This window comes from Uloborus diversus, chromosome 5, assembly GCF_026930045.1.
Source record: "Uloborus diversus isolate 005 chromosome 5, Udiv.v.3.1, whole genome shotgun sequence".
Classification (NCBI taxonomy): Eukaryota; Metazoa; Arthropoda; class Arachnida; order Araneae; family Uloboridae; genus Uloborus; species Uloborus diversus.
Genome location: NC_072735.1, coordinates 99367581 through 99511759, shown reverse-complemented (window position 1 = coordinate 99511759; position 144179 = coordinate 99367581). Strand labels below are relative to the sequence as shown.

Sequence of the window (144179 nt, the reverse complement as noted above, 5' to 3'; positions counted from 1 at the left end):
CGTTATGCATAAATATAAAAATCAACTTATTAAAAAATGGCATAAGTTAGCTTTGGAATATGACAAAATGTGGTTTTCTAAAATAAAATTTCGAGAAACTTGAAAGAAAACATAGGCAACATGAGATATTGACATGAAAAAAAGAAAAAGCAACAGTTTTCCATAATTCATGACTGCGACTATGTCGAAGGGTCATTTTCCTATTTATTTAACTCGGAATGTCAATTATCCATTTCAGGAATATCAAACCCATTTCGTTTTATTTTTTTCAAATGTAAAAATGTTCATGTAAAACAGTACGTGTAAAGAAACTTATTTAGGATACAGTTTCTGGAGAAACAACAACGTTAACAAAAAATAAAGCTGAGCAAAAGTCATAATTTTCAAGTCTGAAAACGAAAATGGAGTTGTTTCCTTCAGTCAAAAGTACTACTTTTAGTCGCTGAAATTGATAGAATAAGCAAATAAATTAAAATGGAGCGAGAAAAAACTTTCATTTTTCCCAACGATTAATTTTTAATTAATTTTTCAAAATATCCAATTTTGGAAATAACGCGTGGTCTTTGTGACGTCACAAATGATGTACTTTGGCGCATCTGTCTAACGCATTTCCAGGTTATGATAATCAAGAAACGAATTAAATAGTGCACTCCCCGCTTGCTATCAATCATATCGTTGCCAGTACACTTGAGTAAAGAAGCAAATTAAATATTGCGATCTGTGAATGACATCAGTGAATAGCATTTAATCATTTGTGATGTCATCGGCAGAAGCTTTAACAATGAAAGCACACGATTCAAATGTTTTTTTTAATATTAAACTTAGTCAAATTATTTAAAAAATGGTCAGATCGTATGTTTTTAAGCATGCTCTTTCTGAAAAAAATGCTTTTAAAATTTTGGAAACGACCCCATTATTCTTGTTATGTTTCTAGCTACCACTGTATATAGTAAAATAAAACTTTTTTTCCGTTGCGAGTTTCTAAATTAAATGCGTCATTTTCATGACAAGCACTGTGTCGCAAAACTCCTCCCAGCATTTGGTTTTATTTTTGAGCTATCTAATGTTCTCGGTGTTGTGAAGAATAATTAACGAGCTCAAACTATCATCTGTTTAACAGATGATAGTTTGAGTCTCGTTCACTTTAAGGTTAGCTCAGGCTTGTGTAACCATTCTATCTTTTATATACTGATGAAGAGGCTTGTTTTTATAGACTCGAAAAAGCTGTTTGCTGAGTTTTTAACTCTTTTTAGTTTCTTTTATTTGTACTGGTATAAAAGTTGTCGTATTTTACTCATTCCTTAGTACAAAGTTTTTACACTGCAGTTTTTACATATTAAACGCTTTTCTGTGCGCAGCATTACCAATCAGACTTTTTGAACTATTTTTTTTTTTTTAATTTAATATTTCTCAAGCGCACAATTTGAACAATGTGTAGATCAAATTCCATCTCATATGAACCAATAGAACGCATTATAAAGCCGTCTAAAATGGGCAACTCAATTCTTGCTGACCATGTAGATTAAAATCATTTACACGTGGTTCTGCGAAAATAATATCTTTCCATAAAATTTTTGATATAATTATTTATTTTTATTTAAAAAATCTTATGTTGATTTGCGTGTATTTTCTCTTCTTCATAAAAACATTACACACATTTTAACAAGAAGACGAGAGCTTTAAAAAGAAAAAAATTAAGGAAACGTATCTCTTTGAAAAAAAAAATATTTTCGCGTTATGAGTAAACCTCTGAGAATAACATAATTTTCTAAAGAACAATAATAAACTTCAGCATCTTTCCCTCTTGGAACTGAAGACAGAAAGTTGTTTTTAAAAAATGAGAAAAATTTATAAAAAGGAAAAGCTCCCGAGACTTGTAAAAAGATTGGAGGACGCATATTAACTTGTTAAAATCGATAAGAAGCAAATAGAGCTGAGAAAATTACAGCGTCAAAACTATTTGCTTGCCTTTTTGTGGACTGAGAGAATTCTCTTGGGATTTTTTGGTTGAGAAGAGGAAAATTAAAAGCGTAATAAATATCATTAATTATTTAAATTTTAAAATTGTGCTTTTCTGCTGAAATGATTAAAATTTTCATTTAGTCATCTAAAAGATTTACTTGTGCTTTGACGCAGCGACATGGCTGTAACTTTTTTGCATAATTTAATGACTTATAATGCATGGATAAAATAAACGCAAAATAACGCAAAATAATATTTACGCAAAATAATCGTCGTGCTGTTGCAAATTGAAACAAAAAAGTATGTTTATTGGAAATGAGTAATCATCTCCAATGTCATATCAGTATTTGCTTTTTATTTCTTTTGTGTAGATATAAGGATTATAAATTTGCATTTATGCATTTATAAAATATACGTTAATGGTTTTTAATTAAAATATTTTTACAAGTTTGTGATATCATGTACTTTTGGCATTAGGATGCTTGTAAGTGCAGTCAGAATTTACTTTCTGGGACGGAGACGTAACAGTCGGTATATATGAATATAAACTACAATATAAGATTGGTAAATTGGTTAAAGTGTTAAAACCAAGAGCTCCAGGTGCTTTGACCCCACCCCCCACCCCCCGATGCACTCTTGAAGATACAAATTGTAAAAGGGAAAGTGGAAAAGTAAGTACCTTTAATTACAAATAATATTAACTTTAGTGGATGAACACAGCTATCTGATAGCATGAAAAAGCTCTCCAAAAATCTTTTTTTTAATACAATTTAACATTGTTTATTTGGACTAACCGGAAACAAAGGCAATCCGGAAATACGAAAATCCGGATAATCCGGGTAATAAGTAAGACACGTTCTTATGTAAGCAAACTTATCTTTTATTAAGTGATCGTCTTAAATTGAAAATTTTAAAAAACCCCGACTGAGTAGCAAATGTAGAATCAAGAGGGAAAATTGAAAATCCTTTCAAAAGCCTTATACTATTAAAAATCAATTACAAGTACTTTATTTGATAGTAAATGGAAACTGGCAACAGATAAAAATTTTAAAATCATTGCTTTTAATTTCCTTGTTGGTCAACAATGAATTCGGTTACCAATCGCTTGAATAAAAGCTTAGCTGTATTTAAAATTTGCTTTAAAAAAGCGTTATAATTCGAATTCTATGCAACATGGAAGTTCTAAACTCATTCCATCAGAAGCAGAAAAAATTACTCTTTATTTTGGAACTAAATTTTAAAAAATGCAAATATGTTTTCACTGCAAAATTCGCGAAAAACCTTTTAGAGTTATTTAACTAATATCTTCGTTAATTAATGTCATCCGAAGCCGCGACGTAGCTAAGAACACGCTCGATCAACTCTCCTTTCGAACGACTTTTTTTTTTTTTTTTTCAAAATCGGACCATCCGTTTAGGAGCTAGAGTGACCACTCCACAGACACACACACAGATACACAGATACACTTCAACTTATAACAAAAACGTCAAACTTATAACCCCCTTCCTTTGTGTGTTGGGGATTGAAAAAAAAAATCCTTTGTACAAAATATATAGCATTGCTACCCGCAAACACTTCATCACTTATACTGCCGTGTGCAGGTAAAGGGTAGTAACTGCAAATTTTTCATTTTTCATTTTTTTGCATTTTTGTCATCTATTGTACGTTATCTTTATTGTTAAAATTCGCTTATGTGGTTTCCGCTGGAAAAAAAAGCGCGAAAAAGACGGGTAATTCCAACATTTCCCTATTGTAAGTATTGAGTCCAAAATATGTTTCTTCAAATATCTCGAAATTCATTTCTGTATATACTGCCGTTTACCTGCACACGGCAGTATAGTTCAGCTGCAATGGTGTCGGACTGACTCTCTAAATACGCCATGTTGCTTATTAAATCACTATAATTTATTGCTCAACACACTTTTTATTTTGATTTAATACAACAACTCCGACCGACATAAGTAAGAGTTCTGTGTTTAATCAAACTACTCCGTTTATCCGGATCTCCGATTAATGCAGACTAAATTTGTACAGTTAAAAATTTACATTCACTTAAATAATAATTCTAAATTATAATATAGCAAGAACGAACTATAAATGCGTCAAATATCCGCCATTTGTTTTAATTAAATAAACAACTCCTACCTACACTGCAAATAATCAAACACTTTTTGAACACTTTTTTCACACGGACACTTGTCTCCTTCTTTAGAACACTTTTTTCGGAACATTGATTAGAACCGTTGTAAGAACACTTTTTAAAACATATTTTGAACACGTACACTTGTCCCCTTTTTTAAAACACTTTTTTGGGTCAGTTTCCAAAACACTTCTAGAAACACAGTTCGGAACATATATTTAGTTCAGCATTCTTTTTAGCGCACTTTTTAAGCACTTATAGGATCGCGTTAAAGACACGTTTTAGAACACTTCACTGAACATTTTGTGGTACACATATAGGTACAGTTTCTAGAATGCGTTTTAGAACAATTTCTTCGCACTAATATCCTCCGAGGATACCTACCGCACAAATATAAAAGTAGCTTTTAGAAATTATAAATATGCACTAAATTCGTGTTCATTTTGAGACTGCAGGCTGATGATGGTTTAGGCTTTGGATGAATCTAATTATTAATCAGCATAGCTACTATGAAAATTTAAAATACAATAATTTTTCCAAAATAATTGAATAGTTTACAGCAGAATTGCACACGAACAATGTTTACTAATAAAAAGGTTGCAGGAAAATGTAGTGCACAGTATTACTTAGTACAGAAACTGCATACATTTAAAATATTAATTTCCATATTTTAGTTTTCAAAGCTAATCCATACTGTAAAAAGTAATCAAAAGTGTACAAACAAAGGCTCACATAACTTCAGTTTGTTGCTTCATAAATTTCATTTTCAAAAATTTTAATTTCTCAAGATCAAAATAAATTTGCCTTCATTGTTTGAATTCGTGCTACTTTGCTATTCAGTGATCTATTGCTTGGTATCTGATCGATGACCTTAAACATTAGTTGTGCTCTTTTAAAAATGTAAGTGCAGTGGAATTCTTTAATGACTTATTACTTCCTTTGAATATTAACTAAAACGATGAGTGCTGGATCTGGGGGCGAGGGGGGGGAGTTGGGACTCTTGCGCCCGTGAGACAATTTTTGGGGGACAACAAATTTGTTCTATTTTCGTGGGGGGGGGGGGTTCGTTGAAACTCAATATAAAACTTGAAGGAAAATGAGTAGGAGCATCTGTTTCAAGATTTGCCCTAGCTCGGAAAAATCGTATATCCGCCACTGACAATTATCAATTAATTATTTTTAGTTTTAGTTCCCTGCATAAGGAAGAAAAGTGTTCGCGAAAAACAAATAAATAAAAAATTACTTAGTCGTCAGTGGCTGGCATACACTTTCAGTTTAGTAGCCCTTCTTTTACCATTAGTAGCCACTTTATTCAAAACATTTATTTATTTCTTGAATGAGGAAAAAATGTACTACATTAAAACTTGAGCTGTGGAAAAAAGGTATTACCGTATGAGATCAAACTGCCGTGACATTTCATTTGCCTTTTTTCTATATCCCCCCCCCCCGCCAAAGGTGAGTACAAACCTTTTGCATAAGCTTCCAAGTTTGCTTGTTTTTAAGGGGTGTGGTTTGGATCCTGAAATTATAATAATGGCTTTTATTATTGATTGAAAGGCAACATGTAATACTAAGATTGGGATAGTTCTTACATTGCAAACTTATTGCTTCAAAATAGAAATGATTTGTGTATAAAAAATCATTGATGCAAAAATTGTGAGGCCGTTTCTGTTCTTAAGACGTGACTGGTTGAGTACTCTTTTTAGCTTCTATCGTATGGCATTTAATCTCCAGACTGCAACTAAATACCATAGACATTCAGGTCTAACTCAATCAGACAGTTAATATCAAGTTCATTAACTAATGCAGCTAAATTTAAAATACGCATGGGTTTTATGTTTCAAAGTTAGGCACATAACACTGAACTCAGTTTATCAAACTTATCTAATCATTAAACAACAATATGTTCAATATGAATTTATTTAACTTTATACATGCACATTAAAAAATTTACATAACAATGCTTGAAACTATCATTCTTCCACAACCGGGTAAACCATTACCTAAAAAAAATAAGAAAAAGCCTTTAAAAAAAAAACAAAAAAAAACAAATATACGCTTAATTACGAGAACACAAGCAATACGTTATACATTTATTTGTAGGCTGTAGGGGAATGTGGGGCATAGTGAAATGGTGAAATAATTACTTTTACCGCCAACAATTTCGTAATATTTTAACTATATAGTAGCACATGTACTCTATTCCAGTCAGTCAAAAAAATACATCTGGATCTTAAAATTAATGATAACAATGGCAATTTTCAAAAAAGTACATTCATATTGTTATATTTTGATGCAAGTCAAAAATTATTTTTGCAAGAATAAATTGATAAAATTATTGTTACTAACATTTTAAATATTAATTGAGACCTTCTAATATTTAATGCGGTATTTTTTTTACTTTTTTCAGTTAATTTTAAGCTTACTTGTATTTCTAATATTGGCAAGGTGAATGGGACAAAGTGAAGTAGTTTATTTCGTTTACTCACTCAATTACACAGTTCGGCAAAAAAAAAAAAAAAACCTTCAAAATGTTTCTGACATTTCGTCGGCTGATTCTTATGTAAAATGACCCTCTGAATCCGAATATGACCTCCGTTTTCTCCCTATACGTACCAATGTTTTTTTTAAGCCCCCCCCCCCCCCCCCCCCAAGTTTTTTTTTTTTTTTTTTTTTCAACTTTCCTTAGTTTTAGAGCTTTTTTTTTTTTTTTTTGGAAGTGAAAGGAGCTTTATATTAACTGCTAACATAGTTTTATTGGGCAAGAAAGGTTCAAAGTTCAAGATCATGGACACTCATCACAAAAAATGGGGACTTGGGGGGTATACCTCCCAAATATTAGAAAAATCACGAAAAACGATCTTTTTATTCTGTTTTTTTTTAAAAAAGATGTTTGTAAAAAACATTTCGGTGTAGAATGAGAGTATAAGACTCCCTTCCATGACTCCTATGTCCAAAACAATTTTCGCGATGTAAAAAAAAGTATTAAAAAAACTGTCTTAGGAATGTCGCACGTTGCATACGAGTTGAATCGCAGGTCTTATTTCTAATAGATATTCTTCTGGCTGATTCTTATATAAAATGACTCCTTGTTTCCAAATACGATCACCTTTCCCCCCCATCACGCCCTCTTTTTAGAACCTCCTCCCTGCCATGATTCAAAGCCATTTGTTGCTTTAAATTTGGAGGGAAAATGATCATTACAATAACCGTAAACATTATTCCGAATGACTAGAGATGTGCAAAGTTCTAAATCTGGTGCATATATAGCAAAAAAAAAGCTTGCCCTCCCCCCCAAATAAAAAGGGTGGTCTACAAAAATCGGTACATGTAGGAGGAAAACGGAGATCATATTTGGATGGGTAAATTTGCAGAAGAATCAGGCGGAATAGCCTCAGAAGCATTTGAGAGTAATTTTTGCTGCACAGTGTGTTTGGAGGGGTGCCCCCCCCCCTGTTTTCCTTTTTGCTACATATGCATAAGATTTTGAGCTTTGCACATCTCTAATGATTTAGAATTATGTTTACAGTTATTGTAATGCTCTTTTCCCCTCCAAATAAAAAAAATGGCGGGGGGGTAGGAGGGGGTAGGTTCTAAAAAGGGGGGCGTGATAGGGAGAAAGATTGTCGTACTTGGAAACAAGGGGTCATAGTGGTCATTTTACATAGAAATCAGCCGGAGGAATGCCTTTTTGAATGAAGACCTGCGATTCAACTCGCATGCAACGTGCGACATTCACATGATATTTTTTTTTTATTTTTTTTTTACATCGCGAAAATCTTTTTGGACATAGGAGTCATAGAAGCAAGTCTTATACTCTCATTCTGCTCCGAAATTTTTTTACAAACATTTTTTTAAAAAATCAGAATGAAAAGATCGTTTTTCGTGATTTTTCTTTTATTTTGAGAGGTTATACCCCCCCCCCCCCCCACAATTGGTGTCCATGATCTTGAACTTTGAACCTCTCTTGCCCACCAAAACAATGTTAGCAGTTAATATAAAGCTCCTTTCACCTCCAAAAAAAATAAAATAAATAAATAAAAAAGAAAATTAATTGAATTTTGAAATTTTGAATTCAAATTTTGTGTTTTTCGCAATCACGAACTGAGACAGGACCCTACTCATTGGAGTTATTGTTTCTAGAAACGGCTCCTGTCCCCCCCGAAGTCTGCGCCATGACCCGCTACATCCCTCCCCCCCGTAGGCCCTACTACTTTTGGTCTTATTCAAATAATAAGCTTTTTTTTTTTAATCCAGAAGGCCGATGGCTTTTCCCTTAATCAGTCACTTGTAGAAGATGTTCCCCCTAAAAAAGGATTTCACCCCCTCAGGTATTAGGGGGTCTAAGGCATACCTCTCCCCCCCCCCCTCCCCGTCCTTAGAAAAAAAAAATTAAAACCATCAAAAAACTAAAATTTTTAAAGGAAAAATTCTAAAATTTTGAAGCTTGTGCCATGACCCGCTGCACCCCCCCCCATAGGACCCACTGCTTTTGATCTTATTGCAATAAATTGCTTGAATTTCTTTTATCCAAAAGGCTGATGCCTTTTCCATATTGCATTTACTTTCGGGAAGGGGGTGCTTCCCTGAAAGTAAAAGTTAACCCCCTTTAGTAAAACGAGGGGGTCAAACCCCCCCCCCCTCCCGAAAAAAGAAAGAAAATCACCACAAAAACTGAAATCTTTAAAAAATAAACCTTAAAAATTTGAAGTCTACGCCATGACCCGCTCCATCCTCCCCCCCCCCCCAATAGGCCCTAGTACTTTTGGTCTTATTCGAATAAATAGCTTTATTTTTTTTAAATCCAGAAGGGCCGATGGTTTTTCCCTACTGCAGAGTTATAGCGGAAGGGGATGTTTCCCTTTAAATAGGAATTCCTACCCACATGTTATGAGGGGTTTTGGGGGGGGGGGGCATCCCCCCCCAAAAAAAAAATTATAAAAATTAAAATTTCTTAAAAACAAACCTTAAAAGTATGAAGTCTGTGCCACTCGCTCAACTCATTAATGTGGTTTAACTGTAACAGGAAACTTCTTAATTGACTGTGATCAACCACTGGTACCACGGTATACTGAATTCCACTTAGTGGTGGTCTGAAACAATTTTTACTCGTCTCGGTACAACAGACCACCAATGGTTCTGAATGCTAGTCAATGCATAAAAATTTTTATTGCAAATACAAGCCAGGGAGCAAATTTGTAAAAAGTTGCTAGTACAGAATGTGCTGTAAATAAAATTGTACATAAAAACAAAAAACAAGCAAGGGTTGCAGATTTCTTCCACTAGCCCATTGGTAAAGAGTTGAGGGGGGGTGTCCCACACACTCTCTTACAGTAGAACTTCAATTATCCAAACTCCTACTTTCCGAATTTCTGAAACAAAAATACAGTAAAACCTGTAAAGTTGATCACCCTTGTAAGTTGACCGCCTTTTTTCAGGAACGTAATTAGCCTTTATAGTATAAATCAACCTCTATAAGTTGACCATCTGTTTAAGTTGATCAATAAAAGTAGTGCAACGCAAGTGGTCAACTTACACAGGTTTCACTGTATAAGATAAATTTTAAAAGAGACTACCAATCTAATGTAGGCGCAGCATAAACGTTAATGGGATGATAAAAGTAACATAAATTTTTAAAAAGATTAGACTACAAACCTAGTGTAGGTGCAGCACAAACATTATTGGGATGAAGAGTCAGTGTCATAGTGTAGAAGCTTCTAATGTACAGCACAAATAAATATACTCAGCACACACACAAGTAAATGTGTTGACTTTCCTTTCAATTAATCAAAGACTTTTTCTCTAAAAATGTTCTTTTCTCTCCTTTTCAACACAAATATTGACTAATTAAAATCCAATCATCCGAATGGGGTTCAGTTTCAATTGAATCAGAAAATTGCAGTTCCACTGCATTGCCATTTCAATTAATATTTTTATGTCATTATATTAAATTACCAACATATGTATTCTAAAAAAATATCATTATCGTAAAAAATGTTAATTTAAATTCATTAATTGCTACACTCTTCATGGTTAAAGTTAATTTTCAAAACAACATATTTCTATACATTTTTATAGTCAATGTGTCGAGAAAATTTTTGTTCCATGAAAACAAGAAACAAGAAAGGCACAACAATGTGGCATTAAAATGTTGTACAACAACTTCATGTAGACACACATTGTAAATAAAACCCTTTTACAATGTAATCAAGAGGTGAACTTAAGGAGAGCAGGATTGCAAACAGCAAGTTTCTCCCCCTTTTTTTATGCGTGCTTGTACCCCAATAAAATTTTCCAGTCAAATTTTAAATTAAGTTTTTCCTAGCAATATTTCAATAGAATTTCTTTATGTTTTCTTCAGTTAGGCCTGAAAAGTCAATCATCACTTAAGCTTACAGTTTCTATAAAAGTGAAGTTCAACAATAATAACACTAAGTAAGGAAAAAAGATTTTAAATTTATTTTATAGAAACATTTTCCCACTATACCTTCTCTTACGTATTGCTAAAGACTTCGTAACTAATGAAAAAATATTTTTTCACCACAGGGGGGGGGGGTCACCCTTTCACCCTCCCCTGAATTCGCCCTTGGCAACTCACTGACAGTGTGACGAGATCATGCGTAGGTGGTTGAACCGTTATTTGCTTTGAGAAAAACCCTGTAGTCAGTTGTTATGTGAATATGAATGCTTGATAGACCATAACTTCAAACTGCACCTTTAAAATCTACCTTACAGATACTTCACTTGAAGGTCTGACTAAAAAAGAAATACCTTGGCAATTAGTTATTTCAGAATAATATTATTCTACAAACCATGTTATTATGAATTTCCTCACAAATTCTAAAAACAATTTGTCAGGAGCCCACCAATTTTCCTTGCCTCCAAAGATTTTACAATTTTTGTCAGTCTGTGCTTACCCATTTTTTGGTTTTGGCTGAACACCAAAAAACCCCAGCTGTTGAAAACACAAAGCATGTTCTTCCAACTGTCATTACATATGAAAATCTGAATTTAACTTATGCAGTAACCAAAACTATGTACTGAAGCTGTCTAAATGCTGATCCTAACATTCTATTCTAGATATCAACCATGAAACCCAATATATTAAAATTGCATCAGTTAAAACAACTTCACATTTCAATTTTGAATTCTAATCGTTTTGTTGTAACAATTGTTTTCTGTCTGTTCAACTTGATTTTTGTATTCCAGAATTTGTAAATAAAGTTAAGCATTATAAGCAACCTTTTATTAAAATTACTGTAGGATGGGATAACTTTGGAACATTTTTCAAAGTTTAAACTGTTCCTATTTTTATTTTCAAAGAAAAAAGCTAAATAATCACTAATATGTCAATTGAGTATTCCTCTTACAAGACATGGCAAAAGAATAAATCTAGTTATAGTGACATTTTATTTAAAAAAATCTAAATTTTGTCCCTAATCTTACCCCATTGATTGGGGTAACATTGGAACAGTGCTTTATCCCAATTCAAAACAGTAGGAAACATGACTGCGAACCATTATACCATAGGTGCCTGATCTACACAAGGAACAAACAAAGGAAATGAGTTTATATCAATCCCAGAGTCAGATAAAAATATCAAGTATCTGCGCACAGCAAACTCAAATGTATCTGCAAGCTAATAATTGTCTAACACGTTTTTAAAAAAAATGGGGGGGGGGGGTTCGGATTACAAAAAAAAAATTAATCACAAGAAATTTCATTCATTTTGTAAAAATTCGTTATCTAAAACAACGTTATAAAGCACAAAATTGCAAATAATTGCAGGTATATGCTTTGAGGTAACAAGGAACTAATTTTCATGCCAATTATATATGAGCCTATTTATGCAAAGACCTAAGTTAAATTTCAAAATTTTAAAACTAAGCTTCTTTTAGCGATATCTTTCATTCGTAAGCTCACATAATTTTGGGGTATTATATCTCCACTGCAGATCATACATTGGTGGGACCTTTCTCTTCTTAGTCTGTCAAGTCAAGAAATTAATATGATATCCAAATTTCTGAGAACAAAGGAAAAACTAGCAATTCGCTGCTTCTTGGAAATGCTCTGTTGAGGGAATGGACAAAAACAAGTGCAACAAATTTAGTAGCAAGAGTTATTTATGAATACGTTATGCTATTATTACGTTTATGCTATTCGTTTATAACTTTTACAAATTAATTAAATATCACTTTATAACAAATTAGAAATAAGAAATTTGAACGATTATCGCGAGATGCGCGTGCCCGCAGCGAATACATCCACCCACACGCTTGGGTGTATATACGATCTGGAAATATCTTTTACAATCTAAATAAATAATATCAACGAATTTATTATCAAAGAAATTTAAAACGAATTAGAAGAAAAGAGTATGAACTTTTACTATTATCGGACGACGTGCAACTCCGCGGCGATGTATCCGCACGTCAGTTGAAGTATCCGCTCACGATGTGCGCGCGTGCGTCTACATTATTTAGCTCTGATCAATCCTAGAATAATTATATATTAAATAGATAATGAAGAACAATGCATTCTAACTAACAAGTAAAAGATTACGATATTATTTTAAAACTGCTATGAAATTTTTTAAAAAAAGATAGTGTAACTAATACTATTTAAACACTTTGTAAAGTTTAGTTTTTTGTCAACCAAAGCCAAAATAAGGCTGTAAACTTACAGCCCTTTGAAAATTTCTCAGTCCCAAAGTAACCTCGTGAAAAGATGAAAATTTACAATGTACAGGCCTGTAAAACATAAGCATATTTATTGTACCTTACAACATAACCAGTTATCATGATTATCAGTTATGAAACCCTATATCCCCAGAAAAGAAACTAATCAGTTTATGCAGAATTTCTGATCAATAGAGACGTACCGAGTAGCCGAGTACCGAGTTCCAATTATGTTTTAAGAAGAACCACGGACACACACCTGACAAATTGTGAACTCATTGGAATAGTAGTATAGACCTCCATATAAAAAAAAAATAGTTTTTAAAACAAACTTCCAGATGAAATTTAATTATGTATTATTTAAAAGATTTTATTTGTGTCAATAATTTTACAAATAAGTTATTTTTTAAAGTAAAAATAAACAAATACATAAAAGGTAGGATTATCAAGTTTGAATTAAAACAAATTATATCAATCTATACTTCTAGTCATACAAATGTAAATAACTTTTTAAAGCAAATGAAACAATGTTAAAAAGTACAAATGTGCAGGAGCACTGCAGACACATCAGGGTGGCGACAGGAACTGTGAAAAAAAGTTCCCTGGGCTTTTCCCTGATTTCCCTGACATTAAGTTCAAATTTCCCTGATTCAAAGTTACCAATGACATAATAGCTTTCTTTCTTTGCTCTACTTGAAATCCATTGTATGTTTGAATAAATTGCAGTATTTTAAACGTTTTTAAGTTGTGTAACTTGTTGAACTAAAGATATATTTTTAAAAGATGCTACTTTTTTAGTAAAATGGTTTTTAAAAAAAAAAACCCTATCAAGTCAATTTTTTTTGGGCAAAAAAACCCTACAAAACAGTATATTAAATTTTTCTACAATGGAAAGATTATAAAAAAATTAAAAAAAAAAAAATACTTTACTTCCAGAAACCACTTAGCATTAGATTTTTAAGAAACTATTAAAATTACTCTTAAAAAGAGATGTGTATTTATGATAGAACTAAAAAGTAATTGAAATTATTTTGAACTAAGTTTTCAAACAGTATAATAATTGTTGCAAGTATAAGAAGTATAATAGTGAAAGAATAGAAGTAATGTAGTTATTCTTATATAACTAATTGACACATTTATGCAAAACAGATGAAACCATTTGACATCCATTCATAGGGAGCTTTTCTCTAATCAAGAACATAGGTTTTAATGAATGAATACAGCATTTTAACAATAAAAAAAAATAAAGATATTTACTTAAGTATATAAGTTAACTCTGTTTCAAATGATTTCAGTATGTAACGAAAAAAAATCTTAGATTGCTTTTGCAACAAACAACTTTGAAATGCAAGAAAAAAAAAAGCAATTAGTTAATTTCAAAATATATAAAAGAAGAATACAACTTGATTATAAAATTGAAGAATCACTTAAGTCTGAAGAAAAGAAAACCCTTTATAATTTGCTGTGACAACAAATAGTGTAACGGCAAAAAACAAAGTTTTTTTTTAAATTGAAAGTTCAATTTTAGCAATTAAATTAAAAACGCGAAGAAGTAATAACTTTTAAGCTTTTATAGTATTAATTCAAAAACCAAAGATTTTCTTCTTGAAATCGTGATTACAGTGCGCTAATTGCTTCGAGACAATGGAATAAAAGCAAAGGAGCTAAGGCATTAATGAAGGCTTCCTCTTTGCCTGTATGGTTGTTTATTTTACGTAGCATTGAAAGCGTAAAAGAAAAATTCAAGCTAGGTAAAATAAACAACCTAACAGACACAGAAGCAATCTTCGAAAGTTTATCCTGTGGTTAATAAGTAAGATTCCAATACTTTGACGTTGAGGGAAAAAGATGCACAAATATGCGGCAGCGTATAATCGCACCTCAGTAATTTTACTTTTTTTTTTGAACAGATAATTAGCAGAAAATGCGTAGGGAATTAAAGTACTTAATTTTTTTAAAGCAAAAAAAATTTTTTTTTCTTCATAAAATCAATTTTCCCTGATTTTTTGTTATTTTTTCAAAATTCCCTGATATTTCCCTGACTTTTCCCTGATTAATAAAATTCCCTGACTTTTCCCTGATCTCCCTGATTTGTCCGCCTACCCCTGCACATTCTTCTGCATTACAAGGAACATCTTTTTTAGTGCATAAAATGTGAGCAAATGATCGTAAAAAAATCTGACTTTTGTCAGATGTCTTTAAATCCATAAGCTCACATTTTGTGCATTATAAAAAGCATTCCTTGTTATGCCAAAACACGTGTATACAGTGTTTCCTGCACATTTGTGCTTTTAACATTGTTTTATTTTTTAAGAAAGGGTATTTTTATGCTTTTTATAATTTTGTTAGTGGCAAAAATCCATTTAATAATATAAAAATTTCATATTTTCTGTACTTGCCTTTTTGCCCCATTTTTAATATTTAAGTTTCATTAACTTTGGGGCATTAAAATAAAAGATTTACTCCATTTAGGCATAACAAACTTCATTATTCTCAGAATTTAAATTTGAATTGTAAATGATTGTAGTACATTATTTATATGCTTGCACTTTTTTTTATTAATTGTAACATCTGCTTTGAACATTATTCAATTTTTTACAACTACTCGGTATTGGCCAAGTACCTGATCAAAATTTGCCCGAGTACTGAGTACTCGGCAAATTGTCCGAGCAAGCCGAGTACCCAGTAGTTACCGAATACTTGGTACGTCTCTACTGATAAACACAGCCAAGATTAGTTGTACTACATTAAGTTATTTTTGGAATAATTTATTTTATTTTTTATTTATTTCAAATTAATAACTATGCTTTTAAGGAAAATAAATTTAGGATTTTTGATGGAAGTGCATTTAAATTTCACATAAGACACAAATTAGATAAACTACTTCAAATTGAATGCAATATACCCCGACAGCCCGATCATCACATACTGAGACTGTAGTTTCGTTCTTACTAGAACTCCTCAGTCAGGAATAGTGAATAACAGAGCTGGTTTCGGATGTCATCTCAATTCAGTTCCGACTTAGCCCTGGCTTAAAGGTGGTAACTTACTGCTAAATACCCATACTTTGTCTTCAACTCACGAGTCGAACCATACCATGCTGCGAACACTCGCTGGTGAATTCCCTTTATCTACCAGTTTGTAGGCACTCTCAGCTTCAATTGAGATGATATCTGCCATCTGCTCAGTTATTCACCAATTCTGACCGAGAAGTTCTAAAAAGATCCAAACTGCAGTCTCAGGATGTGATGATCAGGCTGTTTGGTACATTACATTTTGTTCTGGGGGCCTTAGCCTTGGCTTAGAGGCGGTATCTTACTGCAAAATATTTCAAATTGGCATAAAATAAAAATTAAATTTTTCAGATTAAAAAAATTAACCAGGTATTCAACTGAATATTTTTTTACTTAGTGCATCTCAATTAATATCAATAGAATATTACTGGATATTTGGGTTGGGCAATGCATCGCAAAAAACTGTTGTACATCCTACATCTTTAAATCAGATTCGAATTTTTCTCTAAACCAATTCATCAATATAGCACTGGCTACAAATCCTACCACCAATATTCAGACACCATTCCACAATCGTTACCGTTTCAATATCTTAATTGTTTCAAAATTCTGTAGAAGCAGGGGCACCCAGATGGGAGGTTACTGTAACCTACAAAAATGCCCTTATTCCACAATTTTTTTCAGATGATTCATAAAATTTAACGATTACTTTTTGAACTTACCTTTTAAAAAAATAATGATGTTTAATGTCTCTTCTCATAAGATGAACTCATACTCATAGCTTATGCAGTACAATTCAGCAAATTAAAAAAAAATTCCCAACCAAAAATTTAAGTTTTGTTATCTCTCATGGAAGTATCATAAGCGAACGAAGATCTTCCTTTTTCCCAAAACTTGCAGGAAATGCAGTTTTTTAAGCTCTTGACTGAAAAAATATTGATGAACAAAGTTTATACATATCTTATAATCATTCAACAACAACAAAAGAAAAAAAAAGACGCTTAAAGTGTAAAATAGCTACTAAGATTGCATGTACATATTTTGGTGTTTTGATGAACCCCTTTTTAAATGCTAAAAGACTGCTCACATCTTTTTGCATTAGGAAAATAGATTCATTGTAATACCAAAACACCTGTAATATTTATTGCTATCTTGTCCCTTTAAACAGTTTTTTTTTTTTTTTTTTGGCAACTTCCTGCTAGCGTTAGAATCTGTTTGTAGTATCTGGGAGAATTTATATTTTTTCATCTGGAACATATTTTGTAAAATTTAAACAAGCAGTTTACAGTGAAATCTCGTTACAACGAACTTTAAGGGACCGTAAATTTTGCTCACTGTAACGGAATTTTCGCTGCAATTGAATTAGAGCAAAGTAAAGGAAATGAAATATACAGAAAATTTCCTTTGTTGAAACCGATATTTAGTTGTATTGGTATTTGTTGCGACAAGATTTCACTGTATCTTCAAAAAAAAAAACTTACATTGTGATGTATTGTGACATTGCCATGTAAGGTTGGCGATGCATCACAATGTAGAAATTTCTACATTGCTTAGTCCAACTGAATATAACAAAGTTGTTGTACATCATTGCGGTAATTTTTAAGAAAATAATGTATGCAGAATTATAGAATAAATGAAAATTTACTTACAAATGTCAAGGCCCGCGCTAAAGATTTGCCACTGCGCCAAAAGTGATAAAATTGTAAATTCAACAAAAGAAGCTGATTTGCTATAATTCTTGGCAAACGGGAAATTTTCATAAAAAATAGAAAAAAGATTTTTCCCTCGACCCTCAAAATTATAATTAGAAAATCTGCAAGAAAAAAAAACAACAAATTGGGATTTCCATGTCGTATGCATTGTTATTAAGTGCTTAGTAAAATATTAGTGCATACTGCATAATTAAAATATTAGCACTTGCATTGTCTATTTTATAAACTTACTCCTTTTATTTGTTTTCCAATTGAAATTTTCTGGAAATTTTTTTAATTCACAATTAAAATTAACTAAATGTAGGTCTTTGGCTAATACAATTAAAATTTGACTAATTTGTTGGCTAACAATTTGAAATCCCTAGCAAGTGCCCTGTATATGATGAACGCTAGACAATGTTTTTTTTTTCCCAACATCTTTCTTGTGCACTTTATAAAGTTATTTTTTAATCTTGTTATGGTGTTTTTTACTTGCACCAAATCAGTGCACCATCAAGCCTGGTACTATTATCTGACAGCAAATTGCACCCAGGTAAGAAAAAAGTGACAGAATACAAAAATTTTCAATTCCTACAAAGCAACAACTAAAACCTAATGAATATATTGCATTATTAGTACCCACAATTAATAAATAATACAGTAGAAGACCGTTATAACGCACACCTTGGGACCAGAGCTTTTGTGTTATACAGGTTTTGGCATTATATAGGTCATTTCAAATTTTGAAACTAATATTCAGAATATATCTATATATTAGCATTTCAGAATGAGTTCTATCTGCAATGAGTCCTAAAGCACTAATTATAAACCATTAGTCATTCACAAATAAATATGTTTCACAATCAAAAGAAAGTGAATTATTCTGCACTTCTGCTAGCTCCATGGTTAACATAACAGCTGCATTTTCAAGAGCCATTTGGTATTTTCTTTTTTCTGTGAATACTAATTTTTATTTAAAAGCTTTGAATTAAGATGAAAAGATGAAAAACAGTTTCAAAATTGAATTTACCTAACAATATTTATGTTTGCAAGACAAACCAGAGAGATTTTTTTTCTTCAAAATCTATTGTTTACTTTTGAAAAGTAGTGCGGTTTATAGACAATTGCGTTATACAGGTCGGCGTTATAAAGGTATTCTACTGTACTCCTAATGTTTCAGCTCTGAGCCTAATGCTTTTGCTTTTAAAAACCAGAATTTTCACCTTTAAGTTATGGAGTTGTTCTTTGAGCACTATTTCGTGACATCTTGGGATACAATGCTGTAAGATCATGCCTATGTGATTGAGCCACTTTCTGCTTCGACAAAACCCTGCAATCTGTCATCATGTTAATATGACTGTTTGATAGACTTACAGTAAAACTCCGATATAACTCCACTGTCAAATCCCATCTTATGGTGACGTTATATCGATTTTGGCAATATATCGAAATATAAAGTGTAAGATTACAAATAATGCTAAGAAATGTAATAAAATTAAAGCACGATTTTACCTCTTTAAGTTTAAAAAATTAATAGATTTCAGGCTCCAACATTAATTAGTTTATCTAAACTACCTGTTTTCTGGTCCAAAATATTAATATTTTTTAGTTTCAGTTTGACTTTTTTTTTTTTTTTTTGCTCAAAAAAGATAGCTCTGTTCTTTTCTAATGCAAGAAGGCTGTTCAACATTTTTCTATCAGTCGCATATTCCTTTAAGAATTTCGTTAGTTTCTAAATGCGACGTTCGTTTTACAGTTTCTGACTTAAAATTCCCTTCTACATTTTCAAGTTCTCCTTCAGATGAATCGGAATCGCTAACTTAATAATTTCCTCGAGAGCCATATTTTCAAAAGTTGAAACTGATTTTTTGGCATCAATGTATTTATTTACTGTGGAAGATTTTGCAAAACAATCTCTTTGTTGATGTTATTCTGAATCTCTCATTTCAACATTACTCTGCACTCTGTTTTTCACCTTCAACTAAATCCCCATATCTCCAGCTATTGACAAGTTTCTGGTGTAATTTCATCCCATAAACTCATTTAGCTAAAAGGGTTGTAAAGGTTGTGTAAAATTTAAGCCCTGGTGTAAAAAATGCAGGCACATGTTAACAAAGCCCCACTTTCCTATTCAACCACTGATAGTGTTTTTCGGTAGAGAGTAGACCACAAGTTTATTGCAAACGAGCTCTCCACAAAGCGTTTTTGCCTGGAAACATTTTGGTGTACTCTACTTTTGAATAACTTGAATGGGAGTGCGTATTACACTATAGATACAGAAGAGAATAATCAGTCTTTGTAATTAAATAATTGTCAACTTACTGTCAACATCAGAAATTTTTTTGAAAAAGCATTTTTTTGGAGCATGGTATTGGTCTGTGTCATAACAAGCGACACAATTATGGTGGCATAATAGGATTGGTGCTTTAAAGGGTGGGCCTTAAGTCAGGGTTTGACTGTAAATTCAAGATTGCTTTCTCAATCAGGATCCTTCCACAATTTTGGTCAATGGGAATACAAAAAATATCAATTGCTCCGTTGCTAGAGCAAAGCATGTTTTTCTATTTGCCACAACCTACCAAATTTGAATTTAAAACCTATGCAGCAGCTAAGAGGTGTTTCACATCATTATTTATAATGAAGCATGTTAGTCAAGATTTAATTTACTACACAAGACTTAAAGTTTAGTCCTAAAACTTTTTTGACGAGAAGTAAACAAATCTTCAGAAATTTCAACTTCATTCGTTCAAGGAGAATCAGCGCTTCAAACCAATAGGATCGTTCGCAAGGCAGAAAATTTTCTTAAAACATCTCTGACTGTGCAACGACCCAAATAGTTTGAAACGAAACAAAAATGCATCCAATTCAGCTTTCGAAACATTGACAGCATGAAATCACGTGGGTAAATATCTCAAAGTCAAAAAATGTTTCACCTTAAATTCAGCACATATGTATCAGCACACGCGATGTAGATTCATTAAAACGAAAAAAAGTCAAAGATATTTACAGAATTGTGAGCGAAACTATATAATTTTCTCATCTCTCAAAAGAATAGCGACCGAAACAAAATAATCATACGTGAAATAAATATAAGAACAAAAAAAACTTAGCGAAGTAGTAACGGTCCAGTTTCACTTCATTGATTTGTAAACAAGCATGGAACAGCGGTTACAGGGTTACAAGCTCCTTTTAGTAAAATCGAGTCGTCAGAAGAAGGCATCTACTACTGTAATCACGAAGAATAAATTTGAAAAATAAACGTAATAATACAAAATGCATGAAAATGACTTTTATCATTTCATGAACGCCGCCATTAAAAATCATAAATATCATGTGACAGATCACGTGACAGTTGGGCACCCCCTTTTTAAAGGAGCCAAAAGAACCGCAAGGACATCTCCAAGCCTCCGTTTTCACCCGGATGCACCTTGCTTTCACCCCAGGGTGCCAAAGGACCTTTCAACGGCTCCTGTAGTTCTAACAGTGTAGTATGGAGCTAAAATTCTTATAATGGATGGATTGGAAATAGATCCATTTTGAATTAATTCCAACAATAATAGCTACATTAAATAACTGCTTATGTTTCTTGTGCTCAAGTTCCAAGATCACTAAATTATTTTCTGATAAACAATCTGCTCAAAAAATGCAAATTTTCTCAGCGATATCTGTAAGATAAAATTTGTGTAATTTGTATATGATGCGACTGCGCATTATGATAACATACTATATGACAAATCGTAACCAACAAACGCATCTGAGTATATCAAACATTTTGACAAAATGGAAGTTTATTATTAGAGTTTAAGAAAAGCTTTTGTATTTTTCATGGAAAAAATAGCAGGATAATGCATCAATATATTTCTTGCATGTTTATACATAGTATTCTTATTTATGCAAAGAATACATTCGTCAGAGAATTGAATTTAAAAGTTCGTAACCTTCCTTGAACAAAGTTCAATGTCCCTCTAAGGGAAGCATTCTTTATGTTTTATTCAAGCGTCAAAAAATAAACTACTTTACGCATAATATATTTTACTTTTATGCTTATGAAATATTTTCCTTTATCGATCTAGCTATGTATTCTATACACTTTTAAATAAAGGATGAAAGAAAACAACTATCAAAATACGCTGGTTAGAAATATGCAATGACAGTGTAGGAATAGATGGAGGTGGCTTAGGCTCTGAGTCTTTGATTTAAAGTTGCTCCAAATCGGCATCATTCATTTGAAGAAAAAAAAAAAACTACAGCACGGAGTATAATATGAAAAAGATAAAATGTTTGAACCAATTTTTCACGGGAGATTTAAGAAACTTCTGGTCCTTTAAATTTGTTAGATTACTTTCTGGTGACCTCACATTTGTAAAAATTCAAAATTACTTTTGTAACTTCCACACATGGAAAATCTACATGGTGTAATATATTCTGTTAGCTAATTTTGACTGATTTTCTTTTCAAGAACATCAATGATAGAATGAAAGATTTTCAATTTACGGGAGTAACTCTTGCAAACATATCACTGGCAAATCGCGAGATAATGCAACAAAATATTTCTTGCATATTTATGTATAGTATTCTTATTCATTCAAATAATATATTCGTCGGAGAATTAAATTAAAAGTTCAAAACCTTTCTTGAACAAAGTTCAATGCCCCATTATATTTTATAGACTATAGAAAATAAAAAATGTATCATCAAACAGAGAAGAATTCATGCGTTTTAGCGGTGGGCAATGTCGTTCTTTTTGATAATCCGTTTATTAGAGAATCGTTCGCTTCTTTTACCCATTCGTTGGCTCGTTCACTTGAACGTCGTTAATTTGAAAAAGTTGCGATGTGCCAGTGATATGCTTGCAAGAGTTACTCCCGTAAATTGAAAAACTTTCATTATATTATTGATTTTCTTTTTAAAAAAATCAGTTAAAGTTAGCTAACAAAATAAAAATATGCCGGCAAAAATTTAATCAAAAATATATTATTTATATTTAGATGTATAAAGCAATTATACTTCATTTTGCAAGATATTTTTGGGTCGCCGAGTGGTAAGATATCTGTTGTTTTCATTAAAAATGTGGTAGTTTGGTTTCTGCTTGGTACAAATTTAAATTAATGAATTTTATTTCACAAAAATAAAAATAAATATATAAAATTGACGTGGCGTCAGAAATTTAGAAAAAATGTTCTTTAAAAAAATACCGAGTACCGTTCACTAAAACATTTACAGTGCTGCAAAAATTGTAATAATAATAAAAAACAAAATATGAACTTATGCGAAATAGTGCAATGGAAATATCGTACCTCCAAGTGAGTGAAAATAAAACAAAAAATGATTTTGAATGTGTAAAGTATGCAAGTAATACCAAAATATTTTGAAAAAAAAAAAACAAGTCCACGCGAGTGTTTGTGAGTAGCTAAAAGAAAAAGTTAAAGTCATTGACTAATAGAAATTCGGCATAGGCCTTTAAGTCCTCGAATAAATTCATTCAAGTCTTTGATTTAACATGATTTTTTAAAAAACACTATTAAGTCTCTAATTTCGATACTGTCAGTCATACATAGTATAAAACCACTCCTATGGAGGATAAAAATATGCAGCAGTTTTGCCCGTTCTACGGCCAGCAGGCCATATGGACCGCGAAGCTTATCCATACAACCCTTTATTATGGTCAATGTTATGAATCGAAAACAATGTTAGTTAACCTTCTAATACAACCGATCATCCTCTGTTGCTGCTAATTTAGAATGAAATAGTCAGAATCTGGCTTCTAAAATAACGGATGAAAATTTCGTATTCATTAAATAAGCATGCAGTTATGATAACAGCAATTCCTAGTTAGTATTATTTTTTTTCTTTTGTTTTGTTTCAATGTGTTCATCTACCTCTATGTCAATGTTTTGCGTGTGTCAAAATAAATTTTATTTGTGCCCTGTGTTTATAGAAAATTTTACATGTATTCTGGCCCTCGAGGTTCATCTTAATATGAGCTGCGGCCTTTAGATAAAGAAAAGGTTGGGCACCACTGTTATAAAGCAGTTAATAAGATCTGAGGATCTCTCGTTTCGCTTGAAACTACGAGTATAATCAAACTACTTCTAATAAAGAACAAGCGATTATCATCTATATTTATGAAATAGAGTAAATGTAACAGGACAGAAAAGATTTAATGATTAATTTAGGAAATGTGTGCAATAAATTGCCTCAATTCACAAGATTCACTAGGGAGTATGGTAGCAATCTTTTAACCATCAGTGACATCATTTAAATTTTGAAATTTATTGCCAAATGCTTTATTCTCAGAAATGTATTGCATTAAATGCGTGCATTAACGCCATCTGCCTTCAATGCGAGTTATTCTTAGAAATTTATTGCGTGAATTATTTGTTCTTGGAAATTATCGTCAAGTTTTAATGATTTTTTTTATGTAAATGCCTCTACTTGAATAATTTTGGCAAGAAAAGCACTCGGCAACATAGGTGGATAATGGGAGCAAAGATCAAGGATAGCATCGCTCCTCTAGTCTTTTTGAGATGACTTTCAAAGATTATAGGGGAACGTTGCCGTCAATGAACCGGTTCCATGACTAAACCGCGAAGATATTTCCCGTACTAGAGTTTATGCAGACGCGTAATTAGTTTTAGTATCTTCCTTTGTCTGAAAATAATTTACTGCAGAGTCGTCAAGTAGCTAAAATTATTTTATCACATTATTAATCGGTCAGAAAGATTTCTACCATTATCTTACTAATTATTGAGATTTTCATTTAGTTATAACATGCTTTGAATATCACTGATCAATTAAACGTGGACATTGTCTTAAAAGAGTACCTTTTCAAGTACAATTCCCCATACTTCATGTTTCATCGAAATTCGTCACAGCAGTAACACTTTGTTGGACCGCTAGGTTTTTCACGAATGGACCATCTGACAAAGTGGTTCATTCATGGAAACTCTCTAATATTGTTGTAACTTCAGCTAAATTACATTTGAAACTTGCTCAATTGTTTTAAAATAAATATGATAATGAAAAAAATAATCTCAGTAATTCATGAAAACTCTTATACTTTATTATAATTTCAAGTCAATTTTTTAATAAAATTTGTTAAAAAATTAAAACCAGATAATACAGTTTCAAATACTTTTGCTGTTCCACAAAAATGCAAAAATTAGTGAAGTATGGCCAGTGGACAAATGAGTACGTAACGTACTAAAGTAGCTTACAGAGATGGTATGGTGGCATGGACCTTAACGAAGTCTTCCGAGAATATAGAGTTCTGAAAGAAACTTTAAACAGTCGCATGGAAGATAAAAACCGGATTGTTGTTACCTTAATCACTTATTAGAAATTTAGGAGATAAGACCTCTGAAATGGAAATACAATTAGTGAATCATATTTTGAAACTAGAGAAGACGGTTTTGGAATTACTTCCGAAAAATTGGAGGGAATCGGCCGATCAAGAGGCAGAGAAAAAAACATTTTCCACAGTTTTAATTCAGACAAAAATCGGTTAGTACTATATTCTCTCGTAGTTTGAGACTTAAGCTTCTGGTTTCAGTAGTAAAATGGTCAGTAAGTTCATTGACATTTTAGAGAGCAAGTACAATCTTGCGTCGGACGAAAATTTTCAAAATGGATTAAACAAACTCCCTACAGTTCAGAAGAGGTTGAAAAGATATTAGCTAAGAACGGTGTTGCACAGGTTGGGAAAATATCAAGTGGTGAATGGGGTGTGATGACAACAATTGTGAGTTGTGTGAGTGCTGGTTTTTTTTTTTTTTTTTTTTTTTTACATTCTTCTTATACGAAAAAAAAACATTTTAGAAAAAAAATCTATTTTTATATAATTTATTGTTATTTGTGATGTTTATTGATCACCTGTTATAAATATTTGTAAGTTACTGATTTTTTAATTTGAGAATGTGGTCCATCGATGGAACCTCAATGGTCCACCCATAGCAACCGGTAACCATGAATGGACCACATGCTAAAATATTCATTTTTAATTTTCATTCTTTATTGTGTATATTTATCATGATAGTGAATATTATTACTAAAAGAGAAATATACTGAGAAATTGTTCCTAATTAACGTGAAATTTGAGTTTGATTTCCATGCTAAAAAAATCGAAAACTCTTATGTGGTTCATTGATGACAACCTTCCCCTAATATCAATAATTGTCCGTAAGAGAGAGTTAAAAGGAACGGAACGGTGGGAGGAATGGGACAGCTATATTTAGATGATGAAATAAAATATGAAAAGTTATTTCTAACTTGTCCAGAAGTGGTAGTAGGTTAGGATCATATTTATTACAACTACTGCACAAGCTTGAAATAAATACTTTGAATCGACACATAAATGTAGCTATTCCATTCCTCCTATCACTCCGCTCACTATGAACAAGAAAAAAATCTCAAAATGGAGAAGTCAAACTTGAATTTCATCTACTTGAACATTTCAACCTCGTCAAGCATAAATTTATTTGTTACACAAGTTATATTTCAGGAAATTTCGTAATTTCAGAAGAATATATAATTTTGCAGCATTAATCTTTAACACCTCATTTTAGTTTGCTTATTTTATTTGTTGTCTTTTATTTTTTCAGCTATATATACTTGTGTCAAAACTATAACTGTCGTCGTTTATTTATCTCAAAAGTATTGTCACTACTTTCTTATCAAAAAAAAGTCCAGTAAAAGAGATAGTTAAAAAGAAAATAAAGATTTGTAAAAGCGTGAAATTCAGCAAAAATGTAACGGATGAAAAAAAAACGTTTACTGGTGAACATGAAAATGAAAGAAGAAATCTCAAATTATTAATGCAATTCACATGTTTTGTAAAAGTATATGTAATCACATGTTATTTTTTCAAGATCACCAGAGAAAGTTTTAAGTGTTCCAGTTATTTTTTCCCCTTAATACTATTTAGAAAAACTTTTCCTTGTTAAAAGTTTCCCTAATGCTTTATAATGCCTACATCAATGCATTTTTTTTTTTTTTGATTGAACGTACTTTATAATAACCGATAAATTTTACTCCAGCAGCTATTTTTGACTAATAAGTTGTAAGATTTACAGGTATCATACAAACTTCCGTTTTGTATAAAGTACAGTGCACACAGGCCTGGATCTAAGTACCCACAGACCGCGAAATGCGAGGGGGAGGGGGTACCATTAAATGGGTCTACGGTCCTCAGTGAGATGGAAGGCAGTTAGGGACCCTGCTGATTTTTTGCAATGGGTCCAAAATTTATGTATCCGGGCCTGAGTGCACAACCCAAGATAAAGTTTTTAGCTTTCAGTCAAATTTAGTCATTTTTCATGCACAATTTTAGTTTGTTTTTTCTAGCAAACAAAATCGCATTTGTCTCATCAGCCTGGTTCCTCGGTAGCTAAAGACAGTGAAACAGCGTCTCCTCTTTTATGCGTTTTCTATGTTTAACGTCTTTTTTTTTTTTTTTTTTTTTGAGCCCAGAATCACTCCCATTCATTTTAATGCTAAAATGCTTCGTTTATACGTCGCGAAATATCGGTTATATGTCATTTCCCCTCCATAAAATTGCAATTTTTTCTGGTTCCGATTATACGTTCTTTTCATTTGTACGTTGTTTCACGTCAGTCCGTTGAAAGACGTTTAAATAGTGCTTTACTCGATAAAATTCGCAGAGACATTTGTCTAGGCCAAATGACTAAACTTGCCTCGCGAAAACTATTTTTATGAAAAACATGGAGGCAAATAAAGCAAGGAGCGATTGAAATAAATAAAAATCAAATGCACCTACAAAATGAAGAGGATTTAATGAGATGTCATACTGTTTACATGCTCTTTGTTTCTCTATCCAGTGATTAAATTCAGATATCTTTTGAGAGGTAGAGGTAGAGGTAACATTTTAATTCCCTCCGGAAGCTGCCAGTTTTCGTTTAATAAATTCCTGATAACCCACCTGTAAAAATAAAAGAACAACAAGTGCACAAATTTCGGGGGAATAAAATAAATTGCGTAAAGATAGAAACCAAGATTCCGTTGCAAAAAAAACTTTAGCATTACGGTATTTAGGTTTGATAAAACTAATATTGAAAGGTTGGTAATTTATTGTAACAATAGAAGATTTGCAACTAATGAATCAAAATTCCTTTTCTTTCCAAGTATTTTTCATCTCGAAGATACCCGAGGAAATGATACAATGAAGCAAACTTCGCTATGTAGTTATTTCAAAAGCTAATTTAAAAAAAAAATGATAGTGTGTAATTGTCATTACTTTTTAGCATTTTGTAATAAAGGGTCATCTCGATGCATGGAAGATCTCGACCTGTTTAAGAATAACAATTGGAACAGTAAGGAAACAACTATATTTAAAGCACAAGTAGAGTAACTTAAGACAGTATTGTCCATCATAGTGAGTAGAAGCCCTTGAAACTTTAGACATAGAGCAGGAAAATAAATATTAAAAGTCTATGAAGTAAGTAATGCAAGTTTAAAAAGTCTGAAGTTAAGCCAGACATTGATGGCGGTAATAAATATTGACCGTAATAGTTGCTTTGGCTTTTGGTGATTTCCCACTGGCTGGCTAATAAGACCAGATATTTATCAAATTTCTCTATTCTTTTCTCGATTTCATTTGGCTTTTAGAGATGCACCCCGTAGTTACCTTTCGAGATCTCTAGCAGTTAAGGAAGAAATAGATAGTTTGCTTTTATGTTTTTAATAGGGTTGTTTCCGAAATTTTAAAAGTATTTTTTCTGAAAAAGCATGCTTAAAAACACAGGATTTAACCACTTTTTGAATAATTTGACAAAGTTTAATTTTTTAAACAATTATTTTAATCATTTTGCGCTTCTGCGCATGACATCACAAGTGATGAAATGTCATTCACTGATGCCGTTAGCGCACTGCGCAAATTATCATTACCTATCAGCGCGGTTGATAGTAAAGCGTAAACATTTAGTGCGGTAATGGAGTAGGGCGCTTAAGTACATCACTTGTGACGCCCTAACGACCACACCTTATTTCCAAAATCGGACACTTAAAAAAAAACTATAATATAAATAAAATGTTTGAAAATTTACGTTTTTTCTGGCTCCATGTGTTTTTTTTTTTTTTTTTTTGGCTTGTTCTATCAATTTTAGTGACTACAAATAGTACTTTTGACTGAAGGAAACAACCCAATTGTACTTATATATGATTTTTGATATTTTCAAGCCAAATCGAATTTCCAGTGTAATGCTAATATATGAGTAAATATTTCCTGAAAAAGAAAAATGATTAAATCCTCAAATATTAGCCAGTTATTCATCATTTTCCCTTAAGGTTGTCGTCCCCAATGTTGTCGAGATGTCCCTGAACGACCCTACTATAATGTCAAAGGAGTGAGAGAAAAACAATAAAGGCTAGATTAATTCATATTATAAGCCCTTGAGAGTCAAATATGGCGCATATTATATAACTTCTACAACTCTTGAACAAATTAATTTTAAATTGAGATGTAAATAATATTCTTTCATGGTATTCAATGAATATGTTATAGTTTATTTAGAAGCAAAGATGACATTTTTTGCCCATTGCTCAAAAAATAAATTAATTTTAATAATTAATGCTATGACTTTTATTTATTTATTTATTTATTGTTAAAAATGACTACGCTGAGCAGCAAATTTTAACACAAATTTTCGGTTTATAAAATTTAAGGCAATTCAGCAAATCGTTTGATTTTAAACCACTGGGCCATGATATGAACATTGAACAAGCTTCAAAATATTTTTAGAAAAATTTTACTTGGTCATTAAAATAGCGTCATCAGTGAGTGTTAAGTTATTTTTAAATTTCCGTTACAAAGACAAAAAAAAATGTTTGCCGTCTCTAGTTATGAGAGCAATCGCAAATCCGCTGTGCGCAACAAATTTTTAAGCATTATATTGTGTGCCCAGGTGATTTCAAATCTTTTCATCATTTTTCAAACAAAATTTTCTCGTCGGATATCTTTTCAACTAAAAATTCATTTCTTTTGCTCATTGAAAAAAAAGGCTCAATGTAACTTCGAAACGTACGTCCGAAATTCATGGATTTCAATGAGTACGTAGTATTATTATCTTTTACTTTTCAAGGCACAAAGGTATTTTTTATTTCTCATTAAAATTATTATTTAAAATTTATTGCTTCAAAGTTTTATTATGCTTAGCATATTATTGTTTTTATTTATGTATTTATTTAAGGATAAGTTATTGAAGGGAAAATATTATTTACACTCGTATTCATCAATGATTCGACTCTGGGTCAGACATTCGAACCGCAGATTGAAGCCTTCTAATTGAGTTGGTTCACATTTTTCAGAAGTATTTTTTTCTGAAAGAGCATGGTCGGAAACATGGGGTAATTTTTTTTCTTAATTTTGACTTATTTTCTCTTTAAAAAAAATAATACTTTAAAGTCATTCAGCCGTTGTTTTCATTTTCGCTGTCGACGTCACAAATGAGCAAATCGCTAGAGTTACCAGAATCAAGTTTGAGGACACTGCCAAACTTAGGTATATGAATTTTTTATTTAATTAACAATTCTCGTTCCGCTCATAAATTGCTCGCGGTAAAAAAAATCATTAAAAGGCGATACCTTTCCAGAAAAGACAACCACGCACTGAGATTCAAGATGGCTATCATCACTTGTGACGTCACACGACGAAACATTTTGGTTTAAAAATTAAATATTTCAAAAAAGTCAATTAAAAATTGAATACTGAGAAAATAAAAACTTATTCTACCAACTTCAGTGACCAAAAGTAGTACTTTTGACTGAAGGAAACATCCCCATTGGATAAAGAAGAAAGAAAGGTTCGACCAGAAGTTTGGTTGTAAGATCGCGGGTCGAATCGTACGGGGAATATCGGTGTTAATCAGGCAAACACTAAATTCAATTCAAGAAAACATTGGCAGCAAGTTGAAAATACTTTTACCTGCACTTATGTTGCAATGAAGGAATGGGCTTGCACCTTTCAATTAGCATCGGCACCAACTGTCGAACTTTGGGATGCTGCAAAGCCACAAGACTTGGGACTTGCACCATGAAATCCCCATTGAAATCATGAAGAATGAAATTGGTGCACTCCGGGGGAAGTTTCTTCACTGCTCGCAGCAAGACATTGACTGTCCTGCAAAGGTGGCGATTCTCAGAGGACAAGATGTCCTGGTTGCCGTTAGAAGATGAAAGACGGTCCTCAAAAGTGCTAGTTGTTTGAACTAAACGTACCCATAAATGATGAAAAAGTTTCCTTGTCAGTTCTTTCAGCTCATATCGCTGCATGTGTTGAAATACCGTAGGATATGAAGTGCATTCCATTCTAATAAAAGAGAAGGGGGAAAAAACTTGAATTGAAACAGTAAGAAGCAAAGGGATGTAAATCAACTTCTTAAAATTTCTTATAAAACGCGTTTAACATTCAAACCCTAGGTAGACGTTTATAGATTTTTTTTTTCTAAATCATGCCGTATAGCAGCACCCCCTACCAGAGTTACTAATACCAACTCTTGCCCTAAAGCAGAGTAGAGGTTCCCCTATTATTATCTCCAAAATATTAATTCTAGCACCTACATCCATTTGCTTCACACTGCCTCAGTTCCTATCTGATAAATTAAATTGTACATTATTATTTCTAAAATTTATGAAAAATCGTAACGTTTATAAACACGGAGTGATCAACTATACCACATGGAAATTCAAAAAGAAAAAAACTGTTTTAAATCTGTTGCAATCATTGAATGAGAAAACTTGAATTTGACGGAGTGAAATCCTTATTTTTTAATTAACATTTCGCTGTTTTCCATGATTCCGCACAGAAAAGACTTGTAAAGAAAAGTCCACATAGAATTGCATCTTCATCAAGCATTCATACGACGAATACTGTTGCATCAGACGATTAACCTCTTTCTTATCAAAAAAATATATTTGGGGGGGGGGAATAATCTATCTTATTCCTCAAAAAAGGAACATTTTCAATTTATCATTTTATAACTATTTCCTTTAACATATGTCTGGATACAATGCAAGAAAAAAATCTTAAGTTAAACTAAAACTTGGAACAACACGGAGGAACTCTTTTATTTCTCACTTTCAACCACTCACTGAGTCGTGTTGGTTGGTTTTATTGACTTCAGTGGCAATAGAGTCTCAATGGGCTATAACTGCACTTGACTTTTATTGAAAGTCTGAAGAAGGAAAGAGATAGGAAAGCAAAAAAAACCTGAAAAGTCAAAAAGGGGTGAAACTTCGTAAGCTTTATTTTTAAAAATACATTAAGGAAAACATAGAGGCTTTCAAAGCCTTTGCGTGAAAAAAAAAATAGGAAATGAGTTTGAAAAATTGTCAAGAATCTAAAAGGATATAGAACAAGGCGAATCCCCTAAATTAAAATGTGTCAAAAAAAGTAATAAGTACAAACTGAATCAAATCTAAATCGAAAAACTAATGACGGTTAAAGATTTGTTTTAAAAGTAAAGCCATGTATTTCCCAGTTAAAAATAATCTGTACTGTGCTCATAATATAGATTTTTACGTAAGTTTAGCAACTTAAAAATTAATGTTCTAAAGAGAAATGAAAGATTTTATTAAATTATAGTTTAGGGTTTATGTATGATTTTGAGCTTGGAATTACTAATGTAAATGTAAGAGATAAATCACACTTTGCACGTAAAAATGATGTTTGCTGTCATAAAGTTACTTTTTTAATTATCCATAAGAATTTAGCAATATATTTTGAGAGCCATCATAAAACATCAGCGTATTCCATAGTGATTGTTACACTCTGTAAAATGAAAAAAAAGTCCTCTAGTTGGGGGAAACCTAACCTGGCAACATTGGGAAGGATAAGTAGATCCTAATTACAGCATTACGACGTTGCAGATATACGTCTAACTTATAACCACGTATCTTCCTTTTTTGCATCGGTTAATACAAAAGATTTGAACTTTAAGCATTGCACCTTGTATAATAGGGTTGCTCAAATGAAAAGTGGACAAGTTGAATAAAAATAATACTCTTAATGAAAATCAAAGGAAAATGCCATAGGCACACACACAGGTCCCAGTGTTGCGGCAGCAGGTCGATGCTTTTGCTGTAGAAAGATCGGGGCTGATTCCTGACGAAGTCCAACATGGCTTCCTTCACTTCATCGTCCGAAAGGAAACGTTTCCCTTGCCATGCTCTCTTAAGTCGACCAAAGATGTGGAAGTCACAGGCTGACAATTCCGGACTATGCACAGCCAACTCGTCGTTTCTGATGATCAGGGGTCAGGTTTTTTTGGTACTCTTTCCGCACACACTTTATTGTACCGCGTATGTTTGTGGATAATAGTGTGAACTGTTCCTTTACTCAGGTTGAGTTTATCACTGATTTTCACGGGTCTTAATCCTTTGATTAGTTCAGATCGTTTCATTAACGAAGGCAATGTAATCATTGGTGATCGCAATGTGTATTTGGCCCGGTCTTGGGTTCTCGGCAGATCCAATGTCGTTTGCCGCCCTTCTCGAAAACTTTTACACCACATGCTTACAGCCATACGACCTAAACAGTGGTTGCGATACGCTGCTACCTTTCGCCGATAGATGTCTGCATTACGCTTACTTTCCACAACCAGGAACCGTGCTACCGCGCGTTAAGCCAATCTGGATGCATTCATGGATAGCACGACTTTCTTTTTGTAGAATTTCCTAAATTATAAACAGGTTTCACCGCTGAGCGGCATCTGAGAAGCATACCTTACATCACCTTTTATATACTTGTGCAGTGGTGCTGTAATCGAATCATTCATTCTGATGTTATCGCACGTGTCCACTTTTCCTTAGGGCAAACCTTATATTAAACACACAGCAAACCTACTTGGCTCCGTATTGCAAATAAGTTCTCAGTTGCTTCCAACACCAATTATCTACAGCAAGAAAAACTGCCGACTTGTAAACGTTACTGTAAATGCTGACGTCTACCATTCGTATAGCATTATAAAGCAACCTGCCTTTTCTTGCATGCTCTAAGTAGTACGATAAAATTCCCGGATGCTGACGTCGTCTGCGTCCCAACATCGCTGTAGAATGCAAGGGATTGAAAGAAGAGCAAGAATCGTACATCAGATCTAAAACCTGGTAAGTAGATGAAGTTGTACTGAACTGAAAATGGCTAGTCAAAAAGAAAGTACAAAGGGAAAAACAGGACAAAAAATCTCATTATTTTTAATAGTGTAAGTAGTTCTACATAGTATACGTTGTAATGCCACCCGAAGAAAGTTTTTGTGCTTTTAATTATGCTTATGGGGGGAGTTGCTTCTGGATGCACAATGCTTTTTGTTCTTACATGTGATACATACAACGGAAATTAAATGTTTGTAAAATGACAGAAGAGGTGTAATTTGTTTTAATTCATGAATAAACATTGCTAAAGTACTCATAAACACTAATTTTCAGATATCTAACTGAATGAATTTGCCAAGAAAAGAGGGATTAGAAGATCAATTTAGAGAAATATCTATAAAAATAGATTGGACAGGAAAGAAAAACGAAACAGTTAGAGGACATCGAGATGAATTGTAAATAGAGGATAAAAAAAAAAAAAAAAAAAACGCTGAAGGAGCAGAAAAACTGCTCAAAAAGGGTTGAGCTTGATTGTAAAACTTTTCACAAGAAGTTTCGAGGAAATGAAAACTTGCTGGAATTCTCTCTGTTTCCCATTTTTATTTTCAAAAATAAGTTTTTGACTTTGCCACAGATGATAAGGAATTGACAAACGTCCAGTGAGTCTAAGACGAGTCTACCTTGATGAGGGGGGAAAACAAAAATTTAATGCTCGTTCTTCGTCAGTTTAATGTGACTCTGCTTAATTTAAAGGTCAACACACAGTAAAAGCTGACATCATAAAAACTAATCGATGCGTCCATTTCCGCTTCTAAACCGGATGTTTGCCTTTCCCTATTATCGGTGGTCAGGCTGTATTGCTCATGCTTATGTTTAAGAAGCTGAATACTGATGCTTTAAGAAAAATAACCAATATACCAATATTTTTAATCGTTTCCATTAAGGATCTTTAAAATGAGTTCCCCTATATCATAATCAGTTCAGATATTAATATCACTCTTATATCAAGTTACTTTATATTTTTTTAGAATTTTGGTATTTAAATTGGAAAATTATCAAAGAGAACTACAGTGTAACTTTGAGCCCCATGTGCGTTAAATGCACCACTTCATAGTCTGCAGTATTGTTGGGCTCATAAATAACTGTAGAAGGCCTAATTCTGCACTCTGTTAGCAAGGTTTTATTATCAGTTGTCTACTATTATTTTAGAAATTAAATTTTCGACTCTACTCTGCTCACTGTATAATGCAATCATGAAAACTAGGATTATAGGTCTGCTATGCAGCTCTATTAGACATACAAAATTTCAAGCACGTAGATTTAATAGTTTTTGAGAAATGAGGGGGGTCAAAAGTAGCTTGAAATGGTTCGTGTAAGATACACACTGGCAGATGTGTCGCCTGATTTCCGAACTTGGCTGACACACTTCTGTGTGTCTAAATTATTCTAAATTTATTATTTTGAAGCAACCCTTGAATGGTGGTTTGAAGTAGTTGAAATTTTATGATGCTGTTAACAGGGGCGTCCCGAACTTAAATTTTTGGGAGGGCGGAAATTCTCCATTAGCAGAATAGAACTCCAAATTTCGAAGAATGATGAAAATTTTGCCGAATCGTCAGACACAATTTGCCGAATAATGAAATTTTTGTGAGGTCGCAGTGACTTCCTTTCGGGTGCCCTGGCTGTGAAATAAATCTGAAACTCGTTTAAATGTTTAGAAATTTTACCTTTAAGGATAAGTTGCACTACTTTTATTAAAACTATTTATTTTACACCACATTTCTAACAAGGTTCAAAGTGTGTCAACTACACATTATGCAATACTTGGGGGGGGGGGGGGAGTTTTATGCCAATTGATTCAAGCTCTATTAATTTATGAGTGAAGCACTTAAAAATAGAGAAACTGTGGATTAAACCCGCCATGAATGATAAAACCGAAAGTCGTCAGAGTGTAAAGCATGAACTAACTCAAACCTGTTTGACCAATTCTGTATTTTCAGGTTTGACATAATGGCATGTCTCGACGATGGATTCCATTAGAGTTGCTTCCCTCAGTGGCATGGGCAAAACGTTACTTCGGTCTTGAAAGGCATGAATCATTCGCGCGATTAGAACTGCTCCTGTTTCGGGAGTGGCGTCTCTTGCACACGTAGATGTGTTACGAAACCAGCGAAATATGTCCGATCTAGTAAGTTCGTACGAAGGACTGAGTACACTGTGCTCGTAGCTACTAGGAGGTTCTGCTTCTGAACTTAAAGGCACGTCTTTCACTGACAATCTATGGAACAAATATTATTAATAAATGTCACAGAATAAAATAATATTCCTAAATTCAGCTGAAAATAAAACACAAAGTGGAATAATTTTCTTGAACTCATGTTTGTTTCTAATGAGACTCTTCCTTAACATATGCAGACTAACAATCGTATTCACCAGATTATTTGGCTTTCGTTCAGGCAGCTAAACCAACAGTAGAAGCCTCCTTCAACCAATATCATATCATATTGCACTCCAGGGTCCCCCGTAGCTACCACAATTTGTGGTTTAGCCGGTTGGATGGGGCCCTGAAGACAGCTCTGATTTTTAGATCTAGACCAGAAGTCGAGCAATCTCTGGTCCAGCTTCCCCATTAGTATCGATTCACTTGGAGAACTTTGTGACCACGACCTAGTTAACACATCTTAGTCACCATTAAAGAACACAAAGGATCTTCGACCAGCTGATATCGAACCTGGGACCTTTCAGTTACGAGTCCGATGCCTTACTGATCCACCCCCCCCCCCCCGCCTCCCCCAGCCTCCTTCAACCAATAACGAAGGCTTCAATCCCCGGTTCGAGTATCTGACCGAGGCTCGAATCGTCTGGTGAATAGTGCCGCCAGTGTATTCTCAGAAGTTGGCATCCATTCTTTGATGTGGTACTACTATTGGCGGTAGCATTTACCAAATGAGAATTTTAGAGCTCAGTTTCTCCCACTTAATGTAGGCACCTGGGCTCTTACGATGCGTAATTTAATTTAGTTGAGAGCATTCAAGACAAATGGTACTCATGAGATCTTTAGCATGCTGTGTAAGTCATACGACATGGACACTGACGATCATTAAAACTCTCCGAACTTGTGGCGGATTTGAGCTCGCGAGTCCAAACCTAATAAAAAACGGTATCCTGCGGGCCGTAATTGTCGCTTGTCCACCCATAGCAATGAATATCAATGTTAATTTATGAATAAAAGGCAAGTCCAACGATGTTCGTAAAAGTTTTCCTTAACTTTCATTGATACTGTTTTTTTTCTAAGTTAATTTCAGATGTTAATACGTATTCTTTTTCATTTTGATCAATCCGCTATGCTAGCTGATTTCTGAGCTTATATTATGCTCGCATGGCATTTGAACTTTAGATCAGTGTGATAAACAACGTTATTTATCACTGACACTAGGAAGTTGCAGTACTCAACTAGGTCCAAGCATATACCAGCATCCCGGTTGCTACATTCAGAGATTACAGTTTCGTCCCTGTTAAGGACTTATTAGTCTGTCATAGTCATAATCGAGCAGAAGGTCCTATCAATGTCCTATCATTGAAGCTGAGATTACCTTTAAACTGGTAGCTAAAACTAATTTAGAACACCTGCGAGTGTCTATAAGGCTATGATGCAGCTCAACGTAAAATTAAGACGAGAACTTCAGGTACTAACTTAAACAAACGCTTAGGTTGCGGGCTGAAGCTTTTGTGTCTTCATTTTACGAGCTGAGCCGCACCATTTTTTGCAGCCTCTCGCTGGTGTACTAAAATAATAGCAACCAGTTTGTGAAGGTAATCTCAGCTTCAATGACAGGATGTTTGCTTGAATATGACTATGAGAGACTAATGAGTCCATAACAAGGAAGAAACTACAGTCTCTGGATACCGTAACCGAACCGTTGGTATATGCCTGTAGCATCTGAATAATGACTTAGAAACACTTGCTAACCAATAGCTGCCTTGAGAAATGCCTTTATAAAAGCCATATTTTTTTTGCAATTGAAAAAAAATTACACCAATTATAAACTAAATTTATGGCTAAAAACTTACGCATATTCATTGTCTTCTAAAAAATCTAGAAGAACCCAATTGGAAAAAATGCTGCGAATCATCCTTCATTCTAGAAAAATAATAGATTCATGTTGTTGAATATTTGGCTCCCGAAGTATGAAATATTTATTAATAGAAAAGTAGTGATTAAATATACTATATAATCTTTACATCATTTTAGACCCTACGGTAGTACTTACTGTAACTTCAAAATTTTGTGCTGCAACTGAAAAAATATTTGAAGTTTAAGGTTGATACCGAACCACTAGGATAAGATCGGGAAGAACCGATGACAACATCCATTTTCTTCTTAAATTCTGGAAACTTGAATTCTGCTCATTTGTAATGTTTTTCTTCGACAGACATGATTTTTTTAAAAGTAAGTCCTCCTACAGACGAGACGGTTAGTTGAATCAACTTCTCGAAAAAGTTAGCCGTCGACTAATTGACTTGCGTTTTTCGTTGTGTTAACACGAGGCAACTTAATTGAATTAATTGTTCTTCTAATAAGCCGGTTTTATTCAAGCAGCTTCTTCACTAACTAACAGAACTAACAGAAAACTAAACAGAGTTGACTTAACTAGTTCACTTGTGTGTAGAGCGAACGCTTGGCAATGTCCTGATGAGTTAAATCAACTAAAAAGTTTACCTTCTACCTGATTATACATCCTGATAACCGCCTGTTTGAAAGTTGATTCTACTCAGTTGCCTCGTATTAAGGAGGTTTAAGATTGTGAACAGGGTGTAGCTGATTTGTGATCATAGTATCAAAATCTAGTACATAGAAGAAAAAAAATTGAATTTTCATACCTTGAATTCAAATTATAATTTTCGCAATCATAAATTACGATAAGACCTACTCGATGGGTTTCTTGTTTCTATTAATAATCCTTGTCTCCAGGAATCTACTATATTTATGCCTAACCCTTTCGACTAAACACAATACTGTCCAGCTCCGACAAATTGAGCTATGGCCTTGAACAAGTCCATTTCTTTCAAGGGAGAGCAATCAAGTAAGAAGAGGCATTGTTAGGCGTGGTTGTGCTATTGCAACCCTTTTTTTGGCGAGAAAATCCTGTACCGCTTGCTAATTCTTACCTGAATAGTAATGGCAATAATTCGCCAAATGGGCAATACACTGCCAACTAAATCCGCAAGTTCTTAAGTCGTTTTTCCTCACCCCTATTTCAGCTAATGGAATCGTTGAATCCGTCGGACAGCGGAGCTCAACTTGCCAGAGGTGGACAGTACTCTTTAGACAAAAAATAATTATTAAATAAAAACAAAAAACCCGACTGCGTAAAAACCAAAAATATATATATATATATAAGCCCAGTAGTTTAGAATTTTATTAAGTACTAGAGAACCCGACAGACGTTGTTCTGTTCAAACTTTGTAAATTGGAAAGTTAAAAAACTTCAATAAACTATCAAGTGTTTGAACCGTTTTGTTGAAAAAAAATAGGTAAAAATAAATGTTTTAAGCTGCTTGGCGTCAGAAAAAGTATAAGATTTATTACAACTTGATTTTTCTTATGCCCACTGAGCAGCTGTTTTATTAACTATTTTTTCTCCCGTACTTGATGATTTGTTCCTTCAGTCACACTCAAAGGATAAAAAGCGTCCTCAGATATTAAGTGTAAAAAACTAACTACCCATCTAGAACAAACGGAAAATACCTCTGCAACATCCCCCATATGAAAAAGAATAAAACAATCGAAAGGATATCGTTTAAAAAAATTATGAAAGTAAAAACAGTTCTCTGAATAAGCGAAAATCACTTATCCCCCCCCCCCCGCAATTCCAGATGTTAATTAAACACATTCTTCAACTAAAATGACTAAACTCATTAAAAACGAAAAAACATTCTTTGCAATTTGAAATATTTCGTCAAACAAACAAAAAATATAATAACTTACACTATCAGTAGATTTAAAATGTAAACAAATGATCACGCAACTTTATTCTTAATAGCCAAAGTCGCCAAGCCACCACGTTACTGTAATCCAGCCGATCAATGAGCGAAGCTAACTCCGACCGATTAGCGGTCCGATCTTTTGAACAAAAACTTTTAAAACTTCATATATTGCCTAATTTACCAAAGATAGAAATCTTCCACTGCACTGATCTTTTGTGTACAGAACTACGCTGTTGTAATTTATCTAGACGAAAATAAAATTTGTTTCGTCTTTAAATTCCATCATCTTTGCCTTTAATATTGTACTGATTAGTTTGATAATCCTTAAAGTATTCTTGACATTGGTGCCAAAACTCATATGGATTTGAGCCGAGAAACAAATGTTGCTAGGTACGGTACTTTCTGATCATTTGGTTAGGAAAACCTAGAGCCGCTATATAGATAGGCCGACGCATCAGCTTAAGTTTAGCCATTTTGGATCGGATTTTTTCATTGTTGCGCTGCTAGGGTTACCACAGCAAAGTTTCGGATTTCGCCAAATGTGCCAAAAATAATATTTTATTTAATAAGCAATTAACGTGCTACAAATAAACTGCTCACAGCGAACAATCATTAAACGCGATAACTCGTCAGAAAAGACAACCACTCAAACACGCGCTCCGATCCAAAGGCTGAACTTAAGCTGATGCGTCGGCTCGTATACAGTGGCTCCCAAAAGTGTTCGTACACCTACGACTTTCATTGAAATAGGGCCCTATCCATTGGTTAGAATTAATATTTCGGAATAGGTATTTAATGATAAGATCTATGATCAATTTTAGACAAAACGACACATATTTTTTTTTAATATTAAAACTTAATTTTTTAAAAATCAAAAACCCAAAAGTGTCGGAAATTTTATCTCTCAAAAGTCTTCGTACACTTTAAAAAATGTCTATATATTATTGAACGATCTAACATTAAGTTATTATTGAGTAGAATATCATGCAGTATCAATAACACCTTTTAAACGTCTGGAAATAGATTTCATTCTTTTTTCTTTCTTTTTTTGCGTAATTCTGAGTAAGTGTTCAACTAAACTTCGAGTCTTATTGTTACTAACTCTATTTTCGTTTCAAAGCCGTATTTTAGTAATCTAGCCTAAAGATATCTTTAAATATGTTACATTAAGTTCAAATCTGGGGATTGAAGGCGTATTTTCTAAACTTTAGGAAAATTTTTAAGGCACTAGACGCAGACGTTGAAAATCGTGTGCTTCTTATCGTTGCTTTGATAAAAAACAAAGTTGTTCCCAAAAAACAAATTTTTGGCTAATAGATTAAAATTGGTTTTTAAAATATTTAAATGAACAGCATGATTCATTATTTCAGCAAAGAATTTCAAACTAACAAGTCCTGGTGCTGATATGCACCCTCACACAAGAACGCCTTCACCGTCCTGATTAACTGATGGTTCAAATAAGTTCTTAAGATTAAGTTCTTATTTTTTTTCTTCTATTCACAATTATACAAAAATTTAACCAAAAATGTTGAATTCATTTTTATCTGTAAGTAAGACGTAATTTCAAAACGTTTTGAGCTTATTTATCATTGATTTTGCGACGAAAAGCGTAAGCTTTCTATTTTTCGCACGGCGAAGAAAATTTCTGCGGGAAGAGGTCCCATTTAATCCAGCTAATCAGAGAACTTGGCGAACAATTTTAGGTGAAAATTAAATGTAAAAATTTTAATTTTACTCTGCAGAAACTTTTACAGCACTCAAATGTGTATTTTTCATAACGTTTTTAACTGTAAGTCTCCGATCACGCTTTGTCAGTTTTGCCGGTTGACCTTTTCTTACCTTGTTTTCGGTCCGATTATTTACTTTAAAGCATTTTATCAAGCACTTAAATATAGAATGGAAAAAATTAACTAATTTAGAGACATTACAAACCAATTTACCGCTACTGTGAGGAAAAAATTCAAATTTCGAATGGTGTTTGTGGTTTTTTACGAATACCAGCCATTTTAAAGAAATAAGCACAGTATTAAAGAATAAATAAACAAAAAATTAAAGCCAAATGACTTTTAAGGGTCAACACAATGCAAAAATAATAAAAAAAACGACACATAATAATTTTAATCATGAACTTATTCGAAAATATTTGAGTGTACGATGACTTTTGTGGCATATTATTTCTCTGTCTCTTCATTTTTTGACCCAATTCAAAAAAAAAAAGATCCGTCAATATTTTTAAAAGAATACAGGGTTTTATTTAGAATGACATAGCAATGATGTGAAAAAAAAATGGACTTCATATTCGAATTCAGTTTTGCGCTATTTTGGTTTTACAAAAAATTTTTCAAAGTGTACGAGCACTTTTTGGAGCCACTGTATATAGGGGCCTTAGGAAAACCTAAGGCCCCTATATATACGGCAAATTTGGCGAAATCCGAAACTTCTCTGTAATAACCCTAGCAGGGCAACAATGAAAAATCCGATCCAAAATGGCTAAACTTAAGCTGATGCGTCGGCCTATCTACACTGCTTGACAATTGCTAAGGAACAATTACGTTTTTTGTAATAGTTAAGAATAGATAATGATTAAAAAAACAGAACGAAGTATATAGTTAGTAGGGAGGATGTGTCTTTATTATAAGTGCAAAATGATACAGATATTATTGCATCAATGAAGTAAAAACTTAAAAATAAAAAAATAATCCTACTTAGATGATTTTCATATAACCACAAAAAAATGATCTAGTCCAGAATGATGGAGACATGAGTACCTTAATATGATGTATGATGTCCAGGGACACTGATGCACAATTTACATCTGTTTTCCATACTCCCCACTAATTATTGAGGAGTGCTTGGGGAATGTTTTCCCACTCCTCTCTCAATGCGGATTTGAGTTCTTGTACTGTTCTGGGAGGGACGGTTCTTCGCGCAACACGTCTGCCAAGAGCCTCCTAGACAAGTTCAATTGGATTTAAGTCGGGAAAGTAAGCAGGCCACTGCATACGGAGAATGTTTTCACTTTGCAGCGTGTCTAACACTTCAGTGCTCCAGTGTGTCCGTGTATCGTCGTCCGTAAAGAGAAAGTCTGGACCTACAGCCCTCCTAAAAAGACGAACACGGTCCAGCTTAACATATCTGCAATACATTTGCGACGTATCGCTTTCTTATTTAAAAATGGGAAGCAGTGTTCTGCCATTGTGCATGATGCCTGCCCACACCATGACGTCTGGGTCGTACCGATCACGTTCGCAAACAAATTTTTGTGCATAACGTGTTCCACGCTCTCTCCACAGTAGTTTATGACCAGAATCACTTGTCACACTGAAACGAGATTCGTCAGAGAACATCACTCTAGACCATTTTTGATGATCCCACCAACATGTTCCTTACACGAGCGTAATCTCTCTCGACGATGACGTGGTTGAACTTGGATGCAATGTACGGTCTTCCTTGCATACAAACCGACATTATTTACTCGCCGTGAGATGGATCTTGCAGAAACATGCGTACCGGTAGCGGTTGTTAGATTTTCAGCTATCTGTCCAGGACTGAAATTTCTGTTCCTTGTTGCCACGAGGGCTACATAGCGATCCTCTGAAAGTGTGGTGTGCCTGCCTCGACCCTTCGCATGCTTTTGCAAAACATTTCCACTTTCAGTGGCCATCTTTAATCGGGAGATGGCACTTTTCTTATACACCTATTGCAGTAGTCACAGTGGTGACACTTTGACCTGCTTCCAGTCGTCCAACCGCTTGTCCACGATCGTAGATACTCAAATGATGTCTTGCTGACATTTTACTCTTAAGTATTTCAAGAACCAAACAGAATTTCAGAGAAAAACCTTTTTTAACATCCAGCACTATTTTTGTTAAAAACCAAACAGCGTGAATTTTCGTACGAATCTTGAGATTGTATGCACTGTCTTTTATAGAGATAACGAGTCTTGGTCTACCACGCCATCTGAACTTGATTTTATTTCCATTGGCCAGGTGGTTGAGATACAAATTTGCATAAATCACTTGTTCCTTAGCAATTGTCAAGCAGTGTACATAGCGGCTCTAGGAAAACCTCAAGCACCGATCCGGTCACTTAGTTTAACTACGACGACAGAACACACGTTTTGCGTGAACCTTTAAGTACTTTACTTTAAAATACAGTGTGACCGAAAAGTTTTTGACACATTTTAAAAATGTATAGAAAAGCAACATATTGTTGTATGAATATGAGGTTTGCGCCATAATACTTCACAATTTCAAGACTTTTTTTATGGCTTTGTAAAAAAAGGGAAAAAAGAAAAAGAAAAAAGTAATTATAAGTAATTAACATTGACGACTGTATCGTCACAGTAGGAAAAAGAAACGTCATGTGAGATTTTGATCATGTTATTAAACATAATGCAGTACCCTTCATTTCCAGAGTTCAATGTGTGCCCCGTATCTTGATCGAACCACATCTAAACGATTCTCAAGTTCATCTTATGTCACAAACGGTGCACACAATGAGTTCTGGTAATGAAAGGTATTGCTTTAAGAATAAAATGGTTATTTATCTCGCATTACATTTCTTTTTATTGCTGTGGCGATACAGCTGTCAATACAAATCCAATTCTTGAACCTATGGAGCGTTTTAGCGCAAATCGCATATTCATACTACAATTTGTAACTTTGTTAAGAATTTTTAAAATGTGTCAAGGACTTTTCGTACACCCTGTATATCCACCACCACACTAGACTCTAGTGGTATATCTCGGGAATTAAAATCGTTGCTTTCAAGAAATGAAGGCGTCACTTTCTCTCTGTACGTTTTATCTATTCTCAATTGACATATTACAGTAGGAAATTTCATTATAAAAAGGAGAGCTGGTTTTATTATTGTCCTTTGGCAACGGGTTAAATATTTATTTCAGTTCTCGCTAGAGATGTAAAATTTCCGGAAATTTTGAAATGGTGGAAAAAAAACCGGTTTTTTACCCTTTTTTTTTGGGAAAATTGGAAAAAACGGAAAATTTGGTTTTTTTTATGAATAAAATTAGGGTTTCTTAATTGCTCTGTTTCTTGGAACATATAAAGGGTTCAGCATTAAGAAATATGTGCTATCCACATATCTGCTTGACAGAAAAACACATAAAGATAAGATTAATTAGAACAAAAAAAAAACTTTTTGTTTTATAACTGAAAGCTTTCATGATCAAATACCAGAAATAAGTCAAGTCGTCATTCAACCAATAATATTGGGTAATGTGTGTCTAATCGTAACAATTACATTTCCTATTTTAGATTGCCTTTCAAACTTGAAGTATTAATTGAAATTTTCGACTTTCAAACATGATTGACTTTTTTTTTTTTTTTGAAAGAAAAATAATACAATGTAACTTTGCTGTCTGAAAATGAAAGCTTTTGAGTTTTGATTTTTTCCAATGCAGTCTCAGACCAAATCAAAACTAAATTGGTGTTTCTTAAGCTGAACCAAAACTTAAAACTACAGTTTCAAATTATTCATACGGCCGTGCTAAGCACAGTAGTAAAAGTAGTCATACCAGCTCTTTTGCACAACTTTGAGTTTCTATAAACAAGTTGTTCTCTGTTTCGTATTTTACTTGATAAATAAAATGTTTTAGGGCCATTTGATCAAAAATTATTGTTTTAAAAAATTCTTAAAAAAAAAAACATCAGAACCAAATATACACTGTAACAAATTTCGGAAACGTTTCTGGATATATCGGAAACGTTTCCGAAATAGTAGGAATCCTTCATCCAATAGCGAACTCCTCAATATTCAGAAAGCTTTTTGTTATTTCAAGATATCTAGAAGCGGAAGTGATGACGCAACGCTTCGAAACCTATTTCATCCTTCCAACACAGGCGCCAATGAGTCGGAAATAACGAGAACTTCTTTTTTTCTTATCTATGGTTGCTGCCGTCAGCAACTGTTTAGCATTGGATTGCTTGTTATTTCATGTCTAGAGAGTAGTAAAATGTGTCGAAACTAATTTTACGCCTTTGCATTTTGGACTGCCCTTGATTTTTTAGACGATGTACGCAGCTATTAAGTTAGTTAATAACCATTTGCTTCTTTACAATTTCCAATGCGACCATAATTAGATATATATTGTGTGTTCAAGCGTGAATAGTTTCAACACTAGTGTTTATACTTAATGAAACGAAACCCTTTGGATTACTTATTCAGTTGTAATGGAGGTACTTAGATTTTCTTCCGCTCATGTTCACTTGTAAGTATTAATGAATATTTTAAAACATGTTGTTATATCTTACTAATATTATATATGCGAAAGTTTGTCTGTATGGATGGATGTATGGATGTATGGATGGATGTATGGATGTTTGTTACTCTTTCACGCAAGAACTACTGAACGGATTTTGATGAAACTTTACAATAATATAGCTTATGCATCAGAATAACACATAGGGTAGTTTTCGTCCCGTTATGGGGGGCAAAACCCCCTTAGGGGGGCAATAAAACACAATTTTTGTATAAATTCTCTAATATTGGGATGAAAAAATACTTGCACATATTTACATTATATGTCCATCGAAAGCTCTGATTTTTCTGCTGAAGATGGCACCTGTTCGAAATTTCTAAGTAGAATAAAAAACGAGTTATGAGCTTTTTAGATCCATGTTCGAAGGCTTTTCTCAACTCAATACAGTATTTAGTGTATCATCTCAACTCCCTGTCGATAGCGACAATTGTTGTATTGTTGACTTTCTTTGCTTTTCGTGATTGTTCAAGGCTTTTCTCAAGTCAAATCTTGAAGTAAGATTTTTGCACAAGATTGGCAAATAATACATGATTTGGCTGATGATTTTCCATTTAAACGGAACTTTAATGTAATTAATGGTTTTTATTATTATTTATGCTAATTGAACACTTACTCATTATCCAAACAACCAGCAGATCGCCAAAATTTTTGCAGAAAGATTTCCGTAGCTGATGCATTTGGCAGTTTTTTCAACGTTGCTGTTTTTGAAGCCGAAGACTACGTCATAATGTTTCTCAGCTTTCACCATGTAAACAAAATATCGCCAATCAAAGAATTTTCAAAAGACTTTTTTTACTGTGTTAAATAATCCAGCAAATAAATTAGGCAAATCCATAAACAGCACAAAAACTTCCATTAATTTTCCTTTTTGCACAATTTCAAACAATCACCAAATTTTATTACTTATTTTGGTAACATTTCGGATGAAACTGTTTAGCGCCATTTTATGGTGACCAAAAATATCTTAGCATCTGGCGACGATATCTCTGTAACGAAAATTAATATCATATCGTTTTACAAAGTAAGGAAAGAATGGGGGAGCATTATCGAAGGTACCTCGAAACGACTTTCGCAAATTCGGTAAAATCGCACCAAGAGCCACAATGATTGAAATTTCCCGAAATAACTAAAGCAAGTATAAGGGGATTACGAGCGCAGCTACTTTTTTTTAATCACTTCGTACTTAATTAGCCATACAGAGAAGGTTTTAGACTCCATGTTAAAAAAAGTATCAACAGATTAATCTTTTTAAACATGAGAAGATTAATTTCATGTTTTTTAAATTTGTATATGCTTAAATATAGTGCTTTCGTTTCTAAATCAATACTACTTTGTTCTTTATACTTATTGCTATTTTAGTTTTATGGGTAAGGAAGAAACTCGATTTTTAATCACGTCAAAAAGATGTGTTTTAAATTTTTTTACTTAAAACAAAAAACAAAAGCAAAAGTAACGATTTTTTCTAATAATTATTACTGACCCAGGCAACGCCGGGTATTTTTGCTAGTACATTTATATTTTTGTTGATTTGCATTTGATGAGGCTCCAATTGTAACTGTTTTTGGGTTTATCGAATTAATTTAAAGTTATCCTACATACCTATGTGCGCGGTGTACTATTTGTTGTAACCAACTGAAACTGATTAATTACGCAAAAGAAGTAAGATTTATATTTGAGAAGCAATCACAGAAAAGTTATTTCGAAATACTTGGATGTACATACATTTTGGTTCAAAAAGAAAAAAAAATCAATTGTTTAATTCATTAGAAATATGGTAATGCAAATATTTTCTAGTATTGTAATATGCTTCACAAAAAATGTGCCGGTATAATTTATCTTTTTTTATTATAATTTATTCATTCATTTAAAAATATTTATACCATTAGAAAATGACCATGTTATCTATTAGTAAGAACATAGTTATGATATTAATTCATCTGCTTATTCATTTTGTTAAATGTGGTTAACAATAAAAAAATTCCTTGACATTAGTTCCGAAAATAATATTTCCTTCGTGGATATACTAGTTTAATGTAGGACAGTCAAGACGAATGAGTCAGTGGCAAAAATGGAACAGCTGCATTTACATGCTGAAATTAAAAGTAATATTATTTCATGTCATCGTTTTAAAAGTGATCAGTTTTTAAATACTATGTTATTAATATGCAATGCACATATGGTGAGAGACTGTGCCATTGACATTTTCAAGGGGTTGCTTTTTTTAAGGTGGGGGGCGCTTTATATCATTTTATGGGTGCACCATCACTCTTGTGGTGTGGCGGGGGGGACTCTCGTATATATGAAATTTAATAATCATGTAATAGAGTTCAATGTTTTAATAAATAAAATATATAATGCATTTTGCGCACACTCTAAAAATAAAATCAGTAACCTATTTTGATTAAGTATCTATATTTGTGATAAACTGGAAAAGGGCAAGAACAGAAGAATAAACCCGAATGGTTCCAGCAGGGTGACTGGTGTTATATTTAAATTCATCAATTTCTCTGTTGGTACTTTTCGGTACACTATGTTCATCAAAGAAATTGACTTGACGTGAATGAATTTCGGAACGCAAAGTGTAGGTAAGTTCTGTCAAATTTTATCCGAAAATAAAAGCTATCAAGTTTGATACAAGATATGTTTTTAAGTTCTGCATTAAAAATACAATATGTTGATAATTTTGTCTTGAAAGTATTGAGAGAAAAACTGAAGTTTAATATTGTTTAACAAACAATCCCACTTTTGAGAAAGTACTCCCCTTCCCTCCCCCGACGATTTTGTGATTATAAATGAAACTACTATATTATTTCATAAATTTTCAAAAATTTATAACTGTGCATATGTTATGCTGTTAACCATGCTATTTGTCATTAGAAATTCAGAAAAAAAAAATCCTCGAATGATTCTAAAATTGCTTGTTTCATTTCTCTTAGATATGAAAGAATTCAAACTGATACGGCATGCAATACTATAGTAAAGAATTATTTATTAGAAAAGATCACGGAAAAATATTCCGAAATTCTCAGAAACGTTTTTGAAAATTGTTTGGAGAATTCCGAAACACTCGGAAACGTTTTCGAAACTTTCATGAACCACAGCTGCACAGAATACTCAGAAACATTTCAGGAAATTACGGAAAGAGGATTCCGAAATACTCAGAAACGTTTCTGAAAATTACAGAAAGAGGATTCCAAAATACTTAGAAACATTTCTGGAAATTATAGAAAGAGGATTCCGAAATACTCAGACACGTTTCTGGACATTACAGAAAGAGGATTCCGAAATACTCAGACACGTTTCCGGACATTACGGAAAGAGAATTCCGAAATATTCAGAAACGTTTTTGAAAATTTCATGAACCGCATCTGCACGATATACTCAGAAACGTTTCCGAATATTTTTTACAGTGTATAGAAGAGCCACACTTTAAAATAAAATATCTCAGCTGGAGCCCAAATGCAAATTCCCCTTTTTTGCTTAGCACGGCAGTATACAGGGTGCAGCCAAAAAAAATCGGACAAAAATTGTATCATCGAATGGAAGAAAGGTAATTTCATTTCAATGAGTGCCTAATTTATTTTTGTTTCTCACTTTATTAGAAAACTAGGAGTACCCGCACGGCTCTGCTCGTGCTATAAAACTAAATAAAAAAACCTCTTAGAGCAAGTGTAAATTTCTCTTTCCACTCCGAAATCAAAAGAAAGATCCTGTTTCGTTAGTTAAAATGTGCACATATAATTTTGTCTGAGCTCCATAGTCCATCAAGTAATTTTAAGAAAAATCCTGATACAAAGATTACCCCTGTCCGTCAAAATTCTCTCGAAAGAATTTTTTTTTCATTAATTTATTGGAATGATTTTGTAAACTATATCACTCATTATGTCTCATTCATTATGCGTTGGGGGCCTTCGTGGCTTTGTGGTAGAAACTTCGCTTCCAATGCCGGTAAACGTGGGTTCCTCTCTTTACGCGGAAAAGCGGCGAGCAAGTTTGCAATTGCGGCAAGTTTTAGTCGTCAAAAACCAATTTCCAAAACATGTGCCCACTCCAGTTATACAGTAACTTGCTAAGTTTAAATCCGGGATTAAAGAAAGTAAAAAATAGTTTTCAAAATGAATTGAAGAACACGGGGCAATCCAATTTCCATGAGGAACTGCTATGGTACTTGTTATCCGTTGAGATCTGAATCTTGTCGGTTACACCGTCTATCCAGAACCTCATTTTGATCGAACTTCGCTACTTTTCACATTGATATTTTGTTTGGATATCATTAAGTTTCGAAAGCTAAATCATAGTAATGTTCTTCTTTACAATTAAATGTAAAAGCGCGTACAAATACAACTTCCATCCCCTCTTGCTTTTTCGATGGACTGGTTTCTTTTCATTAGTAATTTCGAAAATACAGTGGCTCCCAAAAGTGTTCGTACACTTTGAAATTTTTTAGTAAAACTAAAATAACTGGAAACTGAATTCGAATATGAAGTCCAATATTTTTTCACATCATTCCTATGTCATTCTAAATACAACCCATTGGTTTTTTAAAAATATTGACGGATCTTCTTTTTGTAATGGGTTAAAAAACGACGAGACAGAGAAATGATACGCCACAAAAGTCATCGTAGATCGAATATTTTCGAATAAATTCATGATTAAAATTATCATATGTCGTTTTATTAATGTTTTTGCATTGTGTTGACCCTTATAAGTCATTTGGCTTTAATTTTTTGTTTATTTATTTTTTAATATTGTGCTAATTACTATAAAATCACTGGTATTCGTAAAAAACCGCAAACACCATTCAAAATTTGATTTTTTGCCCACAGTAGTGGTAAATTGGTTTAAAATGTCTCTAAATTAGTTAATTTACTTGTTTGTATAGTAAAGTACTTGATAAAATGCTTTAAAGAAAGGAATCGGACCGTAAACAAGGTAAGAAAAGGTCAACCGGCAAAGTTGACAAAACGTGATCGGAGATTTAAAGTTAAAAAAATTATGAAAAATACGCATTTCAGTGCTGTAAAAGTTTCAACAGGGTTAAAAGAAAAACTTTACGTTTAATTTTCACCTAAAATTGTTCGCCAAGTTTTCTGATTAGTTGTATTGAATGGGGCCTCTTCCCGCAGAAATTTTCTTGGTCGTACGAAAAACAGAAAACTTACGTTTTTCGTCTCAAAATCAATGATAAATAAGCTCAAAGCGTCTTAAAATTACGTCTTACTTACAGCTAAAAATGAATTCAACATTTTTGGTTAAATTGTTGTATAATTGTAAGTATAAGAAAAAAATAGGAACTTAATCTTAAGAACTTAGTTGGATCAGTTAATCAGGACGGTGGAGGTGTTTTAGTGTGAGGGTGCATATCAGCATCAGGACTTGGTAGTTGGGAATTTTTTGATGAAATAATGAATCATGCTGTTCCTTTAAATATTTTAAAACCCAATTTTGAACTCTGAGCCAAAAATTTGGTTATTGGAAACAACTTTGTTTTATATCAAGATAACGATAAGAAGCACACAGTTTTCAAAGTTTGCATCTAGTGCTACAAAAATTGTCCTTAAGTTTAGAAAATACCCCTCAATCTCCAGATTTGAACTTAATATAACGTATTTAGAGGTATCTGGAGGTTAGATTACGAAAATACGGCTTAAAAACGAAAAATAGAGCTAGAAACACTAAGACTCGAAGTGTGGTTGAACACTTTCTCAGAAATTACGCAAAAAAGGAAAGAAAAAGAATGAGATCTATTCCCAGACGTTTAAAAGGTGTTATGAATACTGTATGATATTTTACTAATTAATAACTTAATAAAAAGTTAGATTATTCAATAATTTATAGACATTTTATGAAGTGTACAAAAACTTTTGTGAAATAAAATTTTCGGAACTTTTTGGTTTTTGATTTTTTTAAAATTAAGTTTAAATATTTTTCGAAATTACTAAAAACTTTTCATGTAGTTTTGTTAAAAGTTGATCATAGATCTTATAAATAAATACCTATTCCGAAATATTAATTCTAACCAATGGATTGGGGCCTATCTCGTTGAAAGTCGTAGGTGTACGAAAACTTTTGGGAGCCACTGTATTTCGATAACTGGGGGTTTGGCGCTATCGTCAATTATGGGCTATAATCGTTTGCTTCTGTCATTATCAGCAAGGCCATGGCAGAAATACATTAGTTCTTGGTCTTTGGCGTCCACAAATTTGGCGATAATAGGGAAAATTGCTAAGTCTCCTAGTTTTCAAACTCTTCCCACAATTTCTACATTGTCCCGGGGAATTATCATAACGTAGATCGTAAAATGTGCAGAATTGGCGAAAACATTTCCCCACTGCTTAATAATTCCGTGACGCCAAGTTTGTGGACCTTGTGAAGCGAAGCTAAAAGACGTAACCATGGTAATGCAAAACAAAACATTAGCAATTTTAATGGAGATTAGATTTATTCGAAGTTTATTTTTAACGGCTTGTAACTTTTTTTCCTTTGGAGATAGAAGGTTAATTTTTCGACCATAGGTCGAGATATTTCTGGAGTAAAAAATGTCGCATTTTCCAACGGTGTCAAAAAGAAAACTGTGGGACCATTCCTTCACTTTTTATTGATAAATTTAATGAAGAAAGTATTGCCAAAATTTCAGCTAAGCCTAAAAAAGTTCGAGCTAAAAACGCAAATTACTCCCGTTGTAATGAAAGAGCATTGAAACAAATTGCTTAGAACGCAAAAAATTCTTCCCTTTTCAACGATATAAAATATTAATATGTGCAAGTAATTTTTCACCCCTTTAATAGCCAATAATAGGCAATTTACGTGAAATTTGGGCCTAAATTGGAATTAAATAAAGAACTATATATCGGATTTTTTCGAACTATAGCCTATGTTACTCAGTAAGAAAGCACCTTTCATATAGTGAAAGAATTTTTCAAATAGGTGCAGGGGTTCCGGAGATTACCTCGAACATATAAACACACAAAAATCCGCTCTCTGTCTTTATAATATTAGTAAAGATAATTTACAATATATTACCTAGCTAATGTATTGTTTTCGGTTTTCTTAAAATTTTAAGCAAAATACCTGCTATTTTAAGTTGTTTAACCAAGTAGAACGACAGTTCGTTTGCTTGTTGTCCCTTGACAAACAGTATTTGAAACGGCATTCCGTTTCAAGTAGCTTGAAAATGATAGTCGGGAATGTGTACAAAAACGAACAGTGAACATTTCATTTAATCGTCAGGTCATCCAAAAGTGAGTTCAATGAAATCCTTGGATTTCCACGAGAGCAGTCGTTTGTGGGACTTAGTAACCGATAAGTGCGACTGAGGGAAAAAACAGCTCAAACAGAAGTTTTACGAGTTCCAAAAAGTTCAGGCATGCGTATGACTCCAAAGATGCCAGAAACGTTTGAGACGGGCCGCAAGTCCACGCTGGAAGAGGATACCTTTCACTGATTTAACGTTCAACCAGCTCACATCCCCCAGAACCATAGGATTTGGTCTGTAGACACTCCAAACACCTTATAAGTGTTAGATATCGCCAAAATTTGAAGTCAGTCTTAGTCTGAGATGGAATCAGCGCAAGCGAGAAAAAATCTCTAGGTTTTTGTGGATGAGGGCCGTAAAATGAATCAAAAAGTGAACCAGAAGGACATTTTAGAAGTTATTGTACTTCTGTGGGCCTAAGAGCACTTCAGCATTGTTGACTGGACATTTTCCTTTAACTCCACACTGATTATGTGGCCAGAAAGATGAGTGGTGCAAGGCGCATTGTTTTTGACATGATATCATCTTTAGAGTGGACGCTCTACTCGCTCGACCTCAATCCCATTTATTACGCTGTATGGTTTGTTTCAGAGTCAAAGGTCTACCCTAAACTACACATAAGTTTGGACTTTCTAAACCAATTGCTTTATAGGGAATAGGATTGATTAAAGGACTTGCTGCCCTTGAATGAAAATTTCAATAAGAAGTTGCAGCTCTGTATTATTGCAAAAGGCTGCTAGAAACCAATTAAATTTATTGATTGCTAAAGTATTTATTTGTTTTTAATAGAGTTTCTTGGGAAACTGCTTGCCCGTTTTTTTTTTTTTTTTTTTTTTTTTTTTTTTTTTTTTTTTTTTTTTTTTTTTTCCCCCCGCACTCTGTACATTTGGTTCGCACAGTCAGCAGAAACATAGTTTTGTGATTAAAGTTATGCTTGTTAGTTTTATGAAGAAGGAAAATAAATCCTTCACTAAGGTTATTGGTTTAAGCTTTTTCGCAAAAAGTATTACTAAACATTTTTTGATCTATATACAAATTATATTGTCATGCAACAACTTGCATTAATGTTAGACAGTATTTTAACATAAAACGGGGGGGGGGGGAGGAAATTGCATCAGAATTTAAGCGTGAGAAATTTCTAATCACTTTTTGCTGACGATTTCAATTAAAACTCTGAAAAGTTGAAAAAATTCAATTTTTTTTTTTTTTTTTTTTTTTCAATTTTTTCGAAGTGAAAATTTACTTTTTCGGAAAAAAACGGTTTTTTTCCGTTTTTTTCGGGAATTTTCCGGTTGTTTTCCGACTGTTTTCATCTCTAGTTCTCGTTCAATAATAGGTTAAAATAAATATTAATCATTTGGGAGATATAACCATCCAATGTTTAAATTAAGTAATTAATTAATTAACAAAAACTTTTCCGATTCGATCCATCGCGTTTCTAAACCATGCTCGCCACAACTTAATTACACACAAAAAATTTGATCAAAATCGGTCCAGTCGTTTAAAAGCCTTATGGTGACAAACGTCCGCGCAGAAGATTTTTATATATTAAGGCTACTGAATAACCACAATATTGAAATAGTTTTATAATCGATACACACATAAGACTAATCATAAATTCAAAAGTAGAATAGAAAGATCAACATTCGGGGATCATTTCTTTTTAAATCAAGGAACCCCATAAAATTTGAATGGGCCCCGACAGTTGATCCGTCTATTCTGCTTTTGAATGTATGATTTGTCTTATGTGTGTATCGATTATAAAATTATTTCAATGGTGTGGTTATTCAGTATAGTACTTAATAAAATTCTAAGCTATTGGGCTTACATTTTTTTATTTAATAATTATTTTTATTTTACACTTTTTAGTTAATATTCATTGACTTAGTTATTAATGATTATAAGACGGTAAATTTCGAAATCTTGTCATTTCATTGAGAAATTTATATCGGGAGGTTTATTACGTAACTTGCGGTGGTCTAACTACTGATCATTTTAACTCGGCTTAAAGCTACATGTGCTTGACCTTCAACAAAAATGCGTGAACTTAAGTCAATCACATCACAGATATATAAACAGCCTGTTGGCGAACACAATTGACGAGAAATTCGTCATCCATTGCTTGTAAATATACAGGCGAACCGAATGACCTTTTAATTTTCAAGTACGGGCAAAGCCGTGTACCCATTAGTAAGTAAATACAGATGGTAGAATAATCACGCATCTGTTTCAGGACGAGAGATGGTAATAGAAGCTTGGAAGGGACTGCTATACAGCATGGTTAAAGGGGAAAAATTCAATATGTGAATGTTTGACATTGCACGCGTTTTATTCAAAGCTTGAAAAAGCTCACTAACATTCCTCTGCTTCAAATAACTAAGCAATTTATTGAAGCAGTGAGAAAAAGCTGTGAAAGGATTTGAATAGTGTAAAACCATGGCTGCGCATTTGCGGTACCCGCAAAATGAACCTCCAAAAGTTAACTCCGAGAGACCTTGGTTAAGCAACCAAGAGTTAACATATCGAGAAATACTTTAATATGTTTGCTCATTTAGAAAACTATCTCAGTTTTTTGAAACGCAATGAGTAATAGAAAAATTAATGATTAGGGTCACACGGGGGAATTATGGGTCACTCTCTTTCCGGGATAACTTATGGTCACCAACTTTTTACTGTTAAAAAATATTTTTGCAAAAAAACTAAATTATGTTAAGTTATTTCTATACATTCAATTTTCCTATACCGAGGTCAAAACGAAGAAAAATGCAACAGTGAAGAAAATAAGAGAGAAAAAATAGTTTTCACACTTCTATAAAAACATCCTCAAAAAATATTGCCTCGGAAAATCATGATTTTTCTTTCAAGATTCGTGTTGGTGAAACACTGTTAAAGGAATAATTTTGTTGTTGCTGTTTTTTAATAGTAAATGGTCTAAGCTTTTCATACTTACATACATTATTTCTTCTTTTAAAAAAAAGTTAGCATAAAAGTATACTGATTTATACCTAAGTTTAGCGGGGTAATTCTGGGTCACCGGGGTAATTCTGGGTCAGTGTATTTTCTAAAATTTTAGATGTTTTTCTTATTTATTTCTACGTAAATATAATATAAGTATTAACTTCAACTTATCATTTTCTATGCCAAACTCTCTTTTAAAAAGAAATTTTAATTCTCCAAATGCAACATTAGGTGTTTTATCATCTTCAATTGCTGCTTAAGTATCATGCCCTTTTGGCTAGCAAATCAATTTCAGCTTTGAATATAATTTATGTAAGCATGTAATTATGGCACACATCAAAAAGCAAAATAAGCAACAAATTGATACAAATCACTTTAGTACCAAATAAGGAGACATATTCAATAGTTATAATATATCAATTCTGCTTGTCTACCTTCTAACTGCAAGAAAAATCAAATTCACAAATGTAGTCAATGTTTATCTTGTAACTGCAAGAAAAATCGAATTCACAAACGTAGTCGATTAGAAAAACTGTGCATGCAAAAAAATAAAAGTATCTCAACAAGCTGATATAGACAGCGCCTAAATGCTAAATGAGCTTATTTTAGAATTGTTTATGACAGAGATAAAAAGAGGGAAGAATCTGCAATAACACAATTGCAAAAACAATCCTGTTTTAAAAATGTTAAATGATGGGTGCTATAACCGAATTCATTCCGTACTTGAAAATCAGATATACTTTGTTGTGTATGATGATGGCAATATATTCTACAATGGGAAAGTAACTTAAATTTTGGACAAAGAAAAAGCAGAAATGAATTTTATGGAACAAGGTGTCGGAAATTGTTCAAGCGAGACGTTTCTAGAAGTAATTTGAAATAAGTTCATTTTTTTCAGTCTAGTTGAAATAGAAAAGAAAAATCCTTGCAGTTGATAGAAACATGAATGATAAAGGTAGCATACAACTTCGGTAGCATTCTACTGAAGAAATGTCTTTATCGAATTGTGGGCTTAGAGCAAAGCGCAATAACCAATCGTAGTCGACTAGTAAGAGTAACATCAAATTATTTCATATATAATGTGTTATTTCTTAAACATAAAACTTTTTGTCATTAAAAAGTCTCTTAGTGGGCTAAGAAATGATAATTTAGAATAGTTAGTTACTTTTGACATGGTTTACTTAAAAAAAGGGGGTGTCCGATATTTGCCCTATGTGTGACCCATAATTGCCCCGATCCTGGGTAATTCCTGGTCAGTAATTTAATTTAAATAAAATAAGTAATAATGTAATTTTAGGTAAAGGGATTATTTGAATAATTTCGAAATTGTGTAAGCTTACTCCATGACAAATTAAACCATTTTATCTTTTATACTTAAGAAAATAATAAGATGTTATGGTATTTTGACCCATAATTGCCCCGTCTGACCCTACATTAAATTTTATTCATTAATTAACAACTAAACACGTTTTAATGAAGCTGAAGAAATAAATAGTTCACTAAATCTAAACAACATTCGTAAGTTTATTTGATAAAAAATCTCTCTAATCCTCTTAGAAACCCACTAATAGCACAAACAGTGGGCTTTCGATCCGCCATTAAATTGCATAATCCCCCAAACATTGCAACGTCAGCTTTACAATGCTTGCTTAAAAATATTACTTCGGAGTGACTGTACAATGTGCACCTTGTTCAGTGGGAACTTATATTAGTTTTACTTAAAATGAAAGAATAATATACTATGTCTTGCGCACTTATTACACGTTGTTAGGTTTTGTTCATCAGAGGTATGCTTTCATAAAATTAATTAAAATCGGCATGTGAGAGTTTGTTCGGTCCTCGTCATCAAACTATTCCATCATTACTTCTCATCTTTTCTATAATAAACGAGCTGATGTGTGCATCATATGACTTCCTTTTACTACAATTTAAAGATAATAGTGCCTCGGAGTGAGCAAAAAAAAACAAACTTTAAATACTTTCATTCCAAGTCTGATGCGATCCGAAGCAAAGACAACGTTTTATACAGATAAATTTTCCCAATATTGGCAGTTTTAATGTGATTCAATGGTTAACTCCCTAAATATGGCCAAATTGAAACCAGATTAAAAAAATAAAACCGCCAAATTCGTCTCCAAGTTGGCGACAAAACTTGGCGACCAAAAGCTTGGCGATATATTGCCAAGTGTTTGCCAAATTATAGCCCCGCTTAAGTTTACATTGAAATTAACAATGATTTTACCCCAAAAAGGTGTAAAAAACCCCATTTGGAACATCCGAATGCAACCAAAAGAGAAGGTACACGAGGATAATTCGATAATTGGGAATCTGGCGCGGTCGTCTCAATTTTGGTGTAAATATTTTTTTTGGTAATCCTGCTGATTTGTATTAACCCTATGTAAATAGATGTTTTGGTTCTCTTTGTTTAGATTTGCTACGAAAAATACCTCTCGCGTAGGCACTGCAGCCAAAAATTGATGTCATTGAAGAAAGATCGCCAGATTCCCAATTATCGAAATCTTCCCAGGTACACAACTAAACCCCACTTGGAGTCTATGTACCAAATTTCAACTTTCTAGGGCACACTGTTCTTGAGTTATGCGAGATACATACGCACATACACACATACGCTTATACATACATACATACGGACGTCGAGAGAAAACTCGTTGTAATTAACTCGGGGATCGTCAAAATGGATTCTTCAGGTGTCTATACATTCTTAGGCATGTATCCATGTGTAGTCGGGTTGAAAAAAAATCAATATTCATTCGGGGACGAGCAAAATGGAAATTAAAGCCGATTTTTGAGTGAAAATTTTTTCGCGAATACAATACTTCCTCTTTTGTAAAAGGAAGTAAAAAGTAATCCACTACCCTCTATATGAAATTCAAAAGCACCTTTAAGTTAACAATTTTTTTTTCAGTCATCCCAAATCCCTCTACTATATGCACCGATGGGGCAAGGTATGAAAATGACTTTCCTACTTATAACCACATTATATTGGAAAAAAATCGTTTTAAATTTTGAGAATACAGCTAGTAATAAACTTACTTTCAACTGTCTACTGAAAGAAAAACTGAAATGTAATTTAAATTGTAAAAAAAAATGCAAGGTTATATTAAATTTGTTATTTTATTAGATGTTCAAATTTATTAAAGGTACATATGATTTTATAAAACTGTTGCCAATTCTCATAACATTAATTCAGTTTGTGGTACTGTTTCTAAATTGTTACACAGAAACATGTCAAAAATTGGAGCCACAGTACTATTGCAGGTAATGGCTATAATCAGTAACTTCAACTAAACTATTTCACTTCTATAGTAATGAATAATGCTATCGCAAATTCAAATAGAACGACGAAGTCCTAGTCCTTATCATTTACGCCCATGCGTATAAGTAGTCCGGAATTTTTTAGACGAGATATAGGTTAAAATTATCACTGGATTTTGACCAAAAAAAACCTTTATTCATTTACTAATTACTTCCTCTTACATTGTTAAAGAGGTATTAGTTGTAATCGAGAAAAAAACTTTCCTCAAATTATGGCCTAAAATTTCATTTTACTCACATCCGAATGAATGTTGAGTAGATTTTTTCAGCCCGTCCGCAAGTGCATATGTACGAACATATTCTCGTGACGTCTTTGTGTATGTGCGTATATATCTCGCATAACTCAAAAACGGGGAAGATTGAATTTTCGCGTATAAACTCTGAGTAGGGTGTAGTTGTGTACCTCCACTTTTGGTTTCATGCGGATGCTACAAAAAAGGTCTTGAACACCTTTTGGGGGGCAAATTGACGATGTTATACTACTCGTTATAAAAGCTCATTTTGAAGACAATAACATGCACTTTAATTTTACGTGCAACTTAAATAATTTTAGCGATTTTTTTTTACTAGATGTTAAAATTTTAAAATTCAAAACATTTTAAGCTAGTATCGTTTAAAATTTTGAAAAAATTAATCTTATATAGTTAAAAACTGAGCGTATGTACCTATGTGTCTATGTCCAAGTTACTTCTCCCGAACGACAGTGAGCTGACCATCGAACTAGGTATTGATAGATTCGAAAATTTCCTGTCTTTATGTTTGGCTATTTAACGTTATGCTCCGATAACAATTAGCGAAAATATCAATTAAAAACTATTAATTATGACGCTTATTTCAACATCAAGTCCCTATTTTTCGAAGGCTTTCCTCCATTCAAATTAGTATTCAGTGCTTCAACTCAACTTTCCGTAACAATGCTTTTATTAAAATTTGTAGCGTGAAGAAAATCATTAAGAAAGATGTGTTGCCATTTTTTTCTCGAATATGAAGAAATAAAATAATGGAGTTTGTTTTGAGGTTTTTACTACAATAGGGGAATTTAAAATGTTTCCTTTTTGGTTATTTTGACTCAATCTGTCGATTTTTTTTTAAATGTTTTTTTAATTTTTTTTTATAAAGCCTGTTTGTTGAACACACATCACTTGACTTAACTTTTATTTTCTAGGTGAACCGTGCAAAGCCGGGGAACGCAGCTAGTAAATATTAAAAATGAGTTTTACTGTATAGGGAGAGACCGGGCTAGTAGTAACATTTTGAACATTTTTGATATTACCGCCAGATTTGAACTGGGTTGAATAAATCTTGAGTAATCTTTTTATATATAATAGCCGATGATCGAGTAACCCGCGTGTTTCAACAGTTAAACTCGTGCCACGGCATGATTGTGTGAGGGGGGGGCAGAGTCGGAAAAAACCATACATTCAGAACGTCACTTTGAAAAGTGTGAAAAAAATGTGCTTCAGTTTCGTTAAGTTGTCTCATGACTTTTTAACCTAAAAAAAATCCGATGCTTTGAAAAAAAAAATTATGTTATTGTCCATAAGTTTCTGAATAGTTTGGTACAAAACTTTTAATGATTGTCAAAATACAGTGAAACCCCTCTATTACGGACACTAACGGGACAAACTTTTTTGTCCGTAAGAGAGGGGTGTCCGCTTTACAGAGGTTTTTTTAATTTAATTAACTTTAGTTATTTGTTTATGTTTTTTGAAATCTTAAATGAAATATGTGTGAATTCTACTCTTTCATATGCATAGATTTTTTTTAATTTACTAGTTTTTACCAACATATACATAATAAACAATTATTTTATCAGGTTAAATTCAAATATTACAGTTTTGCACACTCAAAGAGATTTAAATAACAGGTTCGCATAAAAATTACATACCTAATTTGTACTTTTAAAAAATTGTTCGATTGATGTCTGTTGATATGTTTTGATCGATGAAAGTCTTTCATTTTCGAAATGTATCTTAAGTTCTTGTACCAAGTCTAGTCCTTTAGGATCGTTGTGTTTAATTGAAAATTCCCCGAGTCCATCTAATACGCTTAAAGCTTCGTTAACATTTTTAATTGTTTTAACGTCTTCTTTTACGGACAGTTCATCTTCATCGTCATCCTCAACTGTATGATCTTCGTTAATTTCGCGCACTATGCTTGCAATTTCTGTTTCGCTTTCTTCAGTGAAAACTTGGTCGTCGATGGGAGCATAGTCTTCAGCGATCACATTTGTGAACCCTGCTAGTTGCATTAACGACTGCAAATCGGATCCATCATTGTCACAATCAACTTCGTTGTCAATTTCTTCTGTGGCAGATCCTTTTTTGAATCCAACGCGATTAAAGCAACTTACTATTGTTTCTTTTTTAACTTCCTTCCATGCGTGCTTAACCCAGCTGATTGCATCTAACACATCAATTGTTTTGGACAATTCGCTACTTGTTTTAGTTTCTTCCATTTTATTGATTAAATGCTTCATAACTAGTTGTCTGTATTGAATTTTAAATGCTTGAATTATCCCAGCATCCATAGGTTGGCATTTCGATGTTGTGTTTGCTGGCAAGAAGACTATTTCTATATTTTTCAAGTGAAAGTCTTTGGGATGGGAGGGCGCGTTGTCCATAAAAATAACAATATGCCTTTTTTCTCTCCCCAACTTCTTATCAAAAGTTACAAGCCAATCAGATATGACACTGGTTGTCATCCACGCTCTTCTATTTGAATACCAGTCTACAGGTAATTTTTTTATATCCAGTCCTTTAAAACACCGAGGTCTGGCTGCTTTTCCGATGACAACTGGTTTTAATTTTGTACCATCCATGCTGGCACCCAACAAAACTGTTAAGCGTTCTTTGGAGATTTTGCCACCAGAGCAGTTTTCTTTACGTAAAGTTAAGGTTTTATCTGGCAGAGCTCTATAAAACAAACCGGTCTCATCAATGTTATAAATGTCACATGGCTCGTAATTTTCAATCAAACTAGGCACTTTCTCAAACCATTTCTCGCAAACGTCAGCATCCACATCCATGGATTCACCACATATTTTTTTAAAAACGATATCATGTCTCGTTCGAAAACGATCTAACCATCCATTGGAAGCTTTGAAATTTTCTATACCCATTTCAGTAGCTGCTTCTTTCGCCTTTTCTTGTAAAATAGGGCCAGAAATCGGAATATTTTTGCTTCTTGCGGACACAAACCATTTAAACACAATTTCATCCACTGCAAGGGCATTACTTTTAGGAAAATCTTTTTTCTTCTCTTGGTTTCCATTTATGAACCATTCTTTCTTAAACTTCTCTTTTCCCTTTAATATACAGCAAATTTGTGTGCGTCCCACACCAAACTTTTCAGCAATGTTCCGTATTCCAATTTTATTTTTTTCTGCGAAATCTATAACTTCAATTTTTTCTTTAAGAGAAAGAGCACGACGCTGACGATGAGTATTCAGAGCCATTTCAATGAGAACGATGAAACAACTGAATGCTTTTACCCTTAAGTTTACTTTATGATATTGCATTGGCTTTACTTTTACTCTCTATAAAATATTTTTGTTAGATGGCGCGTCAACTCGGCTCCACTTAGACACAACACGCCTGCTTGTTAGTCATCTGAAAAGGAACAAGGCAACGGGGGAGGGTGGGGGTATACAGACAGAAACTTGCAGAATAATCATTTTCTCTTTTCTTTTCTTTTATTTTTGACGATTTGATGATGTTTTTTGGAATGAAAAATGCATTTCGGTGTCAAGCTGAAATATTTTTGCTATGCAGTAGATGCAAAGTAAAATTGCAAAGAAATATTTTTTTTATCTCCGTATAAGCTGGTCGACTTTGCATTAAATGAAGCCTTTCAATGGAGTAGCTATTTAATTCTCAAGTTTTAAATACTATCCGCAAAAAAGGATATATCAATGTAAATGACTTCGAAAAGGGTGTACGTGTCCGTATTTGAGGGTGTCTGTACGAGAGAGGTTCCTTATACATTAGGTTTAATGTCTCTCTGCCGGGGAATTGAAAACTGTCCGCATAAGAAGGGTGTCCGCATTAAAGGGGTGTCCGTTAGGAGGGGTGTCACCGTACTTCTAAAGTTATTAAGAAAATAGTAGGGACTGTTTACATTTGGGACCTTTGTGAGTTTTAACTTTCAGTGCGTTTTTCTCAAAACGTAAAATCTCTGAATACTTGCATCATATTTAAACAAATTATAGTTCTATTGTTCTAAAATTTTGTGTACATATTTTGTGGGATCTATTCTAGGACTTATACTACATCAATTTAAGTAAAACTAGCAGAATTTTTTTTTTTATTTTTAAGGACAGGTTTTATGTCACAATCATGATTTTAAATAAAATTTTAATATTTATTGCCATAAAAAAAGTTACCACTTTATGAGCTAAAAGAAAAGATGTATAGCATCTTATTGTGACACATGGCTGTAGTTCAAGCTAATTTTGGAAAATATAAGCCCATTATTTAATTCAGAATCGCCAACTTTTCGCGGTTTGGAGGAAAGTCATATTGCGTATTGTAGACAACTCTTAATTATTTTGAATGAATAATCAATTTGAAGGTACTAGGGGAAGGTTGTGGTCAATGAACTACACAACACATTTGACCTTTTTTAGGAAGTAGTTCAGACTCAAACTTAATATTGACGATAGGAATAATTACTCAGTATATTTCTCCTTTAATAAACATATTCACTTTTATGCTAACTGTATTCAATATTACTCATTATATTTCTCCTTTAATAAACATATTCACTTTTATGCTAACTGTATTCAATAAAGAATGATAATTAAAAAGAAATATTTTAGCATGTGGTCCATTCATGGGAGCCAGTTGCTATGGAGGGACCATTGAGTTTCCATCGATGGACCACATTCTAAAATAAGAAAATCAAACCATAAAATATAAATAGTTATTACAGGCGATAAACAACACTACAAATAATAGTAAACTGTTTAAAAAGATAAAATTGTTTCTTTTTATTATTATTATTATTATTATTTATCACAGGAGAAACATGAAAAACCCTCAGAGCTCAAGCAACGCATCTGTTTTTACCACACCTCCCTCACCACTTGATATTTTCTAACATGGGACTTATTCTTCTTAGCTCAAATTTCATGGAGCCTCTTTTGAACAAATGTGAGTCTTGTTTCATCCAAGTTCAAAAAATTTGACCCACAAAGATTTTACTTGACACCAAGGATTTTGCTATAACACGTTGCATGCCCTCAGTTATCCACTGGCTTTATTTTACTTATTTTGGTATTTTTCTCGAACAACAAGCGCACTTGAAACGGTATTTAAATTTACTTTAACAAATACTGTATCGACTACACAAGTTTTTAAGTTGAAAACATGGCCCCACTGAATACTTAAGCGCCAGCGCATTCAGTGAGGCCATGGTTGAAAATATGATAACTAAGGGGAGTTCCCAAAACTTATTTTAAAAATATTTTTCCATCATTATCATATTTATTTCAAAAGATTGACCAACTATTAAAGACTAGTAAAAATATCCGGCGTTGCCTGGGTCAGTAATAATTATGCGAAAAAATCGTTACTTGCTTTTCTTTTCTGTTTTAAGTGAAAGAATTTAAAACACATCTTTTTGACGTGATTAAAAATCGAGTTTCTTCTTTACCCATAAAACTAAAATAGCAATAAGTATGAAAAACAAAATAGTATTGATTTAGAAACGAAAGCACTATATTTAAGCACTAGCAAAAATACCCGGCGTTGCCTGGGTCAGTAATAATTATTAGAAAAAATCGTTACTTGCTTTTGTTTTCTGTTTTAAGTGAAAGAATTTAAAACACATCTTTTTGACGTGATTAAAAGTCGAGTTTCTTCCTTAACCATAAAACTAAAATAGCAATAAGTATAAAGAACAAAGTAGTATTGATTTAGAAACGAAAGCACTATATTTAAGCATATTCAAATTTAAAAGACATGAAATTAATCTTGTCATGTTTAAAAAGATAAATCTGTTGATACTTTTTTTTTTTTAACATGGAGTCTAAAACCTTCTCTGTATGGCTAATGAAGTACGAAGTGATTAAAAAAAAAGTAGCTGCGCTCGTAATCCCCTTATACTTGCTTTAGTTATTTCGGGAAATTTCAATCATTGTGGCTCTTGGTGTGATTTTACCGAATTTGCGAAAGTCGTTTCGGGGTACTTTCGATGATGCTCCCCCATTCTTTCCTTACTTTGTAAAACGATATGATATTAATTTTCGTTACAGAGATATCGTCGCCAGATGCTGAGATATTTTTGGTCACCATAAATTGGCGCTAAACAGTTTCATCCGAAATGTTACCAAAATAAGTAATAAAATTCGGTGATTGTTTGGAATTGTGCAAAAAGGAAAATTAATGGAAGTTTTTGTGCTGTTTATGGATTTGCCTAATTTAGTTGCTGGATTATTTAACACGGTAAAAAAAGTCTTTTGAAAATTCTTTGATTGGCGATATTTTGTTTACATGGTGAAAGCTGAGAAACATTATGACGTAGTCTTCGGTTTCAAAAACAGCGAGTTGAAAAAACTGCCAAATGCATCAGCTACGGAAATCTTTCTGCAAAAATTTTGGCGATCTGCTGGTTGTTTGGATAATGAGTAAGTGTTCAATCAGCATAAATAATAATAAAAACCATTAATTACATTAAAGTTCCGTTTAAATGGAAAATCATCAGCCAAATCATGTATTCGCAACTCCAACGAACTATAGGGGGCACTGAAGTCACTGTCTAATGGCGGAATTGAAAACTACAACAAACGCACATGGTAACGAAGAAAATGCTGAAAGTGTTGTGATTTTTGTTCGTACGTATGATTTTTTCGCTTTATTCTTTTAAAATTAATTTTCAAAGTCTTGTGGATATTCTGGCCCACGTAGAAAGAAATGAGAATTCAAGAAGCATTACTAAACGTCAAAGATTAATGCAAACTACGTAGTTCGTAGTTCTAAGCAGCTATTTCCACGATGTTGAATTCGATATTTATCAATTCTTGATAAAACTAAATAATAATTGTGGCCTGACAAGAATAACAATTAATGATAGAAAATTCAATGTGACATTACAAATTGTTATCGAAAGAAGATGATACTTTTTTGCCTTGCTTGGCTAGCGCTTATTTTTTTTTCCATTTGTAGTTGAGTTATTTCTCTCGAATTCCCGAATCGGTTCATTTAAAAATTTTCTGTTTCGATTTTTCTAATTTCTGAGTTACGATTTAATTGTGTCATGTTATGCAAATCATCAACAAAATTCTCACGGATATATGGTGGTAGTTTTCTTTTCAGTTGATTGACCATTATTTCCTTTCACTTATCGAATTCTGTAATCTTACTACCATTTTATTCCACTCATGATAAAAATTAAAAATGGTTTAACTAAAAACGCGAAATCTCGCCAAGGCTACTTTGCTCGCACAATACTAAAAATTAATAACCCTAAACAAATTTGGCGAAACCTTTCAGCTGAGAATAAAAGGAATAAAGTAAATTCTTTCTCGGTTATTCATTTTGTTCTACGATAATATATTCAAGAAAATATTTTGCATACTGTCCATTCCAACTAAATGCTGCTGTAAAATATGGTAAGTTTAATTAATTTAAGATTAAAAAAACCCCCATATTCTTACAAATTCATACAAAACAATAAAAAATTTTACCTGGTATAACGTTATCCAATTTTGTTAATCCAGAGTTTTCTTGTTTACGCTTCCACCATTTAATACTTTGGAACTACTTTGATATACCCCCCCAAATCGGAAATTTGGCGACTTTTTTTCTCGCCAAGCAAAATACCTGTTTTTGGCGTTGGCGCAAAATACCTGGTTTTCAACAACAACATATACAGTAGGCATAATGAAAGCTAAACGATAAAAATAATTAATAGAAAAAAAATATAATTGGAAAATACAACCAGATTTGCGGAAAAATACAGCAAGTCAGAAATCTGCTTGATCACTTCACAAAGAAATAGCGAATGAATGAAATGGCGCTAAAACATTATGAAATCCAAAAATTGTTGCCACAAAACTTTCAACAAAACTTCAAAAAAACTCAAAAAATGGTACAAAATACAAGAAAATACTAAATTTGGCAACAGCAAAAACCTAAAAGCTGAAAAATCCTAAATTGGCAACACCAAAATAAGAAACAGCAACCCTAAAAAGTCCGTAGGGAGTGCCAGATTTGGCGCGTAATTTTTGGGGGGGTATATCAAAGTTATACCAATACTTTTTTGAAAGAAATAAGGAAAACTAACATTATTTTGAGAAGCTCGAGAATACTACTAAGGGACGAATTAATTTCTGTTGTTGAAGGCGTTCTTAGACATGTTGAATGCGTTACTCAGAACAAACTGACCGCGTTTACGTCAACAGACACACGTGATGCGAAACGTGGCAATGTTTTAGGTGCAGACGCAGTTTTATAAATCACCGCAAGGTAGCGTATTCGAGCGCTGGAGTTCCGAATTATTTGCCAATCTTGTGCAAAAATCTTACTTCAAGATTTGACTTGAGAAAAGCCTTGAACAATCACGAAAAGCAAAGAAAGTCAACAATACAACAATTGTCGCTATCGACAGGGAGTTGAGATGATACACTAAATACTGTATTGAATTGAGGAAAGCCTTCGAACATGGATCTAAAAAGCTCATAACTCGTTTTTTATTCTACTTAGAAATTTCGAACAGGTGCCATCTTCAGCAGAAAAATCAGAGCTTTCGATGGACATATAATGTAAATATGTGCAAGTATTTTTTCATCCCAATATTAGAGAATTTATACAAAAATTGTGTTTTATTGCCCCCCTAAGGGGGTTTTGCGCCCCATAACGGGACGAAAACTACCCTATGTGTTATTCTGATGCATAAGCTATATTATTGTAAAGTTTCATCAAAATCCGTTCAGTAGTTTTTGCGTGAAAGAGTAACAAACATCCATCCATACATCCATCCATCCATACATCCATACAGACAAACTTTCGCATATATAATATTAGTAAGATAATTGAGCTGAATATTCAATAATATTTATAAGATTCCAAAAATGAACTACATTGTTAGCTGGTTCATTCATAGAAACACCTAGTGGTTCAATGATAGCAACTGCGTCATTTTGAATGTTCTCATAGTTGTCACTGCTGTGACGATTCATGATAAAACTTTAAATATAGGGAATTGAACTTGAAAATGCACTCTTTCAAGTCAATGTTCTCATTTAGTTGTTCAGTAATATTCAAAGTATGTAAAAACAAAATGTAAATATCAATCATTAGTAAGTGAATAGTAGAAATCTTGTTTGGACGTTTACAATGTGATGCATTTATTCAAGCTCCTTGACGATTCTGCATTGAACTGCTTTGAGACAAAAGAATACACTAAAACTCATCTCGTGCCTGAGAAAACTCTGGTGGGGAAAAAATCTTCGAAGTCCAGTCATGGAACCGGTTCATTGACGGCAACCTTCCGCTATATTATACATTCATATGTGTATTTGTAGTCATAAAAAATCAACTTGCCAAAATGTTTCCTTAATTAAATAAAATATTTTGAAAACAGAGCTGTTTTCGCATGCCTGTCAGCGCAGGAAAAATACTGAGAAATGCTTGAAGGAAAATATTAACTACTAGGAGTACCCGCACGGCTCTGCTCGTGCTGTAAAACTAAATAAAAAAAACTCTTAGAGCAAGTGTAAATTTCTCTTTCCACTCCGAAATAAAAAGAAAGATCCTGTTTCGTTAGTTAAAATGTGCACAGATAATTTTGTCTGAGCTCCAAACATAGTCCATAAAGTAATTTTAAGAAAAATCCTGATATAAAGATTACACCTGTCCATCAAAATTCTCTCGAAAGAATTTTTTTTTTTCATTAATTTATCGGAATGATTTTGTAAACGATATTTCTCATTACGCCTTATTCTTTATGCGTTGGGGGCCTTCGCGCCTTTGTGGTACAAACTTCGCTTCCAATGCCGGTAAACGTGGGTCCGATAACCAGGGATGCTCTGAGTGGTGTATTTCCTTTCTTTACGCTGAAATTCTTTTTTATGTTGTCTATGTGTGAATAAATAAAAAAGTCCAAAATCTCGAGGCAATGGCCCTCAATCCTTCCATGGCTATTAACCATGGACACGTAAACAACAACAGTAGTGTCATGTAAGTTAAAAGCAACAATTTTTAACTTAATTAAAAATATCGTCTTTTTTATAGCAATGAATGGACTTTAAAAGCCACTCCACCGCAGTTATTCCGTCAAAACGCATAAACTTGAATTTTGTCAACCTAGTGCATGAAAAATTATTTAAATTAACAGTTTCTTATTGTTACTTCTCCATCACGAAAGTATTCGTCAGTTAAAAGATTGAATTAATACACAATGTCACAAAAAGTCCAAAAATTTGGTTCATAAAAGTGTCATTTCATCACGGAGCAGAAAATAGCACAAACATTGAGGAAAAAGGAATAGAATTTTTTTCTCTGTCTCGTTTTTCATGTTTTAACAATGAAGTGCAGAGAAAAAAAAAAGACAGCTGAAATGAAAATAATTTCACTGTAATCGCTTAAACCTTTAAAAAAAAAAAAAAAACGTCTTTCCGTTACACATGAAATTGCTCTGAACTAAAAAGCATTATTTTCTCTATTGTAAATTAAAATAGCAGGGCTGTGGACATTACCGTACGCTATGGATCGCTGTAAAATAAAAACCCAACAAAATATAAATGTGAAAAGGAGCCAAGTTCGATCAAAATGAGGCCCTGGGTAGACGGTGTCACCGATAAAATATTTCAGATCTAAACGGGTACCAAGTTCCATAGCTGTTCCTCAGAAGTTGGATTGTCCCATGTTTTCCAATTCATTCAGATAACAATTTTTTATTTTCTTTGATTCCGGATTTTAAACTTGAGGCAAGTTTTGGTCGTCAAAAAACAATTTCCAAAACATGTGTCCACTCCAATTATACAGTAAATTGGCAAGTTTAAATCCGGGATGAAAGATAGTAAAAAAATGTTTTCAAAATGAATTGAAGAGCACGGGGCAATCCAACTTCCATGAGGAACTGCTATGGAACTTGTTATCCGTTGAGATCTGAATCTTGTCGGTTACACCGTCTACCCAAAACCTCATTTCGATCGAACTTGGCTACTTTTCACATTGATCTTTTGTTTGGATATCATTAAGTTTTGAAAGCTAAATCATAGTAATGTTCTTCTTTACAATTAAATGTAAAAGCGCGTACAAATACAACTTCCATCCTCTCCTGCTTTTTCGATGCACTGGTTTCTTTTCATTAGTAATTTCGAAAATATTTCGATAACTGGGGGTTAGGCGCTGTCGTCAATTACGGGCTATAATCGTTTGCTTCTGTCACTATCAGCAAGGCCATGGCCGAAATACATTAGCTCTTGGTCTTTGGCGTCCACAAATTTGGCGATAATTGGGAAAATTGTAAGTCTCCTAGTTTTCACACTCTTCCCACAATTTCTACATTGTCCGGGGGAATTATCACAACGTAGATCGTAAAATATGCAGAATTGGCGAAAACATTTCCCCACTGCTTAATAATTCCGTGGCGCCAAGTTTGTGGACCTTTAAGAAATTAAAATGAAGCGAAGCTAAAAGACGTAAGCATGGCAATGCAAAACAAAACATCAGCAATTTTAATAGAGATTAGATTTATTCGAAGTTTATTTTTAACGGCTTGTAACTTTTTTTCCTTTGGACATAGAAGGTTATTTTTTTGACCACAGGTCAAGATATTTCTGGAGTAAAAAATGTCGCATTTTCCAACAGTGTCAAAAAGAAAACTGTGGAACAATTCCTTCACTTTTTATTGATAAATTTAATGAAGAAAGTATTGCCAAAATTTCAGCTAAGCCTAAAAAAGTTCGAGCTAAAAACGCAAATTACTCCCGTCGTAATGAAGTTAGAGCATTGAAACAAATTGCTTAGAACGCGAAAAATTCTACCCTTTTCAACGATATAAAATATTAATATGTGCAAGTAATTTTTCACCCCTTTTAATAGCCAATAATAGGCAATTTACGTGAAATTTGGGCCTAAATTGAAATAAAAAAAGAACTATTAATCGGATTTTTTCGAACTATAGCCTATGTTACTCAGTAAGAAAGCACCTTTCATACAGTGAAAGAATTTTTCAAATAGGTGCAGGGGTGCCGGAGATTACCTCGAACATATAAACACACAAAAATCCGCCCTCTCTCTTTATAATATTAGTAAAGATTTATTATTTTGGAGAATCACTTTGTCATTTGAAACATAGACATGTAAAATTAATATCGAATCAGCTTGTGAGGATTTTTGCAACACCATTAAAACTAAAAAAGTTTCTAAAAAAAGTCTTAGCGATTAAAAAATGCATATAAATATTGTTCAAGTTTTGATTCTTCTTACTAAAGTAACTAACAAATATTAATATTTAAGAAATAATGTTTAAATTTATCTGCTTGATGTTTTCATTCATTATTACCCTTGGTTTAGGCTCTAATTAGTATTTTTTCATAGCATTGAGAATGAATTAACCTCTAAAAACACTCTAAAAAGCAGCCAGGGGTGTGTTCTCTTAAGGAGTGTTTGTTATCCGAAGTTTACAAAAGTTTTGGGCTGACAACATATTCCAAAGCTGAAAAATTATTCAAAAAAGAAAAAAAAAAACTTCTAATGTTAATTTTAATAGTTTTTGTTAGCATATTTCAAAGTTTTTACAGGACGGAGGCTGTCGAGCTTCCTCATATTTTCTGAAAATTTTTAGGAGTCATTCTTTCAAAGACAAATTAACATTTTAAATTTTGGCGTATAGAGAAAACATCAACTGAAAAAATTAAGCAATTAGTTTTTATTTAGTCACTAGTGGTACCCGCACGGCTTTGCCCGTAATAGAAAATTAAAAGGTCTTTTGGTTCGCCTGTATATTTACAAATAATGTATGGTGAATTTTCTCGCCAATTGGTTTGTGCCCATGTCACGGTTCCACGTTATGATAATTTCGTAATTAACTCGTCCATCTCATGATATTTTTCTTCTTAAAATTGGAATAGAAAAAGAACCACATCAAATTTTTGAAAAACCGCTTCGAGGTGCACACCCCATGCTACAAACTAACTTTGTGCCAAATTTCATGAAAATCGGCCGAACAGTCTAGGCGCTATGCGCGTCACAGAGATCTTGACAGACAGAGTTCCGGACAGAGAGAGAGCCTGACAGACAGAGATCCGGACAGAGAGACATTCAGCTTTATTATTAGGAAAGATTAGAGAAGATGGGTGGGGCATTTAAACTCACCCAAAAAGAAATTTACAAATAATTCAACTAAAAATCAGGAAATGTTCGTTCTCCTTCAGTCTTACTACAGGGTTTTCCATTTTAACCTGCCAGACAATGGCGTAGCTAAAGTGTTTGCCGCCCGGGGCGTTTCCTCAATTTGCCGCCCTTTCGTTGAGAAATAGCTAATACACAAAACTCAAACGTGTTTAAATTAAAACTAGAAATTTAATTGAAGAAAAAATAAGAACTTATTATTCTCTATGTACTTTAAAAAGAAAAAAGGGGGAGGATAATAGGGCCCACACTTGGAGAAAATTGCTAAATTTAAGTCAAAAACCGCAATTTTAGTAAAGTTATTAAAAAGGGCGCGTTGGATTTGCTCCCGATTTTTTTAAATTAGTCTCTTTTAGTGTTTCTTTGTTAACGTTAGGGGATCGGTGGGCAACGAAAAAAAATTTTACGAAATTTTAAAATGCAGCTTAGGCTACTTAGAAGAAGTCAAGGAAATCGGGAATGGTTGGATACTTAATGCGAAAATTTTAAGCTCTGAAATATGCAATTTCAAGCTATCTTTGGAAGCGCAATTGCTTGCGTATTCGAAAGCAGTTGTAGGCATTAGAGGAGAGAGAGGTGCTGAGGTTTCTCACTGAATTGTTTTTTAAATTGAAATCAATTTTAAGAGCATCTTCGGTGGTTTGGTTGAAATGCGAAAGGTTTGGGTTCTTTCTTTAGAAATTTTTAGGCACCGAAATCTCAAAAAAGCAATTCGAGGCTGTCTTTGGTGACGTTGAGAGGTTTCCTAATGGCTTAAAAAATGTTGTGAAACCAAGCGGTTTTCTCCTGAAAAATTTCCGTAATTGACGTCCGGCTTTGGGCTTTGTTTTATAATGTTAGGAGGAAGAGGGGACAGAGGGAGGTTTCAGTCTAAAAATCATTCTTAAAGTTGAAGTTCATTTTAGACTGTCTGTCAGAAAGACGGATTAGCTAGCTCTCCTACTCACGCAAATTTCTAAGAAAGAAAATTGCGGGCTATCTTTATTCTTCCCTCGGAAAAATTCCAAAATTGAAGTTCTAAAAACGTATTTTAGGCTATATTCGATCACTTTAGGAGATCAAGAACAGTCAGGGTTCAAATGTTGTTTTCACAAATTGGCATTGAAGTATCGAAGCTTTAAAAACGCAATTTAAAGCTAGATGTTAAGACTTTAGAAGAGAGGGTGGGAGTTTTCTCCAGGAAAGTTTTCAGAATTAAAGGTTTAAATATATACTTTTTGGCTGTGTTTGCTTCGTTAAAAGAAAAGTATGATTAGGGGCTCTTCCCAGAAATTTTCCAACATTGAGGTCTAAAAACGTATTTCTAAACTACCTTTAGTGATATCAGGAATACTTCAAAACGCATTTTAGACTATGTTTGGATAAGTTGAGGGTCCAACCCAGATGTTGAAAAATGAAATCGCTTACCTTCCATAAGGAATAGATTAACATGTGATCTAAAATTGTTGGATAGATTATCGACTCTCAAAAGCGAGAAAATGGAAATCCCTTACACTTCGTTTGAAGAAGAGAACTCTTGTTAAGAGTGGGAAATCAAAGCAAACTCTGAAGCATATAAAGTGTGATGAGCAATAAATTGTTTCGTGCAGCATTTTACTGTTTGACCACGGATTGTATGGAATTGGCAAACATCCAGTTAAGGCGATTCCATCTGAATGAGGGGAAAAATAAAAATTTTATGCGCGTATTCCGCTCATTTGAATGAGACTCTGCTTAATTTCGAGGCTAACATACATCTGCAAAAGCTGACATCCCTGAAAACTAATAGATGCTTCCATTTCCGCGTGTAAACCGGATGTTTGCCTTTCCATACAATCCGTGGTTAGATAGTACACCTTCTCCTCTTTTTCTTACTCTTATCACCATTTTCCTGAAGTAAAAAGAAAAAGGGAAATTTTTGTTTCACGTGCAGTCTTTCAAGAAACTCTAAACTTAAAATCCTGTATTAGCTTTTCTTATAACAAAAATCAGAAAAGTTCATTGCTTTCGTCTTCCTAAAGTTAACATCTAAAGTCTAAATAACAGATTTTTTAAAAAATACTATGCACTTTTCATAATGCATTCAAAAAGACAAAATAAATTTTCTGGGTCAGAATGGAATATTTAAGTATTCCTATAGTTTTCAATTATTCCAATAAAATGACACCGCAAACGGAGAAAAGAGCGGTTCATATCAGGTACAGAATTTCTTATTATTATCGAGCTTTCAATCATAAATTTGAGTGTTGAAACACGCATATTTTTCTGGGAAAGTTTGGTTTGAAAGGACTTGAGTCGCACTTTTCTTCGTTTGTGGTGTCACTTTCTTGGAATAATTCAAAATTACTGGAATACTTAAATTGTCCATTATGTCCCAGAAAAGTTATTTTGTCCTTTCGAGTGCTTTAAGAAGAGATTTTCTTGCCTGAAGTAATAGATTAAAACCATAATTTCCTTATTTGGAAAATACATTTAATTTTTCCACATCAATAGGGCCAACTTGCCGCCCGGAGCGGACCGCCCCTTCCACCCCCCCCCCTCCCCCTCTTAGCTACGCCACCGGCTACAAACCACAAATGGGAGGGAATAGGGAGAAGGAATGGAAAATATATGTTAAATTCATCTCCTTGCTACATCCTGCACAAAAAATCTAAAAACCATGTTTCTCACGTTTCTGAAATTACAAATTTTTGTGACTCACATGTTTCATATCTTGTTATGTGTGTAATTCCGAATGCAGTATTTTGGGAATTATTTTGTCATTGCTTGCTTTTAGCTTACTTCTTCTGCATATTGTCAATCTGTTCAGCGCGAGGGGAAAAAAACGCTATCTCTATTCCTTTTCGTTTTCTGCCCCACTTACAGCCGAAGAAAAGTTGTTGTCACGAGAAATCTATAATTTCTTTTTTCGTTTAAATTTAAAATAGCTGTTTCTTACAAAGTTAGAACAGGACTGTAAAAATTTACATCAAGTGCTAAAATATCAGAGACTGGAAAGTATAAATGAAGTGCGTTAAATGATTTTAACTGTTCTAGAGTCCTTGAAAATAATTAGATAAGTCTTTGAAAATCCTAAGCAAATTGGGTTCCAATTTTATTTCTTACTAGTGATACCCGCACGGCTTTGCCCGTAATAGAAAAATTAGAAGGTCTTTTGGTTCGCCTGTATATTTACAAATAATGTATAGTGAATTTTCTCGTCAACTGGTTTGTACCCATGTTACGGTTCCACGATATGATAATTTCGTATCTCGCCAATTGGCTTGTGCCCACGTTACGGTTCCACGTTATGATAATTTCGTAATTTACTCGTTCATCTTATGATAATTTTGTTCTTAAAATTGGAATAGAAAAAGAACCACATCGAATTTTCAAAAAATCGCTTCGAGGTGCACACCCCCATGCTACAAACTAATTTTGTGCCCAATTTCATGAAAATCGGCAGAACGGTCTAGGCGCTATGCGCGTCACAGAGATCCTGACGGACAAAGAGATTTTCAGCTTTATTATTAGTAAAGAAAGATCAAGAGTATAAATTATGAATTGTTCAAATGTGCAGAATGTTACTCTCTTGTTACCTATTTTTTATATCTTTACACACTTTCTTTTAAAGCAATTTTTATTATTGATCATTTTATATTTAATTTATTGTTGTATTTGTCGATGGGTTGGAAGGGTGATTAAAAACTAATTGTACCGAAAGCCAATGTCAGCAAGTAACAATGCATTGTCTTTTCTCTTACCGCGCTCTTTCTCTCTCTCAACTGCTGGCTGTCATTGATTTGTCGAATGAAAAACAATTTTTGCTGTGTATTAACTTCATTTGCGAAAGAGTATATAACTTTTAAAAAAAAGTTTGTTTTGCCTATTTTCGTCCTGATATTTTTGTAGTTTCAACTACATCTTATAAGGCTTCAAAATGTAGAATTTCATATTTATTTTTCAAAATTTCCTCCGGTCGGGGGACAAACCCCCAGACCCCTGCAATTGGGGATATTCTATACTCCACTTAAAGGGGAGTTCTAGGTCACTCTCTTGATACCATTCCCCCTGTTGAGGTCAATCCAAAAAGGATATTAGGAAAAATGCATTGAAACACGATCAAAAAAGCAAAATACATATGACTGTATGTATCAGAGGAAAGAGATCAACATAGTGAAGGGGAAAAAAATAAAAACATGCCTTTTACACCACTGAGAGAAATCTAGTCCAAACTACAAAAGGGGCCCCACACCTGAGATAGCTTAGGGCCCGTTAAGTCTAAATCCGGCCCTGGAAAACATTAAAGCAATCTTAGGATACTATGTTGAAAGGTACTGCTTAGGTGGCTCGTACGAGAAGGGGAACAACTGCACCCTCAGTTCCAAAAATGACTCCCCCCCCCTCTTTAAGAGTTCAAAATTTATGATTGATTGAAAAATAAATTTTATTTGGTAGATTAATTTATTTTACGAAAGTAACAACAAAAAATTCCCAATAAATGGTCTTTTTTCACTTTCAAAACGGAAGGGAATATTATGGTGGCCATCTGTCCCAGTTTTTAGTGACATATTTCATTTTTAGAAGTTATTAAATCAATAGTATTGAAAACCTGTAATATAGCCCATTTTTACAAAAAAAAAAAAAAGCTTCAGGGGCTACGCTTTCTAACCCCCACACATTTTTTGACCCTCCACTTTTTGGGGCCACCAGCCACTTATGAGGTAGGGTGTGGATAAAAGGTTTGGCTATGAGACCTATTATATTGCATGCATATTTTTACAAAAAGGGAATTAAAAAATGAATGTTACTTCAAATATAAATTCTTGTAAAAGAAAATTTAAAGCATGCTCCCAAAATTTGAAAAATAAAATACATTCAGTGGAATCTAGATTGCTTTATCAAATGAAAAAGACTGAACAACAAAATATTTTAGTTTAATATTAAGCTATTATATTTTAACTCTTCCAAAGATTAAAATTTGAAATTCAAAAAGCATACATTAATAAACAGTAAAATTGTTGTAGTCAGAGCATGTTCAGAGCTGGAGCAAGAGCCATAACCTTTTATCCAAGAGAAGAGGTGGAACTGAAGCATAGAAAACATTTTTGGTTCCAGGTTCATGTTAATTAAAAACCTACTGGTTATGAACTCGAACACAGGTTATGAACTCGAAAAATAATTTAGATTATTGATGCCAGCTTAAGCTGATATTTGAAAAGGAATATTTTTTTAAAACAATTTCAAGACGAAATTGACAAATTTAAAAAAAGACAACTAATTAGCTAATGTTAGTAAATTAGTTATTGCAATGATTATCATAAATTCATTTTGTTAGAAAGTGATTCACATATGCTGTTAAATGCTAACTGAAATATAACCAGTATAGGTATTACTTAGATAATAAAAAAAAGAGGCAACTGCAATTAAGGAAAAAATAATAATCTAATGTCACCACTGCTCTTAAAAACAAACTCAAGGGAAAATAATTAACAAACAATAGGAGCTGTATTAAAGGGGCCTTTTTTTCCATCGGCATAACATCTAACCCATATATAATGTTCTTCATTGGCACTTTTAGAAGGATACATGAATGTGTTCCTTTTCATAAGGAATGCTTTTACATCCTCACTATTTACTATCTGAATCCAAAGCTCATATTCAATCACTTCAACTTGCAAGTAAAAAATGTTCCAAGGTGACTCCCAAGATATAACTAAAGTCTTATTCTCAGATAAGTTAGTACAAGAAATGTTCTGAACTTCTGAAGGAAGCAAAAACTTCTTAGGAAAAAGTTTTGCTTCTTTAGTCTTTATTTCAAGGTGTTTTCTCCAAGCATCTCTCAGGACATTTCGGAAAGAGTAAACATCTATAATGGTATCCTGGTATATTCGATAAAGCCATACGGGATCTGAACAGCAAATAAAAGGCAAAACCATGGATGTTTGGATTGCAATTTGCTCATCTTTTGAAAGGTGAAGGAGTCCTCCATACTCAGGAGAATATTCGGGGTGTGGAATGGAATTCTCTGCTATTGTATTTTCCCAGGAATAATAAACAAGTTTTAAAATTAAAGCAAGTGTTTTATATGGAACACTTATATTTGGACTTACCCCATAAGGAAATAATTCGACAACGACAGAGTTAGGGGATAGAAAAAGAGAAATTATCAGTAAAGATCCATGCATTCCCACAACAAGTTTACTTTGCAATACCATTTGAATTGCTTCAATAATGGAGAAATTTTCAAGGTTTACGACATTTGTCTTCAAACTTGAACAATGTTCAATTTCTTTAACAATGTCTTCATCATTTAAAATTTTACGATTCAATTTTCTTGTCAAAAGAACAGCAGTATTTGAACTAGAATGTGGAATGGAAAATTTATTTATGAAATAATTTCGAAAACTTTCAATTATAGGATAAATATTATCCATGTTTTGCAAAATAGGCTTTTGCGGTTCTTTGAATCCATAGTTGTACCACGTTGAAGCTTTATTCAAGCCTACATAGGCGTTCTCAAAGCAGAACAAATCCCCTTTAGAAAAAGTAGAAAAATACAGAGGTTTGTTTGTCAAAAAATTCTCATATAGTTCTTTGTATGGACCTGGCGGCAATCCATCAGCAAATGCGAAGAATAATTTTTCCATACCTTGCTCATCTACAAAGTCTGAAACTTCATTAAGTGTCACAAATGCAGGTAAGAGATCATCATGAAATACATGCATGAGATTCTCAGGATTAAAACGTTTGAAAATTAAAAAATTACCCTTAATTAAAGATGAGTTGAAGTTTAAAATGGAGGAATCAGGTAAATCAATATAGCTAAAGTACTGAGTATTGTGATCAAAAACAGATGAAAAATCTAGCAAAGCAGGAGAAAATCTTTCCTTTGGAATACCTAGTTCTATAGAATAGACACTATGAAAAAATATGAATGATTCAGAAACAGGATAATAACACAAGTTTTTGAATTTGCAGAACCGATCAGTATGATTATTTCCTCGACATATAACAGAAGAAAAGAAGTTCGTTTTGTTAAAACTCTGGTTAGTCCTGTCCTTTGATTTATTTGTCGCAAATTCGTTGTACTGATTATAAACAACTGTAATTGCTACAGCTAGAATAACTGGCAGCAGAAACTGGTTGATGAAGAATTTTAAATAATTCATTCAGAGCAAATGAAGTTACAGGCAGCGCAACAAAAATTGACATTTGTTTGTTTACATCGTTTCGAAAGTCTGTGGTTCCAGTCAGTTAAAAATATCGCATATTGTTTTTAGAAAGATTTTAGTTAAGGAAAATAAATATTTAAAATGTGATTTTTTCTACATTTTAGTGATGAATATGATTTAATTAGTGGAAGATTTTGAAGAAACGTATCATCTTTCAAAATCCTTTAACTATTTAAAGAAAACATTTCGACTATATGGCAACACTAGTTGAGTTTGTAATTGCGAGTTGTGTGGGATTTGTAAGGAAAATAATCTATTTTGAAATAGAATTTTGTCTACAAAATCAATAAACATGTCGTACGCTTATCTTTTTAAGTACATTATTATAGGTGACACAGGTAATGATCGTTAATTATGAATTTCATGTCAGACATATGTGTAACATCTGATGACTAATGATGTGCGTCATGCGTGTCAATAAGAAGCAAAAATTGCTTTGACTTATTAAACATAAATTTTAGCCACTTACTTTTTGAAGATCTTTTGATTTTGTGTTGCGTTTAACTGTTGCCTTGAAGTCTCGAAAAATTACTCGTACCGATTTCTTGATTATCCTACCACCAATAACCAGGAAATAAAGAAGTTTGAGATTAAACAAACGTTTTCTTTTGAATTTTGAGATTTCTGTTTCTTCATTTTTTAAAAATTTGTTCGTGTTTTTTACTTATTTTCCTTGAATGTTGAAATTAAAAATAAAAACCCTTGCTTTTGTTTACACTCGAAAAATATTTAACTTTCCTGTTATTGGGTCTTTCGTTTTTTATTTGACCTTTTTTTAATAAGTATAAATGTTTACATACTCAAAATAGTAATGGCTTTCTTTCCATTAAACAGTATTTATTTATAAAAAATAAAAGATATTAACTTTCAAATTTATGTTATTTTGTGTCTATTTAAACCAATTTCTTTTTTAAAAATCATTTCTCTTACTAAAGCTATTTTACAATTCTGAAATTGTAACTTTCTCAAAGTGTTTTTAACTCTATCATACAAAGAAAGGTTTCATAAGATTGACCTGTCTGTGGCATTCTAGCGCCTAAACAGATGGATCGATTTTGAAGAAACAAATGTTTGTTCGTAAAGAGTATTGATGGGAGGGGGCCCAAAACCAAGATTAGCTCAACTCTCCCCCCCCCCCCCCTTTTTTTTTGCAATTTCCATTTTTGTGGACGGGGGGGGGACAGTGCCTTGGGATCTTAAAATTTTTTTGAGGTGAGGCAAGGACTTCACACCACCCAATTCCTTCATCATGCCAACCACTGACGCAATCAAATAAAAAGTTTTTGGAGGATACTCTTGAGAAACTCTTGCTTCTCTAACGGGGGAGGGGAGGTCTGTAGGTTTTCCCCCGGAAATTTTTTGAAATTGTAGTCCTAAGAAGGCAGTTTTAGACGGTCTCTGGTGATGTTTCGGTGTGGGGGAGAGGGGTTTTCTGCAACAATTTTTAGAAATTGAAATCTTAAAAATGCCATTATAGGCCTAATGTCTGTTGGCATTAGAGTAATGGAAGGAACAAGACTTTTCTCTTTAAATTGCCTGCCTGATTGATTTTTTTTAAAAAAGAGGGTGAAATCCATCATCTCCCTTTGCTCAGTTTTTCGAAATTGAAGTTCTAAAAACGTAGTTTCAGACTAACCTCGATGATGTTATGGTCAGGGCAGTTCTGGGGTTTTCTCCAAAAACTAGTTTCAAATTACAGTCCTAAAAAACAGAGTTTTAAAGAGATATTTAGTGTTACCAAGTGGTGTGGAAGGATTTAAACCCTCTCCACTTTTTGAAATTATAGGTTTTTGATTTTTAGATGTCATATGAGAATAGTTCGCGTATCGTCCGAAATTTTTTCATTATTGAAATTTTAAAAACGTGATTGTGGGCTACATTTGGAAACATTAGCGGTATTGGTAACGTTAGCATGATTACCTGATGAATAGTCTGAACTTTTGAAATTTTTTATTTTAAGGTTCTTTTCAAAAGCAATTCAGATTATTTCCCAGCTTTAGGCAATTTTTGGAAAGGAAGAGAGTATCCTCCCCTGAAAAGTAAAATTCGATTTCAGGTTATGTTTGGAGACCTTTAAAAGTAAGGAGCATTACTTATCTTCCTCTGAAATTTTACAAAATTGAAATCCTATAAATTATTACCAATTGTAACTGACTAGGTGTGGTTTTAAAAATTTTGTGTTAGTTAAATTAGTGTTTAGCTTAGGATTTGGTGGGTTGTCAGTTAGGTTAGGTAGTAGCTTAGGAGGCACAGACTTTAAAAGGTGATTAAATATTAAAAGATAGTATAAAATTAGTTAGGTATTAAAATTGTCGTATAGCATTTGGAATCGGTGTTTATTTTATAATTGGTTGTTTAAGTGGTTTTTTTTGTACTAGAATTGTAAAATTTGATTTATGGGTTTGGGTTGGAAATCATATGTAAATGTGACCAATTATTTTTTGCTTTTTAGCTCCTGGGTATTTTTTGAAGACAGTTTTTTTTTTAATTTAAAAATAATTGGTCATTACCTTAGTGAAAGGATGTTAATTCGGGGACCTTCCTCCAGAAATGTTTCAAAATTGATGTAGAAAAATGTTTAAATAAAAGCGTTTTTAGGACATCATTTTCCATAATTACTCCAACTGAACAAGTAAAACTCATTTTAAATTTTTTGCAGGGGACAAGAGTTAAGGGGAGAGAAAGATCCTTCTTTTCAGTCTGACTAGGAAGAAAAAGAAGGCGGGATGAAAGAAAGAGGGGGGGGGGGGGAACTTAGTTTGCTAAACAATAGACTGCATCTGTTAAATATTTTTAATTTCTAGATTTCTTTTTTGGAAGAAGAGAGTTTTTTTCCCCTACATCACTTGCTTTTCTTTTTGTTAAAATAACTTTCCTTTCCCAAGACGCATTCTTTTCGTGAGTAAGGGGGTACGGAGCCCCTGACCTAAAGGTCAAGATTAAGAAAATTTCTAAGTGGCCAGTGGCCACTAGACCCAAAAAACTTGGTGGCCACTACTGTCGCCGAGTTTTGAAGTACAAAATGGGAGATGAGTTTTTTACAACTTTCACAAAAATAAATAAATAGAACTTTACAGAAGTTATTTTAAAAGCTATAAACATGCATTTTGTTTTTGTTTTTTTCTCAAAATTAATAGGTAATTAAATCAAGGAAAAGTCAGCAGAAAACTGCATTTTTGAGGAAATTTACAAAAAATACAATTTTGCTGATAAAATTTCGCTTTTCCAGAAAATAACTAATTAAAAAAAAAAACATAATTTCTGGCCATTTTATTTTCAGTGGTTTGCACTGAGATAGGCATTCAATTCTGTTATTGGATACTTAGGCAATTAAATAATCTTGTCTGCTTAAATCTTGCAAATGACCAAACATGGCGACTACGTGAAAAGTTTAAGATATGAAAGTAATTTTAATAATTAAAAACCCTCAAAAAATATTAATTTAGATGAAAGAGTCAGTTCTTTAGCACATTAGCATCTGAAGCAATATGGATAAAATAATATTTTGGGTATAAAATTTGAAAAAAAAAAAAACAATTGCATTTTTCAAGAAAATAATTAATTATCCATAAGGGGGGGGGGGGGGATACGGTACATTTTCAGATTGTTCAATAGCTTGCATTGTATTGCAATAGACATACAATTTTATTTTTGAAAACTTAGGCTCTTAAAGAAACTTGTCTACTTCCATCTTAGAAGTGACCAAATATGGTGACTGCGCTAAAAATTAAGATTTAGGTTTTTGAATTTGTTGCATAAAAATAATAATAAAATGGAAAATCCTCATTGAACATCAATTTAATTGAACTGTTATAGGTTTTAGCACATTAGCATCCAATGCAGTAAGGATAAGATGAAATTTTAAATATAAAAATTTTTCATTTCTCAAGAAAACAGTTTTAAATAATAAAAAACAAATAAATGAATGAAATGCTTTACAGCACATTTTGCGTTATTTTCATTAGTTTGCATTCGAATAAACATCAAATTCTGCTTTGTTTTTGCAAACTTAAGCACTTTAGTACTTTGCCTACTTCCACCTTGTGAGTGACCAAATATGGCGACTATGTTTCACACATAACTGAAAAGTATTGCCATTCTGGTCAAAAAACGATCTTTGATGTGTTTATCCTCAGGCTTATGCTTTCAAAAACAATTTATCTTCTTCCACCCATTTGAGTCTCACTGTTTATACCAAGATTTTTTTTCTTTGGAACAACAGGGGGGAAATGACGACTGAGGACGTTTTTTTAGGTAGCCACTTTTTCAAACTAGGTCGCCACAAGTGGCGACCGTGAATCTTGGCCTCTACCCTGACCTCTCTGAACACCACACCATTGCCTTGTGCCTTCTAACTCAGGGTTCCCAAACTTTAACGATTCTCGGCAGCTTTTGTAGAATTAGAATTTTCTCACAGCATCCTAGTCTAATTTTATATACATATTACTGTTAGCATGGATAATTTGCTACTCCTCACCTTCCTGCAGCACCCAATTTGGAAATCCCTGATCTAACATATTCTTATATATTATTTCTGTAGCCGGTTTTTTGTTCCTGCGCAAGATCTTCCTCATTTCTTGATCGATTTCTTTGTTTTCATTTTAAAGCTTATCATGCAGGCTAATAACGAAAAATAGACCCCACGGTCTAAAATTGGTTTTTCTGTCAAAAAAAACCTATTTTAAAACACCAGACTTAGGTTATTAGTTTAACTTGCACTAGGACCGACATAGCTGAATAGCTCGATTGGCAGAGGGGTTTGACTGGTAATCAGAAGAATGAGTGTTCAGGGCCTGACTCTGACCATCTCCATCAAAAATTAGACAAACAGCACGCATTACATGAACACATAAATTCAAAAAATAATATGAGTGAGTTAATAAAATAAATGAGATCGATACGCTTCTTGCTGTTACGAAAACTTAATGCAACATATAGTTATATCAATTCTTAATTATAACTTTTTTTTTCTTTTTTTATTTAAAGCTTTGGTTCCGTTCAGAAAGCTAAAGCATAATGTAAGCAAAAATATAAGTATCGGGTTTAAGATTTCAGACTACAATGAAATAGTTTTTTGTTCAAAAAATAAATAAATAAATCTTAAATCAATTAATCTCAATCTTATAGTATATCTTAATCTCAATCTGATCATAAATAAATAAATCAGAAATGTAGATTCTTCTAATGACAGTTTTTGACTCTTTGTACAAATAAAAAAATTTCTACCACTCCTTAAGAAATGGACTCAGTTCAACTGGTTTTAGTTTTGAATTTTAAATGTTTGTTTAAAAGAAAGACGTCTGCTGGCATTCAATCCGTAGCGGTTAAAGCAGCCTGCTACACGAAATTGTGTCAATTTTCAAAAATAAAAACTGTTATTTTCAATCTAGTTTATTACTTCTCTAGAATTTTTGTTTTAATTGCTATGCGAGATCTTCCTCAATCTTGAATCAAATTCCATGTTTTATGAATAATTTTACAGCATATCATGTTCAATAATGACAGAATGTAGATGCATGGTCTTTTTTTTTTTGGCAAAAAACTTTTTTGTTGTTTTTTATTACACATTGCTTCAATGAATAGCATTCGAAAACGAAGGCACAACTGCTCAGTTGGTTTGAGTATCGTGCTGTTAATCAGAATGGCGCCAATTCAAATCCGTGCCAATATGTATGTCTTGAATGTTTCTGTTTTTTTTTCTGTCAGATGCTCGCATAGGAGAGACTGTATTTGCCACAACCCGTTTTTTCACATGCACAATTACTGCTTTTTCACGATTCACTCAGTCACTCTTTTAATGATATTTGTGTTTGCATTGCAAATACCTACAACCTAAAAGTGAGGATGATGGATTATCACAACGTTTTATTAACGAGGTTTTGTTGCTGATGTTTTCGAATTAAATGCCTTCTTGATTGTGCTTATTTTTTTCCGTTTAATTTAATTCGTTAACTTTTTTTGGTTCTTCTTCATAATGTTCTTTCTTTAAAATTTTTAAAGAGCGAAATGCCACATGAAACGATTTGAAGCACAGTGCAGAGTTCCGCACGGGTCGACTAGTTATAATTATTAATAGCACTATCATTTTTTCATTCATTTATTTATTTATTTTGTAGACTAAAGATTGGAAATTATCTGTGAGCAAACTGAAACCAAATAATAGCTACTTTTATTTAATTTTTTTTCCAGGTTTTGGAGGGGGCCCCTCAGCCCCTCCCTTATATATGCCCTTGTGATCGAGAGTGTTCTTAGCTAGGTTGCGTCTTCAGATGACATTAATTAACAAAGATATGATATTAATTGAAAACCTCTAAAGGGTTTTTTGCAATTTTTGCAGTGAAAACATATTTAGAAATTTAGTACCAAACTAAAGAGTATTTTTTTCTATGTCTTATAGAATGTGTTTAGAACTTCCATGTCGTATAGAATTCAAATTATGTTTTTTGAAGCAAATTTTAAATACGGCTAAGCCTGTATTAACGCGATTTGTAACCGAATTCTTTGTTGGCCGAGGCCGATAAGAAATTAAACACAATGATTTAAAAACTTTTATCTGCTGCCAGTTTCTATTTGCTAACAAATGAAATACTTGTAATTGATTTTTAATATTATATAGCTTTTGGAACAATTTTAAATTTTTTCTTCTTGATTCTACATTTGCGACTCAGTCAGGGGGGGGGGGGTTAAATTTTTGGAACTGATGTGATATAACCCCACCCTTGGCGACTTTTTCCTGTTGGCGCCAAGAAAGCGTCGCCAAGAAAACGATGTATGACGACATATGTCATACATCGTTCTTAGCTATGCTTTTTTAGCGCCAACAGGAAAAAATCAGATAAATATGATCAAAGCACTTCAGAACACAATATATATAAAAAACAACATAAAACCACAACAAAAAACACCACGAATATACGTTTCAAAAATACCAGAAACTAGAAAGTTTTTGTACACAAAGAACAATTACTATAAAGTATTTAAAATGCTTAAATTGACAAATTACTATAACAGCTCACCAATGAAATATGTACCAATAGAAATAAAAGCTATTTTCCATCATGCATCTCATCGAACAAAAACTTTTCTCATACTCAGCTAAAAAAGAGCAAAGCGATTCAATTGCGATGTTTAAAGCGGAAAACACCCCCAAAATCAATAACTATTTCAGCCAAAAAAGTGCTTAGTTACTCAAATTTCGATGTATGAAAAGTACAAATGTTTTAACAAAACATCCTAAACATAAACAGTACAAAAATACCATACATTTATTTGCTATCCAGACATGCTTTCAAAATACCTATTATATTTTACATAAAATAACACCTTCATATTTTTACAAAATGCTGGAGTCAACTTATTTTCAGAAATTCAGTACCTGAAGGAAGCACGTTAATAAAATGTCTAAGAAATTCGTGGCATCGATAAGAATTAACTTTTAGAACAAAATAACCGTACTATTTTTGAAAAATTAATTTACAAACAGTAAAAAATAAAGTTAAAAACTACAAGAAACCCTCAAGTATTTGTAAAAAACAAAGAATTTCGGAAGTGAGAGGTTTTTTTTTTTTTTTAAATTCTAAAATGAAGAACTTGCATTTTTATGGCATAAATCCTCACACTCAGTCTAAAACAATACATCATATTACAATGGCACGTTACAGATACACACCACGTTGGAGTTAACTTTTAATTAACGTTCAAGTTTGAAGAAACTGGCATTTTCTAATGTTTTTACTTCAAAAACACAACTACTGAATTTAAATTAACACAAAATAAGCTTTCCTGTAAGGTATATTGCACGAACAACACGTATCCCTCCTGCGTGAAACCAAGTAAACAAGTTTAAACAGATCTAACTAGCTGCCTTCGGTTTACCCAAACACAGGTTAATTTCGCCAGGGATGCCATACTTAAAAAATTATCGCCTCATTGGCGAGAAAAATATTTCAATTTTGTACAAAAAATCGGATGTCGCCAAATGGGGGGGGGGGGGTATATCACATCTGTACCAAATTTTTAATTTCATTTACTTGCAGGGTTCGAAAATATGATATTTTTCAACCAGCACAAAACTTAATTCTCCAAAATAGTAAATGCATCCTCATATCATTCTTTATTTTCTTATATTATTATGTTACAATAGGTAGACTTAAAATTAAGGTTGCTTTCCTTATTTATATCTAATATTTCATACTACATTTTTATCAATTTTAATGGAGTTCATTTAGCATTAGCTGTTTTATATTTTTTTTCTTCTGTTAGCTACTTTTGCACAATTATATGATTCAGAAATAAAAAATATGTATTAGTTGGTGCACAGGTCATAAGATATTATTGCAACAATTAATATTTAATTAGGCACTTTTAATGTGATTTAAAATTGCTACAAATAATTCTGTAAATTTAAAATGAAAAGGAATATTATATTACTTTGTTGCATTAATTATGTATTAATGCATCATAAAAATATAGTACATAACTTTTTGGTTATCTTTAATAATAAATGAACAATATCACTATGATTAATATAATTTTTATATTGAAAGTATACCATATTTGAAAAAATAAATATCAAAAATATCATGATATATATCGGCTATCCCTGGTTACTTGTGTTAATGCTATTCAATTTCAAAATCATTTTTTATTTTTTAGCTTTGCATAGATGTTTATTGGTAAATAAGTGCTCATTGTAACAATAAATTTAGTTTTCTATTCTAATCATTCATTTTTAGGTGTTGGGAAATCATGCTTGTTGTTGCAATTCACCGATAAACGTTTTCAACCTGTTCATGATTTAACAATTGGTAAGCTGAAATTGAACTTTCTATGTTTCATTATTGTATACTGCTCTGCTGAAATAAAAACTAATCTTGATTAGATACTCTTGAAAGACACATTAATGGTTTATTAGCAAAGTAAAATAAATCTATTTTATTATCAAACATTAGTATATCTATTTTGTCACTCAAGGCCCCAAAGCAGAATACTATTAAATTTGCGAGGTACGTCGCAAAACAGATGCCTCAGCTGCAGAACAATTCTGTTCAAATGTGAGAGGAAAACTCAGACAAATTTTCTGCAGAAATTCTACAGATTTCTGTGAAATTTCTGCAAATATCTTCCAATTCAAGACAGGCAGTTTTGCACTAAGTCTGCAGATTTCTTTAAATTAGAAGAAAATCTGAAATTCTCGATTATTAAAATTATGATTATTCAGTGGAAAGATCTCAAAAAATGTTCTATTTGATAAGTTTTCTGCAGGAACTTTAGATTTACTTTGAACTTAAAGTAATCTGCAGATTTGGTGCAAAATTCTATTTTGAGTTGAAAGATATTTGTAGAAAATCGGGCAGTTTCAGTAAATTTTCTACAGAAATTTTATATTCTAAATCTGAAAAGATTCTAATTTTTCTAGCATTTCCCGTTCCCTTTTTCTTTATTTTTCCCAATCGATCTCATCCACATCAATTTTCCTTCATAAACGTATGTTTACATGCCAACATTGAAGCACGTCCATTGCCAAAAATTGCATGTCTTATTTTAGATTTCAGTTCTTTTGCATCCTAAAAATATTTCAATTATTTAGTAAGTTTTAAAGTGTTTTATTATATGCTACCCCTAACTCAACTCATTTTATTAATATTTTAGTAATTTATTATTTATTTATTTACATTATCTTAATTCTCCTTCATGCTATGTAAAATTAGCGTGGTTTGACACCTAGGTTCGGATTTTTATAAAATTTTGTATCTTTCCCAGGGGTCTGGCCAGAGCAAATTTGGGTCCTTTAACGGACCCTTCACAAGAATCCGATCAACCAAAACGGACCTTTCACAAAATCCCGATCAACCAAAACGGACCCTTCACAAAATTCTGATAAACAAACACAGGTCTTTCACAAATTGTTTATTGAAAGAGCAAATCTCAAATTAAAATAATACAGCATATTTCCTGCATAAAAATGATCATGTTTGGAACATTTTTTAAACTTAAATTAGAGGAATCAACTTATACAAAATCAGCTAATTTTGCAAAAGAAAAAAAATTCGCACTCTTGTGATGCTCCTGCAAGTCATAAATAATTACTACGGCCAAATAAATATAATGCCTGTTGGTTTCTTTGAGATAAATAAACAGCTGAAAGTCAGTTTGGTTTTTAATTTTACTTGTTTGTTTTATGCAGCAGTGTTGTTGTAAACTTCTTTGAAAAAGCATCAACATTACATTCTCTGAATAAGCGTAGTAAGCACTTTTCTCCCCACTCATGATTTAATAATCAATAATATAGAGGGAAATGAACTTAGAACTGCAAAGGATAGTAGGGGTGGGGAGTGATCGCTTCAGATAGGGTTACCAAATTTAAACTTATATCTGGGGTGGGATGTTAAATTTATTTTGGGAAAAAGTTATATGGGTTAGGTTTTTCAATGCTGAAAAGGATAATTAACTTTAAATTACCTCTTATTTCCCGTTTTTTTTCTATCGATGCCTGCATTTTGTAAAGGTCAAGATTCAGAAAATATCTAAGTGGCCAGTGGCAACTAGACCCCAAAAACTTGGTGGCCACCACTGTCGCAGAGTGTTGAAGTACAAAATGGGAGAGGAGTTTTTACTACTTTCATGAAAAAACAAATAAATACAACTGAACAGAATTACATTCACATTTGCTATAAACATGTATTTTCCGTTAGTTTTTTTTTCTCTCCAAAAATAGATAAATAAATCCTAGCATAGATCTGCATACCCATAGACCCCGCAATGAGAGAGGGCCACCGTCCTTAAAGGGCTCAACAGCTCAAGAAATTGAACAAAAAAGGAAAACAAACTAGCACTAAGACTTATTAATGTTACAAATATACACTGCAGGCATCTGGGGAGGGGGTAGTACAGATTTTGTTGCTAAGGGGCCCAAAGTTTATCAAGGGTGTCTATATGCAAAATTTTAAGGAGGAGCTCAGATATTTTCCCCATGGGTTTAGCAGAATATTTTCCCCATAGAAACCGATCTCAGTACAGATTAGAGTTATTAAAATTTGACAATTTTAATAACTTATTCATTAATTGCTGGAGAAGAAATGTTTTTATGTTTTTGCAAAGAAAAAAGTTATAAAAGCAAGGGAGTTCTAGCAAGGAAGCCCCCACTTGCCCCACCATATGGGCGCCCTTGAAGTTTATAGATCTGGGCCTGAATAAATTAATGAAAAAGTCGGCAAAAAACTGCATTTCAAATGAAATTTACAAAAAATACAATTTTGCTGATAAAATTTCACTTTTCCAGAAAATAACTAATTTTGAAAAAAAAAAAAAAACACATAATTTTTGGCTCTTAAGTTTTTTTCAGTAGTTTGTACTGAGATAGGAACTGTCATTGAATTCTATTTTTGGAAACTTAGGCAATTAAATATTCTTGTCTGCTTCCATCTTGCGAATGACCAAACATGGTGACTACGCGAAAAACTTAAAATATAAAAGTAATTTTAATAATTAAAAATCCCCCCCCCCCAAAAAAAAAAATTAGATGAAAGAGTCTAAGCAATACGGATAAAATAATATTCTGAAGATAAAATTTAAAGGAAAAAATTTTGCATGTTTCAAGAAAATAATTATCCAGGGGGGAAAATACGGCACATTTTGCGGAATGTTCAATAGTTTGAATTGTATTGCAACAGACATCCAGTTCTATTTTTGGAAACTTAGGCACTTAAAGAATCTTGTCTACTTTCATCTATTAAGAGTGATCAAATATGGCAACTGCGCTAAAAATTAAGATTTAGGTTTTTGAATTTTTAGCATAAAAATAATTATAAAATGTAAAATCCTCATTAAACATCAATTTAATTGAACTGTTATAGCTTTTAGCACATTAGCGTCAATGCAATAAGGATAAGATGAAATTTTAAATACAAAATTTTTCATTTCTCAAGAAAACTTTTAAATAATAAAAAATAAATAAATAAATAAAATGCTTTACAGCACATTTTGGGTTATTTTCATTAGTTTGCATTTGAATAAGCATCAAATTCTGCATTGTTTTTGCAAATTTAAGCACTTTGCCTACTTCCATCTCGTGAGTGACCAAATATGGCGTCTATGTTTCACACTCACACGTAACTGTCTTGCCGTTCTGGTCAAAATGCGATTTTCCTTGATGTGTTTATCCTCGCACAGGTGTATGTTTCCAAAGGGATTTATTTTCTTCCACCTTCTTGAGTGTGCATAATTCCTGTTCATCCCAAGATTTTTTTTTCTAGGAACAACAGGGGGGGGGGGGGGAAATGGCTACTGAGGAAGTTTTTTTAGGTCGCCACTTTTTCAAACTAGGTCGCCACGTGGCGAGTGGCGACCGTGAATCTTGACCTTTAGCATTTTGAAAAACACTATCTTTTACTTCCTTTTACAAAAAAGGAAGTATTGTATTCGCGAAAAAATTTTCACTCAAAAATCGCCCTTAATTTCCATTTTGCTCACCCCCAAATGAATGTTGAGTTTTTTTTTTCGATTCGACCACATGCGGAAAAGTGCCTAAGAATGTATAGACACGCGAAATATCCATTTTGACCATCACCGAGGTAATTACAACGACTTTTCTCGTGACGTCTGTATGTATGTGCGTATGTATCTCGCATAACTCAAAAATGGTATGTCCTAGAAAGTTGAAATTTGGTACATAGACTCGTAGTGGGGTCTAGTTGTGCATCTCCCCTTTTGGTTGCTTTCGGATGTTCCTAAGGGGGTCTTTTGCACCTTTTTGGGGGGGAAATCATTGTTAATATCAATGCAAACTTAAGTGGTGTTACAATTTGGCGGACACTTGGCGATATATCGCCAGTCTTTTGGTCGCCAAGTTTTGTCGCCAACTTGGCGGAAAATTTGGCGATTTTTTTTTATCTGGTTTTAATTTGGCCATTGTTTTTAATATTTAGAGATTAAACTATTGAATCACATTAAAATTGCCAATAATGGGAAAATGACATTAAAATGGAGTAAAAGGAAGTCATGTAAGGCACTCATCAGCTCGTTTACATCTGATATGGGAATCATATATTTTTTTCTTCAAGCTAACTTCGCTTTATTAGGATGCAAATAAATGAAAAGTCTCTTTATTTTTGTAACAAAGCTTATTTCAAGTTTTTAAAGCAGAATTCCATTTTCTTTTGTGAGTCAGTAATTAAAATGCTGAATCGATAGTTTATTTTTTATTTTTATTTATTTTTTTGCTTCAACTGTGTCCAGATATGAATGATATGTTTATCATAGGACTCTAAAATGCAATTCTAAAATAATTTTATGAAAAATATTTGTTTTACAAGACATTTTTATACTTTTGATGGCTTCACTTTGAGGATTGCAATCTTTTTGCATCCGCTATGGGAATCTGATTTTTCGAATTTTCGATGTTTAATACGCTTAGTTAAGAGGTAAACAAATAAAATATTTTTTATTTTTGTAAAAATCACAGAATTTTTAAGTTTTAAACGAAACTCTGTACTCTTAAACAGTGTCTTGGGTTAAAAAGTTAAATTCTGAACCCCTGCCCGATTTTTTTTCTTAGTTATTTTAAATACTATACAAATAACATTTCTAGTATAATTTAACATGATGTAGAATGGTAGATAAATATTGATACTTGAGTTGTGCTCATTTCCCAGATAGCGAGAATAATATTCTCAACAGAAAAAGATGGAAAACATTCAACTTTAAGTGTCAATGATGCAGTTTCCACCATCTCAAGAATCAAAACTTTCCTTTTTACAAAAAAAAAAAAAAAAAAAACAAAGCAAAATTATTTGATTTTTCACAAAATTATTTGATTTTTCACAAAAAACGAACCCTGTGGAAAATCCTGGACAGACCCCTGTTTCCTCTTTCTATGCATTTTAGAAAGCATATAAAATATCTTTGGAGAATCTCAATCGGTTTAGGTTCCACAGAAATGCATAGCAACAATGAAGTTTTATAAAAACTGAAAAAAGAATCTCCTGTATGAAATGATTTTGATTTAGGGTTCTCGATTAATGGAATAGGTCATGTTAGTTGCTATGTTCCCTTGGGGTGTCGAGTTATCGAGGTTACACTGTATATACTTATACCAGGTTACAGAAACAATAAATGCTTGTAATGGGATTTGCATTTAGAGTTTGCGTATTTGGTTACAAGCAGCACGCACATTCAGGGGTGGATTGAGATCCTTTGATGGCAAAGCACAAAAAAAGTTTTAATGCCCCATTCATTTGCATAGATCAAAATACCAACATACCAACAATTATTTTGACACTGACAGTTTGAAGTAACATAGGAACACGGGTGGCGTACTCTGTATGCCAGTATTTTTTAAAGCTTAACTCAATTTTTAAAGATTTTCCTATTTAATACAATGTCTAGTAATGTTGTAGTAGGAACAAAGGTGTAATTGAACGAACAGACGAAGACAATTAAAATGAATATGATCACAATATTTAAAAATGATGATAACGTTATATTTACAAATGTCACCAATATAAAATTAAATTTAAAAAAAAAATACCTATATAAATAAAGCAAAGAATATATGTGTGTATGTTCCGTGTACTAAAGGTTCCCAAATTTCAGACCTCAGCGGACCCCCTCCAAAAAATTACGAACTTCGCACCCCCCCCCCCTCCCCCCCCCCCCCCAGTGCATGCAAAAAAAGAAAAAAAGGATTTGACACAGTTAAATCTATTTTTTTAATATATATTTATACATTTTTTCCATAAATTGATTAACTCATTGTTCTGTATATTTTTCAGAACTCTTGTCAGGTTTTAATTTCTAACATTATTTTTTTTTGAGTTGTGGAAGTAAAATTCCATTTCAAATTCAATTAGGAATAAAAATATCACCAAATTTCTACAACATGACTCTTGAAAATTTTGGAGCAAATGTTTTAGTTGAAGTACAACATCCCAGCTGTAAAAATGTGCCTCAATGTTTGCATTTTACTTAATATAGTTTTGAAACAATATGAACTTCGTCATGTACACAAAATTAATTAAAGTGTAGTTTGTTTACTTCCAAGAGTTCCAAGGAGCTGCTGCGTCCTGCATGTGCTTATGAAAAACTTTTTTATTCTTCATAAATGTGCTTTCATTTTCAATTAAAAAATCGTTACTCGTCCTTCAATCTCAATTATATTAAACATTTTAGCTGGAGAGCACCGCAGACCCCCTTGCTTGGACTTGTGGACCACAGTTTGGGAAACTCTGCCCTATACAAATCCCCAGTTTTTGTCAGATCTGGACCAAATTTGGCAGGAGGGTACTCGGGCACCCAAGATGGAACTTAGGGGATTTATTCGAACGCCAAATAAGAATGGAACCATTCTAATTTTAATTCTAGAATCCTAAAATGGCTCTTTCTATCCCAAATAATTATCTGACCAATTCAATTTTGTCGCCAATCGAAAGTCCGCGAAAGTGCCCATGGAGTTCACTCACTTCCTTTGATTAAAAAAAAAAGGCTGTAAAATCAGCGGGAAAACAATAAAATGCACTTTTAAGCCTAATGGAATTCTTATTTTCATATCGAAAAATTATCCTTTGCACGATCTCATTAAAAATGAAAGCATTCAGAAGGTTGCCACTTTTTTCTCAATTGTGGCGAAATAAAATTTTGTTTTTGTTTCGAGGTAAAAATTTCCCCTTTTGATTATTATTGGCAATTTACCTTTTTTTTTAGGATTTTAGTTGTATTTTTTGGAGGGTCGCTTATAATTTCTTTGGGAGTTTTCGATTTGCCATTTTCTCTTTCTTTAAAAATGATTATTTCAATGGGAAATTTTACAGTATTTTTTTTTCTGTAATTGGATCCTGATTGTTGAACATGCGTCACCTGACATAACTTTTATTTTCGAGGTAGACCTTGCAAAGCCTGGCACACATATAAATGAAATTTTTGTCATTGAGTCTACTCGTTGGCATTTGTTGAACAATTATTGCAGCCCACACTATTGTATTTTGTTATTTTTATATGCTTTTTACTTACAAAATGGAACATTCAAGTGTGGTTTCTATGAAAGTGATCAATAAGAACAAGACAAAAAAGCAACTTTCAACTTTAAACACAAGTACTTCACTTAAAGGACCTTGGAAAAAGGGTAAATAATGGCCAGTTGTTGGTCAAGTGGCATACTCAGTATGCTGTATTTGTTCTTAAAGGTTAATGGTAGAAATTTCAAAATCAAACTGATAACAGAAGTATTCAGATTTGAAGGGGACAATTTCTTCTACTGATTCTATGTAAAGTAATATTTTTTGTATGGTAATTAACTTACATTTTGTTTTTATTAAGGTGTGGAATTTGGTGCTCGAATGATCACTATAGATGGCAAGCAGATAAAACTTCAAATATGGGATACGGTAAAACAATTTACATGTATTTGAGATGGAAATACATAATTAAAATGAACCTTTTCATATCAACAATTTTTTTCTTTTGATATTTTTACCCACTGTGAAAACCAAGCAATACTTACAGCAAATGTACAGTAAACTCCCGATTAACCACTGGTATTTTCTTTTTTTTCCTTAAAAAAGTCATTAAATTTTTTAAACAAATGGTTGTGTTATTGTTCGCTTTTAGCTTTTATAAATATTTTTTACATTCAATGTTAGTTGATGCAATGTAGCAATGTTTTAGCTATAATTTAAATGTATGTGTGAGTATTATTCATATTTTTTAGCTATTGTATGAGACTAGTATTGTTTTTTACTATTATTTGGATTATCCATGGTTTTCGCTTATAATCAGGAGTTTACTGTATTAAAATTATATAATGAAGTGTTATAGTTTTCATTAGAGATGCATCAAATATTTGGTTCGTATTTGATATACTACATATTCAGCAGACAAACTGAATATTCGGTTCGGCCGAAGACTTCAGTATTTGGTCACCAAATGGTAAACAAATTTAATTGTTTTATAATTTGTAAAGAATTTTTTTTTTACATTAAATTGAAAGTTACGAGATTGTACCACAGTACAAAATTAATTCAAATTACATTACTTTATCATTACAAACTCAATTAAATATGATACAGTATTAACAAAGTAATAATAAATATTTGAATTCAATTTTTTCTAATTAACTGCTTATGTTCTATAGAAAATACGCAGCTAAAAAAGATAAACACTTAGATATTAAATTTTTCATCACTTTTATTTTGTAATTTCTTAACTTACATCATAGGAAATATTAAATATTTTTTAAACCTAACCTAATGAAAATTTCCATCGTAAGCTTAGGCTTTTATATCCTAAGCATTTCGAGAGAAAAAATAAAAATATTTGGCAGTTTGAATTTTATTTCTCAATTTTAGGAATTATACAATTTTTTAATCAGTTATCGATTAACATAGCAGAAAATCACTTGAATTGTAGTTTGTAGTTAGCGATGATATTTTAGCAACTTGTATTCGCATGTATGATAAATGCAAAGTTCTTCATTTATGACACAACATGTTACCCTGACACATCATATATCAGGAAAAAAATTAATTTTCCATTTATACAGAATTGTAGATAAACAAAAACCAAATTAACCATTTAATATATCAATTTATTTTTGCTTTTGGAATGATTTATTTTAAGTTAATAATTATCCTTAATTCCAATAAATTTACGATGTTAAATGGAATTCATTTACATTCTCCAAATTCGATTTACATTTTATATTCGCGTAAAATTCAAATGTTACAATTGAAAATTTTTAAACAGATATTCAGTATTCAGCAAAATATGATATTCAGTCATCTCTAATTTGTTTTCTCAACTTATACTCGGCTTCCATTTTATTCTTGTCAGTAAATATTTAATTTTTGAGGTCTTTAATAGTTACATTTTCCATTCAGGCTGGTCAAGAAGCTTTCCGGTCGATTACTAGATCTTATTATAGAGGAGCTGCTGGTGCGTTATTAGTTTATGACATCACAAGGTACTATGATTTTCACTTCTTAGTTCTAAAATTTATAAAGACATATCTGTTTGAAGTAAATTAGAAATGTGTGTATTATTATTATTACTATTATTATTATCTCTTTATAAACACTTATTTTTCTCAGTCAATTTAAAAAATACTTCACTTCGTACCTTTATAACGCTGACTTATGTAATGCAACTTCTATAAACCGCACAACTTTTTAGAAGTAAACAATAAGTTTTGTAATTATAAAAAGCCCTCTGTTCTGCCTAGCAAGCATAGAAATTGTTATGCAAACTAATTTTTGAAACAATTTTTCATCTCTCCATCTTAATTTAAAACTTTTAAATCAAAATTTGTAATCAATCTGAGGAAGGGAGGGGGAATACTATATTGCTCTTGAGAATGCAGCTGTTATGCAGACCATTAAGCTAGCAGGAGTATAGGACAATTCACTTTCTTTTAATTGTGAAACATATATATTTGGGAATAACAATTGTAGTGCATTTTGAACATTAGTTTCAAAATTTGAAATGATCTATGTAATGCTAAAATTTGTATAATACAGCAGCTCTGGTTTCGAGATGTGCGTTATAATGATCTACTGTAATATCTAAAATGTATGTTCCCTGTAGCTTCAAAACCTTGCATTTTGTTTTTCCATATTACACTGAATTTGTTTTTCCATATTACATTGAAATCCTCTGAACTGAAAAAGCCCTGGTTTTGCAAATCTAACAGAAATTTAAAAGAATAATTAATGAGCAATTTCTATGTAATAATCTGTAAGTTGTTTCGTTTGTGATGTGTGAATAATTAAAAAGATTTTTTTTTTTAATGTTATGAAAAATACTTTCTGCAAGTATTTACAATAAGATTTTGACCTAAGTTTTAAGTATATAATCTTTTATTCAACTAACAACTGAAAAAAAAAAGCAACAATAGCAAAAAAAGAGAAAAAAATTATAATAATTGAACCTATAATGCAATTTAATACTTTCTTTATCCTGCATCACAGAATTTCAAATTATTTCTTTTCATCTATAGACGAGATACTTTCAACCATTTAACAACTTGGCTTGAAGATGCAAGACAGCATTCCAATTCTAACATGGTTATTATGCTTATTGGAAATAAAAGGTATACACATACCAGTTTTTTTTTAAATACTTTCTGAAAGATACCCTGTATTACTCTGAAATATTGTTATTGTAAGGTACTGACCAAACACCTCCCCCCCCCCTGTTTTTTGCCAAATTCTCAACGAAACTGGAGCAGGCTTTCAAATGATAAGAAATGAAAAAGATGTACCAATTTAGCACCCCTTTATGAGTTGTTACAGGAAATAAGTACTAGAAAAATCTGATCCATTTTTCATTCATGTAATTATGGGTCATTCTCACAAAAAGGTGACTTTTACAGTCCCTTAGTAATAAATAATAAAAACTTCAGTATATTCCTTAATATTTTTTTCATGTGTTTTAGTTAAGTTTTGAACTAATTAATTTTATGCATGACAATTAAATAGATTTAATATTTCAGTTTTATTTTTTAATCAATGTTGCTTTAAAATCCCCTCCGTGGACATCCCTAAGTCTTTGAGACAAAGCAATTTGTAATTGGTCTCAAACTGTTTAAATTGGTTTTAAATATCTTTGATTGTATTAACTAGCTAAAAGTTCTAAGATGTTTTTAAAATAAATTTTTTTTAAAAATAAATTGTATTTATAAAGAAAATGACTCATATACTTTGTCCCTAAGATTGAAGTTTCCCTCCGTGGACATTTACATTATTACATAACTTAATAAATACTTAATAGAGGGCAGCAAAAGTCAAGTCCATATAAGGTAAATGGTAGGATACTTAGTAATTTTGTTTTCTAGTGATGAACTTTAGTTCTCTTGTACACGTGTTGGATTGTTGTGTCTAAATCTGGTTTGGTAAAGTTCTTAGTGTATTCTCCGTGGTCATCATACAAAAGGTAAAATAAAACTGTTTTGTATTTGAAACATCATTTTTAGATAGCAAAAGTAGTATATTTGATAAAAAGAAGCATTCCATTTTTTTAACTTTAAAATCAAAACTCTAAAAAATTCTAAAGCTTACTTTTGTCTCCTCCATGGACTTCCCCTCTGTGGACGTGGTATGTCCACGAAGGAGATGACGTGGTCCACGGAAGAGACAAAGCCTTAGAAAAAATCATAATAAATTTCAGTTAACAAAATTGCTAAACAAATTATAGGACAATTTTGTTTTGTTTTTTTTATAGAAAAGAAATTAAATTCGACTCTTTAAGAAGTTTATTTTGTCAGTTTTTCTGTTAAATGATCTCTGTAATGTTTTATATATACTATATATATATATATATATATATATATATATATATATATATATATATATATATATATATATATATATATATACTTTTAATAGTAGAAAAAAATGGCAAAACCGAAAAATAAAAAGGAGTCAGACGTTCAAATCCAAAAGAGGAGGGAACAAAAGAAGCTTAGCATGAGACGTGCTAGACAGAAATTTAAAAAAAATCCTCTTATGTTTGAAGAATGTAAGAAAAAAGAGAGAGAACGTTACTACCAAAGAAAGGCTAGTGGAAAAATTAAATGTGCTCAAGAAATGAATGAACGTGAAAAAAGAAAAATAAAAAAACTTTGGAAAGAAAAAGCAAGGAAATATCGTAAACAAAGAAAGTTGGAAGGAACTGAAGAATTAATTATAGATACACTTCCAAGCACCTCTTCTCAATTGGATAATAGTAACAGTGCCAAGGAAAACAAGAATTCTGGAATTTTGAGAGGAAAAAAAAACAATAAGAAAAAACCGTTATAAACTAAAGGAGAAGATAGAGGAATTAGAAGAGAAAAACAAAAAATTAAATACTAGACTTGAAAAATATAAAAAAAAGATTCAGCAGATCTCAGAAAAGTGAAGAAAAGAAAAATGAATCACCACAAGAAAAAGTTCGAAGAGAATTGAATAGTAAAGATAGAAAAAGCAAATCCAATGTATTTAGAAAATTATTGTTTGCTGAAGATATTGGCAGACAAATACAAACTAACTTTAAAAGCCAAAAATCTCACAAAGTGAAAAAGACATTGCTACAAGTTTTGTCTGGTAAAATTATGAAAAAGTATCGACTACTCAATAAGGTAAAAAAAATAACCTCAATCAAACTGCTTAGCAATTATGGTAATAAAACTTACAAAACTGTGTCAAAAAGAGATTTCACAGAAGAAACACAGCTAAATGTTCAGAATTTTCTAGAATCTGACAAAGCAAGTCGCTTGTGCCCAGGGAAAAAAGAAACAATTACAAGATGAAAAGAAAAAAAACAAAAGCGTTATTTAAATGATACTATGTATAATTTACATAAAATGTTTATAAAGGAATGCATACAACATCAAACTCTTAGTTATCAAACTTTTTGTCGTCTCCGACCTTTTTGGATCTTATTTCCGAAACTTTCTATTCGGGAGACATGTTTATGCAAAGTTCACGAAAACATAAAATTTTTAATAGGAAAACTACATAATCTTGTTATTATAAATGAAAAAAAGTATATCTCAAATTCTTAAAGCAACATGTTCTGATCCTCAGAGAGAATTTCGCCTAAATCGTAAATGTGATGCCTGCAAATTAAAATAAATGACTTTCAAGATAAACCTGTGCTACTTCCAAAATGGGTTAACAAAAAAGTTACTATGAAGATTAAAGGTGAAACAAAAATTTGCCATAGAACCATGAAAGTGGATATTGAGAGTACAAATAAAGAATTAGTTAAATTATTTTTTTCTGATATCATCAAATTTTGTACACCAATATCAAATGATTTCAGATATAAAAACAAATTTGAAAAGGAATGAAATCCTAATGCATATTGATTTTTCCGAAAATTACATATGTAAGTTTCACAGAGAAATTCAATCAGCCCACTTTGGTGGTTCAAAGCCACAGGTAACTATACATACTTGTGTTGTATATTGTCATAAAGATATTAAAGAAAGTCCTATTTCATATTTAACAATCAGTGCATGTAATAGGCATGATGCATCAGCTGCTACTGCTCATTTGCTTTCACTCAAAAATAATTTAAAGTCTCTTATACCTGATTTTAAAAAAATTCATTTTCTCAGTGATGGTCCCAGTGCTCAGTACAAAAACAAAGCAATGTTTCAGTTAATAGGTGGATATTTATCCTCTCAGTTTATTGTGTAGGAAATTCACTGGCACTATAGTGAAAGCTCTCACGGAAAAGGTGCTCCAGATGGAGTTGGAGCAGCAATAAAAAGAACAGCTGACAATTTAGTTGCCCAGAAAAACAGATATCCCAGACTGTGAAACTTTAGTTTCGGTACTTCAAAAAGACTGTAAGAATGTAATAATAAAAAATGTTGAAGAAAGTTTTACAAGTGATGTAGATAAATAAATTCCTTCACCATTTCCAGGAACAGTGAAAATTCATGAACTTGTATTTAAAAAAGACCAAATAAATATGGAAGCAAGATACCTCACCTGTCTAAGTTGTGGTGATCAATGTAAACATTACCATTTGTTGGGATTAATTCATCGAGAAATGTAAGAAGCAAACCAAAAATCAATGATTATGTTGTTCTACAGCAGGGATGCACAATCTATAACCTGCGGGCCAGAAGCGCCCGCTAAGCTTGTTAAATCGGTCTTTGGCAAGTTCTTCAAAAAAAAAAAGAAAATGAATTTTTATTTATTTATTTATTTATTTTTTTTTTTTTTTTGAATTAAAAAAAAAATCTTTTGATTTATTAGGTTTTTTTTTTTACTCATCAATGAAACTAAGAACATACTTTCGATATTTTCTTTTCCAACTAAATTAGGTTGCACTTTATTGATTTTGTTACAAATGCTAGAATGTTGATTTTTTTTTCAATAAAATAGGATATTCATAAAGAGCGAGGTCCCGAGTCTTTATTTCAAAAGCCTCCACATTTTAATTTGTTAATGTTAAGTAAGAGTCACATAATAGTTCATATAGCTTTAAAACGCATGTTTACTTTCATAACAACCTTTATTGACACTTTCTTACATAAAAAATATCCTCCGTTGACTATTTTATCCCCTCCGTGGACGAGGTGGGATTTAAAATATTTGAAATCTTTTTAAAAATAAAATAGAAAACTTAACCACTACTATAGGGACATAATTTATAAACAAACAAAAACATTTATGCAATTTTTATTATTTTTTTACTTAGTTTTGTTAAAAGAATTTTTTTGGTCTATTTGTACCTTTTCTGTGAGAATGACCCTTATGATTCTTTCGGATTGCTTTTGTATTCCACTCACTCAAAAAAGAAGGGAGGAAATGACGAGAACATTTTGATCTCAATTTGATTATACAGGCAGGTTAAAATTAAACTGATAGCACTCAGAAGCAGGTAGCTCAAGCTCTACTGAATGGATTCGAATGAAATTTCTAATGATAGTGTGGTCAATATTTACGTTTAAAAAATGTAGTTTGAATTTTACCAATAGATGGCTCTGTACTGCTAAACTCATACGCAAATGAGTTCAAAATATTTTACTACGAAAGTGATATGCATGATTAAAAGCAATCATTCGTCAGCAGTGAATATGCCTCTGAATAGAAAGGAATGTGTAATAATCGTGAAGCCTCTTTTATCACAAGGAGAGCATTGCATTGGCAGTATTCTGTGCTTATCAGCAAAATGAGAACTGGACAATGTGGTAATACACTTTCAGAATATTGTGGACCGACAAGGATTGCATATGCACATAAGTGTGTAAATAAGTAAAATACTTCATTTTTCTTTGATTTTCAAACAGTTTCTTTTGTTTTCAATTTTCATTTTATTTTGCGAAAACCTTGTCCACATGAGCTACATTGCATATATGTGAAATTTCATTCAAATTCGTTCGGAAAAACAAAAGCTTTGAGTATATGAATACTGACGGGTTAATTTTAACCACCCTGTACAGTGTGGCATTTCTCATCGCTTCACATTTTTTGCTTAAAAAACACTAATGGTACGTAAAACAAAAAATATAAGTTAGTTTAGCAATCATATAAGAAATATATCAGCGAAAGAAATCCTAGACACATGCAAAAGTTCCTTTTTTAAATGTTCCATTTTGAAATTATGTTGTTGTAAAAAGGGTGCTACATTCGTATAAGCATTTTGAATTGAATAAAAATAAAATGCTAGAGAACAAATTTAAGATAGGCAATTTTTAACTCTTATTTGCCAATTGTAGGTTTTTGCTATCACAATTTTTGTTTAGGGATTGCTTTTGTTTTTGCTACTTTTTTTAACTGATTCATTTTAGTGACTTATTGATTATTGGTGTTTTGAAATCCAAGTAGGAGGAAGAGGGGGCAAGTATTCAATGTTTTTACCTGAAAGAAATTCTTAGAAAAAGGCATGGAGCACTTAGAAACAGACTTTTTTATGGGTTCCTTTATGGAAACTTTCAATAAATTTGCATGAAAATCATTGCATGTATTCATTTTGTCAAGTCTTTAGTTTTAAAATGATTTCCTTTGCATTTGCTAAATACCTTGACTAATGTTGTATGAACTTTCTATTGCTTTTATGAATCTCAAATGAAGTCTACTATGATAACTTTTTAATCAATGCTTTTATTGAAAGTATGCACATAATATACAAAAATGAAAGGAAGAGAAAATATTTTGTTACTTCCAAAACAAAAGTTTATTTAGCACTTCAAATAATTAGTTAATTTATTGTTTCTGCTCCTAAGGGCAACAATAAGATATTGGCATCTTTGGCACAATCTGAGTATGATTTTGTTCTCATTTTAAGGACTTGTGTGTTTTATTTGAATAAACTGCCAGAGCAGAAAAAAAAAGGAATTTTGTGACTTTTATGTGCTCAAGACATTACATTATTTTTAAGTTAGAGCCCTGTGTGAGTTTCAGAATGATGAGAAGTTTAAATGCATTATTTATTAATTTTTTATATTGATGCCAAAAAGAGATTAAACAGTATTGTGAAACCTTAACACTAGAAAGACGGAGGGGCCTGTGTGGCCCCTCGCATAGTTTGTTGTTTAATGACTCGGATAATGTCTAACAGATCGTAATGTAACTTCCTGACTTTTCATTATATGACACTATTTGAATGCTTGTTCAAACATTTTATCATACGCCTCATAGTACTGTAAATATTGAACCTTATACCTAGAAAGACGGGAGGTGCCATTGTGGCCCCTAAGCTTTTTTACAATTAATTTTTTTTCCCTTTCTCCTAATTGTTCTAGCATAAAAAAAGGCCATTCTCTCTAGTTTAACCTGTAACTTTCGCTTTATTCAGCCAGTTGGATATCCAAATGCTATAAACAGTACTGACTGCTTACCAGCCTAATGGTAGCCATTGCTCTTGAAAAGAAAAACTGATCCAAGCTTTTGGCCAGTATAGAGAGAAACACTAGAAATAATTGCATACTAAGTTTTTATTTAGTCATGAAAGAAGGTGCATTGGGCATGCGGACACACTCAGGAAGAATTTTTAAAATAATTCAACCCAAAATAGGGTAGGGGCCACACTGGCCCCTTCAGTCTTTCTAGGTATACAGAAAATGTCAGTCGTTCTAGCGTTAATTTGATTGGAACTAAACTGAAAAATAAGTTGTGATTGAACCTGCAAAAGGCAAAGAGTTTTTTTCTAAAACCTGTGAGAAATTAAGAATAAAAGTATAAATTATACTAAGAGTGAACAATTGTAATGATTAAAGTTAAACCTATTTATAACAATACTGTTGGGACCTAAAAAAAATAAGAAAGGTTACTGTTTTAGACATTTCTGCAGACCTTTTCCCCTACATATTGTCAGAGCTCATTGACGAAAAACTTTTAGAAGAGGGGCTTTTAGAAGCAACAAAGGAAGACAAAGCCATTGAAGATACTGACATCATTGCCACAATCAAAAACTTTCGATAGAAAGTTATGAGACATTCCTTGTCAAAGACAAATGATTGTTTTAATTTGTTTGTGAAGGAAGATCCCATTATGTTAATGACTTGAGAAATAATGGATGCATTAATATTAATGCCCTACAAAGCAATTCAGCAAAAAATAATTAATGACTGCCAACGGACTCTTTATCAGTTATTTTTATAAACAATAAGTTTATTACTCCTTCAATTTATATTACATTTATCTACCACTAGAATGAAGTTTTTTTTTTTTTAACTGTAGAACCTAAGCCTTATTTTAACTCTACTTATTGGGTCTTGATTTGTGTGCCCTTTTCCTGGAACTTAACCCTGCATAAAACAAGTGTCTACTGTAATGAACTGATTTAATAATGATCATTGAATCTTTAAATAATGCAAGAATTCATAAAGAATACTATATGTTTTTTTTTTTTTTTAAAGTTTTGTTAATGCAAACCATTTGATATTAATATTACTATGAAATTCATTTATTTATTTAATTTTTTGTTTAGTGATTTGGAATCTCGCAGAGAGGTGAAAAAAGAGGAAGGTGAAGCATTTGCTAGAGAACATGGTCTAATTTTTATGGAAACTTCTGCAAAAACTGCCGCCAATGTAGAAGAGGTGTTTATTTTTAAACTTTTAATTTTGAATTCTGGTAGAATAGGTTATATAATTAGTATTTTCTCTATACTATACTCAAAGTAGCATCAAATAAATTGTGGAAGGAAGGATACCTGTGGTTGTCCTACATCCAGGAGATTCTATAGCTCCTATAGCCTTAGATTTTGATATAAAATTACTTTGTACCCTCACGCAAATTGCGTTTTACACCTCAAAGCTTTTTATTGTTACTATTATTTTTATTTATTATATATATATATATATATATATATATATATATATATATATATATATATATATATATATATATATTGTAATTCTTTTTTTGTAAGTTAAAATTTTACATAAATTGCCCATTTAAGGGATAAAAGATTTCCCAATCCCCTTAATATTCTATGTCGTTCGAAAGAGCTTCTTTTTATGCATGAGATTTTGCTAGTTCTAATTTTCTTGATTTATTGAAACAGCAGATAAAAGGGTTTCCAAGTTAGCAAACAACTCACTTCAAGTACAGAGGTAAAGAGCAAAATATTACTGGAGACAGCAAATTTGGAAGCTACTTCAAAACCATAGAAAACGGCCGTTATACGATGCTTAGGAATCCCTTGCAAATATAGTCAACTCTTAATGTAACAACCATCTCCTTCCTGCTGAAAAAGGTCTTTATAATAAGTGCTCGCTACAAGAGGTAGAATTTTTAAAAAATACACCTGCATCATGCATGTTCAGTAGCTCCATTAAAATTGGAAATTTTTCAAAGATTCTAAAAAAATGCTCAATTTATTATTTATCATTGGAATTTTTTTTTTTTAAAGTTATTTTTGCAAAGTATATTTAAGTAGAAAATATTTATTTTTAAAAACAAAATATAGGAAAAATGTATTACACAGTTACAAATCATTTATTTTCTGAAGAAAATATCAGAAATAGTTGTTTGCCTTTTCAGCACATGTGAATTTTGCAAAACATAATTTTCCATTTCAGTTATAAGTGACAAATAATTTTATGTATTTTCTTGCCTTTCAAAGAAAAATTTTCAAGTCTCCAGAACATTAGAGACATTTTTTACACTAAGAGCTTTGTTCCCAATTTCTTCCTCGCCTAATGATAATACATCAGTTTCTTCCTGTGCTCCTCTCAATTAGTTAATCTTCTGACAGATGTTTGACACATTCTAAATCGTAAACGACTTTAGCATAATCGTCAAAAGTTCAACACTTAATCCAATTTCATTTTCTCAGGAATTTTTTGCAGCATTTTTTCCCCTCATCGAAATTTTTATCTTTGATTGCCTAACCCATCGTTTCTGCTGTTGATTCCGTTTCCCCTTGCTTTTTAAATCAAGCGTGATTGCAGCAATTCTTGATGTTTTTTTATGAGACATCCTTCGATGTTGCTTGAAAAAGATGCAAAGTTGTACGTTGGGTAGTCACTCCCATTATAGCAAAGTTCTGCTTTAAGTTGCAGTGAGAAGTAAGTTGCAGTAAGAAGACTAATACTGCTGAGCTAAGCACAGGAGTCGTATCTGCAGCTACGCTCAAAATAAAAAACTACAATAAAGGTATTATGCCACCATATCTTTGATTCAGAATATACTTTTTAAAGATTTTTTTTTAAATAAATACTTCCCATTCATATAGGTAAAATATGTTAGAAAGAACCACCTCTCTCTCTGGTGACCGTAAGTAGTGCAGATACGACTTTTTTGCTTCGCACGGCAGAATAGCTTTCTTAATACTATTTCTACAAATACTTATGAACTCCTTTGCCATAATATTTGGACGACCCTTTTTAAGCTCCTTAACCTGATCTTACCTATCCCATGCACGATACTGTTTTTGCCTAAAAATATAATAAGATTCTTTGAAATCCCAATTGTTAGTTCAGGACCTACAAAAACTGTCAAAACCTTTCCTAGCAAGGTCAGCTACTTCATAACCTTTGATGCCAAAATGCCCAGATATCCCAACCTTATTCAATTTTACAAAATAACAAAACATATCAGAGCATTCCCAAACAATGTGGCTTGTCATTACAACCTTTATAGCTGCATGACTATCAGAGCAGATGTGAACGTATCTGTTCCTGCTGCTTCGATTTAAATAGATAATGCAATATATGACATAAACCTCAGCCTGAAAGAGTGGTGAACCAGCCCAAAGAACAAGAGTATTTAATACCATCTCTGGAACAGAAACCCCTAGCCCTTGTGGTCTCGTTCATTTTAGAACCATTGGTATACTGTAGGGAGCAACTTAATTATGATGTAAAGGAACGTCTCTCCAGTTATTTCGAGAGGAAGATATTACTTGATAAGGTCTGTTAAAAGCATAGTCATTGTGCATGTCATCCCTAGGCAAGCCAGAAAAAGGGATATATTAAAGTTCTTTCAGGAAAGATACCCAGAATAGGGATTCCATTGGCTTAAGAGCTTAATCTTCTCCATGCACAAAAAAGCCTCAGCTTCAGTGCACATATAGAGGGAGTATAATTCTAATAGCAGTTGAGGAGGTGCCAGAGGCGTCAGTGGCACTGAGTTTTGAAAATCAGTTGACTTTCTCAAACATTGAATCAAAAAAGAAAAGAAAAGAAAATGGGAAGGGCTCCAATCAAGGGCAAATTTTCAATAACTTTCAAGAAAATGTGCTTCCATTTTTTTAAGAGAAATAATTGGTGAATAATATCAACTTTTACTAGGTTTTTACGACAAAATAATTCCACGAGTGAAAGTTAAAAAAAAAAAAACAAATAGATAAATAAATAAAGCAATATTTTACCAACAAAAATATTATTGAGAACCAAAACTCATGCAAACACAATGTTATTATTTGTTCTTTTTGTTAAGCTTAACTGAATATTAAAATATTCCTAAATAAATATGCAAATTTAAACAGAGAAATCCCAATATTTTTAGAAAACTTTAACAGAAAATTAAAAGTTTTTGCAATTAATTACGAAGGATACTAGTTTTGTGGGGAAACATTAACTTTGAATATATTTTTACTTTCTTTGAAAAGTATAAAGTATTTGCATACCTGCCGAACACATATCAAATAAAATTAGTTATCCATCTCATACAGCACAAAATAACCTATAACTAGTTGCGTGCCCGGCGTTGCACGGGTACTTAAAAAATGAAAGAGATGTCCAATTGATGTTTTTGTATTACTCTGACATCAGTTTCTAAAGCGCTAAGGAGTAAATAAATACGCGTAATGCAAGGTTTGCAAAACACCAGTAGAGCATATTTTGGGCAAAAATATTTTTCCTCCCCATTGACGTATATACACATGTAAACCAACAGAAAACCTTCTCGATTTAAAAGAAAAAATTTAAAAGAGTGAAATTAGTGTTTTTTTTTCTTTGAAGGCAAACAAAGAATCAATATAGTGTGAGAATAAACGTTCTTAAGTATTCTAGGATTGTTCTCCAAAATCAGTTTTTTAAATGAAGTGATCTCTGAATGGTTTCATAAAGTATCAAAAAAATACATAAAATGAAAATATAGCATGTAAAGGGGGGAAAAGCTAATTTGATGCATTAATAGGTGAGTAAATTTCATGAAAAATGAGGATTTATGGCTTTAGTACCATTACAATTGGGGGGGGGGAGAGCTCAAAGAAAAAAGAATGCAAGCAGTTTTCTGTCAGCGTAGATCTTTAGTTTGAAGGTCATTCTTATTTAGGAAATGGGTCATTCCTGTAAAAATGGTACATTTCAGTTTTCAAAATTTTCTTTTTTCAAAGTCATCTAATCCAACAAAAATTAATGTCAAATAATGACAAAAGGGTTTAATTTATCTGAACTATAAAAATTAATTAGCTCAACTTGGTATTAATATCCAATTTTCTCAGTTCTTTTATCAGAAATGAAAGATTTTGTCCACTCTGTTATACATTTAAAAACAACAACAAATTCAAAATTTTCAACTATTTTTTGAATTTTTTTTGTTTAATATAAACAAATGGAACATATCTTTCATACAAATGCTTAAAATGTCATTGTAAAAGGCACATTTAAGTTTTACTGCTAATTATCTTGCTCAAAAATACAAAAATGTAAAAAATCATTTGCAAAAGTTAGATTATTACATGAAAAAAACTTGAAAAAAGATTGAAGTTGGATTATTCTAGTTAGTAATTGTGTAGTTCTATGCAAATTAACCTTTAAATTAAATATTTAAAAAGAAATTATAATCAAATCAATTAAAATATTCCTGTAACAGAGTGGACATACCTGTAACAGAGTGGACACTATTATTGAAGATAGAAGTAATCTCTATGTTTAAGCAGAAAAAATAGATAGACAATGTTTCATTTTTTAAAATTTTGTATTTAATTAAATTTTTCTATAAATTTGTTAAACTAAGCGTTTTTAAAAACATCAATAGCATATGGGACTTGTTTATTATTTTCTTAAATATTGTCCACTCTGTTACACAAGAAATGTAACGGAGTGGACAAATAAGTAGTTAATTTTTTTCTAAACCTAAACATAAAGTAACAGTTAAAATAGTAATACAAAAGCAAAGAGTAACTCTAAAATTACTACTTTATATGAAATTTGGATTTTTTTTTAATTTTAATTTGTAAAATTAATGTAACATAGTGGACATTTTGTTACTCAAATTTACTATCAGAGACAAAGAATGAATCTTACCTCGCTTGTTGACTGTTAAATCCACTAGGGAAAGCTAAACATGAAGTTTTTACCATTTGGTCATCTCAAAAATATTGCTAGTTTTTTTGTAAAAATATTTTTTTATTCTTTAATGACTGTAATAGAGTGGACATTTCAAAATTTGTAAACTGTAGGGACAATTGTAAATTCCCTGCATTTTCATTAAAAAAATATTTTTCTAAAAAAATTTATTGTTAAAATTGTTACAATAAAGGTGTTGCAATATAATTGGAAATTTTTTTGGTTAATGCATCTAAGTAATTACTTAAATCACTTTTTAACTGTCACAGTTTTGAAGCTGTCTATTGGGTCTATAAGATACTCATTTGATCTATCATTATCTATGGTTCCATTGCCTGGTGATGTAGAACTATGCTAGACACTGAAAACAGAGCTTAATAAGCTGTAAAAGGGTGGTTGTATAGCTACGACTGGATGTATTAAGTTCATGCCTACCAGGGGAAGACGACTTCGGGGGTACTGAGGTCATCAAGATTTTGCCTTTTTGGGTAACATAATTTTTAAAAAAAAAATTCCTAAATCAAAATATTAAAAACAAAAAAAAACCTCATGATACAAAATTTCATGATGAAAAAAGAAAAAAAATGATTAATTCATATTAACTATCAAATTTTCTGTAAAAAATCCAAAAAAGCGGGACATGAAATGTACCATTTTCGTCGGAATGACCCGAAAAGATATTTCTTCTTATTGTGTCCCCTCTTTTTTCCCCTACCTACTGGGATGAGGGCATCCCGTCAGCCCCACAAATATTGGGGGGGGGGGGCTCGAGCGCCTCGGTACCCCCGAAGTCGTCTTCCCCTGGTAGGCATGAACTTAATACATCCAGTCGTAGCTATACAACCACCCTTTGCAGCTTATTAAGCTCTGTTTTCAGTGTCTAGCATAGTTCTACATCACCAGGCAATGGAACCATAGATAATGATAGATCAAATGAGCATCTTATAGACCCAATAGACAGCTCTGAGACTAAGCTCTCAGGTGCTCCCAATAACTCTCTTGCAGACCAAAAGATTTTGCTAGTCTAAGCCAAACATTTAGTAAAATGTTTTATCCAGTTTTACTTTGAATTACAGTAGATCCCAAGATACTTAACCTCCTCATAAAAAGTAAGAATCAGTCCAAAGAACTTAATACCACATGCCCGGATTGTTCTCTTATGGGTGAAAGCAACTATAGTGGTTTTGTGGGTATTTACATAAAGACCTTCAGACTGTCATTGTGTGTTTTCCACACATTTTACTACGACAAAATAGAGGAGACAGTGTCAGTAAACTTACCTCCGGCCACAACCGTGAAATCATCAGCATAACTGGTGCAAGAAAGGCCTGATGTAGTAATGCTTTCCTGCAAAGAATGAACGACTAGACGCCAAAGAATAGGTAACAGAACTCCACCCTATGAGCAGTCCAGGATTGATGTGAACAGTAAGTTTCACCACAAAGACAAGCACTAACACAACATGGGGAAACTTCATGAGGGAGCTCAAGAGAGTTGACAGCTGCGAGTCGGAAGGAATTCAACTTCTTACTAGTCAGTCCCTGAACTTGAAAACTGCGTCTTGCTATTATATGTCATTAATGACCCTACGTGCAGGTGGTTCAAAGTTCCCTTGTTAATGATGAAACTGTTACTCACACCCTTATGCGATTATGAACTGTTGTCTGCCTATAGGTTTGAACACCTTGGTTGACATACAATTGAACTTTAGGAGAGTCACAGCATTCTCGTTAAGTGCTAGCTGCATTAACTTATAGCTACTGGTCTCTTTTAGAGACTTGTTTGGGTTTTAGTACAATAGACCTGGTTGCAGTGCTTAGCCTTCTTACTAAAAAGCAAGAAAAAGGATTATTGAAAATTAATGGAAAAGTAATGTAATAAAATATTAATGAATGATTCTGACAAAAGGTAAAAGATTTTAAAATTTTAATTATTTTACCACAGTTGATTCTGAAATTATAATTTTTTGGAAATTTAAAAAGTGTTGTTTTATTTTTAGGCTTTTATAAATACTGCTAAAGAAATCTATGAAAAAATCCAAGAAGGTGTATTTGACATAAACAATGAGGTAAATCAATTTCATTATTTGAATTAAATTTCTTTTATATAAATATTTTGATAAAAATATATTGTATGAGATTTTATATTACTGGAGTTCATATTGTATATGATGGCATTACGATTTCATTAGAAGTTTGAAGTACATGTAATTATATTAACTTTGTCTATATATAAAATGCAATAGCTGGCCTAGGTTGAATGTCACCCGTGTTTTTAGGATATAATTAATTTCATTGTTGTGGACTAAATAATTGAAACAATTTTAATTTTTTTAAACAAGCTCTGTTATTTATTTGGTTTTTCAAAAGTTGAAAACAGTTATTAGTTGATGAATATTTATAAAAAGCAAGCAATATTACCAGGAATGCATTTTATCTCAAATGTGCTTTAATATGGATGTAGTACCCTTTTCTCATACACATCTTGCTAGTCAACTGTGGTTGACTGTATACCTGAAAACTTTCGGTAAGCAGCCTATAGGTCCTTTTTGTCTACCAGCCGCCTTTTTCGTAAACTTAATGAGTCATCGGTTGACAGATCCTTCTCATTCAATGTAAGACCAACCCTTTTCCCTAAATAATAAATTTTGCTAACCCAATTTTTCTTAACTGAACAGGTTTCCCATAGGTCCTTGAAAATCCTTTAAAGTGCTTTGTTTCAGTGACGTGTTACAAAAGGCCCTTTAAAGTGCTTAATTTTGAGTAAAAATTCTTAAATATTTTCGCAAGGTAATTTGTCTTTTAATTTTTTTAAGCAAGTCTTTAAAAAATAAAAAATTTTCTCAATCATCTTTCTCTCTTATCTCGAAATTCATTGTCATTTCTTTTACAGAAATGTGAAATTTCAACGACTTACTAAGGTTACTTTGTAGATGTTTTCATTTGATTTTTTTTCTTTTCAAAATTATTATCGAGTATGTTGAAAAAGCTGTCCACTTTTGTTTTCTTTTGCAAAAACTAAGACTTTGCAAAGAAGTTTTTTCTTCTCGTTTCTCGCCAAAATTCATTAATGAAGCATTTTCAAGCAATCGCGTAAATACCCGTCTTTTCTGTTAGGATTGTTACAGACCTGTGCAATTTTCTCTATCCGGTCCCTTCCCTTGTGTTACATTTTTTAATAATATTTTGAAGGTTTGAAAGTTTAACTAATTTAACTTTTAATATTATTGAGTTCTTTCTATTCTTACTATAGTTTGTTATTATAACATTATGATTACATATGTGTGGGTATAGGAAATAAAAAAGTTTTCACACTTAAAGTTTGATTTAGTTTAAAAAATATTTTATTAGATAAATTTTAAAAATTATTTTATGCTATGTTTTACATGATTATCAAAATAGAAACAAACCTTAAGTTTTTTTTTTAATGATTTTTAAACGCCATATTGAATTGCTCTAAAAAATTGCAAAATGTTCCACAAAATCATTGTTGATGCAACTTTGAAATCATGTAACTTCAATCCTGAATTAAGCTTAAAAATTTCATTTTTCTTCTTAATATTCATTTGTCTTTGTCCAATTTTTTCATTTTATTTTATTAAAATTATTTTTGTATTTGTCACGGGATCTCTAAGAACCAGGGTGTAAAGTTGGATAATACATAAGCTATGCAAATATTTTGGTTTACTAAGAACACAAAAAAATCACTGCAGTTTGAGAAAATATAGAGTGCTTTAAAGTGCCATTTTGGTGTGGAAACCCTACTGAATTAGGTAAAAAAAAAATGCATATATGTAATAACTTATATCATTTCAAGTCTCTTTTTTTTTTTCAGTTACAAAATCAGTTACACATACGGATGTACGGAGTTGAGTGGATTTAGATTCAAAATCCTTTTGAGTATTTCTAGATTAGAGTTTCTCAAGCTCTGCTCTCCACTTTGAACGCAGATGTGCAGATATGAACTACCCCCCTTCCCCACCCCCTACACACACATCCACACTAAATGAATTTTATGTGTTATGAATTGACACAGCTTTGCAAAAGATGGTTACCTAAGAACAATTATACTATATGGTCAGCACAAATGAATTTTATGTGTTATGAATTGACACAACTTTGCGAAAGATGGTTACCTAAGAACAATTATATTTTTTAGCTCCTACATGTTTTGCCATCAATTGCTTTGAAATTATTTTTCAAAAACAATTTCATTTTACAACTACCACACAATGTAGCAACAGTGTTTAAATCTTATATAACTTATTTTGAAGATCTGAGTGTGCAATAGGTTTTTTTTTGAGCAATCACATTGCTTATTGTTCTCACTTGACTGTTTTGAATTCCTATGATTTTATTTTAAACCTGCCTTCCTCTGCAGCACCACCGTTGACTGGCCTCACGATGCTGCTCCTCTAGGAAAAACCGTCTCCAGGTTGCATCCACACTCATCCATACGCACACGCACCAATACACACCTACACACAAATACCCACGCACTCATGCCTGCACACAGACACAAACATATGCCTGCACACAGACACAAACACATGCCTACATACATACACACACACACTTGTGATTGCGAAAAACATAATTTGAATTCCAAATGTCAATATTCAAATTAATTTTAAAATTTTTTTTATTTTTAAAGCAAAATGTAATATTTGGCAAAAAGACCTCCAGTCGGACATTACAGGAAAAAATGTGATCAAATGTCTTCTGTGAGAAATATAACCTCAAAATATCAAATAAAACACCAAAATGTTTGAATTTTTGTCAGGTTAAAATGGTCATATTTTTGCATTAAGCAATGTCACTTGTGATGAAATTTGATGTTCTAACCCGAAAATGATAGCTAAGCACCCTGGGAGAGGGAAGAAATTCCTCCTCTGGTTCTCGAAAAGAGGCACAAATTCAGTGCAATGCGCAGATTTGTAGGATTTCGATCTGAGTATTCTCATTTGTTTCATAGCTGGCAGTACAGTCGAGTCTCGACTTACAAGAAAGATGCGTTCCAAGACACCTCGCGTAGGTTGAAATTTCGTGTTGAGGAAAAAGTTATGTATATGAATTTTGTATATGCATAACCTAGTTATTTTATACCCTTGTAAACACCCATCAAACCGTTATAATACTTTCCTTAGGTGTAGCACCGAATTTTTACTTTATTTTTCAAAAGAAGCTGTTTTATTCAACGTAAAATATTGTTATGATGCACAAAATCAATGATCAATAGGAGGGAGGGATGAGAAATAAAATAAAACAGTGCGTCATGTATAGTAATAATAAAATGCTTCGCTATAATAGTATTGTAAAGTACAGTAATAATATTTATAATTTAAAAACGAAAGGGATGATGATTTATAGTCCGTGATTAGATAGTTATTTTAATATATTTTCAAATGAAGATATGTTACCTTTTCTTTTGTAACGTTTTCGTCTATGGTAACACCCCTTTTCCAGATTTCTTTCATTAACAACACAAAAGCAGCATAAAGCACATAGTTTGTTGTAAAATCATTATATAAAAATAATTTGCAACTTTAAGGATGTATCTAGAGCCAAGTAGAGCAAACACTGTGTCTTGACACTTAAGTTTGAGAAATTCCAAGCAGTTAGCAGACTTACATTGTCTTCATCAGCTATTTAAGGGTGAGACAGGGCTGTGTTGAATTGGAAGCTATTTTTAGTTCCTTGAGATTTCTTGTTTGTGTTTTCTGTTCATTTCTTTATATAACAGTAATTGATGTAGGTTTTCTTCAAACTTTTTTATTTTTCTAGGCTAATGGCATTAAAATTGGACCACAGCATTCGCCAAGTAATCCCAATATGCCTATGAGTGGACAAGGAGCTAATCAAGGTGGTGGTTGCTGTTGATTTTCTTGCGTCAGTGTATAAGTTATGTTAATTCATACAGCCATTTATGATGTGATGGATCAAAAGACTAAAGTTTTTTGTTCTGGTACAAATGCATGCATGTGTTGAAAAAAATTTGCAAAATGGACCCATTTTGGTCATTTAATTTATTCCTATCTGTATCTCTAAAAAAAAAATGAAAACTTTTTATTTAGAAGTGTTTAGAAAATTGTGTTTCAAAGTGTGTAATTGTAGGCATATTATTCTCCTGTATGCTGTAAATATATTTCACATGCATGTTTTCAGGGGGAAAAATAACTTGAAATTGGAAAAAACTGACTTTTAAGCATATATTCATGGCAAAGTATTGTTTGTTTTATGTATCTCTTATATCATGCATATGAAAATGATCATTGTGTTTTGAATTGTTGATTGTATATATAAAGAGCAGTTCAAAACATTTAATGATGATCACAATTGTTGCACTTTTCATTAGGGAAAATTGTACTACAGATAACATACTTTGTCTTACATATTTTGTTTTGAAAATTATTTTGTGTTCATATAAACCAGTTTTTGTTTTTGCTGTTTGTGAAAATTATTTATGCGTATTATTTAAAAAAACGTCTCTTATAGATATTTTTAAAAATGCTATAATATGTTAAATATTTATTTAAGATTTTTTTTGTAAGTTGTCACATTTTCATGACCCCCCCCCCCCCCTCCTTTCCCTTTTTTTTAGATGTAATATGTTTTTGTGCTGTTTTACACTTCTCAAATTTTATGCTTTTTTACAGTATTTTATCTTTTGTAAAATGAAGCATCCATTTAAGAAAGAAAGAATAAATTCCTGCTAAATTAAAATACTGAGGTGTTAATATTATTTCTTATATTCATTGCAGTGTGTTGTAACGAATAATTATATCTTGTTCTCATCCAACAAACAAAAAAACAAGCAAAACATTTTTTTAGACTATGTTTAAAAATTTTATATAGAATGAATGAACAATGTGTTAAAATGAGTATTTTTAGATTTCATTACATTTACTAAAATACCCAAAAGTATTTGCATTGGCCCTCATTGTCAAAAACACAGTGTTTTTTTTCCTTTGCATAAAATTTAATTGCATAATAAGTGAGCTTTTGACTTATGATCTAGTCATTTACTTTCATCAAAAAAAGCTCCCTCTAAATCTTTTGTTCCTTTTTTTCCTCTTTCATCCATATTTTAAAATTGATTATTCAGAAACTGCCTCTGATTTTGCAAAGTGGAAAGTGTTTTGTTTAAATGAATTATTTTCATTTGGGATCATCAGTATTGCAAAATAATGTTTTCATCATTGTCAAGTTTGTAATTACTTGAATTCATTGTAAAAATGGATGTTTACCTAAGTATTTGTTAAATAGTTAATAAAAGCATTTCCTTTGCTATCAAAACTGGAATTTTTTTTATTTTCCCCTTGTTTTAAGAATCTAACTAACTTTAAATTGAAATAAAAATGAAAACTCTTCACAAATTTTGCTCTAGGAATTAGAATATTTCATATAATTTTTTTGAAGCATATTTTTCTGTAAATCTTTTGAAATGACTGATGTTATATCTTGTGTGAAAATGTAGCTTTTTAAGCTAGGTGAATCACAATATCTTTAGTCTTTCTCTTTAAAATTTTAATTTTTAAACAAATGGACATCATTTTGACTAATTGATCCTTGTTACTCATTTCACAAATTGTTTGCCAACCTCCTGGCCTAGGTTATCTGCTTCTTGCATGATGATATTTCCAGACAAAGCTGTTATACCTACCATATTTTTGGCATCTTTATGTTAGTCGTTAAATATAAACTAACCACAAGTAAGATTTTAAGTTTTTTTTAAATAAGTTTTTCAGGTTTTGGGGAGAGGGGGAACAAAGTTCCTTAAAAAAACATTTCTCAATTTTTTTAAATTTCCAATTTGTCTTCTAGTGCCACTGCAAATACCCTGCTATGACACGTGTCGCATATTAGTCATCTGTGTTTTAAATGTTTCTTCCTTAACAAAATTTAAGATTGAAATAAAGTCAAAGAATTATGTCAACAACGTGTGAAGTGAAAAATTACTGGGAATAAACAAAATAGACAGCATATAATTGAAGAAGTTACTTTTCTATTAAAATAACTTGGACCATGGATTTTGAACTTAATATTTTGAAATTCAACTTAATGCTGATATCACCCCTCCCTTGTTTGAATCAGGTTGTTTGAAGTTTTTGCGAGTCCTCCTGATGCAGTTCTTTATTAGATCCAAGCAACCCAGATCCCCCCCCCCTTCCCAAATCATTGGTTTTTCATAGAAATGATTTTTCTAAAATCTTCAGGAGTTTTCTTGGGATGTTTCAGATAAGAGTATCTGAACTAGAAATGTTTTGGTTCTTAATTTTCTCAGGTAGCTCAGCCAATCTGGGGAATTCAGCTTTTATTATTCCAGTTTCATTCCCCGTGCAGCAGCGTAACTAGGGATTGGCAGGAGTGGCTCTCGCCAGGGGGCGGCATTTCAACTGATTTTTTAAAGAAAAATTAAGAGGGTTTTTTTATTATCAAACTTGAAAAATGCTTTAAAAAATGAGAGAAAAAATCCTCGCAAGAAAATGAGCTAGAGACACATAACATCTACTGAGACAGAACATTGGGCATCATTGAAAACAATTCTAAAAAAAAAAATTAAAAAAAAATACAGTGCTGCCTCTCCTATTTGTCGAATCAACTAATCAAAATGTTCCAAAAAAGGAAAAAAAAATTTTGGAGGTCATAATGACCTCGGATGACTTCCCATGTGGGCGACCATGAGGAGGGGGCGCAATTTCTTTAGTTTTCCAGGGGCGCTAGACCCCATAGTTATGCTACTGTCCCCTTGGCCCTTTTTTGGGGATGGACAGGTTTTGGTGTTTTATCACGTGCAATTTTATCTCTGACCAGTGAGAAATTACGCATGAAATCGGAAAAGTGTTCAAGGAGGACATTTTGCTCCTAATGCTAGTTTTGTTAAAGTGTGCTAACCCTCTGGCTTTAGGAGTGGTATTGGGTAGCTGAAAATATTTGCTTTCCATTAAGTAAAATTTATGTTTGTAAGACCCACCCTAGAACCCAGAAAAAATATAGATTTGCACTTTTTTTTGGCACATTTTGTTGCAAATTAATGTTTTCCTATTCGTTTTACATTACTATTTAATGCATATATATATATATATATATTCAGGGATGTGCCAACTGCGCCACTCGCGGATCCTGCGCCAAACTGCTCCAAAAGACCTCCAAGTGGACTTTTCTGTGCCGAAATCGGACAAACCTGTGCCAAAGTTTGATTTTGCTTTTAATGTTGCAGTTCCTTCAGCATATTGGCAATTTTTGCAGATTATTATCAAGTTTTCCTTTGGAGCTTGTTTTTATGATGTTTTGACTTAGTCCCGATTTTTTTGCGCATTTCGAAATCTGATTGCTTTTGAAAAACTCAATTGTTTTAATTTATTGTGTGATTCTGTTCCTTTGACTTCAAAAATTTTGTATTGACCATTATTTTCAAACATTCTTCTCTTTTGCTTTCAGAAGAAGGGGACTTGTAAGTTCGTCTTCTTGCAACGCCCACTTGAAAATGTCAATCCAGTTGCATCCAAATCGGTTTAAGCTAATGCCATCTGTAAAAGTTAATATTGTTCACCAATTTTTAATCTTGGGTTTCTTAAGATTTTAGAACAGAAAATTTATCTCTAATTTTGGTTGGAGACACTTAAGGTAGCAAAAATCAGGGAATTCTAATGCTCTGGTTATGAATACGCAGACATTTCACGTTTCTCAGATTCATGCATTTTTTCCATATTCTTAGCCTGTCTAATTATTTTTTTTCCCTTTTTATTTTTAATTTATTTTTTTTTTCACATGTATTTTAAAATTCCTTTTCTTATGACATCATTTCTCAAAATCATTTTTTTTTTCGTGTAATTTCATTATTTTGTGATTAAATATCAAGCAGTTAAAATGAAAGTTTTTAAAGTTGCCTTCGCTTGACCATCAGTTTTGTTAATCAAGTAGTTCAGTTTGTAACATATATGTCTATATATTAAGGTAAAGTATAAGTAAATAACTTACACATACCAAAGATTAATTAATAGCTCTTTTAAAAACTCACTTGTAACTTGTTGAACTAAAGTTTTTAAATTAAATCATGCTTTTTTTAGCCTTTTTGAATATATAAAAGAAGAGAAAAAGCTTAAACGAATGCTTAAAAGAGAAAACTTTTGAGAAAAAATAATTGTGTATCTTACGTTTTTTACATGTATATATAAAACTACATGAAAGCAAATAAATTTTAAAAATATGTATCAAAGCAGTATACCTTAAATGTGCACTAAAACAGTGATTAATTAAGCAAAGTAAACGTAAGAATTAAATTTAAACCAGAAGAAGTGTAAGAAAAAAGTGGAGCAGGGTCAGAGGGCTTGTCTTTCGTGAGAAAAAAATAAAATAATAAATGTAATTAAGAGAGCTTCAATCAGTAGTTGGAATTATGGTGTTTTTGCATCCTTTTTCTTTTTTTCTATTATTTTATCATGTCACACATGTTTCTGTGTTTGAAATGTACGTGGTTCCTCCAAATTGATGCAAAATTAAAATTTTTGCTGCTGAAAGTTGCTCCAAATTTGCAATTTTACTGCTCCAAATTCACCGTTTTGCTGCTGAAAGCTGCTCCAAACTTTCCATTTTCGTGCTCCCAAGATTGCTCCAAAAACGAGTTTCGGTCGGCACATCCCTGATATAATGTGTGTGTGTGTAGTACTTTCTTACTTCAAAACATACTTTCTGCCGCTCCAATTACACTATTTTCATGCTCCAAGTTTCTACAAAGGAAACTTTTTGGTGAGCTAAACTGCTCCTAGCTCACTATTTTCTTGAGCCAAGCTGCTCCACAGTCACTATTTTCCTGTGCCTGAGATTGCTTCAAAAGTGGGTCTGGTCTCAGCTGGCACATCCCTGTATGTTATTTCTTTTTTTTTTTTTTCTTTCTCCTATATCAAACCAATTTGATGCTGTCTAGTAAAAGCATGATTAAGAATTTTTTTCCCTTAATCTTCTTCCCAGACAGATAAGACAAAATTTTGCGAAAACAACTTCAGTAAATGCTCTTGTCCAACAAAGAATAATGTCTTTTAAAACTCCAATTGTAGCTTGAGCAAAGTTGTTGGGATCATTTTGACGTGTTGTCAGATTTGCCCTGTACGACAGGACTCATTCTCTATTTCAAACCTTTTTGTAAACAGTTAAGGGCTTCCTTCTGTTGTGAGGAATGCTTCTTCTAAAACCTCTTCAGAAGCAGCATACACAACTGAAGTAAAACAGTTGACAAATAACAGGGGTGTTTGTGATGCAAAAACTTTGGGCTGACAACAAACACATTCTAAAACTGAAAACTTATTTTTATTTTTTTTTTATTTTTTTTTTTCAAATATTTTTGAATGCATAATTGAAGAGTTTTAGGAGGGGGATCAAGTTTCCAAAAATTTCAGTCTTCAAGAAATTTTACTTGAGTCTGCTGTTACTCCTGACAAAAAGCAAAAGGTTTTTTTTTTTCTTTAATTTCTGTTCTTCATATTCTAATAAAAAATACTGTTAATGTTGGTTGCATTGTAGCTCCAGCTATTCATGTTTTTTTAATTCACTTAAACTGAACAAGAATTCTTTAGTAAGATGTTGGCCAGAATGATCAATACCTTCATTCAGACCTAAGACGTCAATCCTCCTTCCTGGCTCCTACCTGAAGCTTTATAAGTGCGACTTTTACAAAGGAAAAATTGATACAGTGGTTCAACTATTTGTACAGTTAACTCCCAATTATCCTTGAACTAAGGTGACATGGGAGGGAACCATAGATAAGCGAATTTCGCAGAAAAATCCGCAAAATAGGTTAAACATGGTACTCATATATGCAGTAGCTTAAAAAGTAAATAATAACTTGCAAACGTTAAAATTGTAGCTAAAAACGATTTAAAAACTAGACAAGGATTGCTCATCATTGCATACGAATTATTATACATAGGCGAGCAAATCGTGCAAACAGGTTAATTGAAACGAATCAAGCTGGGTTACACAAAAACGTATAGAGAAGGAAGAGGATTTTCTTAAACAAAACTGATTTTGGTCCCTCATTTTGCATATCTGCAGTATGTTTGTTTATCACAAAATTTTTATGTCAAAAACTAGTTTAAACTGCAAAGCCAAAATTGACACCAAAAGAAATTATGAAAGGCACATTTTACATGTAAAGTATTTTTAAAGCATACTATTGATCTATGTTGATTATATGCCATTTATTGCTTTGGAAAGTAATGTTTAAAAAGGTTTCTTTTCTAATTGACTTAATTCCATGTAATTAATAATGAATGTTATGTAAATGGCAGTTTTAGAACTAAATTGAAAGAAGTGCAAGCAATCATAGGACAAAAAAGAGTGAAACTTCCCTTACCAGAAAACAATGCGAGAGTGCAGCAAATGAAAAACATCTAAATAAGTAGCATTCAAGAGAGCATAGAAAAACATGTTTTTGAATGCACAAATTATTTGGTCTCCTGTCCCCGTTTTCGAAAAACAAGTGTTTGTTATCCAAAATTTTGGGTTGCTGTTTCTGAAAATTCTGGATTGACAGCACATTTTATAACTGAATAATTGTTATTTTTTTAATTGGTTTTTCAATTATTTTTGTGTGCATATTTGAAGAGTTTATACGGGGGAAGGGGGGGCATGAAGCGATAGTGGGAAAACATCTATAAAAAAATCCAAGTGAAAAATTGCTCATTTGTACCCATTTAAATTGCTTCTACATCTGTACAACCCTTTTTTTTTAAGGCAAAAAGGAGTAACAGAAAAGGCACCTTTTATTTACAAATGAAGAGGGCACACCGTGAAGCGTCCCGGTCATTTACTCTGTACTCAGTCGCTGCCTAGAAATTGTATGAACTAAAGGTTGTTGGCTCTTTTGTAATTTTGACCAATTGCATAGATTTAAAAATCATTTTATGTATGGTGAATTGTTGGCAGGGCTCTCACAAAAAGAGGGTGTAGGGAGAGGGGTGATCCCTCAGTTTTTCAGAGGAGGAGCCCTCCCCTCCAGCCCAATATCTTTCAACAGTGGTGTATTTATGTTTTTATTTTGCAGGGGGGCATGATCAGGGGCTTGGCACCCTCTCCCACTTTTCTTTCGTATTTTGAATTTTTTAGAAAGGAAGCAACAGTGACAGGTCTTCAATTTTTCTAAGGTGGGGCAAAGACTTGATACTGTCATTCTATTTATGATTCTTTATTAAGTTTTCTCTCTCACTTTATTTATTTTTAAACATAGAAAAGGGAGGAATCCATAAAATAAGTTTAATACTGAGAACCCCCTATTTCTGTATGATCAATTACTCTTATGGGTCATATTGCTAGTTATCTTTTGCTGCATATATAACACCTGATTTTTGTGCTTATATCAGACCTTGTTGTCTGATGAATATTAACTTGGTAACGCTTTACCTGTGTTTGAACAACTGAAATACTGACTAAAAGAAAAAAAAAATTACATTTTTTGTAAAATCTTCTTAATAACTTCTGTTAATCGTTTTTCGAAACGAATCATTTTCAGTCAAAAATTATGATAAATATTTACATTTAATTATTGAGTTAACACATGCCATTTTTTGCATGGTTGTTAAAAAATGTAGAAATACTATTTTTTTATTTGGGGGGAGGGGGGAACATTGTAGTTCAAAAAAGGCACAGTTTTTCACTTTAGCACAGAGTGATTCAAAAGTTAAATCCGGCACTGCCCCTTGTCTTAAAATCTGCTGAAATTTTGAGGAAAACCAAACTTTATCGAGTTTTCGCGAATGATGGAAGACATCTTACTCGCGCTTTGCGAATGAATGTCTTGCCACATGCAGACTGAAATCGTTGGCTAGAAATTGGTACCATCTATTTCTCTTCAAATCTTTGAATTTGGTACTTCTCTGAAAATATCGGCAGATCTCATATCTCAATAACGGGCATGAGGGCACACAACTTTTGCATCGAAAAGTCTCAATATGATCTGTTTCGATCACTACCAATTTTATTTTTTTCATTATTATACTATTTATATGGTTCCCTGGTTAGGATTTATTAAAGCTTCCTGTCAAATCAACACAGAGAAGTGAAGTGCTTTCCCTCACGATCTCTGAAATTTGATTAAAATTTTAATTCCTTTGAAAATAGAAATTGAAAGCACAAAATTTGCTTTCACATTTGTGTACTACAGATATGCAACAATGATAGTAGATATTTCCAATAATTAATTAATTACCATGAATACGGACATTACCTAGGGTCCTTCTTTGACCCAAACTTAGAAACAATTACTTAATTCTGTGCAAACCTTCATGAAGCAGTTTTTAAAATAATTTGAAAGTTTTTCTGCAGAGAACATGGGCTTGTATGCACAGAAATTTTGGGGCCAATCACAAAAGACTTTTCTGGGGCCATCTCCATATTGTTTACTCCTATATTTCACCCCTAGTTTTGGAAGTATTGGGCCCCCTTCAAGGACAGATACAAGGAAGGGCCAATTGCCCTTCCCTTGAGAGACCCTTCACCCGCAAATTTTCAGAATTGAAGTTCTAAAATGCCATTTTTTATGACGTTAAGGAAAGAAATGGGGTTTAATTTCCATCCCGGAAATTTTTTGGAATTGAAGTTTTAAAAAGGCAATTTTAGATGATCATTGGTGATGTTAGGAGGCCTTCCATCGGGAACTTAACAAAATTTTTAAGTTTTGAAGACAAGATTATAGACATCAGTGTTAGAGAGAGAGAGAGGGGAAAGAATGGGTTCATTGGTTTTCCTCTTATAATTTTTGAAATTGAAGTTTTAAAAAGTACAACAATTTTAGACGTTCTGCGATAATGTTAGGAGGAGGGAATTTCAAAACATTCCCCTGGAAGTATTACGGAGTTGAAGATCTAAAACAGAATTTTAGAATATCTTTTTCAACCGAAAAAGTTTGTGGACTTCCATAGCTAATTCTCTACACTTTAGTTATTGTTTTAGATAAGAAGGAAGGACAGCCCCCCCCCCCCTTGCTACCTAGTTATGTGTCAGATGCATAGTAAGAATCAAGCTAAAAAATCAACCGCCCCCTCCTTAAAACATTTCTGGATCCGCCTTTGGCCCCCTTCAGGTTTGGGCCCGGACCAGTAGATGTCCCTTCTCCCCCCTCCCTGTGCATGCCCCTGGAGCAACAAAACATGCAGTGATGTATACCAAACAGTGCTCTTATTCACTTCAAAGTTCTTGACCCGTCTTGACAGAGTTATGAACCCTTAAACTTGACCTTTTTATTAAATTATCAACTTTCTGACAATTTAAAATATGCTATGAATGTTTTTTTTTTTTTTTTTTGAAATTTAATCCTCTTATTCCCTCAGGCCCATCACTTACAATTTTTTTTGGGGGGGGGGATATATAAACGGCTTAATTGTATTTTGTTTCCAAAATCAAGGAGAGGAGGGGAAAACAGCCCCCCCCCCCCCGATCTAGCGAATGACTGCTTCTCGCACCTTCCATTTTGAGCTGAATATGCCCTTGTCATTTGAATTACTGAAGTTAATGCTTATACCCTCATGTTTGTAAAAATTGCAACTCCAAGAAGGAATTATGCAAATGAGCCGAAATTCACAGGAAATGTATAGCAGGATAAGGTATGCAAATGATTAGAATTACAGAGACATCCCGCATGTGTGTACCAAGAAATGCCATCTGAACTGCGATATAGACTCTGTATGTAAAGGACTGTAAAGGGTTTTCGAAATAAGTGTGATTTTCTGCCGACGGCAGGCGCGGATCCAAGGGAGGGGGGAACGTTCCCTCCTCCCAAATCCCAAGTGTACCTAAATATTTTCAGAACAGAATACAGAAAAATTCTTTCATTTTTTAAAACTTGAACTTGAAGAAAGACGGCAGAAAAAGTGAGGAGAGAATTTCAAAAGCAGATCCAAAAAGGGGATAGGCTGGAATGTCCCCCCCCCCCTCGAAAAAAAAACTTCAGAAAACTGAGTACAGGAAAATGTTGAAGTTTTTTCGAACTTGAAATAAGACACCAGGAAATGCAATTAGGCAACAGCAGAAGCGAATCCACGGAGGAGAACTGGGGGAATGTTCCCCCCCTCCCCCCAAAATCTTATACGTAATTAAAAATTTTCGCAACAGAGTGCAGGAAAATTCTTCTGTTTTATAGAACTTGAACTTGAAGAAAAGCGATCAAACAATAGCAGAAGTGGATCCATGGAGGAGAACTGGGGGAATGTTCCCCTTCCCTTAATATCTCATTGTACATAAAAATTTTTTACAACATAGTACAGCAAAATTATCTTGATTTATAGAACTTGAACTTGAAGAAAGGCAAGGAAAAAGCGAGGACAGAATTGCAAAAGCGGATCTAAGGAGGAGCGCTTGGAATATTCCCCTCTCCCCCCCCCCCCTCTCACAAAAAAAATGATCCTAAAACTGTTCAGAAAACAGAGTAAAGGAAAAAATTCCGTTTTTTGAAACTTGACAAAAGGCTCCAGGAACTGCAATTAGACAAGAGTGGAAGCGGGTCCAAGGTGGGGAAGTGTTCCCCTCCCCCCCCCCCCAAATCCCAAGTGTACCTAAAAATTTTTAGAACAGAGTGCAGGAAAATTCTTCTGTTATGTATAGAAATTGAATTTGAAGAAAGGCGCAGGGAAGAGCGAGGAGAGAATTGCAAAAGCGGATTCAAAGAGGGGAACTGAGGAATATATCCTTCTCCAAAACACAAAATCCCAAGTGATCCTAAAACTGTACAGAAAACAGAGTGCAGGTAAATTTTTCCGTTTTCTAGAACTTGATAAAAGGCTCCAGGAAAAGCGATTTGACAATAACGGAAGCGGATTCATGGTGGGGAACAGGGGAAATGTTCCCCTCCTCTCAAAAATCCCACGTGTACCTAAAAATTTTTAGAACAGAGTGCAGGAAAATTCTTTTGTTCTTTAGAAATTGAACTTGAAGAAAAGCGAGGAGAAAGTAGCAAAAGCGGATTGAAAGAGGGGGACTGGGGAATATCCTTCTCCAAAACAAAAAAAATCCGAAGTAAACCTGAAACGGTGCAGAAAACAGAGTAAGGTGAAACCACCAGAAGTTGACACTTAAAGGATAAATTTTTGGTGTTAGTTAAATACATAGCTTAGAGGGAACTCATCCTAGGGGAAACTTTTGATTTGTTGTAATGCCTGTTATAATACAACAAAGAACTAGATTAATAAAATGAATGCAAAAATTTTATGTTTCAAGACCATAGGCGTCGGAACTGGGGGAGCTGGGGGAGCTTGAGCTCCCCCTGGAGTATTTCAAACCGGCTCAGCTCCCCCAGAAAATTCTAGCACTGCAGCTTATTGCCGTACACTGATTTCCTCAAACCTGATTTCAAAAATGTGATCTACCTTTTCTAGGAATTTCGGAATTACCACCCAATAAGCAACAAAAGCAGGGGGCAGACGGAGTGGTCAGTGCACTTGAATTCACTTTCACCCTTTTTTTACTGTTAAAACATCTCTTGATTCCAAAAATGCTGAAAAGTGGACTCTATACCCCGCGGCCTGCGAAAATCAGTACCAGTACTAATATGGATTTGCTCCCCACCTTGAGCTCGTGTTTTGGCATTCGAGAGCGGCATTGCAGTTCAGTTCATATTCTTATTAGTTTTGCATGCGGTTTTTTTTTTTCTTTTTTTTGTCCAATGCGGTGGCGAATCCAGAATTTTGTTCTGGGGGCGGTTGAGGTAGTTAAAATTCTTGCTGAGGTCTCCTTGTCATCGTTTATCGATGTAAACGAAAGTGTTCTATATCATTATCTGCTATCTAGGGGTGTTAATGACTAATGAATCTTTCTGAGTTACATTTGAAATTATCTAAAATTTGGTATCCAGTGTCAAAATTCTAAATTTTAAATGTATATTCAAAGTTTTTTCATTCGTTTAGACATATTTGTTATGCAATTTGAAGGCGAAATTTTCAATTCAAAACAATTACGCTGACAAGGTGATGTAAATGAAATAGAAGAAAGAATAGCTGAAAGATGTTAAACAAATAGTGAAAAACAGCGAGAAAGAAGACGAAATTTTAAGAATTGATATTAAACACGAAAATTAAAGAGAGAGAGAAAGAAAGAAAAACAAGTAGCTATTATATCTACACTTTTTTCTCCTTTCCTTCTTTCAGTGAGTAAATGTATAAATATTTGGAACAGGTAGGGAAAAAGTTCAGAAATTTGAAGGGAAATTTCGGAAAACTAACACTCCTGTTACTATCGCAAATTTGTATATCAACCTTAAGAACGAAAACAAATTAATGGATAAAGATAGAATGTATGTAGGAAATTATGTATATATTTTTAACATTAAGATGCATAGACAGAGGGTGAAAGAATTTATTTCTGGTATGGGGGTGGCTGCAGCCTCATAGCCGCCCCCCCCCCCTGGATTCGCCATTAGTCCAAGGATCATAAAAAGAGATAATAATGAGCCAGTTTGGCATTTAAATATGAATAACATGGAAGGTGCTCCAGACATGACTGAAAAAAGGTTACTAAGGTTGTTTGTACTTGTTCAAATAATGTTGAACTTGTTCAAATAATTTCAACTTTCCAAAAACTTACAGTGGCTCCCAAAAATATTCGTACACTTACGATTTTCAATGAAATACACCATTATCAATTCGTTAAAATTAATATTTTGGAACGGGTATTTAATTATGAGATCTATGATTTATTTTTTAACAAAACTACACGAAAATTGTTAATAACATAATAAAACTTGATTTTTAAGAAATCAATAATCAAAAAGGGCCAGAAACTTGATCTCACAAAAGTTTTCGTACACTTTGAAAAAATGTCAAAAAGCTAGTAAATAATCTTTTTACAAAGTTATTATTTAGTAGAATATCATGCAGTATCAGCAACAGCTTTTAAACGTCTGGGAATAGATTTCATTGTTTTTTTTTTCTTTTCTCTTTTTTTTTTTTTTTGAACAATTTCTGTGAGTAAGTGTTCAGTCGCACTTCGAGTCTTACTGTTTTTAACTCGTTTTCCGTTTCAATAGTGTATTTTCGTAATATATCCACCAGATGTCTTCAAATATGTTCTATTAAGTTTAAATCTGGTGATTGACGAGATATTTCTAAGCTTAATGACAATATTTGAGGCACCAAACGCAAACGTGTGCTTCTTATCGTTCCATTGATTAAAAAAAACGAAGTTGTTTCCGATTGCCAAATTTTGGGCTAATAATTTAAAATTGTTTTTGAAAACATTTCACTGAACAGTATGATTCACCGAAAAATTTCAAACTTCCAAGTCCTGCACGCTCACACAAGAACACCTTCACCGTCCTGATTAACTGATCCCAACTAAGTTCTTTAGATTTAATTTCTCATTTTTTTTCTATTTACAATTATGCAACAATTTAACCCAAAATGTTGAATTTATTTTTATTTTTAAGTAAGACGTTGTTCCAAAATATTTTGAGCTTATTTATCATTGATTTTACGGCGGAAAAAAATGTTTCATTCAATTCTGCAGAAAATTTTTCATCACTCAAAGGTGTATTTTTCATCATTTTTTAACTGTAAATCTCCGATCACGCTTTGTTAACTTTGCATTTTACATTTTCTTACTTTGTTTTCGATCCGATTCTTGTCTTTAAAACATTTTACCAAGCACTTCCCTATAGAATGGTAAACATAATTTGAATTCCAGATGTCAAAATTTAAATTATTATTTTTTTTTTTTTTTTTTTTTTTGCTTTCTCAAAATTACGATTTTTTTTCATCACTTACAGATATATTCTTATGCCAAAATTGTTACCTTTCATCTATTATTGCAAAAAAAACAGCCAACAATATTTTATAGTTTCTGTCAAAGACTCACAGACTTTAAACTAAAAATTTATCTGAACAATATAATGTGTAGTGAACAATTCATTTTAACACATATCCAACGTTCTGTTTTTCCGCCCTCCTGTTTCATCTATTCCCCTTTTTCTAGTTCTCAGAAAATAAGAAAGTCTTCTAAATGCTACGCTGTCGAAGCCTCCTCTTTCCTCCAAAATTATTACAGAGCGCCTCAAATTTTGTTTTCAAGGCACAATTCCCTGAAAATTTCCGGAAGAGAGTCCTTTTAATGCCTTGCCCTCCAACAACATGGGAGATTATGTAATATTCCGTTTTTGGGACTTCAATTTCAAAAAAATTGCTGGACCTCTAACGCCAACAAATATGATCCACAGTCGCGTTTTTCAGCAATTACAATTTTGAAAAAATTAAGAAGAAACCTCTGAACCTTTTCTGATTACATTATTGAAAAACGCTCTCTATTAGGACTTCAATTTTGAAAAATTTCCAGAGTAGAGCCCTAGTACAACCTTTTCCCCTGCCATCATTGAAGGTTGTCTACAATTACGTTTTTAGGACTTCCAATTCGAAATATTGGGACAGAGATGTAAATCGTTCGAAAAATCGATCGAGGACAATCCTTCGAGTCATATTTTCACTAAAGGCAACAAATATGGTATATAATCGCGTTTTAAGACATTAATTTCGAAAAATTTTCAGGGAGGGTATTCGAACCTTTTCTCCCCTTAACATTATCAAAGATCACTTATAAGTTCGATTTTAGAACAAGAATTTTGAAAATTTTCCGGGAGAGACCCCAAAACACCTCTATTTCTACGTGCTCATCTTCGAGTACTAACCGTTAACCGACTCCTTTTCAAAACCAGAAGTTTAATCACCTCATTCTTTCCATAAACAATTGTATATATACAATATTCAATAAGAGATGAAAGCTTCGAAGCCAATTTTTTATGGGGAAAAACGTTTAAAAGCCTCCCTCCCCCCGCCACCCCCCCAAAATTATTTTCTGGTTGCGCCTCTGCTTCTGCCCCTTAGATTCCAGACACTTCTTATACTGTATCCCAGCTCCCCCTACTTCTACAAAGTTCCTACGCCTCTGTTCAAGACGTTGGGTCAGAGTTGACACCAAACTAAAACAAGAACATCTAATTGTTGACAGACTTTATTTTCAATAGCTGCTCATGCTTTGAAGTAGGAAAACGAGAACTGCTTAATAAATGAATTCATGCCTACTTGGTGTGAATACAGGAATCGCACTGACGGGTCTAGGTGGCAGCAAGCCGGAGCCCTTGGCTTACCCTTTGTTCTTAGCCGATACCCTTTGCCCCCCTCTCCTAGTTGCCAGGGTTGCAACTTCTGGGGGAGGCAAATTTACTCTATGTTGTTTTTGATTTAGACCTCGATATAAATTTTAAAGGATGATGGAAAGGGTGACAGGTTTTAGGTATTGCTCCGGTTCTGAAAAAAAGTTTGGGGACTGAGTAAATATTGTTCATCGTACTTATTTTAAAAGGCTCATCGATATGATACAATATAGCTTTCTAATAGTAGTTCAATTTATCCTCTTTAAGGCCATTTCCAGCCTCCCAAATCCCAAATTTTTAGATTTGCTTTTTGTATCTGTTTTCCAGTATTCTTTCAAAACTTGCGTCTCAAATCTTGTTTCAGGACTTTAATTTCGAAAATTTTCCAGGGGAGAACTACCTAACACCTCGCGTTCTAATAACATCGCGAATCGTTTAAGATTGCTTCTTTGGAGCGTTTATTTTGAAAAATTACCGAACCTCTGACGTTACCAAATATGGTCTAACGTCACGTTTTTTAGATGTCAATTACGAAAAATTTCTGGACAAGGGCCCAAATGCTCCTGTAGCAAATCTGAAAATGAAAAAATTACAATTTTGAAAAATTTAAGGTGTTAAAGCATTTAAATCCTTCACCACGTAATATTGCTTAAAAACTTCATTTTCACAGACTTCAATTTTGAAAATTTTTTTGGGGGGGGGAGAGCCCCAGAACCCCACTGCTGGAAACATTGTCGAAGTCTGTCTGTAACTGCGTTTTTGGAACTTCAATTTCGAAAAATTTAGTGGAGGTATTGATTTAGATCTATTTTACAAAAAATCGATCGGAGGCAGCCCTAAAAAGTCCCATCTCTTACTCTACCGTCAAGAAATATCGCCGATCTATAATCGCGTTTTTAAAACTTTAATATCCGCATACAGCCCCTGAACCTTTCTTTCTCGGAACATCACCAGAAATCGTCTAAAACTGAGTTCTTTAGGACTAAAATTTCAAAATTATTCCGGGGGAGGGCCCCGGACCCTTGTATCAGATGGCGAACATTTTAGACGAAATGGGAAGATTGGGCGCCGAGCATTTTAGGCGCCGGGAACTTTGGGCGCCAGAAACTTTGGGCGCCGAGCATATTGTGCCCAGTATTCCCGGGGCCTATAATGCTCGGCGCCCAATGTTTCCAGCGTCCAAAATGCTCGGCGCCCAATGTTCCTGGCGGCGCATTTTGAAACGCTTTCAATGCTTACGTTACGGTAGCTACCGATTAGTTAACCACGTGACAGCTAATGATCACGTGCTCCAATCAACTGCTTAGAATGGTAACCGATTGATCATAGAATGCTGCGGTAAGTAACCGGTAGACCGGTGAGGTTCGTCGAACGCGAGGAATGCTTACGTTCGCCGAGCTCAATTGGTAGCTACCGGTTAATTGATCACGTGACATCTAATGATCACGTGCTTCATATTAATACGGCAACCGGTTGATGATAGAACGCAGCGGTTAGCAACCGGTTACTCAGTGGTCGACCGGCTAGGATTGCCGAACAAAACCAATTACAGTACATTGGCGAAATGAAAAATAAAAACGAGAGCGTTCTATTAAACAACATGGTAACCTGGATACATTAAAGCAACCCCGAGTAAAATGTAAACAGAGCCGCCCCTTTAAATTGTGAGGTAGAAATTGCAATGCGAAATATTGCTGTTTAACTCTCTGGCGGTTTGACATACGAGCGGAATTTCACATGGAAAAGGTCACCTTGGGAACAAGGCTATCTGCTCGAAATGGTCAATACTTTTTATCTTGAAATTCCCTCCCCCTTTCGGAAGGAGATAAAAAGCACTTAATCCCTTTTGAGCAGGACGTGCTGTCAAAGCTCAACCCCTTTCTTTTCAACGCGTGTCGCAGGGAAGAGTGGAACTCCTCCACACATGCTGCCAAGGTCCGTCCCGCCCATTTCTCCCTTCAACACGTGTAGCAAACGAGTTGAATTCCTTTCAGCCAGTCGTGTTTTACTAATCACAACTTTCTGTAATATTTATGAAGTAATAATCTAGATTTTAAATCTCTGGAATTGCTATCTACTACTACTGCTCTAAATTACTATTCACATATTTTATTATTGAATTTAACTACTCATATTCAACATTTATAAAACAATATTTGGAACAAGTTATTTCAATATGAAATAGCTAAATGCATTTAGTTATGATTGTAATGTTTTGCATAACCTGAAATGATACGTAATAATAAAAAGCAATAAAGGAATTCCCTCCCCCCTTCCGCGCAACAGCAATTCGTTGTTTTTCTTTTAACGCTGGGGGAAAAAAGCACTGCAAATTTATACATCTATGCATACTTTTTACATACTATGTTTGTATATGTATATTTTTTTCTTTATTTGTGCATTTTTATGTTTCGAATCTCGCCATATTTGAGACTAAGTGATCGTAATAGCGGTATACCTAGACTTGCCTTATTTCCGAAATGTTCAACCAAACCCCCCCCCCCCCCACCGTGGGTATTTCAAAAGGTACACACCCCGGCTGGTTTTCAGAGTGTTTTAGAAGGTAGTTTATTCTCAATGCTATGGATAAATGATTACTAATTATCAGCCTAAACCAGGAATAATAAATGATACATGACGCAAGCAGATACATTTAAACAATTTATTTTGTAAACGTTAATCTTTTGAAGTTACTTCAGCAAGAAATGAGGAATTGAATTTTGAACAATATTTACTTGTTTATTGCATTGGCTAGGACTTTTTTAGAAAGTCTTTTTTGTTTTAAATCTTTTTGTAAAATTCCTTACAAGCAAATCCGATAGTAATTTTATAGCTCATAAATTACAAATCTGTACCTCAGAGCTAAACTAACGTGATTCACATACGCTACTTTACAGGAGAGAAAAAAATATGTCATGTGAGTGCAATTTTCGAAAATATGTAAAATATCCGATATTTTCAATCAACGCAAACTAATGTCTTCAAAATAGTAAATGCATCCTCAAATCACTCTTTATTTATTATTATAATGTGCAGACTTAAAATTAAGGTTTCTTTAATTATTCATATCTAATATTCCATTTTACATTTTAGTCAATTTTAATAGAGTTAATATAGCGTTAGCTGTTCTACTCATTTGTCTTCTGTTAGCTACTTTTACACAGTTATATGATTCAGAAAAAAACAATATGCAACAGTCAGAGGCACAGTCATAAGACATTTTCTTTTGTTCCAACCAATGGTTAACATTTAATTAGGTACTTTTAACATGCATTAAAATTGTTACATTACTAATAATTTTATGAATAAAAAAAATACATTATTTTGTTATATTAATGTGTAATAATACATCATAAAACTATAGTGCATAACTTTTTAGGTATTTTTAATAATAAATGAGCTATATTACTATGATTAATATAATTTTTATACTGAAAATACCGTAGTTGGAAAAATAAATATCGAAAATATCAAAATATCATGATATTTTCAGAACAAATATCGGATATATATCGGCGAACCCTAGCAGTAATAAACAGAAAATTCAAATTTTTGGACTTACGTCAGTCTGGCTACGAGGTACAGAAATGAAAAATTTATTATTTTAAATAATCCTTCACGGTTAATTATTTTTATATTTTTTTGGTCATTTGTAATGGAACTTATATTTTACCGAGACGTGAAGTAAACTGGCCGGGACACTGGATTTTTGAATGAAAATCGGGACTGTCTAGGATCCCGTTTGAAAATCGGAAAACAAATACTAAATCCAACATTCACTGAATTATGGCGTATTTAACAAAGCTATTATTAAAGAAACACTGACAATCACATGGGATCTAGTATGGGGCGCCTCGATGAGAGGCTCAGAAGGACAGTGTAACCTCCCCAAAAAATTCTCATTTGAAAAATGTGGAAACACTATTGCCACATTGAGATTCTTCTTTCAAATTTTAAAAATTGTTTTTAATGATGCATAATGTTGCTTCTCATTAGATGTTGTGTAAGTATGATATAATGTGCATGCTCATGTTTATCATTTGGAAAAAGTAGAACTTCATTCGAAAATTTGAGAATCCACCTCTCTCCCCCCCCCCTCTCATTTTATTTCGGAGTGCCCCTGCTAGTAGTTAAGACCTAAGTGACCGAACTAGGTATCAAATCAAAGTTATGAAAACACAATTAAAGCAAAAAATAGTAAACAACGAAATATTTTTAAATTATAGTGGTAAAAAAAAAGTCGCAGCAAAAAAGTTGTTAAAATAATTTTACGAATTTTCATCCCCGTAAAAGGTTTATTAATTAGTATGAAGCATGAATTATGATTTTTCTATAAAAATCAAGGTTTTATAATTATTTTTGCTTAAGTTGTTCCAAGGAATTGAAAGATCATATGACTTGTATCAAGCAATCGCACAGATTAAATAGTGATTTGAGATAAATATCAGGCTTTGGGCAAATTGAGGTCAATGAAAATTCTGGATTTGTTGCTTAATAAAGTACAAATAGTTAAGCTCTGCTGAAGTTTTATTTTAATTATAAAACGGTTTAAACCTTTATTTATTTTTCTCTATTTATTATTATTCCTTTTTTTACATAAAAGAATAGTTATAAATTCTCACTTAACCATTTCCCCATTTCCATCTTCCTACAAAATACTGTAGATCTTAAGCAACTCCATAGAAATTTCCTTTACTAAGAGTCAGGTCCCATTCTTCTGAATTTCTTCCCCCTCTCAATGAAAAAAATTCCGAGGCTCTTTATTTTTTATTGAAAAGAAAAAGCTACAAACGATTAAATTTTTGATTTTTTTTTTTTTTTTTTGAAAACTATTCATTTTCATATACTTTTCCATTTTTAATAACAATAAAAAAAATATTATTGTTCTTTGCTAACAACTGAAGTTTTTTTTTTTTTTTGTATAAATGTTAACACAATAGCTGCCTGGTGTTGTGCAAAATTTTTGCTCTTACTATATATTGTTTATTTAGTTTTTTTTTTACTTATACAGAATTGAAATTGTATGCTAAGAGATAAATGTTTGTTTGTCTTTGTGATTAAAATAATTATAAGCTGAAGTATTAGACAGAATCGGTGAATTTAAAATGTTTCTGATATTAATAATTGAAATTTGCGACCAAAACCCAAGGCCAATCAGTTAGAGTAAATAAATTTGAAAAAATATCCCTTTTTTTTATATTTTTTATAATGTTTTGAGTACAACATCTGCCTAAATGTGCGTAAAACGCGACGTAAGTGCACATAAAAGTTGAAAATTGAACTTTTACGTGTACTCTTTGGTTTTTTTACAGCATTGTGATTTTATAACAGTTAAAGTTCCTAAATTATATGTTAGTAGCGAATAAAGCCGTAGCTATAAATTTATTTCCAAAAGGATACTTAGTTTGTTTTCGTTCAATTTGAAATCTCACGGCTTTTATTTATTAATTTATTTGAAATGTAATTGAATGTCATTGTCGTCGATTAAATTATGTTGCATCCATTTACAGCACAATCATTAATTAAATGTAAATTTTAAGCTTAGAAGAAAGAGATGTGGATATTTCATTCTTAGAATCAAGTTTTGCTTTTAGCAGATGCTTACAATAGCAAGGAGATTTGCTTAGAAATCTTTGCGTCGATAAGAAGGATGCACTGAACCTTGAAACCCCAACCTGATGAAAGGGTATTGTTTGCATGTGTGAATACAGAAGGTGGGCCCCTGCGCTCCGGGGTGCCGCTCTCAGGAGAGGGGAAAGGAAACGCAGGATTCTACGCCTTGGACCGTTTGACAACGAAAATTTAGTGTCAGAAAAATACGTGTAAAACGCTAGCGACGTGATCTTGCTACGGCGTGATAAGACGTGCAAAACCGCCGGTAAGTTAAAGTTTTTTAGTTTGTTTTAATTTCACGATTTACTGTTTTTTGTGTTGTGAAATATTTCCGTTTTCGTAGGGTTTCTTCTGAATCTTAATTTACGTCTGTATTGTTATGCTTGGAACCCTTTCCCCCCGACTACCAATTACTTCTGAAGCGCTCCAAATTCAGAGTTAATTACAATACAATATGAATAGCAACCCCTTCTGCAAGTTTTCCGGATTGCTTCACATATGCCATGAATGTAAAAAAACGGAAACGAACAAGTTCAAAGAGTGCAAGAATGCACTAGCCAAGGGCACTCACTTTGGCTCCCCTCCCCCCTCTAACTTAACTATCACAGGTGCTATGAATTCAAAGTCAATTTGATAGGGAACATTTTAATATAATTAAGATTTTGGTGCAATCTGCAAATTGTTATCAATTATCAGTTCATTCAGGCAAAATTAACAAGGCCAAAAAAAAAAAATTTTTTTAGAGCTCTGAATATATGATTATCATTAGCATACAAATGAACTCACACCTATTAGACTATAATGATTTAGTACAGTTAAGGAGAGACACAAGCTCGTAGCATAAGACAATCGAAATGGAACAGCTTACAGCTCCTGGGGCCAATGACTACTGATTGCGAGTAGTTGGTGGTAGCCAAACGTGTCATTTTAATTTTTTCTAGGAAATGGGGGCGGGGCGGGGGAGTGTGCAAAGGCTGACACTGGTCGCTCAATAAATTCTCGCGAGCCCTACACAGAGTATATGAGCAGTGACTCAACATCTTCACACCCATCCTTTCCCCTTTTTTATTTTTTTTTATAAAACTAAAAACTGAGACAGATGAAGGTGAAATTAAATTAAATGAAAAGGATTACATTCTTTCCTGAGATAAAATGTATTTCTTAGATATTAAATGGTAGTATTTTTTACAGATTCTCTCACGACATTTTTATTGTTAAAAAACTTTAAGAACTAACCAAAATCTTCAACATATTGTTCAGAGAAAACCAATAAATTAAAACATCAACAAAATAAGAGAAGCACACTCAGATCGTATTTCAGTTACTATTCTCAAGAGTATAAAAAAAATCAACAGTCAAAGAAACTCATTTTGAAACAGCATGTATTATCTACCATGTTAAAATCTGTCCTGCGTCTCTTTCAATGTGAGTTTATTGCGAATGTTTACAGCAAGCAGAATTTTCGAAACATAACAACAATACAGATGTAAATTAAGATTCAGAAGAAACCCTACGAAAACGGAAATATTTCACAACACAAAAAACAGTAAATCGTGAAAATAAAACGAACTAAAACTTTAAACAGCAATATTTCGCATAGCAATTTCTACTTCACAATTTAAAGGGGCGGCTCTGTTTACATTTTACTCAGGGTTGCTTTAATGTATCCAGGTTACCATGCTGTTTAATAGAACGCGCTCGTCTTTATTTCTCATTTCGCCAATGTACTGTAATTGGTTTTGTTCGGCGATCTTAACCGGTCGACCACTGAGTAACCGATGGCTAACCGCTGCGTTCTATCATCAACCGGTTACCGATGAATATGTTGATTAGTTGATTGAAGCACGTGATCATTAGATGTCACGTGATCGAATCACCGGTAGCTACCTGTTGAGCTCGTCGCGACGAACCTCACCGGTCGACCGGTTACTAACCGCAGCGTTCTTTGATCAATCGGTTACCATTCTAAGCAGTTGATTAGAGCACGTGATCATTAGCTGTCAAGTGATTAACTAACCGGTAGCTACCGTAACGTAAGCATTGAAAGCGTTTCAAAATTCGCCGCCAGGAACATTGGGCGCCGAGCAATTTGGACGCCAGAAACATTGGGCGCCGAGCGTTATAGGCCCCCGGGAATACTGGGCACAAATGCTCGGCGCCCAAAATTCCCGGCGCCCAAAAGTGCTCGGCACCCAAAGTTCCCGGCGCCCAAAATGCTCGGCGCCCAAAGTTTCCGGCGCCCAAAGTGCTCGGCGCCCAATGTTCCCAGCGCCCAATATGCGGTACCCAATAGTCGGCGCCCAATCTTCCTAGACCGCATTTTAGAGTACCCCCTCTAAAACTTTCTATGTTTGAACCACTGCTGCAAATATTATGTCATTTAAGCACTTAAAAATAGAACAATGACCAAACTTTTTAAAATTATTATCTATAATTGTACATGCAGAATTTGTAATGAAAATTCGCAATGAATCATTACATTTTTACTGTTGGTGTATATTTCTACACAGGAAGATTGCATATTATTATTTGAACTGATTGATCTAATTGTTTTCGAGTCGATAAACACCAAGTTACCTTTAAAAATGTATCTAGAATATACTTGTATCACAGCAGATCCTAGTAATTTAGCAATACATACTACTCAGGGTCAGTTTCCGAGTGGTTTACGTTGCAAAATATTTTTGTGTCTCACATTGTCACATTTGGATGACTAACATGATCGTAGCAGTATGAATGACAAGACAAGTTTTCTTATGATGCCTTTTTCAGATTTATCAGAAAGATTAATTGTTAAACAAGAGTTTCTACAAATATAACAGCTTGAGAGCTTTTCATTTTCGTTCAATAAGTTCAACTACACGAATGACATTTTTTTCCTTTGCTAAAAAGTTTAACACGTAGAACAACGGGCAATCGCCATCGTTTATTTAGATTCTCTCGCCAGATGGCGTCTTGGTTACTTTCCAGTTCCCAATTCCCCCCCCCCTCTCACACATAAATACTTGCTAAAAAAGTTCCCCTCCCAAATCCATATTTTGATTTCGCCACTGGCTGACGGTGAATGTTTCTCTAGTACTCAATATATGCTTCGCCCAAAATGCAGAGTGTCATACGAACGAGTCACGGTGTTTAAATGGGTCCGCATGATCGGCACGCATGAGTGTGAACTTACGTATAGAGAAATCAGCGCCCGCACGGAGCATAATGCCGCAACTGTGATACGTATTTGTAAAAGATGGACAGAGGAGGATGAAATTAGCCGAGGGCTCGCACCAGCCCACGTAACCGAACAACGCCACGGGATTATAGAGACACCTCACCCGCCTAGCTGTGATGGATCGTATAGCGTCCTCTCATATGCTAGAACAACATTTGAGTATGGCTACAGGTGTTCACACTTGCTGCATCTACGGTTCATTGGCATCTGCTGCGCCAGGACCTAAATGCAAGGATTCAATTCATCCTCAACCATCGTTGCTTCCGGCTTCAATGGGCCCACAAACACACCCAGAAGGGTGCGGACTAGCAGCAGGTCGTCTTCTCGGATGAGTCCAAATTTAATCTGCACTAAAACGATGAACGTTAACGTGTCATAGGCTTTACACATGGAAACGTCATCTCCCAGAGGGTTCAATCCGACGTCATACCGGCATAACGCCAGGCGTCATAGTCTGGAGCGGTATTGGATATCAAGGGCAGTCTCATCTACTCAAAATTACGGGTAACCTCAATAGCGAGCGCTACTTCATGGACGGTGTGACGTTGGAGGTGCTACTCTTTCTTCAGGGCATTCCTATTGCAGTGTTTCAGCAAGACAATGCACGTCCACATGCCTCACGTAATGTACAGGTATTCTTCAGGGCACGACAAGTTACGCTAATTCCATGGCCTGTCCGTTCTCCGGATATGACGCTCATCAAGCATGCCTCGGATTGCGTTGGTCGGAGCCTTGTCCATGTGCCTCGTCCGGCAGTGGATACGGATGAACTTTGACTTCAGATTGAAGCCATATGGGATGCTATTCCCAATCGTGACATTCAGCACTAGGATTCGATGCCAAAACGTGTACAGGCTCTCATAGCTACACGGGATAGGTACATTCGATATTAATTTACGACAGTTATTTTCATTTCATTGATCTGTAATTTTGATTGTTTATTTGTAGCACTATGAGTGATATGTACAATAAATTTTATTCATTTCAAATGAGTTCTTCATGTTGTTGCAATTCGTAACTCCAACAAACTACCCAGCTAGCACACGAACATTGGCCCAAAGTTATTATATTACATTGGACCAGCGTCGGCATCTTACGTCGGAACGTACCTTAAAACGGTACGTCGGAAAACGGTTATCCAACGGTTGGTTATTGGTTAGTTTCAAACGTTATTCTAATGTAAAATACAACTATAAACTAACCCTTTACAAACGTAATTTCGATGTAAAATACAACGTTCAAACTATGTTATTCCAATGTAAAGTACAACAGTAACTAACCATTTAAAAACGTAATTTCTATGTAAAAAGCAACGCTTAACCAACATTTTCTAATGTTGTTCCAATGTAAAACACAACAGTAAACTAACAATTTCCAAACGTAATTTCGATGTAAAAAACAACGCTTAACCTACTTTTTCTAACGTTATTCCACTATGAATTTCAATGCTAAACCAACTATCTTCCAATGTTATCAACTTTAACTGTAGCATTTCATTAATAAAATAAGTATTACGAGGTGCTCTTAGAAGAGCGAGTGTAAAGAATAATTTTTCAGTCATATTAACATAAAATGATAAAATGGCTGAATTTGACATGCAATTTATCATTTCTCTATCCTTTACAAACGTTTCAATAAAATATGAACAAAAATTTAAGATATTGATAATTCTAACCTTTTATTTTTCTGAATAATTACTCGAAAATTATCTTCATACGCATACATTAGTTTCTTTTTTTCTTTTTCAGGAAATATTAATTACGAGCAAGGTTATTCTTAAGACAGAATAAAATTTTTACTTTAAAATTCTGCCATGAAAAATAACCTAGCTTGTTTGAAGGTTCAATTTTGCTTTGACCTGAAATAGGAATTAAGGGAAAGAAAGAAAAAACATACGATGCACATTCAGTTAGTAAATCTTCATAACAATTAAAATGACGTGGGTTAAACTTGAATATCATGAAAAGTACTTATTTTATTGTTTTGCCGAACTATTATACTCTCCAATTTCATTCAAAAGTTCATGTTCATTGATTTTTTTTTTCATTTTATTATTAGGGAAGGAATTTTAATGTATTTTATTCATCAAAGAGAAAAGTTCATTCAAAGACACAATTTTATTTCTATGGTAAATTGCACGTGTAATTTGTATGATTAGCAAACTATTTTTAAATACTGTGCGTTTAAAATTACCGAAGTTAAACAAAGGAACAACACAAAATTCTGAAACGAATTCTAAGAATTCACAAAATTCTCTAGAAAACTAGTTAAAACATCTATCAAAAAAACAAATCAGTTCGAATGCGCAAAAATTTTAAGAATTTCGATTCATCGGAGACCCCCCCCCCCCCCGAAAAAGAGAAAATACCCTTAGAAACAACCTCTCCCTAAAAACCCGTGCCAAAACGAATTTGTAGAAAAAATTCAAGCAGTTTAAAACGAAAAAATCTGGACCTGCACAGCCACAAATGATTTGTCGTGCTTGGAAAACAAATTAAAGTAGAATGCATTTAATAATCACACACACACACACACACACACACACAAAAAAAAAAAGTTCTTAGTTTTAAATCTACTGAAAGGAGGAAAAATAGTTGGAAAAAATAGTTTATTTACTTTGGAAGTCTTGAGTACTTGCGAGGATTGAACACCCGCCGTGAGCAAGTACGACACGTGTGCTTGTGTATGATTCTGGAATGAAAAAGAAAATGGCTAATGCCCCCGGCGCATTCCTCCCTCACCCCTTTCAAGTCCTGGGTCTCAACAAGACTGCAGAGGCGGGGGGGGGGGGACGGCTATGGGACGCATTACGCACGCTTCGCAGAGCGCGCAAATCAGCAACGAGCTTGCAATAAATGGGCGTAAATGTGAAACAGGTTCGAAGGTTAGAAATAAGTTGGGAATGCGTTTAGTCGGATATAGGTTGGTTTTAAACCATCCTCCGATGCTTCGAACGATCGAATGAGCGTATGAAAAAAACCAATATCTAACCAAAACATATTTCGATGCATTTTCAACCTTTCTCCAACGTAAAT

The 144179-nt window shown here is 32.9% G+C and overlaps 2 protein-coding genes across 2 annotated transcripts; one reads left to right on the top strand and one right to left on the bottom strand.

Annotated features, from left to right (window-relative positions):
- Nucleotides 1-77913: 77913 nt before the first annotated feature.
- LOC129222858 (protein O-linked-mannose beta-1,4-N-acetylglucosaminyltransferase 2-like) lies at nt 77914-79909 on the bottom strand. The gene has a single exon (XM_054857415.1). It carries the CDS (start codon nt 79892-79894, stop codon nt 78212-78214), a length of 1683 nt encoding a protein of 560 aa, XP_054713390.1. The 5' UTR covers nt 79895-79909; the 3' UTR covers nt 77914-78211.
- Nucleotides 79910-80159: 250 nt separating this feature from the next.
- Nucleotides 80160-117629, top strand: LOC129222859 (ras-related protein Rab-2). Its single transcript, XM_054857416.1, has 8 exons — nt 80160-80295; nt 88693-88764; nt 96269-96336; nt 97828-97910; nt 98943-99035; nt 106376-106487; nt 113188-113256; nt 116972-117629. Exons 1-8 carry the CDS (start codon nt 80250-80252, stop codon nt 117065-117067), a joined length of 639 nt encoding a protein of 212 aa, XP_054713391.1. The 5' UTR covers nt 80160-80249; the 3' UTR covers nt 117068-117629.
- Nucleotides 117630-144179: the final 26550 nt, after the last annotated feature.

What these genes read in the sequence shown, in the direction of transcription:
- LOC129222859 (XM_054857416.1), top strand. Translation starts at nt 80,250, where the DNA reads ATGTCGTACGCTTATCTTTTTAAGTACATTATTATAGGTGACACAG. An exon ending in AACTTCAAATATGGGATACG is followed by an intron (nt 96,337 to 97,827) that starts GTAAAACAATTT and finishes TTTTCCATTCAG; the next exon opens with GCTGGTCAAGAAGCTTTCCG. An exon ending in CTGCCGCCAATGTAGAAGAG is followed by an intron (nt 106,488 to 113,187) that starts GTGTTTATTTTT and finishes TTTTATTTTTAG; the next exon opens with GCTTTTATAAATACTGCTAA.
- LOC129222858 (XM_054857415.1), bottom strand. Translation starts at nt 79,894, where the DNA reads ATGAATTATTTAAAATTCTTCATCAACCAGTTTCTGCTGCCAGTTATT.